The sequence below is a fragment of the Marmota flaviventris genome, chromosome 10 (assembly GCF_047511675.1).
Source record: "Marmota flaviventris isolate mMarFla1 chromosome 10, mMarFla1.hap1, whole genome shotgun sequence".
Classification (NCBI taxonomy): domain Eukaryota; kingdom Metazoa; phylum Chordata; class Mammalia; order Rodentia; family Sciuridae; genus Marmota; species Marmota flaviventris.
Window position 1 is genome coordinate 7,888,149 of NC_092507.1, and position 136,924 is coordinate 8,025,072.

At 54.9% G+C, this 136,924-nt stretch overlaps 6 protein-coding genes and 1 long non-coding RNA gene across 13 annotated transcripts; 3 read left to right on the plus strand and 4 right to left on the minus strand.

Annotated features, from left to right (window-relative positions):
• Window positions 1-13,466: 13,466 nt before the first annotated feature.
• On the plus strand, window positions 13,467-26,244 carry Agtrap (angiotensin II receptor associated protein). Of its 2 annotated transcripts, XR_011708746.1 has the most exons (6): window positions 13,467-13,567; window positions 19,235-19,269; window positions 20,730-20,835; window positions 21,908-22,100; window positions 23,301-24,481; window positions 24,530-26,244. XR_011708746.1 is itself a non-coding variant. In XM_027947507.2 (5 exons), the coding sequence occupies exons 1-5, from the start codon at window positions 13,541-13,543 to the stop codon at window positions 23,414-23,416; spliced, it is 477 nt and encodes a 158-aa protein (XP_027803308.2). In that variant the 5' UTR covers window positions 13,467-13,540; the 3' UTR covers window positions 23,417-26,244. The 2 variants fall into 2 exon arrangements, 1 of the variants encoding a protein (XP_027803308.2); XM_027947507.2 differs by having other exon boundaries at window positions 23,301-26,244.
• A 44-nt stretch (window positions 26,245-26,288) lies between these two features.
• On the minus strand, window positions 26,289-28,998 carry LOC114102208 (uncharacterized). The gene is made up of 2 exons (XR_003584467.2): window positions 28,802-28,998; window positions 26,289-26,488 (listed from the first exon to the last, which is right to left on the minus strand). It is a non-coding gene; the product is annotated as an uncharacterized lncRNA (long non-coding RNA).
• Window positions 28,999-33,095: 4,097 nt separating this feature from the next.
• On the plus strand, window positions 33,096-50,566 carry C10H1orf167 (chromosome 10 C1orf167 homolog). The gene is given in 20 exon segments (XM_034636722.2): window positions 33,096-33,309; window positions 34,029-35,188; window positions 35,289-35,332; window positions 35,617-35,824; window positions 35,935-36,050; window positions 36,800-36,915; window positions 37,326-37,500; window positions 39,114-39,289; window positions 39,735-39,906; window positions 41,604-41,789; window positions 41,878-42,024; window positions 42,677-42,885; window positions 44,389-44,506; window positions 46,298-46,577; window positions 48,497-48,602; window positions 48,907-49,060; window positions 49,140-49,197; window positions 49,200-49,371; window positions 49,654-49,764; window positions 50,277-50,566. Coding segments are annotated over 20 exon segments (3,786 nt in total). The 5' UTR covers window positions 33,096-33,239; the 3' UTR covers window positions 50,285-50,566.
• On the minus strand, window positions 46,880-65,161 carry Mthfr (methylenetetrahydrofolate reductase). Of its 4 annotated transcripts, XM_027947603.2 has the most exons (13): window positions 65,080-65,148; window positions 64,613-64,777; window positions 61,579-61,818; window positions 60,308-60,546; window positions 59,423-59,533; window positions 56,504-56,697; window positions 55,608-55,858; window positions 54,718-54,852; window positions 54,384-54,564; window positions 54,035-54,217; window positions 53,094-53,195; window positions 52,129-52,248; window positions 46,880-51,838 (listed from the first exon to the last, which is right to left on the minus strand). In XM_027947603.2, the coding sequence occupies exons 3-13, from the start codon at window positions 61,803-61,805 to the stop codon at window positions 51,620-51,622; spliced, it is 1,962 nt and encodes a 653-aa protein (XP_027803404.2). In that variant the 5' UTR covers window positions 61,806-61,818; window positions 64,613-64,777; window positions 65,080-65,148; the 3' UTR covers window positions 46,880-51,619. The 4 variants fall into 4 exon arrangements, with proteins under 4 accessions (XP_027803404.2, XP_027803406.2, XP_027803403.2 ...); XM_027947605.2 differs by lacking the exon at window positions 64,613-64,777 and having other exon boundaries at window positions 65,080-65,161; XM_027947602.2 differs by lacking the exons at window positions 64,613-64,777; window positions 65,080-65,148 and adding an exon at window positions 62,083-62,267.
• A 248-nt stretch (window positions 65,162-65,409) lies between these two features.
• Clcn6 (chloride voltage-gated channel 6) lies at window positions 65,410-96,663 on the plus strand. 3 transcript variants are annotated; one of them, XM_027947638.2, is made up of 23 exons: window positions 65,410-65,528; window positions 66,605-66,664; window positions 73,040-73,105; window positions 73,465-73,530; window positions 75,357-75,423; window positions 76,874-76,980; window positions 77,854-77,980; window positions 78,729-78,796; window positions 79,882-79,940; window positions 81,089-81,221; window positions 81,778-81,891; window positions 82,156-82,322; window positions 82,900-83,026; window positions 85,799-85,925; window positions 86,144-86,297; window positions 86,417-86,576; window positions 86,664-86,770; window positions 87,910-88,096; window positions 89,153-89,310; window positions 89,397-89,553; window positions 91,642-91,749; window positions 91,836-91,961; window positions 93,899-96,663. In XM_027947638.2, exons 1-23 carry the CDS (start codon window positions 65,442-65,444, stop codon window positions 93,977-93,979), a joined length of 2,613 nt encoding a protein of 870 aa, XP_027803439.1. In that variant the 5' UTR covers window positions 65,410-65,441; the 3' UTR covers window positions 93,980-96,663. The 3 variants fall into 3 exon arrangements, with proteins under 3 accessions (XP_027803439.1, XP_027803440.1, XP_071473450.1); XM_071617349.1 differs by lacking the exon at window positions 65,410-65,528 and adding an exon at window positions 66,474-66,525; XM_027947639.2 differs by lacking the exon at window positions 93,899-96,663 and having other exon boundaries at window positions 89,431-89,553; window positions 91,836-91,927.
• A 2,657-nt stretch (window positions 96,664-99,320) lies between these two features.
• Nppa (natriuretic peptide A) lies at window positions 99,321-99,985 on the minus strand. The gene is made up of 2 exons (XM_027947433.2): window positions 99,863-99,985; window positions 99,321-99,740 (listed from the first exon to the last, which is right to left on the minus strand). The coding sequence occupies exons 1-2, from the start codon at window positions 99,983-99,985 to the stop codon at window positions 99,321-99,323; spliced, it is 543 nt and encodes a 180-aa protein (XP_027803234.2).
• An 11,954-nt stretch (window positions 99,986-111,939) lies between these two features.
• Window positions 111,940-112,542, minus strand: Nppb (natriuretic peptide B). Its single transcript, XM_027947432.2, has 2 exons — window positions 112,417-112,542; window positions 111,940-112,266 (listed from the first exon to the last, which is right to left on the minus strand). Exons 1-2 carry the CDS (start codon window positions 112,540-112,542, stop codon window positions 111,940-111,942), a joined length of 453 nt encoding a protein of 150 aa, XP_027803233.1.
• Window positions 112,543-136,924: the final 24,382 nt, after the last annotated feature.

Below are 136,924 nucleotides of genomic sequence, written 5' to 3' on the forward strand. Positions count from 1 at the left end.
ACCAGGCATGGTGCTAAGGGCTCCGTATGCGTTATCTCTTGGAATTATCACCATGACCTTGTGAAGCCTGCAAGGTCAGCATCCTGTAGGTGAGGACACCGAGGCTCGCTTGATTTACTTGGCTTGTCCAGGGTCTCAGATCAATGATCCTCAAGCCTTAAAGTAGGTAAGAGCCGCCGGGGTCTAGTTGAAAAGCACATTCCAGTTCAGTAGATGGCGTTGGGAGGGAAGGCTCTGAACTGGGCCTGAGCTATCAAGCTCCAAGGCCCAAGTTCTTGCCCCTTCACAACCTAGAACTTAGTCCAGGTTCTCCCCGGCTTTCTGCAAGAGAGATGCGCTCCCTGGGAATTCCTTTCTCTGTGGCTGGAACAACTTGTCTGTTCTCCACCTTCCCGGGACACAGGTGGATTACCTTTAAAAGCAAGATGACATGGACAGTAAGCATCGGCCTGTGTGTGAGGATGGCTCTGGGCAAATTGGCCCCACATCTGGTGTTGATGTTCTGAGACATGAAGTGTGCATGGGGACAATCACGTTGCTCTGAAGTCCCTGTGGTCTTACTCCTCAGCATGTGGCACGCACTTCCAAGGTGTCCTGAGAGCCTCTACCCCAGCGGTTCTGAAGCAAGCATGGTGACACACGGGCACCGGTCATCTGTGTACACCCACCCTGCACACTGTTTAGTGATCCCCAGGTCACCCTGGAGACCATCCCTGGGCCCTACCCCATACTTCTGCAGCAGACCCCATTGGAAGGTGAAGGTACCTCTGAGATTGGGGTGCTCCCCAAAGGACCCCAACAGGCGAGGCCCAAGATGCCCACCAGCAGATCTGCCTCTAGGGTGGAGACATCCATTTAAATCCCCCCACCTGGCATGTCACTCCTGGCCAACTGTCTGGCCCAGGGCAAATCAGGTTGCACATGACCACACTGTTGGCCATTCAAACCCCTCCCTGGCCTGGACCATGGCCCTAGGGTGCCAAGGGCTGTTTACCACTTTGGGAAAATCAGTTGAGGTCAAGGGTTAGGCACCAAGGAAAGCAGGCAGATCTAGAAGAAATCAAATATGCCTGTTCTCCTCTCCCTCTTCAAGGTTGATAGGCATGGGAATCCTGGGGGCAGAAGGGAGGGCGGGGAGCTGACAGGGATCAAAGCTGCTGGTTGGAAAGTGAATCTGCCAACAGTTTTGTGTCCAAGACCCGACAAGCCCCACGCTGGGCGCCTCACACAGCGAGGCTGATTCTGGATTGTGCTGGCTCTGTGGGGCAGGATCCCAAGGGGCGGCTTCTGACAGCATTGCTATGGCTGGAGCCAGGGTTGGAAGGCCCAGGACATCAGCAGTGGAAAACGCAGACGGTCAGGGAAAAGCTGAAAGGCTGCAGAATCATCCCTGCCTCCTCCACAGTCCACAGCTGGAAATCCCAGGCCCTCGTCTTTGCCCTAGATACCTCCATTTTGCACTGGGCGGGGGAGAGGGTGGGAAGGTGGAATCCGTTTAACTCCCAAGTTGGGGATCCCAAAGCCCCTCAAGTGTTTCATCCACCTCTCTTCCAGGAAAGTTCTTCCTTGAGTCTACCTTTCTTTTGCTGGTACAGTCGCCAATTTCCTCTAATCCAGAACTCAGCAAACTTTTACCGTGAAAGGCCGAATAAATATTTTAGACTTTGCAGACCCTACAATCTCTGCCGAACTACAAAACGGCCATAGCTCAAAGCGGCTGTGGACAACATGCAGATGAAGCCGCTTGGCCATGTGCCAGGGGAACTATTCACAGACACAGATTTGAGAGTCATGTAATTTTCTGTGTCACAAAATATTCTTCCTCTTTTAGATTTTCTAAAACCACTTAAAATGTAAAATATATATATATATACTTCCCTTGCAGACTACCCCAAAACAGGCCTTCGGTCAGACTTGTCCATCTTCGGTCAGTCCTTGCTCCAATCTGTCACTTCTTAGCAAACATTGGAATAATCTGGGGAACTTCCAAAGACCTAGGGTCCAGGTGACAAGACTGTTTTGATATGGATTTTTGTTTGTTTTGTTTTTTGCAGTGCTAGGGATCAGACCCAGGGACACGCATATACTGGGTCACTGCTCCACCCTACTTGGTCGGAGTCGTGGTCTGGGCTTCATATTTTTCTAAAGCTCCCCCGGTGCTCTGGGGAATCTCTTCTCTGGGCTCCCATCTCTTGCAGTCCATGTGATGAATATAGCCTATTCCACCTCTCACCACCCTGCTGACCTTTGGAAAGTTACTTAAGGTTTCTGTGCCTTGGTTTTTCATCTGTAAAATGGGGCCTGGGGCTACAGGTGTGGCTCCATGGTAGAACATTTGCCTAGCATCTGTGAGGTCCTGGGTTCAATGCCCAGCACTACAAAAATAGAAATAAAATACAACAAGGATAATAACTTTCCCTTCATAGAGCCATTGTGAAGAATAAATGCATAATTCTTATGGGGGATTTGGAATCGTGCAGACACACGACAAACCCACAGGGCCACCTGGCATGTCACTTCTGGCCAACTGTCTGGCCCAGGGCAAATCAGGTTGCACATGACCACACTGTTGGCCATTCAAACCCCTCCCTGGCCTGGACCATGGCCCTAGGGTGCCAAGGGCTGTTTACCACTTTGGGAAAATCAGTTGAGGTCAAGGGTTAGGCACCAAGGAAAGCAGGCAGATCTAGAAGAAATCAAATATGCCTGTTCTCCTCTCCCTCTTCAAGGTTGATAGGCATGGGAATCCTGGGGGCAGAAGGGAGGGCGGGGGAACATAGTTCCTAATCATAGTTCTGGGAGACTCTTGTTAGTCCTTCTGGTCTCGGTGACTCATCGCATACTCAGAGGTGATTCCTGCCACCATGCAGACTTCAAAGTGCGTTCATAGAATGCTGAGCCGTGTGATGCACTGTTAGAAAAAAGGGGTGGGGTTCCAGGATCAAAGTGTGGAAGATTGTTCTAGACACAACCCTGAGCAGCAGGCGCGATTCCAGGAGCTGTGGCAGAGCTGGAGGAGCAAGTGACTTTTCCCAAGTGTAAAATTGTTCCGTGGGGAGAGCTGAGCAGGGGCCAGGAGGAAGCCGATAGCTTCTGGGACCACCACCTGAGCCCACCTGCAGATCCTCCAGCCAAAACCTCGACACCATTCCCAGAGACCAAGATCCCCTCCACGACCAGGGGCTGCCTTTCTGTGCTTGGTCTGGTGACTCCAAGGGTGGTTTCTGTGCCTGCCGGGAGTGAGCTGAGGGTCTGATGACATGAGAGACAATCCTCCTGGGAAAATGACAGCTTCATTTGCTCCTCGAAAAGTGACTGAGTCATAAGTCAAATCCCAAAGCCACAACCCCTTCTACCACTGAGATGCCAGCAGGTGGATCCTTCCAAGAAGCCAGAACCCACTGACAGGGACACAGTGGGGCCGTGGCCTCACGATGAGGTTCAACTTTGCAGCTGGTTACACTAGACATTGAGGTCACCTGCAAGGAACACGTTTAGAAACAACTGGAGCAGCCCAGAAAGTGAGCCACCGAGGACTTCCCAGGGCCGGGCTGGACACCATCCCGCCAAGATCAAGTCATGCTCACAGTCATGCAGTAGCCAGTGTGTACATGTGCCCGGGAGGCTGCGGGCAGGGGTGGGCCGTTGCAGAACCAGGGGTTTCTATTTCAGGGAGTCCGTTTTCTGGATTCTAAGGCGGAACAGGTGATCTGATGCAGGATTCCTGGGGCCACTTCCGGCTGCGAGAGGCTGTCTAGTCCTCACCCCTCACCATGTGGCCTAGGCCTGCCGTATCACCCAGGAGCCTGGTGGAAGCACAGAACCTCAGGCCCCACCCCTTCTACCTACTGAACCCGAATCTTGGTATGTGTGTCCGGGTGACCCAGCCACCTGGCTTTTAACAAGTTCTCCAGGTCATTCTTGTGCACCATGAAGTTTGAGAGTCCCAGGTCTGTGATGCAGGATGGAAAACAGAGATGTGGGATGGCTGGGGACATTGGGATGACTCAGGGCATTGGTATTCAAACGTGTTCTCAGAAAACTGAGATCCCGCTTGCTATACTGCTCAGCCTTGCAGCTCTGAGGCCCCGCCTCCGGGGCTGGCACTGGTCATGTGTTTAGAGGAAAATGGGTGGGGCACCTGGGCTTAGGACCCTCAGTCATAGGGTTTTCTGACTTAGGGAATTTCCCGGGGAGGGGTTGTGGCTCCTCCTGAAGGTGTGGGAGCAGTGGGGGGGCTGCACTCTTGCAGACCTAGGACGTCATGTTGCATGTGTGCTGCGAGCTGTAAATAAAGGGATGGTGGCTGAGTTGCCTGGCCTCCTTCTGTTCCTCCAGCAGATGGTCTGTCTGGGATGACAGAGCATCGCCAGGGCCCTTGAAGGGACCCGAAGCCCAGTGTTTCCCCTGCCATTTCCCGTCCCTCACTCCACACATTTGACCGAGCATGGGCTCAGAGCAGGCAGCAAGCAAGGTGGATCTTTCCCCTGGGCCTCGGCTTGGCCCCTTATCTGGACCTCCTGGGCAGGTCTCGTGTTTTATCTCCCTACCCATTGTACCCATCGTAGGGTTGGGGCTGCTGAGGCCCCAAACAGTTTACAAGGCTGGTCACAGCCGCAAGGCCTCCAGAGGCTCCGTTCTGGGCCAGGGTGGCCAGTGCAGGGTCAGCAGGGTGAGGAAGAAGAGCACAGCCTCAAGGCCAGGCTGGCGTGGGCTCAGGTGCCATCTGGGGGAAGTGTGTGAACTGGCCAGCGGGAGCCCTGGCTTAGTACCAGGGAGGACACTGTGCAGACCAGGCTGTCAGAGGCCTAGCTCATCAGAGGAGGCTGTGTGACGGCTCCTGGTGGCACCGTGTCCCTGCCTCCTAAAGCCCCAGACACACCTATGGCTGGTTAACCCTGGACAGGGACCCTCCAGCTAGGGACCTACAGAGATCTCCGCACCCAGCCTAGATGGGGAAAGCAGGTCTCCTCGAATCAGCGTTCCCTAAAGATGGGGCCTCAGCTAGGCAGCAGGAGAGTCCTCTGGGGAGCAGACCCAGGCTTCTGAGCCCCACCTGGACCTGATGGGCTCAGGACTCTGCCTATCGAGTAACTCCAGGCTGAGGACTGCCACCCCAGACCTTCCTGAGAACTCACTGTCCCCAGGTGGCTGCTCAGGCCCCAGGTGGCCTAACAAGCTGCTGCCAAGGATGGTTCTGAAGAATCAAGGCCAGAATTTCTCCTTCCTGTGGGTCTTCCAAATCACACCCTTCCTGCCCTGACCCCCATCTCAGGACAGAGGTAACACAGAAAAGCAGGACTGCCAACGCGGGAGCGCAGCTCAGGAAACCTTATCTACACAGAGGGGCAGCAGGCCGGACTTGGCTCTTCGGTTGTAATTTGCTGACCCCTCACCTGTACTGCTGACCTGGGTCAACAGCTGCAGAAAGGCACACTGGGCTTTGAAAGCCCCTTCTGTCCTGGGCTGTCAACTTGAACCCATTTCTGCTAATACAGGTTAGAGAGTGCTGAGATATAAAGGGTCAAGTCCTGTCAAACGCAAGGCCACAGGGATGTCAGCTCTGTGCTGGCAGCCTGCCTGCCGCCTTCGGGGGGTCAGATGGCTACATTGGGGTGGATCAGTCATGGTTCTTCAGAGGAAAAGGCCAATAGGAAATTTATATTTATGTATCTTAAATTAACTATGTATATATGCACATACATATAAATATGTTAACGTGTGATATATACACATATATGGTGGATTTATTTTAAGGAACTGGCTCCATGATTGTAGGGGCTAGCAAGTCTGTAGTCTGTAGAGCAAGCTGGCGGGCCAGAGACTCAGGCAGAGTTGATATTGCAGACTTGAGGCCGGATCTCATTTCCAAGTCCTCGGGGTTTTTTTTTTTTTTGGTACTGGGGATTGAACCCGGGGGTGTTTAGCCACTGAGCCACATCCCCAGCCCTTTGTTGTATTTTATTTAGAGACAGGGTCTGACTGAGTTGCTTGGGACCTCACAGAGTCGCTGAGGCTGGCTTTGACCTCATGATCCTCCTGCCTCAGCCTCCCGAGCTGCTGGAATTACAGGCGCCATTTTTGTTCTAAAGGCCTTCAACACAGAAAACTGGCCATCCGGAGGCTTCAGGGGCACAGTGCCCTAAACCCTGGATCACAGAACCAAGGCACACAGCAGATTGGTCTTTGTGGGCTATGAAACTCTGGACAGAATCTCCATTGGTCATCTTGAACTTTAGGTGACAACATGACCAGCACCAACTACCTGTATCTTGGGTCAAATATCCAGCAAATGTCCACCCAGTATCAATCTGGGTCAGGGTGGGATGGAAGGATGAGAGTGAGTGAGTAGGCAGATGGCTAAATAGAGGTTCCCCCTGCCCTTCTTCACAGCCCACCCCCAGGATATGCCAGGAGATGCCACACTCTGGCCTATGGTGAAAAACCAGGTGTGTGTCCAGGAGACCAGAGGTAGGGGACCCAGCTCCTTCGTCCTGGTGACTGGTCAGTGCAGCTCTGTACACTGTGGTCCTGAACCATCTCTGTGCCCTCCACCTTGACCTCGGGTCAGTGGCTGGCACGGAGCAGCACATGTTCAGAGAGGGGAAACATGGGGGCACATCCAGCTCTGGCCTCTGTGGACTGCGTGAGGCCCCCATCCTCTTATGAAATGGAAACTGTTAGGCTGACTTTTGCAGAGGAGGAAAAGGAAGGCACAGAGAAGTGAGGCCACCTGCCCAGTGGTGCTAAGCTGGTTGGCAGCAGAGCCAGAGGCCCTGCCAAAGTCTGTCTGACTCCCAAACCTGAATATATGTCCATGACCCATGGTACAAGTTTACTGAGCACCTACTAGGTCACTGATGCCCCTGCCCCACTCCCCAGCCCCCCAGAGTCAGGGGTGCTGCCAGACCTTCACCTTCACCTTTAGGCTGCCTCTCAGAGAGGAAGGGGATGGGGATTCCTCCCAGGGGCTTTCTGACTAGCAGAGCCGGTGGAGGCCCCTGCCACCCTGCCCTGTCCTCATTCTTCCCTTATCTCCTGGTGCACGGGCTCCATGGGCACCTCCTGAAAGGACAGTGAGGCCTCCCAGAGCCTGCCCTAGGGGCGGACATGAAAGACACACCACAGCAGATAAGCCACAGCAGGACAGGCACCAAGGCCACAGGGCCAGCAGCCACCACGGCAGGCAGGGCTTGTTTGTGCTTCTGAGCCTCTGCTCAGGCACAGCCACGGCCCTCAGAGGCCTCCCCTGAAACTCCAGCACCATCCAGGTGGGAAGGCAGGAGCAGCGTGCACTTGGGGAAGGTCAGCTCCAGGCCGCGCCAGGTCCCGGGGCTGCAGAGAAGCTCTGAACCAGATGCTCAGCGTCTGTGGGAGCACGTCCACACACGCGTGTGTTCACATGCATAGACATTCACACGCGCTCATACATGCACACACATAATGAAATAAAGAGGATCATTGCTCCGTGGATAAATGTTTGAAAGAAATGCCAGAGAGCAGAGAATTCCAGTGAGTAGAGCCGCGGACCTGCTTCCTCTGGGGCGATACTGTCCCGCCGTCCGTGCAGCTGGCTTCCTGAGATCCAGCAGGACGCAGGCAATTGCTTCTCCTGCCTTTTCTATGAGCACCAAGGGTTCCACGGGGCACTCTGATGGGCCCGCTGAGGCCCGACGGGAGCACACAGGTCTCTGGAGGGACAGGGCAGCATTTCTAAGTGGTGAGGCTTTGCCAGGACGAGCCTCACCCAGCGGTCATTTTACAGGACCCGGATGAGGTGGCGAAGCAAAGAGGACATTAGGAATTATTTCCGGTGCTTTACAGCTCCAGGAGGACATCCCAGAGCCTGGCCGGTCTCTAAAAGCCAGCTGTGGGCTGGGACACAGCTCGGTTGGTAGAGTGCTTGCCCAAGGCCCTGGGCTCCATCCCCAGCAGCACAAAAAAGAAAGAAAGACAAGTCAGCCGCAGAATTCTGTGCCTTTGGGACAAATATTTCAGAATCACGCCCCCTCCCCTTGCTTTTGAATAGTCACAGAGACAGGAGCCCCTCCCAGGACAGGGGGCTCTCACACCCCCGCACAGCGTCAGGTTCCCCAGACTCACCGGAAGAGGAAAGAAGAAGAGCCACCAGGCAGGAGGACATCTTCCTGGCCGTGAGCCGTAGTGTGGGCACTGCGAGTCCTCATGGCAGGATGGCGGACTCACCCGGGGCCCGGACACAGGACAGGGATGAGGCCTGGGAGCCCCGGAGAGCCCAGCCACCAGCTCAAGGCCTCCATGGTCCGTGGGCTTCTTTCACCTTCTCCTGCCCCCGTCCCACTGTCTTGCTGCTCACGGCAACTGGCCGCTACAAGGGTGAGAAGACCATGTGCACAGACACCAAGGTCGGCGCTGACCCAGCGACAGCCCGGCCCTCCCGGCCCTGCCAGACCCAGGCCAAGACACGGAGCGTGCCTGTGAGCATCACGGGGAAGGGTTCCAGACGGAACCCCAGAAAAAGCCCAGCCATAAGGGGCCAGGACTCCCTGCCAGCCCCTCCTCCCTGGGCGTCTCCTGATGGGCCCTGCTTGCTCACAGGGAGTGAGACTGTCTGACAGGGTTTGGGTTTCTCTGCTCTGTTTCTTCCGGTTTTATTTGCCCACTTTGGAAAGGAAGTGGCTGGAATCTGCATCAGAATTGGTGTCCACTACCTCGTGGATCAAAGGACAATTGGAAATCCATGCAAAGTCTTTTCTTATTCAATGCCTCATATTCTACAAGCAGAAAAAAAAAAAATCAGAGTCAGTGACTCACCCAAGGTCACAGGAGAGTGCTGGGAAGACCCTGGGAAATCAGCAGGAATGCCCACAGTGTGCAGAGGTCAGCTCCAGCAGGAAGGCCAGCAGGAAAATGTCTGCGCCTCATCTCTGTCCATCAGGCCCTATCCATTCACGGTGTGCCCGCAGGCCAGGGAAAGACAAGAGATGCTGAAGACACCGTGTTTTTAGTGTAGCAACAGGACAGCCCCTGCTTATCAGGTGCCACCCAGGAGCTGTGCCAGGCACCCTACATAAGTGACCCCACATCATCCCTGGAGGGGATCTGAGGAGGTCCCAGAGAGGACTCATCACTGGACAATAGCATCCTTGACAAATGTCATAAAAAAGGGTTTCAAGAAATGTCGGGTAGAGGCGGAGCAGAGATTTATCAGGAAATCCAGGAGCACACATTCAAGGGAGAATGCGGGCCATCTCCAGCAGGAGAGATACTTTTGGGGTCTGGGGCTCTTCTTTTAAAAGAAACCTTATGGGGGGTGAGCATGGGAAGGTGTGCGGGGATGACATCAGCCTCACGATCCCAGATGGTTTGTGGTGGTCGGTGACTCCGTATCCTCAGGTTGATGTCTTCTCCACTGTCTGATCAGTGGACAATGTGGCCAAGTCCCCTGGGGGATAGGATTTGAATTGCTCTTTGCTCAGGCTGTTCTAAAACACACGGAGTTGTAGCCGTGGACTAATTAACAGTGCGCAGGGCGGTTTCCATAGGCAGGTGAGTTTGTGAATGAAGATCTGTAGATTTTCCAGAAAGTGGAGAGGGCCAGGCCTGGGGAGGAATGACGGCTCAGGCAGTGAAGGGGCGGGCAACCTCGGCACAAGCCTTTGGGGTTAAAGTCACGGCCTCCTTTCCCTTCATCTCCTTTCTGCCTATCTTTTGCTTCTTGTCTCCTCCCTCAATGTGATCCCCACCACATCGTGAGCTTCAAAGTGGCTAAATAACTCGCCCAAGATCACTCTGACAAGAGGAGGCCAGGCAGGAGACCAAAACACACTTTATCTGAAAGATACAAGAAACCATGAGAAAGAAACGGCTGTGTTGGCCCTTATCAGCCTCCAGCTTCACCACCAGCTGATGGAGAGAGTTTCTGGGCAGAGCTTGGACTCAGAAGCAACTTGAGGACAAGCAGCAAGTTTGGTGGCAGGTGCTTGTGATAGGAGGAAGTGGCACACATGTGATTCAGTTCACTCCCTGAGCACCTACTGTGTGCCAGGCTCAGGACAAGGCACTCAGGAGGCGAGACCTTCCCAGGGCTTATAGTCTAGGTGGTGGTGGGTACAAATAAATAGGTCAGGTAATCTTTTCAGATACTGAGAAGTGCTATGGAAACAATAAAATAGGATGGTACAAGTGTCTCGAGAACTGTGTTGCAGTTTCTTAAAAAGTTAAACATATGCTGGGTACAGTGGCGCACGCCTGTGATCCCAGCAGCTCAGGAGGCTGTGGCAGGAGGATTGTGAGTTCAAAGCCAGCCTCAGCAACAGCAAGGTGCTAAGCAACGCAGTGAGACCCTGTCTCAAAATAAAATACAAAATAGGGCTGGGGATGTGGCCCCTGACTTCAATCCCCGGTACAACTCCCCCCAAAATAAGTTAAACATATACTGCCATATGATCAGCCATTTCACTTCTAGGTATTTATCCAAGAAGTTGTGCAAGGCAGGCACAGTGACACATACCTATAATCCCAGAGACCCAGAAGACTGAGTCAGGAGGATCTCAAGTTCAAGGTCAGCAGCAGCAACTTATCAAGACCCTTTCTCAAGATTTAAAAATTTAAAAAAGGGACTGAGGATGGAGCTCAGTGGTAAAGCGCCCCTGGGTTCAATCCCAGCATTCCACATGTCAATTTCTTTGTTGAAGAGACAGAAACATACAGGGATGGGCGAGGGACATTAAACATTTACACCTGAATTCCAAAAGGGTACTCACTAAAGATGTGCGTGGAAGCCTTGTGGAATGTGGAGGTCATTTGTCCTTCCAGAGCCAACAATGAGTCATGGTGAGGAGGACTCGGGCTCCTCTGAGAACACAGTTTAGGGTTCCTTTGTTCCTCTGTGCTTTGGCTGCCTCCCCCAGGCCCACCCGCCAGCTGGAGTTCTCCGTGCACTCTCCCCCGCCTCCCTCCTATGCCAGCTGGCTGGGAGGAACACAGCATCAGTGTGTGAGTGGCAGGGACACTCCACAGACCTGCCTTGTGCTTCTGCAGGCCCTCCTCGCCTGGCTCTGTCCTCTTCATCCCAGCCTGGCCGGTATTGCCTGCTCCGTAGGCTGTGGAGCTCAGTGGTTAGATGTCAGGGTCCTGGAGCCCGCACTTCTGGGCGCCCAACTCAGCTTCAGTGCCAACGAGTACATGGGTCTTTGAGCCAAGCAGTGGAACTTCTCTTAACTTGTGAACAGGAGTAGGAACTGTGCCTATCCTAGCTAGGGTTGTTTGTGTCTGCCACGAAAGAAGTACTTAATGTCCCTTCTAACTAATCCTGAACCTTCTCCTTACAAAGTGACCACGGTTTTATTGCACACGTGGGTGGGGGAAGGTGGGATTCTTTTCCTCCCCTTCCATAAAGGGCACAGCCAACACAAAAGATAGTTTAGCAAGAGAAAATCATAGCAGATTTATTTAATCAAGGTTCTATGAGACACGGGAGCCTTCAGCAATAAAGACCCAAATCCTAAGGAAAACTGGCTGCTTTTATGCTTCAGTGTGATGAAGAACAGAGAACTGTGCAGAAATGGGATCTGAGGGTGACAGACAAGTGGGACCAGCAAGGCCTGAACATTTATTTATTTTTATTTTTATTTTTTTTTAAGAGAGAGAGAGAGAGAGAATTTTTAATATTTATTTTTTAGTTTTCTGCGGACACAACATCTTTGTTTGTATGTGGTGCTGAAGATCAAACCCGGGCCGCACGCACGCCAGGCAAGCGCGCTACCGCTTGAGCCACATCCCCAGCCCAAGGCCTGTACATTTAAATTCTCTCTCTCTCTCTTTTTTTCTTTTTCTTTTTGTGGTGCTGGGGATCTAACCCAGGGCCTTGGGCATGCAAGGCAAGCACTCTACCAACTGAGCTATGTCCCCAGCCCCATTCAAATTCTTTTTAGCCTCTGTGTCATTGCTCCTCCTGGTCTGGGGCAGGACTCCTTAGGTACTCTTAGGTACTCTTCTTCCCCCTTGTACTAGGGATGAAATCCATGGCATCAGACATGGTGACCAAATGCTCTACCACTAAGCTACATCCTTAGCCCTTAAAAATAGGGTACATTTTAGGGCCCCCTCTGGAATGAATGTCCTCCAGGGAGAACGGAAAAGGGAGAACTTTCTAGGCTTTATGGCTTGCTTTGGGGGACAGGGATTCTAGTTTCCAGGATGCATCTGGGGGAAAGGAGTCTGGGTTTCAGTGAGGGTTTCTATGATGCCCTTCAGGGAGAAAGGAAAGGGAAGGAGACAGGAGGGCAGGGGAAGGTCAGAGGGGCTTTGTCTCTGAGCCGCAAAACTCTCTTCACCTAGGCAGGGAATCCTTTCTTTGTATGCGGGGAGACCTTGGGTCTGGATATTATCTGAGGACCTGTCCAGGCAATTTTGTGGGTTCCCACCTGGTTTTTACCCTCCTGGAAACAGAACAAGAACTCAGATATGCCCTGAGAGTGGCCACACCCAAGATGGCAGGGAGACGATCCCTTTCTCCTCATTTCCTCCCAGCACAATTGAGGGTTTATGTAGGGAAGAATTTCTGCTGGTTTTCCAGCTACAGCTTCCTAAAACTTTTGGTATGTTGACTTAAATGGGTTCTGACCACTTGGCTCCTGGGTACTGAGGCAACAATGGCTTATGTGGGTTGCCCATTTAATAAGTGCCAGGCACTCTCTTCTAGACTAAGCTTTAGCTGGGCTGTACCCAGCCCTGGGTTTTGTTTTGTTTTTCTTTCTTTGCTACACACCCACCTCTGTTTTTGTTTGTTTCTTTGAGACAAGGTCTCACCAAGGCTGCCTAGGCTGGTTTGAATTCCAGGATGCAGAGAATCCTCCTGTCTCAGCCTCCAAAATAGTAGGGGTCTCCATAGCTTTTGACTAGGAACCGACCTTGGCCTTCTATCTTCCTGTCCTGCCCTGTCTGCATGACCCAATTATAGCAAGAATACTGCTCTCTGTAGCAAGAAGCGCCCTGCTCTTGGTGTCTCCTCATCAATTTTTCATTCATGGTTTTTAGCAATAATCCCCACTAACCCTTGTTTGCAGTTGAGTCCCGTCTCCCTCCCTATTGCAGTTCTATTTTTGAACAGCCTCCTTACTGCTTTAACGAGTGCTCGAATAATTTTTTTTTCTTTAACTACATAAATTAACTAATTTATCCTTCCAAGGAGGTAGGTACTGTAAATAACCCATTTATGTGGGTAAGGACAGAGGAGAGAGGGTGCCCTCGGGGAGACACCCACTGGTGCCATGTCAGCAGCTTGCACCCGGCCGCAGGTGGGCCCACCAGCCCAGCTTCTAGGCTACAAACCCGGTGGGGGCTGCAGCCTAGCGGGAGGCGCGAGCTGCAGGACGCCGTCTCCTGGCAACCCGGCAGCAGTCATATGCCCCGCCCCCGCGTGCCTCACATGACCAGAAGCCGAGCCGGGATTGGCTCGGGCGCAACGGGTGGGGCGGGACCGGGCAAGTTAGTTTTTCGAGTTCGGAGCCCAGGAGCCCCAGCGGCCGTCGCGTCGGTGCCCACCGCCTGGGCCGGGATGGAGCTGCCGGTCGTGAACTTGAAGGTGGCCGCTGCGGGGCGGAGCGGGCCTCCTGTGCGGGAGGGTGCTGGCACCTGGGTTTTGAAGGAGGGTGGGAGGACCGAGTCCGGGGAAGCAGGAGTAGCAGGGACCAGGGGACCGCACAGACCCCAGTGAGGAGGAGGTGCGCGCGGGCCGCGGCAGGCAGGGGCCGGCAGGGGCCGGCAAGAGCCCGCAGGCAAGACCCGGGGGGCGCGGGGCGGCCGGCGAGGGAGGGGGCCGTCCCCTGTCCCTTGGGCTGGCAGCGACGGGTCCCCAGGACTGCGCCGGCCCTCGCGCCCAGAATGCCCCTGGAGCAGGGGGAGGGGCCGCCGAGGGACACCGCCCCTCCTGCCCGAGGGGGCCAGACGTTTCTCCCGAGCCCCGGTCCAGCCCTGGTGGCCGCCTTTGTGTGCAAAGTCAGATTAAGAAAATCCGACGTTCCCAAGCCTTGGGCTTTTCAGAGTTTACCAGTGCAGCGTCTTTATTGCATAATTAAGAAGTACAAGCTGCAGAAGTTACTTAAAAGCAGAAAACCCCAACCCGGGGCCCTGGGGCCAACGCTGCGGGGCCTCCTGGGGTGTCTTCATTTCCTGAGCCTTGCGCTGTTCCTTTTCTCGCCGCCCACCCCCAGCGTCTGGTGCCTGAACTTCGTTTGCAACAGAGGGACTGGCGACTTAGCTTTGGTCAGGAAGGTGTGGACCTTGGACTAAACCGGCCATTTTGGGTCTTGGTGCAGTTTCCTCCGAGACTCTATCCGCCCCTTACTCTTGAGTGCTTGAGTGACAAAGCATTTAGCACCGTTGGTGTCTGGGACTAAAGGAATCTGAGAGATGGCTACACAGCTGCAGTGTAATCTGTATTTGGATCATTACACGTGGTCTGAGTGGGGACTTGCCCTGGGCAGATTTCCCTTCTTAATCATGCAGTGCTGCTTGAGCCAGCTTTCCTGGATCTTCCAGCCAGCAGCCTGGGGAGAGAGGGCTGGAACAAGGGAATGGAATGTTTCCTTGGGGAGAAACTGAGAGGGAAGGGCACTCCAGTTTGTGAGACCTTTCAGCAGGGCAGGTTGTAACCTTCATCACAGTCCACTTCTGAGAAACGTTGCCATCTTTTTATTAAGGAGTGGACTTCAACTCAGATCAAGGAAGTAAAGTGTCAGGGTCCCCCAGGGACTGAGTGGCCGAGTCAAGATTTGACCCTAGTGCTGTGGCATTTCCTGGGTACCACTTCAGTCAAGGCTGACTTTGGCCTTGACTGCTTATGTCAGTTTTATGGGCCTGACAGGCCAAGAGCATCCACAGGTGTGAGCTCTGATGGCAGGGCCTTCCCTTGACTGGGCAACAAGAACCTGTCTCCCGGGGTCTCAGCTGCTACCGAGACAAGTGAGTGCGGGGGGACCCTGAGGGGCCAGGTTAGCAGGTAACAGACGGGACATCCAGTTGAATTTGGGTTTCAGAGCAACAGGTTTTTATTATGAGTACGTCTTAGGCAGTATTGGGGACAGACTAAATTATTCATGGTCTGAAATTCAGGATTAGCTAGGTGTTCTGTGGTTTTGTTTGCCACATCTGGCCAGCCTATGGAGGGCAGCTCTTAGGCACTTAAGTAGGAAATCCCTTGGTAGCTGGGGACTGTACCCTGGGCCTGAGCCCCCTCAGTCCCTCCCTCTTTCATTCCTTGGGTGTAGGCTCAGCAGTTTTGGGTGGTCAGGCGACTTTCCAAGGCCATATTGCCTCTGAAGTCACCCCACCAGGATCACAGCCACACATGGAACTCCAGGAACCCAGCAGTCAGCCACTCCATGGCCTCACCTCCCTCAGGACAGCCCTGACGTGTCCCTTAGCCTCAGGGTAGGAACACATTCAGTGTCCCCAGTGGCATGCTCATCTGAGGCCTCCCTGGGAAGTCCCACCTGCTTCCTCCCACGGGTCCGCTGGTGGTAGAGGTTTGAGTCTTGGCCCACTTGGCTCCTTGGTTTCTTCTTGGCCTTCCCTTCTCTGGGTCAGACCTCCTCCTCGACCCACCCTGCCTTGCTCTTCCTGAGATTGCAGCACATTGGCTGGGCACGGGCCTGTGGACAGACAGACAGACATTCAAGGCCAGGCCTTGCCACTTATTAGCTGTATGAGTTGAGTGGGTTTCTTGACCCGAGTATCCATTTCCTCACGTAAGAGGATAAAACAGCTCCTGCCTTCCAGGGTGAACAGGGAGGAGCCTGGGTCCAGGAGGGAGCCTTAGGTTGACGCAGGCCAGATGCGCTGATCCCGAGATGTGCGTCTGGGCTCTGAGGAGTGTGAGCTTTACCTCTGGGGCAGTTTACCTATCTCTCACACCTCAGCTCTGCCCATAGGGTTAGTTCCTGGGATGACCTGGGCCAGATGTTTGGGCAGTAGGGGCACAGAGCACCTTAGCAGGCAGGTGCAGGTCCGTAGTGGGAATCGCTCCTGTCACTGCTGCACAGGACACTGGGCTGCACAGGAACCTGTGGGTATTAAGTGGGTAGGGCTGCTTCCCTGGCAGTTGGACAGATGGGTCCTACCAGACACGGGCTGCCTCCATCTCACACCCTGACTCCTGTCCCCCCAGCAGCCTGTGACCCCCAGTGCCGTGGTCTGTTGGCCTCTGTCTGGGGACAGCCCCCTGGCTGAGCACTGCAGTGAGAGTCCAGGGCTCAGGTCCTGCCTTCCCCTGTCCTGCAGGGAAGGTCCTGCTGACCTCGGGGCCCGTCCTGGTTCCATGTAGCTCAGAACCCTCCCACGTTTCCTGCTTCTTTCTCAGAAGCCTCGGGATCACGTTGGTTACCAGAAACCTCCCTAGAGCCAGCCGGTGTCCACAGTGAGTCACAGGCCTCTCCTGCTGCAGGGTGCCAGGAAGGGCAGGCCTGGTTTGGCTGGGTTCCCAGGAGCGGTCCTGGGTGTTAGGTCTCGGGGCGGGGGGGGGGGGGGTGACCTCCCAGCACAACAATAAGAAACGGAGGCAGCAGAGGCTGTCTCCATGGGCTTGTCTTCCCCGGGGGCTTAAGAGAAGTGACAGCACTGAGTTCCTTCCATACTAAGGAAACAACAGTGATGCCGTGCAGGGGGCCGTGTGTCCTCTGAGGGTCCGCAGGCTTTGGGGTTCTGTTTTCTTCCTCCACTGCAGAGGCTTGGCTTTAGCTGGCCGCTCCTGCCCACAGCCCTTAGCTGGAGGCAGAGTCTCCCACAGGTCATTCAGTGACCTGCCTGTGGCCCCTGCAGCCCTTCAGCTGCCCCTGCCTCGGCCTCTGGTCCCGTTGCCATGCTCCATAGTAAGCCAGGGCTGGCCGGCTGCAGGCGGAACTCCGAGGCAGGGTGTGTGCTTAGCATGGGTGAGGCCATGTGCTGCGTCCCCTTCAGGACTTTTTCCAGACCTCCCGGTGTGCAGTCTGGTGTGGGAGCCAGAGACGTGGACACGGAGGTCGATTCTCAGAAGTCAGGCTGAGAAGGGCCAGGTGGTCGTCTGGGAGGAGAGTGTGGAGTGAGCTGCCACTGGGGTCCCCTCCCTTGGTGTCTTCTCACAGTTCAAGCCCAACCATAAGGCCTGCCGTGTGGCCTTGGGCAGGGTCCCTCCCTCTGGGTCAGTTTCCTATGGGACTGAAGGGACTATGGGTAGCTTTAAGATAAGGATCGGAATCCTCCCTGCCCCCAGCCTCCTGCCCTGCCCTCCTCTGGCTTCGGCAGCAGGGACTTATGTAGTTTTCAGAAAGCTCGATGCTCCCTCCGCCTCAGCCTTTGCAGGAGCTGCCCTGTCCACACATCCTTTGTCCTCTGCCCTGGTTAGCCATGCCTGTCACCCCCTTCATTTGGCTTAAAGGTCACTTCCATGGAGAAGCCGCCTGTGACTACCCACTCCCTGGCACCCCGCACTGTGGTCAAGGGAGGTTTCTTTCCTCACAGAGCAGGGGTCTCAGTGGACCCCACACACCGAGGGCCCACTATTGATTAGGGAGTGTGCTCTGCTGGATGTCGGTCCTCGGCTGACATCCACGTCCACATTCCTTCCCACCCCAGGTAGACACAGAGCAGGTACCAGGTACCAGTGACGCCAAGTAAAATGGTAAATGTTGGGGAAACGCAGCACCATGTGGTCACTCTTCTTAAGCCCCTGGGAAGAGAAACCCATGGAGCTTAGCCTCCCCTGCCTCAGTTTCCCACTCGGTGCGGGGAGAGGCCTTGTGGCCCGGTGTGATGCTGGTTCTGCACTGGCCGCTGTGTGACTCTGAGCCTCAGTTTTCTCAGCTGTGAAACAGGGATGACAGTGCCTCAAGGATGGTCGGGCTCAAGGTGCTCCCTCCAGACGTGCTTAGAAGGGAAGTGCTCAGTTATAAAGAAGGTGGAGCACGGGACGATTCCCCTGGAGCCACCCCTCTGTGGTACGCCTCTGCTCTGGATGTCATCTGCGGCCCCTGTCCTCTGCGGGTAGAGGACGTCCACATTTCTCAAAGGCCCAGACAGCCCCTCTTGGCTGAAGGCCTGGGCCTCCAGTGTGGAGGTCAGCAGCACTGGTCAGTAGGAGCCAGATTTGACTTTCATTCTGGTTTGGCCTCAGTATCTGAGGAATCTTGATCAGCTTAATTTGCCTCTGGGCCCAGTTTTCCGTCTGTGAAATGGGAATGATAACTGTAGTGTTCCGAGGCTGTCCAGCTGAGGCATGTGAGGTATGCAGTAAGAGGGACCCCGCAGCGCCTCCCCTTGCTCCCTGCCCCCAGCAGTCAGCCTCCCCTCCAGCCTGACCCTGTGCCCCCAGTGACGCTCCCAACCTGGGGCTTCTGTCCTCCTAAAGTCCTGTGCCATCCCACCCCATCTCAGCACCGCCACGCCCTCCCTGCAGCTGGGGCCTGGCCCATCCTGCTTGCTGTCCACTCGGCCCTCGGCCTGGGAGCCACCCTCTGCGGACACTGTGGCCACCGGCCCCCGCCCTCCCATCACACCCGCCCCTCCTTTCCTCACATACCATCCAGGAAAGGCCTTTTGGATGATCTGGAGTAGAGGAAAGGGTGGGATTTCTGGGTGCAGGGGTGCATGCCTGCAATCCCAGTGACTTGGGAGGCCAGGGCAGGAGGATCGCAAGTTCAAGGCCAGCCTGGACAACTTAGCAACCCCCTGTCTCAAAAAGAATAACTAGAAAGGGCCGGGCTGTAGTTCAGTGGTAGAGCACCCTGGGTTTAATCCCTGGTGCTGCGCATCAAGCCAAAAAAAAGCCAGAGGGATTTTTTTTTCTTTGTCACAAGTGATGCCACGATGTCTCCCTGCCTTGTGTCCCCAGGGCTCCCTTCACTGTCCTGGGCTTGAAATCCAGGCTCCGTCCAGAGGCCCTCAGGCCTCCTCCCCACTTGCTCTTCCTCCCGATCACAGTGGTGACCTTCCCCTCTGCCCTCCATGTCCCCAGAAATTGCCCCCGCCGTGTCCCCCCATCCCCACCATTTCCACCGAAAGCTCTTATGATTCCAAAGCCCGTTCCCTTAGAAGCAGGAGGGTGTGGGTGTCCACCATGCCCCTCCTCCACCCGGGCTGCTGCTGTTCCTTTGAGATGATGACCAGCCCTCGTAGGTACCAGGCAGGGGCTCCTGTTCTCCGGCTCCGGAAGCTTCCTTTCCCCTGTGGTGGTCACACCCCATTCACAGACCCGCTCCCTGCCCCTCTTGTGCTGCAGGTGATTCTCCTGGTCCACTGGCTGCTGACAACCTGGTGAGTGACTGTGGGAGTCTGCCTGCATGCAGGGGCTCCCCGCTGTGCTGTGTCTGCGGGTGTGTGCCCTTGCATCTCCTAGGGGCTGTGTCCGCGTGTCCCCAGGTCCGTGTCAGCCTGGGCAGGTCTGTCTGCTGTCTTTTGGTCAGGCCACTTAGGGCAAGCCGCAGTTCCCCACGGAGCCTGCTTTCCATCTGTGCAGTGGGGTAAGGACAGGGCCCCGCAGGAGTGGGAGGGAGAACACAGCTCCTCGGGCACCCCCAGGGCCTGCAGAGACACAAGGCTCCAATGGGGCCAACTTGGCACTTGCTGTCACCTCTTTTGTGTCTGTGGAGTTTCCTGGGGCGTCTCTGCCAAACCAAGACGGGAAACCTTAGAGCTCACGTGTGCATTTTGCAAACTTCCAAGTGCAGTGCACGTGCAGACGGCTGTGAGGGACATACACAGCGAGAACAGCTCAGGTGCAGGTTTCCCTGTCACTCTCCTGGAGCCTCTGAGCGGGCGAGCCTGGGCAGAAGCCGGGCACCTGCTTTCCTGACACCCTGAGACGAGATGATTTAGTCAACCGCCCAGCTGCCTGCGCCCCAGCTTCTCTGCACAGGTTTCCTGCATGTGACACTCTGTGAACATCATTTAAATTTATGAGGAGACCGCAGCTTGCTGGCCATGGAGGCCCCGGGGAGGCAGACTGAGGCTCCAGGGAGGCGAGACGAGCAGGGCCTCTGCAGGCAGGCTGCTCACATCCCAGCCCCACCTCTTAGCCGCGGAGTGACCTCGGGTGGTCAGTCTCTGAGAGCCCAGGATAATAACCATGCCTCCCCCAGGACAGAGTGGAAGGCGCAGAACCGCGCAGGGTCCCACGGAGGGCCCTGGGTTAGCAGGTTTCCATTGGATTACCAAGCAAACCAGTAAACACCCTGTCAGACAGCGGCAGTGCACTGTAGGGTAGAGCGGATGTCGCATTAGGGAACTCATACTTAACGCTGGGCAGTAAGGGACAGGGTCTTGGAGTTGACATCTGAGCTGAGACTAAATCACCAGGGCTGAGTGTCCGGGGAGCTGCACAGGGCTGGGCTAGGGAGGTGAAGGTGGCGGTACTGGCCAGATCCCCGGGGCACTCACCCAACCCCGCAGGCCCTGGTGAAGGGTCTATTTTATTTCAATGGGAGAGAAAACGGTGTTTTTAGCAGAGGAGTGACCATCGGATTCACACGCCGACTGCATTTTCGAGAGTGGTTTGCGGGGCCAGGAGTGCCTGCATGGAGACCCTGGGGGGAGGCCGTGCCCAGTCAGGAGGGGTGAGGTGACTTGCTGATGCTTGAAGTGCAGCCAGCTGGCCTTGCAGACTGGGGCCTGTTCTCTGAGGAGGCCTGGGACGCTGGAGCAAGGGGGAGGTGACTGTGGAAGGGCGGGCAGCCGCAGGGCAGTGGCCACCTGACGGACAGAGGTCTCTCCCACAGGGGCTGCATCGGGTTCTCGGGCTCCTATGCCTGGGCCAACTTCACCATCCTGGCCCTGGGCGTGTGGGCCGTGGCTCAGCGGGACTCCGTGGACGCCATAAGCATGGTGAGCAGGAGGGGCGTGGGCTGGGCTTAGGCTCTGCCGCCTCTCACCTGCCCCGGTTCTCTCTCTTCCTTGGTCCCCCATTTTCAGCCTCCAGGCTGCCTGTCCACCTGCCTGCCAGCTGGCCAGCTCCCTGCTGGGTGCCCTGGGGAGCCCATGTCTGTATTGCTTTTCCCAAGACAGACCCAGGGAGGGGCCCAGCAGTGCCCCAGATGGGCCACTCCCCCAGGTGGGCTGACCTCTGACAGCTTTTTCATCACTGTGATCGAAAGACCTACAAGAACAATCAGAGGAGAAGTATTGGGGGGCTCCCGGTTTCAGAGGCCTCAGTCCATCTGTGGGGCTGGAGGTGAGGCAGGACATGGAGAAGGGTGTGGTGGAGGGAAGCAGAGGGACTCCACTCACCAGGGACAAAATAAGTACCCCAGAGCCATGCCCCCAATGCCCACCCCCTCCTGCCTCCAGTTACCACTCTAGGGGTTAGCGCCCTGATTGGGTGAGGGCCTCCTGACCCAGTCACGGCACTTCTAAGCCTTCTTGCATTGCCTCACGCAGGAGCCTTGGGGGGACATCTCACATGTAAACCATGACACCCTCCTTGGGGGGAGAGGGAAGGTGGCTGGGAGACCTGGCCAGGAGGGAGCTCCCCTTCTGCACTGAAGTTAGAATCGACCCAGCCCCCACCAGCCCCGCCCCAGCTTTTTCCCCCCAGCTCTTCCCGCGGGGCCGCAGCCTCTCAGTGGTAGAGAAGGGTTCCTTTGTGGCGGCCATGTGTCCGGGAGCTCCAAGGGATCTTCCAACTTGGAGGTTTAGACCAAGTCTTTGACCCCGTCGCGGCCTGGGGAGGTGGAGTGGCACTGCTGGCGCCTCCCCAGTGTCCTCTCCGAAGCCCTGCAGGCTGCAGGCGGGCGGCTCTGCTCCCCTCCAGGTCCTGCCTGCTGGCCGACATCTCTACAGCAAAGCCCCAGGAGCAGAGGGCAGGAGCCAGGCTTCTGGGCTGGTGTATGCAGAGGAGGAGCCGCGTGTCCGAGGGGGCCGGGCAGTGCCCCCAAACCTGTGGCTGTGTGTCTTGCAGTTCCTGGGGGGCTTGATGGCCACCATCTTACTGGACATCATCCACATCAGTGTCTTCTACCCACTGGTCGCCACCTCGGACACAGGCCGCTTCAGCGCCGGCATGGCCATCCTCAGCCTGCTGCTCAAGCCCTTCTCCTGCTTCCTGCTCTACCACATGTACCGGGAGCGTGGGGGCGACCTCCTGTCCCACGGTGAGCCTGCCTCCAGCCGCCCCAACTCCCCCTGCCGTGGCCCTTGCCCACGGGCCTGGGGCTCCAGCGCAGGCAGGCGTGTGGTGTGGCTCCCCACCAGGCTGGGTGTGCACTTCCCTGGTCGCTGCTCCTGGGCCACGGCCATCACAGTCTGGGGTGGTCTCCTCGCTGTCGGGCTTCACAGGGTCGGGGGCAGCAGCCTCAGGCTGGCCTTCCTTGGTGCAGAGCACGGGCAAGGCAAGGTGTGAGCCACTTTCCAGAGCCCCTCCCCTATGCCCGCCAGCCCTGCTGTCCTGACATGCGGGTCTCTTTGATGGATAGTTCGAGGTGTCCGGGGAGAGCTAGGGTTGCTGGGACCTGGGGGAAGCCAGCGCCAAATGGCAGTCACTTCCTGTGGGCAGCCATCTCGCCTCCTGCCCAGCCCCACCCCCAGAAACCCTTTCCCCCCGTCTTCCATGGGGGCTGAGCCATTTTCCTGTTCCCTCTGACACCTCCTTTTGCACTCTGGGTGGAGGCGGGGCGGGGGCTTCCATCTTTGCTTTGGGAAGAGGTGCAGGTGGCCCGGGGAGCGCTGGGCAAGTGTAGGAATGGTCCTCACTGACCTCAGCACCGCCCAGCCCTGCCCCAGGAGATAGACAAGGAGACCAAGGCCCCCAGCCTTTAGGACGTGCTTGAACACCCAGGACAGACGTGCAAAGGGGGTGGGAGTGAGGCGTGCGGGGCTCTCGGAGGCTGCTGCCCTGCCTGGCGCCTCCAGCTCTGGTTTTCTGGGTGCGGCAATAGCGCCAGTTCCAGAGCCGCCGGGGTACGGGGATGTGGTGTCCCTGTGCCTGGGAGAGGAACTGGAAAGAAGTCCATGGGTCCAGGCTGGGTGTCCCTCAGATTCCTGAGCATGTGCTGCTCTGGGAAGCGTGTGCCCTGGAGACGGAGCGCTGGCCCCAGGGCCCAGCGTCGGGGATGTAGAGCTGAATGACTTCAGGCAAGTCTTTGACTGCTTCCTCGGCAAAGTGAGGCCGTGAACACACCTGCTCCGGGGCATGCTAGAGGCTCATAGGTGCTGCCACTGTCCACTCTCCCTGGCATCAGGATGCCCAGCCCTGGCCTTGGATGGGGGATGGGTCTTGGTTTGGGCTCAACAGAACGTCTCCCAATTTCTCACTCTTGTTTTTTTTCTTTCCTGCCACCACCCCCCGCCCCCAGATTTCCTTGGACATTCTCAGGAACATAGTGCCTACCAGACAATTGACTCCCCAGAGCCACCTGCGGACCCCTTTGCAGTCCCAGAGGGCAGAGGTCAAGCCACCCGAGGGTACTGAAGCAGCCCCCGTGCCAGCCCTGCTGCAGCACCTTCCTGGTGCCCGGGACATCCTGGTCCCCGACCTCCCTTCCTTGGACTCCCTTCCTTGGGCCTCACATGGAATGTGTCTCCTGGTCCCTGCTGGAATCAAGTGCCCTGAGAGGCCAGGAGCCCCTGTGGCTTCCAGCCCATGAACACACCTGTCCTAACCTCCAAGGCCTCCCCTCCCCTCAAGTCTCCCTCGTCCCTAGGCTGGAACCCTGGCTTTCTCTGCCTCCCACTGTGCCACGCAGACCCTGGGGCACGTCACTCCTGGGTGTGGCTGGGTCAGGCCTCTCAGGACCAGTGATGGCCACCTCCCCAGGCCTCCTCAAGTCTGTGTCATCCTTCTGCAGAATGCTGAGCACTTCAGGTCGCTCCCAGCTCCGGACCTCATCCAGCGTGGCACTGAGGTCCTGTGCTCAGGTCACTTGATGCGGGGCCTCGGGCCTAGAGGCAGGAGGTGTCTGCAGCGCCCAGCAGCCACCACAGCCTGCAGAGCGAGGCATGGAGATCTGAGGACGTCCGTGGCCAGGCTGCATCTTGTGCCACTCTTAATCTCCTGGCTGTGCTGGGCGGTTTCTCCTTGGACACCCGGTAGAGCCCGGCTCGGCTCGGCCTGGCCAAGGCCACAGCTGAGAAGGCGCTGGGCAGTGCACGGGACCTGGATCAGAGGACCTGGCGTTGGCTCGAACCCTCCTCTGCCACTTAGTACCTTCAGTGTCTCCCAGGAAGGGCTGATCTTGCCTGTCCAGAGCCAACTGTGATGTTCAGGTAAAGTGAGCGGCCCAGGCAGGACGCCTGCGTGACAGCACGCTGTCCACAGTGAGCTGCTCCCTGAGCCAGTGGTACTGTTGGGTCTGGAGGCAAGGGGTGGCCTTGTCCTGCAGCCCCTGTGTCCTGGCCACAGACTGACTCATGTCCAAGAGCTCCTTGGATCCCAGGGCCAGGGCTCACCTCACTTGAGGCCATTAAGAGCTTGCTCTTCTGTCCCCTGGGCCCAGGTTCCTGGGCTTCTGGAAGGGCGCAGCTCTACCCGGCAAGGGCTTGGGCCCACAGTGGGGCCCTGGTGCCTGCTTTCCAGGGAAGGCAGGCTTAGAGTCATCAGGAGGATCCAGGCTGAGGCAAGAGCCCTGAAAGGAGGAGCCCTCTGGGCAGATGGGGGAGGCTGCTTGGGGCCCGGGGACAACGGGTGGCCAGGGCTATGAAAGCCTGGAAAGAGCGCGTCAGGAGACAGCGCATCGGCCACGGTCCACTCACCGCCTGGGACACCACCTGGCAGTTACAGTGAACGAACCTGACCACGTGCCACCGCTGCTCCCAGATGTGAACAGACTGCAGAAGGCGGGTGCAACAGGAGAGCGCTGGTGTACCCCTGAAACACCACGGCACGCCCGTTCCGCTCTTGGGTGTGCACGCAGAAAGGGGTAAAAAGATGAGCTGGAAGACACATGTCAGCTTCATGACTGCAGTGGCCTGGGGGAGGGCGCTGTGGCCGAGAGGAATGGGACTCAGAGGCCAGTCCTTTCCTCTTCTCTCGTGGGTCCCTGGACCAGGAAGGCCTGCAGTGTCCACGCTCTCTGACAGGAGTGGGCCAGGCTTTCATGGGAATGAGAGGGAGGCACGGCCTGGCTGGGCAGCAGGAGCAGCCCATGCAGAGCCTGTGTGCAGCAGAGGGGACAGTACATGACAGACCACAGTTCCTTGTCCCCATCCCCCAAGTTTGACCCACTCTCTGGGGGAAGGGCCCGAGGAGGCCTGCTGTCTCAGGAGGGGTTCCCCAGAAGCCAGCCGAGGTAAGGGCCAGGAGCTGGGCTCTCTCAGTCATGCCAAGGGCAGCCCTGGGGGCGGGGGCAACTCTGGAATTTTTGTTTGTTCAGGTGCTGGGGTGGAACCCAGGTCTTTCTGCCTACGAGGCCGGGCTGTCTCATGAACCACAACCCCAGCCCGTGTCCGCCATTCTAGCAGCGTCAGCCACAGGAAGGAAACTCCTCTAGCCTCTGGTCACCTCTCGCCTCTGGCTGGTCTTCTGGCTCTAAGAGGTCTCCTGAAAGCGCTTGCACTGCAGGCACGGTCAGGGCGAGATGGTTAGGTCATGAGAGCTGTAGCTTGACCCCTGCGATGGAGGAATGGTTAGGATGCACACTGCGAGGTACCTGCAGGCCGGGTCACTGGGGCATGCCTAGGGGATATGTCTTGCCCCTGGCTCCTCCCCCTCCCTCTGCTTCCCAGCTGCGGTGAGCTGAGCAGCTTCTCTCTGCCATCCCTTCCCCCGACCCGGATGTTCTGCCTCACCTTGGGCCCAGAGCAGTGGAGTCAGCCAACCAAGGACCTAGACCCTGGGCACAAAACAGACTTCCTCCTCTGGGTTGCTCCCACCAAGCACTTTGGTCGGTCACAGCAACACAGAGGTGACATGCACTCCTGGAGAGCTGAAGTCACTTGTCCGGTTTGGACATCATCTTGTTTTCATAAAGTGGAGCCGACCACAGGATGAAGCCAGAGAAACTGCTTCAGAGCAGGTCCCTGCCTGTCCCTGTTGGACAGGCCTCACCACGGGCCTGTCTCCAGAGTCTCCAGAATGGCTCAGAAGTCCCAGCTCTCGCAGCCTGTCTCCAAACTGGCTCTAGAGCTTGTAGCCTTGATTTAAATCCCAAATGAACCCTGGGACCAGCTACATAAGAGATGACAGTCTCTGAACCTCACTGTGCCTTAGTTTCCTGATAGAAAAAAATGCGTAACTCAGGGATTAGGGAGGCTTGAAAGTGGTGTATAAATGTTTAATAAATGTCCATCTCATTGCCTGTATGACCATGCAATTATTCAGAGTGAGGAAGGGGGTGACCAGTCTGTCTGCTTATCCAAACATCTATTCATTTATTAAGAGTTTACAAACATTTATTGAGTGTTTTCTACAAGCTTTCAGAAGAGAGGGATATTTTCAGGAAGCAAAACAGAGGTTATCCTCACTGGCCAATGCAGAGCTCTGAGGTCCAGGTCTCCAGGTGCTTGGTGGTGTGGGCACAGCCGTAGTCCAGAGACTCTGCAGAATCTATGGGTTGTCATAAAACATCCAAATCAAAACTCAGAATCACAGGTTTGAGCTTGAGGAGAGCTTAGAGCTCTGAGATCAGTGACTTAAAAAATGTTTTATAGGGCTGGGGTTGTGGCTCAGTGGTGGAGCATTTGCCCAGCATGTGTGAGGCACTGGGTTTGAGTCTCAGCACCACATATAAAGTTTATCAACTAAAAAATAATTTAAATTTCTTTTAAATCTGTTTTATTTCAAACTTTCTTCAGAAGAATACCTATTATCCAGAATGTAAAAGAGCCAATATGACAGCACCCTCCTTGCTGCCAGGGAACCTGTGGCTCCCCGGCCCACAACATGGAAACTGGGGACAGGCCCAGAAAGAGGAGCCTTGCTCCCAGAGCTGGACGGTGGTGATATGGAGCTTGGGAAGCCGGTGGAATTTTAAAAGAAGGGAACAGAACTTTAAAAATGGAAAACGATCGAAATCAGAAACTCAATGGCTAGGTTCCTTCATAGAATAGACGACACCTGAGGAGAGAATCGGGGGGCCTGAAAGATGTGAGGACTCCACCCAGAGACGGAATGAATGAAAGAGAGGTCAAGAAACGGGCTGGAGGGAGAGACACAGAGACGCGGTGCTGGTTCCTAAGGAGTTGAGGGAGGGGAGCAGCGTTCAGAGAGAACGACAGAACGTTTTCAAAGGGGAGAGGGCAAAGCTCAAGATTCAGGGAGCCAAAAACCTCCAAAGAGAATGAAAAGAAAACCCCCACTTGCAGCCATCGGCATGGGACGCTGTTCATAAGGACACGGTTCCTTCCCCGCTCGAACGCCAACACAGTGATGAAGGGGCCTGAGGAAGGCTTTGGAGGAGCTGTGGGGTGCAGGGTTGGGGGAGGTGCAGTTGTTGCCAAACCAGGCTCACTTTGCCCGCCACGGAGGATGCCAATCCCTGAAGCCAGGAGTTTTGTGGAAAAGTAGAGTCAGGAGGCAGCCAAGCATGTGGAGACGGGACGGGATCTCACTCTGGCTGCCCAAGGCTGGGGCGGGGGATCTTCATGGGCTGAAGCATGGGGAAAGTGACTCGAGGTTAATCAAGAGCAGGTAAAGCAGCTAGAGGGGATCAACTGTCACCATCCTGACCCACACATCTGCAGTCAACTCAAAGCAAGTAACTTAGAGCAGGTGACATCTAGAGAGTTTATTCAGGTTTTCTCAACTCACAGTTTCCAAGCCCAGTAGTGGTAGTGGGGGGGAAACAGAAGAAAAAAGAAAACCTTGATCACTTCTTAAAAATGCCAAAAAAAAAAAAAAAAAAAAAAAAAGAAAGAAAGAAATTTGACCACTGGCAAGCACAATAAAATAAAAGAGTCGAATCTGCCCTGGGTGGTGCGTGCCTGTGATCCTAGTGACTCAGGAGGCTGAGGTAGGCGGTTGCAAGTTCAAGGTCAACCTCAGCAACTTAGGCCCTGGCTTAAAATAATAAAAAGGGCTGGAGATGTGACTCAGTGGTAAAGCATCCCTTAGGTTCAACCCCAGCACCAATTAAATTAATAAGTCCTAATCATACATTTGTATGCGAATTAAACTTTCTGCTTAAAACACAGCAATGTCAGCTCAGATTTTTAAAACAATTCCAGATATATTGTGTTTACAACTGACACATCTACAATATATGAACCCAGGATGGCCACAAGTATGAAAAGTTATACCAAGCAAATAAAGATCAAGATAGAGCTGGTGTAGCTAAAGTAACATCAGACAAACTTGACTTTAAGGCAAAAAGCACTGGTGGAAGTAAAAGAGGGACAAAAATCTAAGGAACAAAAGGTCCCACCCACCAGGTTTAGGAAGAGAGATCTGACTCAAAGCTTGTGCAATCCCCTGGTTTCAATCCCCAGTGCTGAAAAACAATGAAAAATAAGTTTAAAAGAAGAAAGCAGTAATTATCCTTCCTTCAAAACTTGCCTTAGAGTATAAAGGTTCTTTGGCACTTATTTGTTGAACACTGACTCCCAGATGATACCAAGAAGGCTGGTGAGGTAGGCATTACCACCACCCTTTCACAGAGGAGGAGCCTTCAGTTCAGAGAGGTTAAGGACTTGCCTAAAGTCGCCCAGCAGCCCAATACTCTGGAGCACAAGTCTTAAGACTCGGATCCCAGTGTTCTTTCCTCTCCCCGCGGGTGTTTTAAAGGAGAGAGCATCCAATCTGCACGGAGGGAAGAAAGGCGTGGCACAGCGCAGTGGGCAACAGCGTGGGCAAAGGCTTGGAAGGTGGAAAATGCAGGAGGAAGGTTTGGAAGCTGGAGGCAAGTGACTGCGCCACACTCACCGCAGAGGAGGTGGGACTGGGTGGATTCCAGTCCGTTTTGGAGGGAACTCACGCAGGAAGCAAGAAGGTTGTTCCGGGTCAGGTGCCTCGAAATGGTACGCACAGGGCCTGGGCCGGTACCCTGGTGCAGACACTGCGCAGAAGCCGTGCCCCAGTGAACCCGGGCCCACGCGAGCGCAGACCTGCGGCGGGGCCTGGGGCGGGTACCTTTTATAAAATGTAAAAAAAAAAGGGCTGGGGGTGTGGCTCCCGAGGTGCTGTGGGCGGGGCCTTGTGGGTAGGGCCTGGGGCGGGTACCTTTATTAAAATGTAAAAAAAGGGCTGGGGGTGTGGCTCCCGAGGTGCTGTGGGCGGGGCCTTGTGGGTGGGGCCTGGGGCGGGTATCTTTTATAAAAAAGGCCTTCGGTGAGGGTGTGGCTCGGTGGGTGTGGCTCGGTGGGCGTAAAGCTCAGTGGGGTGTGGCTCCGTGGGGTGTGGCACCGTGGGGTGTGGCTCGGTGGCGGTGGCTCGGTGGGGGTGTGGCTCGGTGGGGGAGTGGCTCGGTGGGGGTGGCTAAGTGGGGGTGTGTCTCGGTGGGGGTGGCTAAGTGGGGGTGTGTCTCAGTGGGTGTGTCTCGGTGGGGGTGGCTAAGTGGGGGTGTGTCTCAGTGGGTGTGTCTCGGTGGAGGTGGCTAAGTGGGGGTGTGTCTCGGTGGGGGTGTCTCGGTGGGGGGTGGCTAAGTGGGGGTGTGTCTCGGTGTGTCTCGGTGGGGGTGTCTCGGTGGGGGTGGCTAGGTGGGGGTGTGTCTCGGTGGAGGTGGCTCGGTGGGGTGTGGCGGGCGGGGCCCGCGGGCTTGCTCACGGAGTTCGCGCACCACCTGCCTTGGTCGTTAGCGGCCAGCTGCTGGGGTCCCCTTCAGATTCAAACCGTACTGAGCGAGGAAGGAAGATTGCTGCACGTGAGGGCAGGAAACCGCCTGCTGTCTCTTGGTGGGAAGAGGAGGCTCTGAGTGTCCTGGAGTGGAGAGGGATGGGGCAACGCGGTGAGGGGAGCAGAGATGGTAGATGGACCCAGGCCGGGCGGGTAGGAGGGGATCCTGTGGACTGAGCTGTCTCCAGTCAACTTTGGCAGGCGGCGGGGGAGGGGCAGACCTGGCTAGACGTCAGCCCTGGTTTGGCCCCTCTGCAGCGGCTGACCAGTTAGCTGTAGCCTGGCGCTGGACAGGTAGGCCTGCCAAGTATGGTCATTTCTAAAACCCAGAACCTAAGTCTTAGGGCTTCAGGGCTTGCTGAAGGCTGAGCAGTGCTTAGGTGGTTCAGTCACTGAAGGCGCGTTTATAAGCCCTACTCTGGGCGCCCTGCTCTCATTAGTCCTGCCAGTACAGCAGGGGACAAGACAGTGGTCCATTCTCATGTGGCTCCGTGCACTAAAGGAAGAAATGGTGATTCCTTCAGTACTGTGGGTGGTGGCACCTGCCATGGAGGAAGATAATGCCAGGTAAAGAGAGTAGGAGCCGATAGGGTGCTGCAGTTGGGGAGAGAGCCGTGGAGGAAAGGCTTGCTGGACTTTTGAGAAGGACTTGAAAGCATGAGGGAAAGAGAGTTCCAGAAAGAGGGAACCACCAATGCAAAGGCCCTGTGCAGGGAGCATGCGTGGCATGTTGGCGAAACAGCCAAGCCGATGAGTTTGGAGCAGAGTGAGCGAGGCGGAGAGGAGCAGGGCTGAGGTCAGGAAGGTAACAGAGTCAGCCAGCAGAGGCCAGCACACCTCCTGAATGTCAGTCAGTAAATATTTTGTTTGGGGTTTTTTGGTTCCAGGGATTGAACCCAAGGGCGCTTAACCACTGAGCCACAGCCCCTGCCCTTTTCTATATTTTATTTTGAGACAAGGTCTCCCTGAGTTGCTTAAGGCCTCACTAAGTTGCTGAGGCTGGCTTTGAACTTGGAATCCTCCTGCCTCAGCCTCCTAGCTGCTGGGATTACAGGTGTGCACTGCTGCAGCCAGCTAAGAGAGTAAATGTTTTAAGGCTTTGTTGGCCTGAAGGTGTCTGTGGTGACTGTTCAACTCCACCATTACAGCCTCAAAGCTGACCGTCCATAAGCAGATGGATATGGCTTTGTTATGTGTAATACAAGTCATGCCCTGGTCACAGTGTGCCAGCTCCTGCCACAGGGCCTGGAAGGCCTTGGCAGTGCATGGAGAGGGCTAGGCGCCACGGGATGTCTGAGTTGAGGCAGGGTAGATCTGATCTGAGTGTTCCAGCATCACTCAGGCTGCTGTGTGGGGAGTTAGATGTCAAGGGAGGACACAGAGTAGAGGCAGGAGGCCCAGTTGGGAGGTAGAAGGTGGTGGAGGCTTACCCAGGGAGGTGCAGGTGGAGGCCATGCCCAGGCTCATGTTTTGGATACTTGTGGAAGGTGGACTGAATTGGATGGCTGAGGGCGTGAGAGAGGGGGGGAAGCCAGGTGGCTCTGGGAGAGAGCTTGTTTGGAGGTATGCAGGAATTGGGATTTGAACCTCCTGATGAGGAGATGGCCATTAAACATCTGGCAGAGGTGTGGAGGAGGTGTGGGTCTCACTGGTTGGTCTGCTGGCCAGTGGACAGGTCTGGGGCTAGGCGAGGCCATGCATACCCTGAGGCTGAGTCCACAGGGTAGGGCTCAGCCCTGGCCTTGCCACCAAGGAGGCATCAGCAGAGGAGCCTGGGAAGAGCCTGCAGGGAGGGGGAAGGGGACCAGAGAGGAGGCATCCTGGGCTCAGCTCAGGGAGGCCTCCAGAAAGGACCACCTGCCCTGTGCCCCCGAGGCCTCCAAACCCCAAGTGCTGAGAGCTGAGGTCTTGGTGTTCACCTGGAGGAGCGCAGCTTGGCTGGGAGCCGGGGCAGGCCAGATGGAAGTGAGGTCAACGTGGTGGGCGGGGCGGACTGGGGTGTGGGTGTGATGGCCAGGTGAGGAGATAGATGGCCCAGGACCTGTGGGTGTGTGCGCGCGCGTGTGTGTGTGTGTGTGTGTTTTATTTATTTATTTGGACTTGTTTCTTTGGTGCTGAGGATTGAACCCAGGACCTTGCACTATTTTAGTGTTTTTTTGTTTTTGTTTTTGTTTTTTAATATAGAAGTTAACCACCTACATGTGAAATGATTCAGTAAGGCAGGGGGCAGTGCTAAAGGGCGGGAAGGGGACTTCTGAGCAGTAGGGGCTGACATTGCAGCCTTCACAGTTAGTGATCAAGCATATAATTCCCCCCCAGCCCCCCCCAGCTGCTGGGCTGAGTCTGCCAGGGGCCCATGGTTGCCCCGGGTGCTTTTCCCGACTCACAGCGAGGCCCCTGGAGGTGGTGGGAAGACACCATGAGTGCAAGGTGTGGCGGTCGGGCTGGTCGTTGCAGGAGGTGCAGGGGACAAGGAGGAGTGAGGAGCAGGTCCTGGAGGGAGAGGACTGGAGTCTGATCCTCCGGCAGGGTCTGGAGGCTGGAGGCCAGAGGACAGGACTCTGAGCAAGGCCATCAGGGCTTTGTCCACTTTCACCTGCTCAGGTGCAGCCCAGGGCACAGGTGGCCGCCTTTACCCAGCCTCTTAATTTTGCCAAAAGACTGGGACAGTAGGAGGGAGGGGCTGGGGGGATCACATGCTTGATCACTAGCTGTGAAGGAGGGAGAGACCTCAAAGGGATGAGGGAATGTCTGAGGGCCAGGGCGGTTGGGTCAGAGGGTTGGGTCTCGTGACAGGAAGGACTGTTGGGCTTGGGACGCTGGAGGGAGTGAGCTGGAAAGACAGGGAAAGGACGGGGGACCTGGGGGCAGGTGGCTGAGATCAGGTGAAGGACAGGATGTTGGGAGAGGAGAAGGTCAGGGAGTCTGGGTGGATGGTGACTCACCAAGAATTCAGACAGGCGTGTGCTGGGAAGGTGACCATGAACCGAGCAAGAGCTGAACTCTTAAGCCTCAGGGTGAGCCCTGATGTCCTTCCCTGGCCACTCAGCTCGGAGCCAGGGGGTTTCAGAGGAGGGAGGGGAGTGGTTTGGAGGAGGCACCAGGAAGCTGAGGGGGCTGTCCCTCCTCCAGGTCACACTGAGGGGCTGCCTGGAATGAGAGTCCCTAGGGGACGTGTGATCAGTGTGAGGAGCTCTGGGCCAGAGGACACCCGGCAACTATGGGGAGAGGGGGGGACTGAAGGGCAAGAGAGGAGACCCGGGGCTCAAGCAGTGAGCGGCCATGGCCAGGCAGGGGGAGCTGCTGCGGGGTGGAGGTGCGGAACAGGGCACTCACAGCCACGCTACCTTGTCCTGTCCCTGCAGAGCCCATGGGACTTGTCTGTGCTTGTTGGGGTGCTGGGGAACCCAGGGCCTTGTGCGCGCCAGGCATGTGCCCCACCACGGAGCCCCCCACGCAGCCCATCTGATTGAACAGGCCAAACCGTCCATTGTGGTGTGAACCGAGGACACAGCTGTCCCCACAGTCCATGGAGCCAAGACTTGTCACCAGCTATAAGGAGAATGTGCCCCCAGGGCCTGCAACCCCCAGGAGGCCAGGCAAGAGGCTTCAGTGGGCCTGGGCAGGGTCCCCTCTAGGGACAGACTCAGCCCCTTCCCCAGCAGGCCTGAGGGTGGGTTTCCCAGGGTTGGCTGGGCCTCTGACAAAGTCTCCCCAGCCTGGGGCCTGAGGGGCATTTCAGGCAGGACCAGGAGTGGGCCTGGCTGGTGCCCCTGGCTGAGATGCCAGGGTTGGTGGGCAGGGGCCCTCCCTGCTCTGGCTCAGGGGCTGTGAGACAGTGGGGACACTCTGCACGCTGAAGAGGGGCCTTGGGGACTGGGGAAGGGCTCCGAACCCCACTGCACATCCCCCCCAGTTGGCCTCCAGCTGCCTTCCCCCAGCCTGTGACCCCTGCCTGTGGCACCCATTGTCTCCACTTGAGCCCAACATTGAGGGGGGGACCCTCCATTATTTTCTTCCCTTTGCCCCCTCTTCTAAGCTACCCTCCCAGTGTATCTGAGTCTTCCCGGTACCCACCTCCGTCCCTGCCGCCGTTACCTCTCAACAGCCTCCTTATTGTGTGTCTGTCCTTCTCTCCCCTCCCCTGTCCATGCTCCATGCAGTCAGGTTTCATGTCAGACCACATCACTTCTTGGCTCTAAGATCCCACTGTCCACCCAGGAGACAGAGCTGGGACCCTGCCCCGTCCCAGCTGAGGCCTGGCCCACCTGACCACTGACCACCTGAGTTCTCCCATGACTGTCTCTCCTCTCTGCAGAGCAACGAAGATTTCTGAGGGGCCTGGAAATTGGCCTGAGCCATGGAAATGGCCAGTCGGTGCCCATATGCCAGGTCACAAGGGGAGGGCCGCCTACCACACCCTCTCCAGGGACGGCACTGCCCCGGGATCCCTGCCGAGTGCAGAGCAACTTGGCCAGTCCTCATCCCCGCCTGGGCCTGCCCCTGAAGGACACGACTTGCTGGCTGGACACTTCAGGCTTCCAGCAACAAAGCAACTTGTGGTCACTGGCTGGGAGGCCCCAAGGGAAGGTGCGAGAGTCCCCTGTTCAGCAGAAGAACTTGCGTGTGGGAGGCACGGGCAGCAGCTCCCTCCGGGAAAGCCACAGGCCGCGGGCTCTCCTGCCCCTCTGCATGAGGCAGGTCCCCGGAGCCACACTGGCCCCCTGCCCCAACTTCAGGCCTGCCACAGGCTTCAGTCCACTGGATGGATGCCCACGGCCAGGTCCCAGAGCCTGGCGTGACCTGGAGAGCCGGACTGGCAGGCTGGTGGGGGAGCCCCTCACCCTGGAGGACTTAGCTGTCCCTGCCCGGAGCCAGGCTCGGGCCCCACCCCCCATCGCCGCCTGCCTGCTGCTGGCCTCCGTGAAGCGCTTGGAGCAAGAGGCCGCTGGCCTCAGGTGCAGGGTGTCCCGGAAGCCCCCTGGCCATGCACCGTGGGGCCCCCGCACCCGCCGTGGCCAGACGTTCCCTGCCCGCCCCCAGCCCAGCCAGCCTGTTCACGCTTCCCGGGATGAGAAGAGACGCCCCCGCGGCCTCCTAGAGACTTGGGGGGTCCAGGCGCCCACAGACCCTGGAGCGCTCAGCGAGCCGGAGTCGTTCACCACGGCTCTGGGGACATTCACGGGGAACTTCTTTGACTCTGAGCAGGAGGTCCTTCCCGAGCAGCCCCCAGGACGAGGAGACAAGTGCCCCCCAGAGCCTCCACGTGGCTGGGAGGCCATGGGGATCCCCAGTCTCACTGGAGGGACAGGCAGCTCGGAGGCCAGGCTCACTTCTTCAGCCTCCTCCAGCGCCGCTGGGGACGCCCTCCTTGGGCAGGAAGGAGAGCAGCCCCTGCGGGAGCAGGCTGACAGGGAGGCAGAGAGGACGGCTTCCTGTCCCTCAGATGGCACCTCTTCGAGGAGGAGCGGCCAGCAGGTGGAGGCTGGAGGAGGCTGGGCCAGGGTGGGGCTCCCAGCAGGCAGGGCCTCCTGCTCCCCGGCCTGAGCCCGGTGTTGTGTCCTCTTGCTTCCCCCAGCGCGAGGCCCTTAACGGTGTGACCCTGGAGCCCCAGGCAGCCCGGTGAGGCCATGGCTGTGGTGGGTGGGAGAGGCAGGCTGGGTGATGGCAGAGGCACAGGAGAGGAAATGTCTTCCAGGAAGCCAAAGGGTGTCATTGGTCCCTGGTCCCCGGAGCTCTCCTGCTGGGACTTCTTGTCCAGCTGTCAGCGAGAGGGAGGTTGTCCTGCGTGGCCAGGGCCACCCCTTTGTGACTGCTGGAAAGGCCACACAGGAAGGGCCCAGATGCCGCTGCCCCTGGGGGTGGGAGGGCCAGGTCCTTCCCCAATCAGCCTGGTCTGTCCTCAGCTGGCAGCGGCTGTCCAGATGTTTCAGAGCCTGGAGGCGCTTGGCCTGGAGGCGGTGGGCAGTGACCGTGGCAGTGGCTCTGAGCCGCAGGCGCCTGCTGCGAAAGGGCCTTCAGGCCTTGCGATGGGCCCTGTGGCTCCGGGAGGCACAGCTGGAGGCGGCCTGGGGGCGACACACCAAGGCCCTGCTAGCCCGGAGCTTCCGAGAGGTCAGGGGTCTCCAAGTTGGGCCGGGGGAGGTGATGAGGTCCTGGTGTCTCCTGGGGAGGTTCGTTCAAGGCCATGACCGACACCCCCCGTCCCTTCTCTCTTGATCCAGTGGAGATGCCTGGCTCTGCGGCAGGAGCAAGGGCACCCCCATGTCCAGTCTGTGTCCAGACCCCCTTGTCACGGCCCTTCCTTGGGAAGAGTGGCAGTGGTGGACCCTGCCCAGAGGTGCAGGTCGGCTGGAACCCCCAGGTTGGTCCGTGTGGCCCAGGCGGCTGGCACCCCCACCCTGCCCCTGCCTTGCTGTCCCCTGTTCCTCCTCCCGACAAGAGGAGGACGGAGGAGCAGGTGTGGACAGAGACCTGGGCACAAGCTGTCTTGGAGCATCACTCTGGCCCTGCAGCCTGGGAAGCAGGACTGCGGGGTGCGAGATCGGGTGACCCCCGGGTGCTGTTCATGAGGACTTTAAAAACATTTCCCCTCTTTCTCCCTGTTTCCTCCTTTCCGTCCCTTTACTGGTGCCATTTCCCGTGGTGACAGCAAGCATGCTTGATCTAAAAAGAACCCAGGGCTGGGTCTGTAGCGCCCCGGTGGAGCGCCTGCCTGGCCCGGGGCAGGCCCTGGCTCCCAGCCCAGCACAGGGGGAAGTTCTCCATAAAGAAAGAATAAAGCAAGGGCTGGGCTGGGCTCGGCGGAAGGGGGGGGGGGCGTTTGCCTAGCATGAGCGAGGCCCTGGGTTCAATTCTCGGCACCGCATATAAATAAATAAACTAAAGGTCCATCAACAACTAAAAAATATTTAAAAAGAAGAAGAAAGCAAAAGCAGAACCCGCCGCTCCCAGACAGCTTCTGTAATCAGGAATAAATGCGTTGTCTGGGGCCGGGTGCTCGGCTCCCCCAGCTCCCAGCCCCTGCCGCCAGCTGGAGGGGACAGTGGGGACCCGTGCCCTCCCTCCACTGGGCAGTCTGTTTCTCAGTCCAGGGAGGCAGAGGCAGGAGGAGGGAGCCCGGCCTCGTCCACTGCAGCCTGGGCAGAGAGCAGATGACGGAGACGGGCGAGTCCAGGTCCTGCAGGCCTTGCAGCAGCTGGCAGGTGAGGTGGGGGCCCTGGAAAGGGGGTGTTGGGGACAGAGTGCCCCGGGCAGGCCTGCAGGCCGTAGGTCCTGGGTAAATGAGTTGACTGAGTATTTGTTTTGGCAACTTCTCTGATGGTCTCATTTGGTCCTCACTGTGAGCTCCCTTGGGGAATTCATTGAGCCCATTTTATTCTTGGAGAACTGAGGCCCAGAGAGTGAAGTAATGAGTCTGAGGGCACACAGCAGGTGAGGCACAAACTGTCTTTTTGTGTTTCTGATGCTGATGGAGGCCAAGGCTGGAGGCCTGAACGAAGGGCTGTTCCTCACTTACTCATGGCCCCAGAGCTGGGAAGGCCCGGACAGCGGCAGTCTGGATGTCAGCGGCCCCTCCTGGCCAGATCCTCCCTCGCTCACTTCCTCTTCCCAGTCTCCCTCCTGCAGTACCACCTGAAGGACAGGACCAGGCAGGAGCGGGCGGTCCTGGAGGAGGCACCTGGGGCCCCACAGAGGACTCGGAGGATGGCCAGCCCCCCACGGGCCTGGCACCCAAGTGCTGCAGGTGCCTCAGTGACCTCTCAGCCGCAGAGAGCTTGGCTGCCCAGGTAGGGGACGTGGAGGAGGGTGGGAGTGGGGACACTTGCCTCTAAGTCAACTCCTGACACTGAGAGACAGGAAGCGCTTCCAAAATGAAAACAGCCGCCACTGACCAGCAGGCCTGAGATGGGCCAGCCCAGCCAGGGCGCTCCTGGCCCCACTGCACCCACACCCCAGCAGGACCCCGGCTGCTGGGGGCAGATGGGGACTGAGCTGTCGCAGGTGTATGTGAACACCACCAGGTTGAGGAGGAGGATCACAGAGCTGTACGTTTCTTTTTGGTGGGGAGCATCTGCTCTGCTGCCCAGGCTGGTCTTGAACTCCTGGGCTCAAGCAATCCTCCTGCCTCAGCCTCCTGAATAGCTGGGACTGTAGGTGCCACCACCGCCCCCAGCCTGCGGGGCATCTCGCAATACCATCCCCCACGTAAAAACAGGAGCAATGACCCGATCACTAACAAACCCTGGTGGGTGCCGGGCTCCCTATGCTCAGTTTGAAGTCGACACACGTTGTGTGCCTCTGATCTGGGGAACGGCTGTGCTGTGGCAGTCGTTTGAATCTGTGATTCCCCCGTGGGGACTTCCCTGAGAACTTTTAACACAGGAAGTGACCTAAACCGGGGTCCAGCAGGGCTGTGAAGGTGGAAAGGAGAGAGCGGGGCCTTGGCCAGGCAAAGGGAAGCGAGTGCGCAGAGCCTCCCAGGCGCGGAGGCTCGGAGGGCTCAGGAGGCTCAGGAGCTCAAGAACAGCGTCTCGCAGGGCCTTGGTGGGTGGGACCCGGGAGTGTGGAGAAGAGGTTGGAAAGGCCTGTGGGGCAGGTCACGGGGCCTTCCAGGCCAAGGGAAGAAATTGACATTTTACCCTAAGGGCAAGGTAGTGGCCACTGGAGGGAGAGACTGGTGCGGGCGGAAGCAGCCACTTGGGCTCCCAGAGGTGACAGTGCTGTGGCTGAGCAGGGCAGGCTCCGGTCCTCACAGCAGTTGTCAGGGACAATGGGCAGGTGGCCAGAGAGCCAAAGAAAGGGCTGGAGATAGCGGGAGCCACGAGTTCCTGGGAGAGCTCACAGCAGGTGTGTGGCTGCCCCGTCCGTCTGTGGTGACAGGCCGAGGGACAGCACCTCCAGCCCCACCTTGCTTGCCTGAGCAGCGCCTCCTCTCCCTGGGCCACCTCCTGTCCAGCGGTGGCTGAGTGAATGACACCTTTCAGTTCCACGTCTGTCCCAGGAGGTGTTTGTACCTCAGGCCACAGAGGCAGTGACGTGGCCACCCTGAGCGTGCTGTTGGCTGGCCTGACCAGCACCCAGGGAGCTGTCCCTGTGCACGAGCAAGGAAGCAGCTTCCGCAGATGACCCAACTCGCCTGGCTCCCAGGTGCCTCAGAGGAGCCAGCGTCCTTCAAGATGGCCTGGTCCCTGGGTCTGGACTTCTAAGCCCAGGCCTGCCCTGGCAGTTCCCTCAGTGTAGCTGGGTGTTTGGGGAACAGGAAGGGGCATTCAGGGACACGGTGTTCTACTGCCCCCCTTTTTTGGGATAACTCAAGTCCTGTTTCATAGATGAGAAAGCGGAAGCTCGGAAGGGCGTGTCTCCGTGGGGCAGGGGCTGACCACTGTCCTGGCTCGTGTAGGTGCTCGGGGGCCTGGCAACAGCTGGCACCAAGAGGAGCCCAGGTCCAGAACCACCCTGCTGACCCCAGGCTGGAGACCCTGAGAGTGTGCCTGGGACGGTGGGTGCAGATGAAGCAACTCCGAGCCTCAGAGGGCACCAAGGTGACCCGGCTGTCCCTCTGCCTGAAGAAGGCAGGTGAGCGAGTAACGGACAAGAGCAAGGGTCCCCTGACCACTCTGTCACTCCATCTCCCTCTCTGTGGGCCCCAGTGGGATGTGTGAACTCTTACGACGGGAGGTGATAGAAGTGGGGGCTTCTGGGGGCGCAACCTGCTGGCCTGGGGGTGCTCTGGGTGGGGGTGTCCCCAGCGTGGGCCACATTCCTGGTCCCCTACATGAGCTGACCTGGTGTGAGAGGGACTTTCTCCCACTTCCTCCCACAACTCACTTAGTGCCAGGCTGTCCCACGTCCTGCCTGAAGGGACTGGTGCCTGGTGTCAGGAAGCTCCTGGCCTTGGAGGTGCCCTGGAAGGGAGGACAGGGAGGCAGTGGGAGGGCCATGCCCCTAGGGAGAGGCCCTGGGCCCTGAGGCAGAGGGGGAGGCCCACGGGGAGGGGCTCACCCAGCTCCCTGCCTCTCAGGTAGCTCAAGCCCTGGAGCCACCACAGCCCGAGGCCTTCAGATAGTGGCCCAGGCCCAGGGGCCACCCCAGGGGCCAGGCCAGGGCTCCCTCCAGGAGGCCTGCCGGAGACTGACCCTGACCCAGGCACTGCGGCTGTGGAGGACACGGCTCTGTCAGCACCAGCAGGCTACGTAGGTGCCCAGGAGGGTGGCCTAAGGTTGGCCTGGGCACAGGGTGGGCATAGGAGCACAGGGTGGGCACAGGAGCGCAGTGTCCCACAGGCCACATGGCTCTTCCCTGTGGCCCCATCAAGGGGTGGGCACAGGGGGTCCTAGGCCCTGGGAGGTGGCCAGGTGACCCTGAGCAGGGAGCTGCCAGGGTGGTGGAGATGCCTTCCCAGGACAGCAGGTGCCAGGGTTCAGGTCCCAGACTGACATTTGAGAGTGAGGGGAAGGTGATCAGGAGGGACCGTGCTGCCCGCAGGGATGTCAGAGAAGATAAACCCGGAACTGCAGGATCAAGAATTCCCTCCCGGGCCTGGGGGTGCAGCTCAGCTGGAGAGCTCTCTCCTAGCCTGTGCAAGGCCCTGGGCTATATGCCCAGTTTAACTGGGCACAGTGGCACCTGCCCATGATCCCAACTATTCAGGAAGTTGAGGCAAGAGAATCATGAACTGGGCAACTTTAGAGACCCCATCTCAAAAAAAAAAAATCTGTTCTTGAAAGCCACACCTGGTATCAATCATCCCCCCATACACTTGGCCCATTTGGACCCTCAGTCTTTTTTTTAATTAATTAATTATTATTATTATTATTATTTTTTTGGTGCTAGGGATGAAATGGAAATGGGGAAAATCATGCTAGTGAAACAAGTCAGACTCAAAATCAAGGTGGAATGTTTTCTCTCCTGCAAAAACTAGAGCAAAACAAAGGGAAGAGGTGGGGGAGGGATCAGGTTTCATAAAGCTCCAGAAAAGATCAGAGGAGAGGAACTGGAGTGGGGGAGGGAAGGAGGGAGGAGATAAATGGAATGAATTTGACAAAATCATGTTATATTCATATAAAAAGGTACCACAGGGAATTCCATCTTTATGTGTATACCGAAGACAGAAAGGGAGTCTAGCCGAGTGGAGAAGGGGGCAGGGGGAGGAGGGGGGGAAAGGGGAGATGGAGATTGAAATCAAATGATTTTGTCAAAATAAGCCCAAATGTATAATTATAGTGCCCCAATTCAAAAATCCACTTTTGGTGTGTGTGGTGCTGGGGACGGAGCCGGGCAGGGCATGCTCTCCTCCTGGGCTGCACCTGCCTCCCTGAGTCTGTCTCAGTGCCTCCCTGGGACTCAGTCCTCATGACTCTCAGAATGTCACCTCCCTCCCCACAGCCATCCATCGGGCCACTGTCTGGCCTTCTCCGGTGCTGCCCTGCAGCCTGCAGTGCGTCCCAGGCCTGCTGTTCTTGCAGCTGGGAAATGACCCCCGGCCTTGGTTTTCCTCTCTCTGTGGCCAGGCGCGGGCAGGCATCCTGTGTCCGTGTGCGGGCTCTGGAGCGGGTCACTGGGCCTGGGGCCTAGCTCACCCCTGACCAGTGCCACGATCCCCACCCTCCCCTGGGAGTCGGTGATGCAAGCAGAGTGCCAGGGGAGATGTGGAAAGGTCTGGAAACCCTGGCCATTAGGTGGATGTCGGGGGGGCACCCCACTGGGCACTGCTGTTTCTTGAAGCCCCTAATGACCCTAGCGTGCGGCCAGGTTAGAGGCTGGGGCAGGGCTCTAGCCCCGTGTCTGCCCATGGTGAGTCCCCTTCCTGCCGGCCTCTCTGCAGCCAGGATGTCACCCTGCTCTGGCCAGAGAGGAGGCCGGGCCCACTGACTTGCCACCTCTTCTGCAGCTCCTTCTCTCAGGGCCTGCGGGCGAGGACCCTGCGGCACATCCTGAGCTGGTGGCGCTTGAGGGCATGGGCTCAAGGCACCCTGTCAGGAGGCAGCGAGACCTCTTTGGCCCTGGGGCCATGGGGCAGTGGCCCGAGAGCAGAGGCCTGGCTGGGCTGCAGTGACCCCCAGGTTCCCTGGAGCAGGTGAGGGCAGGGTGGGGGATGGGCAAGGGGAGGAGTGGGGGGAGGGGCACCCAGGACTCAGCGCCTGGGTCCCTCCCCAGGCTCCCAGGACCCCCGTCCTCCTGGAGCCTCTCCGGGTGAGCTTCCTGTGGGCAGCTGGGCGGCGACGGCAGAGGCAAAGCCTTCTGCTCTGGTGGGCACGGGCCCAGCAGTCCCGGGGCGCAGCGAGGTGGTGCCAGCGCAGCCTGCAGAGGCGGTAGGGCCCCTCCCTCCCCCGTCAGGGCTGTGCTGCCCACCACGCGGGAGACTGGCTGTTCCCTGGCCCTTCTCCCCGCAGTCCTGGGCCTCATGGCAGCCTTCCCTCGGGCCCTCTCTCATGTCCCGTCAGCTTGGCCCCTGATTCAGGTCCTCCCACGCCCGTCCTCCTGCCCTGCCTCCCGAGGGGGGGGCACTCTGCAGGGTCCTCGTGTCTCTCAGGAGTCACAGCTGAGGCGCATTCATGCATCCATTCATAGCCCAGTGCCCAGGAGTGGTCTGCCCGGGGCATAGCCCAGACTTGCACCTCACGGGCTGCATGACCTGGGCGAGTGGCTGAAACGCTCCATAAGATGGGGCGGTGGCAGTGCCCACTCCAGTGCGCGTGTCCATCCCCGGCACAGGAGGGCGCTCGGGCCACAGCTGTGTTTGATTCTGCCTGAGCTTGGGACTTGGTACTGAGGGTGGGGCCCTTCCTATCGCTATCACCTGCCACATGACCCCCTCCAGTCCCCAGCAGCCCACCCACCCCTTGATGGAAGCAGGGAGGGTCACTCAAGCCCTCCCTGCTGCTGAAGGGAGGAGAGAGGGGACTCCTGGCCCAGGGTGGCAGTAACAGTGACTGTCCCTGGGGTGGACATGCCCCTTCCCAGTGTCCTCCTCAGCTGGAGCCACTGGACCACAGCCCAAGGTGCCCGGAGGGAGTTGGCTGCCCACTGGGCCTGGGAGCGGAGCTGCAGGACTGCGCTGGGGCTGTGGCGGCAGCGGCTGGCGCAGTGGCAGGAGGCCGAGCAGCGGGCCCAGGAGCGGGGCCGGGGACTGGCGCGGGAGGCGCTGCGCTGCTGGCACTCCTGCTGGCAGAGTGAGTCGGGCGTGGGCTTGGGTCATCAGTGAGGCCCAGGGTTCCACACCGGCGGCAGGGCACACCCAGGACAGACCGGGTGGCGGAGCAGGATGGGGGTTGGAACTCTAGTCATGGCTGGGGCCCTGCCTTCCCTCCCCTGGCTGGAGGGACCTTGACGGAGCCACTTGGCCTCTGAGCCTCAGCTTACTCATCTGTAAAAGGGGTATGATGCAGCACCCAGCTCACGGGGTGATCGTGGGGACCTAGGGACCCCCCCCCCACAGCTCGGCCCACAGCCCAGTTCCTACCCAGTTACACTGTGATCACCTTCATCTTCCTCCTGTCACCCCAGCCTGGCCTCCCAGAGTCACTGGTGGGAGCTCCCAGGTGGCGGGTCCCCAACGGGGTGGGTGGGTGGCTCAGCAGTGGAGGCAGGGGGTTTGTCTGCACATGCCAGGGCAGCGGGTGGGACGGGATGTGGCCAGGGAAGGAAGGGCGTGGTCCCAAGACAGACTGGCTCCTTGGAGGGAGGGGCTGTTTCCTGTGCCCTGTCTGAGCCCAGCCATCATCGGGCTGCTAGAGCCTCTGTGATCCCCGCTGTGTAACAAATGACTCCAGAACTAGTTTTTAGTAAGTGTTTAGTGGCAGGGATGGAGCACAGGGCCTCAGGCGTGCCAGGCAAGTGCTGTACCCTGGCTGCGCCCCGCCCTGTTGACCAGTCATGAGCCACAGACACTTAGTATCTCAGTGTCCATGTGCTGGGTCCAGGGTGGCTTGGCCAGGCACCGAGGCTGCAGTGCCATCTGAAGGTGGGCCTCTCAGCAGGGTCCCTGCATGAGTGGCAGCTGCCCCCACCCTGCAGGTGAGTGATCCAAGAGGCAGTGAGGGTGCCCGCCAGAAGCTGGTCATTTACGACCTGGTCAGCACCCCTGCACCTCTACTGAATGCTATTGGTTGGAAGCAGGTCAGTTAGTCCAGGCTGCACTTCAGGTGTGGGAGGGGGCATTGCACAGGACATGGACAGCAGGAGGGATCTTGGGGCTGACTTATGTGAATAGGCTGATGGGCAGAGAAGCGCCTGATCTGTCTCTGGAGACAGCTGCTTCTCCAGCCCGATTCCTGCCCATCCGGAATGCTGACCAATGTTTGATGCAGGACCTCCTTGGTTTTAAAGAAAAACTAGAAATCTGGATTTAAAATCTGAATTCTAACAATGCCTGAACATTGTCAAAAACTTTTTTGGAAAGGCAGGGGCTGGGGGCGCAGCTCAGTGGCCGAGTGTGTGCTCAGTGAGGTGCCGCCCCGGGTTCCATTCCCAGTACTGGAATTAAGACCAGAACCACCCAACGGCTCCCTGAGTCGGGTTGGCCTAGTGACCAGAGGATGGTCAGCTGCTGCAGAAGCGCTCTAACCCAGTCAGTCTGGGCAGCCGCCTCGGCTCCCATGTGGGTGGAGGGCAGAGGGCTGGGCCGGGGAGGGGCCGGATGAGCTCAATGGCACTGCAGCCTCTCTCTGTCCCAGGGCAGCAGGTCCTGCATGAGAAGTACCAGAGGTGGGTGCAGGGCCACCTCCGGGGCCTGCGGAGGACCATGTTCCAGGGCTGGTGGCAGGCAGCGGCTCGAAGGAGGCACAAGCAGAGGTGGGTGGGCCTGGGGCGGGGATGCTGCTCATCCTACCCCAGGGGAAGCAGGGAGCGAGCCGGGGGCTGGGAAGCTCAGGTGGCCCAGGCTGGAGAATGAAGAGGGCACCCCGGACATGAGGCTGCGACCACCAACCTCTTGTTTTGTGTTTGGGGGGTGTGGCAAGCCCCTGCGCTCCCCACAGCCCGACACACCCAGCAGTTCACTGGGCCAGGTCGGTGCTGAGGTTTCAGAGGTGCCATTGGATGGAAGATGAATGCCTCGGACGTCTACCATAAGGGGGGCTGGGTGGGCAGCCGCAGCCCTGATCAAACCCACGATTGCCAGAGAGGGAGACCATGATTTTTTTCTTTTCGGTGCTGGGCATGGAACAAAAGACCTCACAAAAATAGTAAAAAGAAACGTTTTGGGGGACTCGATACCCTGAAATTAAGCCGCGAGGACAATGTCTCCTCCCCTGTTCGGCCCTGATTTGCAGTCGTCTCCAGGGTCCCAGTGGGCTGGCCACTCAGCGACTGCTGTCTCTGCTCTCACCTCTGAGCAACCTGGGCTGGCTCTTGGATCCTTGGAGTGGGGGATCATCTTTCCCCTTCCTGCCAGCTGCCGGGGCAGGTGAGGGAAAGCTGGCAGTGGCCACGAACCCACACTGCTGGGTCAGCCCCCTCCCAGGGTGGCATCTGCCCCCCAGGGCCAAGATTCAAAGATGGGGTCCATGTGCGTCGAGGTCCCTGAAGGATAGCAGTGCTTTCTCTGCTGTTTGTTAGCCAAGACGTTTTTAAGGCACAGGGCTATGTACGCCAAGTCATGTGAACCTATGTGACATTTTGGGTGACGAGCAGGTGTCATTTTAAGTAAATGTGACTTTTGACTCTGAGCCAGCTGGGCCCCTCTCCACTCCTGTTCTGCAGTTACCTCTAGGCCTGGCACTGGGGTGAGCCTGTGAGAGGCAGGGGTGGCCTGGGCTCAGAGTCCAGCCAGAGAAGAAGGGCAGTGGGGCCTCATTTGCCACCTGGCAGGAGGCCCGGAGTGGCCGCCTGGGCACAGGAGCAGCAAGTTGCCTAGGCCTGCACCGTTGCTGGAGAAGCCATGTGGAGCAAGGCTGGGCACAGGTAGCAGAGGGCCCAGGCCCAGCAGGCCTTGGTGGCATGGCAAGTGATCTTGGATGGTGCTGTGAGGCCCAGCAGCAGATAGAAGTGAGAGCACAGGCCCAGGCCCCAGGCCAGGCGGCTCTGGGCAGGACCCCGTGGGTACACAGGTCCACACGGCCTGGAAGCTGAGTGCCCGCCGAGTGCCTGGGAGTGGTGCAGCCCGAGGGCAGCCCCCAGCAAGCTCCGGCTCAGGCCGGGGGCTTGTTTTTCCCAGCAGCGAGGCATATTGGGCAGGAGTGGGGTGCAGGAGAACGATGGGGAGAGGCCATCTTGGCCACCACAGGGCCAAGCCCAGGGGCAAAAGCACAGGTCTGCCACTCTAGCAGGGGGACCTTCCTTGGGGAAGTGCCTGACAGTTCCTGCAGCCTGGCCAGAGTGCAGGCGCTCAGTATGGGTCAGATGCAGCAGAGGAGAGCTGACAGGACCGTCCTCTTTGCCACATAAACAGGAAGCTAGTCCCTGTCCAGGGCCCTCTCCACACTCATTTTAACCCAATTCGTCACAAAAGGCGTGGGGGAGGACACGGGCCGGGGGCCTTCCCTGGAGGCCCTTCCCAGAGGGCACTGGGGAGGGCTCCTGCCCCACCTGCCTTAGAATGCTGGCCCCGTGGCCTCTGGTATAGCCCCCCTCTTTCTCCTCTAGGGTCCTAAAGGCCTGGGCTCAGTTAGCGGCCCAGGGCCACGTCCAGCGAGCTGCCATCAGCCAGCTTCAGCAGGCTGGGCTTAGGCGCCTCCTTTGGACCCACTGGGCCCAGTGGCAGATGGCGCTGCTCAGAGTGCGGCTGAAACCATGGACCCAGGCCCAGAGGATGGACCTTGAGCACTGGCCCAGGCTGGCCAGCAGAGGGTGCCTCGTGCTGATGGACACTCCAGCCCCTTGGAAGCAGGTCGGGTGGGGTGCAGGCAGGGTGGGAGGTATAGAAGTGACCCTCTGATCACTGATTTTAGAATCACCAGTCCATGGTGACAGCTGGCTAGATGCTCCTCTAAAGGCCCAACACCCTCATGGACAGCTCTCCTACCTGGTTCCCAGGTGCCCTCCAGGCTCAGGATGGCAGGCAACTCTGGGTCCCTCTGCAGACATTCACTGAGCACCTCTGGATCTGCTCAGTGCAGACCTGGTTATAGAGTCAAACCTGCTGGGGTCTCCGTCTGTCAGGGAGGCGGACACTTAAATTACGTATCATGTGCAGCTTAGGATCAAGAAGGTACATGGGGACAGTAGTAATTTTTGTGAAGTTTTTTTATTGGAAAAAATAAATATGCCCATTACAGAAAAACTGGAAAACACAGTAAAAAAAGTTCTGTCCTAATTTTTACCACCCGAAGGGAACTGTCAGTTTTCTCCAGACCAGAAACCGTTAGTTCTGACACAGCAAATGGTGATAAGAGGCTGATGGCCTAGCAGGAGGGCAGGGGCCACTACAAAACACAAGATGTGACACTGCATAGCAGTCTGGGGACATGTCCTTGAGGGACACAGCCCAGATATACTGGTAGGTCAACTGGTCTTTCTGAAGATCTCTGGCCATCACCAGGAGTCAAAATTCCAGGAAGAACATGACCAATTTTAGAGATTCTAAGAAAAACATTAAAGTGTTTTTTGCTTTTTAAAAATATTTTTTAGTTGTAGTTGGACACAGTAACTTATTTTTATGTGGTGCTGAGGATCAAACCCAGGGCCTCGCATGTGCTAGGCGAATGCTCTACCGCTGAGCCACAACCCCAACCCGTGTTTTTTGCTTTTTAAAATGTAATTGAGGGGACTGGGGTTGTGGCTCAACTAGAGCGCTTGCCTAGCATGTGTGAGGCACTGGGTTCGATTCTCAGCACCGCCTAAAAATAAATAAAGGCATTCTGTTCATCTATAACTACAAAAAATATATATTTTTAAATGTATTGCGAGTGGCTTTGGTAGTTTGCACACATGAGACTACAGCAATAGCAGATCTGGCGTCTCAGGGTATTTCTGGATGTGTTACAGGACAAATTTTTATTCAGAGTATTTATACCTTCACTGCTTTCCTGTCAGCAAGGTAAGACCTCCCATCACTGACGGAGAAACTTGGGCTTAGAGAACAAAGTAGAAGCTAGGTGCAGTGGCGCACGCCTGTGATCCCATTATTTCAGGAGGCTGAGGCAGGAGGAACACAAGCAGGCCAGCGTCAGCAACTAAGAGAGGCCCTAAATAACTTAGTGAGAACCTGTCTCAGATAAAGAATATAAAGGGCTGGAATGTGGCTCAGTGATTATCAGTGATTAAGCACCCCTGGGTTCAATCCCTGATAGCAAAAAAAGAAGAACAAAGTCAATGCTGGCAGACTCAGCACCAGGCGCTCCATCCCAGTCCCTCCCCTCCCCCTCCCCCATGGGAGCACACACCGGCGCAGCCCTCGCCCCATGACACACGCAGCCGTGAGCCACCTCATGTGGTGCAGTCCTGTGGAGCCCCCGTCTGTCTGCTGTACCACCTGGGGCTCCAGGCTGGACCTCTGCAGACAAGTGGCTCCCCTTGGCACCCCCGGGGCTGGGCCTGGCATGGGGACTCACCAAGAGGTAGCTGTTACTGGCCCATCCTCTGCTAGGATGTCTGTGGCCAAGTGGGAGGCTGGGCAGAGGGAGAGGCAGCGGCCTGTCCTGACAGCCACTCTGCTCTTGGGAAACTTGTCTCCTCCAGGGGCCTCGGGGCTTATGAGAGAACGTGAGGTGAGTGATCCATTTGTAAACATGCAAGCGAGAGGCCCTGGCCCTAATGCTGAGGGCAGGGACTCCCACCTGGTCAGCTGCCCCAAGAGCTCAAAGCCCCCTGGATTCAGGTTTTCCTCTCTGGCTGCTCCTGTAGACCCGCAGCTGCTGGACATGGGCCACAGGGCCTGTGCTGCCCCGGCCAACATGGGAGCACAGCCACGGTGCAGAGAGGACACAGAAAGAAACCACCTGGGCTCAGAGTAAGGAGACCCTGCCCCTGGGTGGTCACCAGTCCTCAGGGACCTGGAAATGACCTCCTTGGCCAATCCCTGTTGTGTTTTCCCACTCACTTCCTCTTCCCAAATGTCTCAGCCAGTTTGAGAAAACAATCCCCTTGTCCATGGCTCACCCCTGTTCTTTCCCTGAGCCTGGAGACATGGGGTAGGAGGGCCGTGCTCACTCAGCACCCCCTGGTCCTCTGCAGTACTCTCCACTTGCAGGTGGCACAGAGGGAGCACCTACCAGTCTGAGCCAGTGTCTTCTCTGCCCAACTTCCTTTTCCAGGTGACAGAGAGCATCCCCTCTGCCCCACCTCCCGGTTCTGGTTGCAGTGGCCTGGACAAGGCAGCTGGGCTTCTAGCTGGCTGCCTTCGGGAATGAGAGGTGGGGGGCTCAGAGCCCTCCAAAGCCAAGGGAAGGCCCCTCCCAGCAGGCCGGGGTATGAACAGCTGTGCACGTGGGGGAGGGTGGGAGAAGGGGCCAGCCTGCACCCCGGCTCGGCTGGGCACTCTGGCCAGTGCTCATTCCTGTAGGATCCCGGAAGAGCAGCCCCAGTCCCATGGCTCTGCGCTCCTCCATGGTCATGGAGAGGTGCTGATGCTCCTGGTCATAAGGAGGAAGTACCTGCGGTGCTGGCGCCTCAAGGCTCGGCTTCGAAGGTTCCAAGCTTCCCAGAATGCCAGGCGCCTGGCGGTGATTTGGAGGAGCTGGGCAGATGCTCGAAGGGGGCAGCAGCCGTCTCAGGCCCTGGTGAGTGGTTGGCCCCCCCTCCCCGGCCCCCCCTCACACTGTAGGCTCCTCCTGGGCCCTGGGGCACACCTCTCTGCCCACCCCGCCCTCAGCTAAGCCTAGAAGCAATGCCCCCCAGGGCTGGGCTCTGGACCCTCAGAGTTTGAAAGCATGGGACTTGGGACCAGGAAGCTGCAGTTACTAACAGGCCTAAGATGACAGCCCTTGGCACATGCCTTTCACTGGGGTATGGGAGTTGGCGGGAGGCAGAAGGGCGGGGCTTCCCGTTACCTCTCCCCACAGCTCAGGCAGTGGCACCTGGGACAGGCCTGGAGGATATGGCGGCGTCGGGTCCTGCAGCTGCAGGTAGCTGTGAGGCTACAGCAGCAAGAAGGTGGCTGGGTCCTCTCCCAGGTACCAGCCAGGGCCACCTCACTTCACCCAACCAGCCCTCCCCAAACCAGTACCAGCTCTGGTCATGGCTGGGCTGAGGGTCTTCCCTGCTTGCCACGCCCGGGGGCCCCTTCATTTGCAGGGGAGAGGGGTGGGGTTGAGTGTAGAACATACAGCCCAGAGGCTAGAGCCTGAGATTTGACTAGTGGCCACAAGCTCAGCTGTGTTGAGGTCATTCACTTGGGAACAGTGAGGCTTGGCCTGTGGCACTCTGGCTGCTCCTATCAGCCTGTCGGGTCTGGGTCTGGGGCACCCGCCTCCTCACTTGCTGCTGTCTGAGGGCTTCCAGGTCATTGTCCAGCCTATTCTGAGCCTGTGCATTTGGCCTGGGGCAGGATGGGCTGGCTGCCTGAGGCAGATGCAGGGGACATTGATGGGGACAGAAAGAGCCAGTACAGGTGTCACTCTGGCAGGCACAGCACAGGCCCCAGGGGAGTCTGAGACAAATAGTCCTTCCTCTACTCTGATTCCAGGCCTTTGAGAAGTGGCATCAGTGCTTGGTGGCCAGACGCCAAAGGAGGGGCACCACCAGCAGCCTGAGTCCCCTGACAGGCCAGGCACCAGGGCCTCGAGAGCGTGCTGGAAGCTGCCCACTCCCTGGTGTGGCGGGCTTGGACCAGAACAGGGGTCAACCTGCTGCGAGGCATTCCCACAGAATAAAAAGCAGAGGAGAGCCCGGCCTTCCCAGGGAGGGGCAGTGCCCCCCCACCCGGAATGTCGACAGCTCAGGGAGCGCTGAAGTACAATAAAGGCCTCCACGGTCTCCGATGCTTCTCTTGCTCAGTCTTTCTAAAAGGCTGTCCCCCCTCATTCCCGTCAGCTGGGCTGAGCAGGAAGGGGAAGCCCCTCCTCTGCCCTCAGCTGCTCTGCAGACACCACCACCTGGGTGCAGGGATCCCCCTGCTGAGCCTGGAAGCCCAGGATGGAGGGGGCAGCCCATCTGCGCCTGCCAGTCACTGCCCCAGGGAATGTGGCCCCAGGGCTGGCTGCTGGGCAGGAGTGCCAGTGTGGCTTCTGGGCCAGGGTGAGCAGAGGGCGGGCAGCTGGCAGGAGAAGCACTTGCCTAAAAATAAGCCAGGGAGACCGTGGCCTGCTCAGGCGTCTCATCTTTGCCTCTGACAGTTAGTGGGACAGGAGAAAAGGCAACGGGCCCAGAAAGCACAAGGGTTAGGACAGACTTGAACCCTTCAAGGGCACTGTTTCTCAAGCCCTTAGAACACAGACAAGGGTTTCAAACAGTAGGAGGTCAAGAGCAGCAGTGCCTGGTCGTCAGGGATTGGCCAAGGCTGTCCAGGGCCTGGCGTGGCCTGCCATGTGCGAGGTCTTCCCCTATAATCACAGGTGGGGCTGCTGCCAGCATCTAGAGGTGCAAGGGTGCAGCCCCTTCACTTAGCCAAGTGTCCTCAATGCCACAGTACCTGTCACCCGTGGTCTCTCTGCCCATCTTACACAGGCCCAAGTACAAGTTCACTGGAGTCCCAGCTGGATCCACAGGCTCCCCTGGTGTGAGGGCTCAGATGCAACCACCAGTCTCCCGCTTCCTCAGGGAGGTGGTGTGCACCACCGTGCTCCCCTGCAGGATGGCAGTGCTCTCACCAGAGACTGACCCTGACCCTGACCCTGGCTAGACCAGGGAGCACCAGGCTCCCCTGTGCCACTGCCTCAGATCCATCCAGAGCCTGGAAGCCTCACATCAGCCTAGTCGCCATCATCAGGGGGGTGAAGAGGCCCAGGCTTTGGATAAAGGAGAACCAGGATGCGGGGGGATGGCTGGATACCAGTGGCCAAGCCAAGCCATGGCTGTCAGGACGCAAGGTCATAGAGCTTCTGACTCCCTCTCACTCTGCGCAGGCCTGTTGAGCAGCTCGAATGTGTCTTCTACCACCTGCCACAGGCAGTTGTCCAGCGGGAACTCATTGTCCACCAGGTTGACCAGGAAGTAGTTGTCGTGGATGTACTGGATGATCATGCGGGACGGGGACTCCTCGTCATATAGCTTGCCCCACCTCTCGATCCACAGGGCGAAGGCCTCATCCTACACATGCATATGTGGGTGCGTGCGCGCGCACACACACACACACATACACGCACACACAGGCAAGGTCAACAGGGCTGCCCTTGGGTCAGGGACCCCTGCGCAGCACTCCAAGGGCATCCTTCCCGCCTGGCTCAGAAGTAAACATGTGTGAGCATGAGGCCTTGAAGGCCAAGTTGGCTGGCCCTGGGGGTGTGGCCTTCAGCCCCACACTTGGGATAGGGAATACCACCTGCCCAGGGTCCTCAAGGAGGGCAAGGCAGGCCCGCCCCCGTCCCCCACTCCTTTACCTTCCAGAACATGAAGCTGACAGGATCCACCACCGTAGGCTGGATGATCTCCCGCCCAGGGAAGATGCCCCATGTGACGGCGTTGGGCCGAAGTTCAGGGGCGTTGGTGACATTCTCACCCTGAAGGGGCACTGAGTCAGGGAGGCAGGTCTGGGCATCTGCAGCCCTTTACTGCCCGAGGCTTTCGAGCTCCTGGGACTGCTCTGGGCTTAGCACCCCACCGCGCCTCCACCTGCCCCTCCTGCCCACAGCTGAGTGGCACTGCTGTCCCTGCCAACCCGAAACCCAGAGTTGTCCTGGGCAGTTTCCTCTCCTCACTGCTCCAGGCAGCCTCTGTGCCCAGCTGCCTGACCGCTCGCGCTGTGTGCCACTTCTGAATGCCACACGGTCTGTTTCCCACCTGGGACCACCACAGAGGCCTTGGTGAGCACCCCTGGCTCTGGCCTCCTGCCCGTTAGCCACACAGCTGTCCACCGTGACCTGCCTGAAGTGGTACGGGGGGCTCAGCCAAGCCACTCCACCACTGGAGGAAGACCCCCACCTGCCTTTAGGGAACCCCAGATTCCAGGCAGGACCATCAGTACCCCTGGGATTACTTGACTCTGCTGCACCTCCCTTGCCCTGTGCCCAGCATCTCCCAAGATGGTGCAGCTTGACCTCTGACATCCTCTGCGCTTTCCCTGGACACTTACTCCCTGTTGGCCAAGTCCTCTGTCTTGAAGGACCTGGGCCACAGACCTCTCCCGGACTCCTTCCCTGGCCTCCTAGCTCTGATGTCCTCCTCTGTCCTCAGCCTCCTACAGAGCTTCACTCTCTCCCTTGCACTGAGTTGTCATCACCATGTGTCTGTCTCCCTCCCAGGATGGGCGCCCTGCACCAAGGTCTGCCTGTGTCTTGCCCTGCGCAGGGTGCCTGGCCACGCTAGTGATGTGCACTGCTCCAGGCGGGCAGGTGGGCAGGCCTACCTTCACGTCCACGATATGGTAGTGGACCCGGAGCTCGTACTTCTTCAGCACCTGCAGAAGGGCCTCCACGGTCTCGCGGGAAGTGAAGAACTCCAGGTAGGCCTGTGGGAGGTGGGCGCCCATCATGCAAACCCCCTCTCGCCAGGCACCCTTGGCCGGTGCTGCTAGGCATGCTCCGTGTCTGCAGCCTGCCCTGCCCATCTGGAGAGGGGCCCCACAACATGTGCACAAGACACTGAGGGCATCAGGGCTGGAGGTGGCCCCGTAACTGAGTGTGAAATGCGGAGCTGGTGAAGCTGGAGGTGGAGGGGACTAGCACACGAGGCTTCAGTTGGGGAAGATCCAGGGTCATCTGCCACCTGTCCAGCCACTGGGGAGAAGCATATCTGGAGATGAACAGAGGTTTACCCACTACCAAGCTAAGGGGTGGCAGAGGCCTGATCCAGCTCGCCCTTCCCAGTCACTGAGCTAAAAAGTCTGTAACACTGTCAGGTGGGCACTTCACCCCAAGGAGCTAGTTAGTGTTGGGGAAGTTGGCTGGGCTGCCTACACTGACAGCGAACAGCAGAGCTGGTGCCCAGGGCCAGGGCCAGGGCCCACGGGCTGCAGCTCAGAATGCAGTTTAACTCTAGCAGCTGCCCACCCGGCCTCGGGGCAGCAGCTCCCTGTGAGTGGCCATTCCCATGTTCCTTCCTTTCCATGCTTATCGAGTTCTGACCCAAAACATGAAATACATCCCATTACAGAAGACAGAAGTGAAGGCTGAGAGGCCAGGGGTCCGGCTGCCCAGGGCTGGCTGATTGGAAGTGTCAGCACCTGGTCACTCTGTCCACTGTCTTTCAAAACGAAAGGCCCAGGAGAGAAAGACCAGAGCTGTGCCCAACCTCCAGGGAACCTGGGGGTGCTGGCAGAGTGGGGCAGCCTGGGCATCTCCACCGTACCTTTTGGAAGACATAGCCCCCGCTGGGGCCCCAGCCCACGACGGGGTCAGAGGACGGCCTCCCGTTGATGTTGGGCTGGGAGTTGATGGTGAGGACGCCCCGCTGGTTCACGCGCAGCAGCTCCTCCCTCATCAGGCTGGTCTCAGCGGCCAGGGGCTCGTCGTTCCAGGGCAGGCAGGTCACCTGGCAGGGAGGGTGAGCTGGGCTGGCAGCCCCTCCCCAACTCGCCCTCTTCCCCCTGCTGAGGCTCCGTGCCCACCATGTGGACAGGGGCTGGCGTAGGTCGGAGCAGTCCAAGTCCATGATCTGGCCTACGGCTGGGGACAGGGCCCCCCCCACCTCTGCTCACCTTGTGGCCATGCCGGTTTGGCTCCCCGGAGAGGTAATGTGCGAAGACCTCGAAGACGCTCTCCTCGCTGCACAGCTCCTCCCCCCACATCCTCAGCAGCTCCTCCCGGGGGGACTTGCTTTTCAGGTAGAAGAGGTAGTAGTCCCTCAGCTCCCCGAAGGCTGGCGAGGAGGAGTTGCCCCTGGCAGGGAGGTGCCCCAAGGTCAGGGCACCCCCCTGCCCCGGGCTCCTGGCAGGGAAGGTGCCACCACGTGCCCAGGAGGACACTCCTGTGAGTCCTGCCCGGCTCCTCCCGGGCACAGGATCTCCCGCAGGAGCGTCTGCAGGGGCTCACCAGCGGCCATTGGGAAACTCATCCCAGTCCTGGGTGCGGTAGATGTAGCTCTTTGGTCTGGAAGCCCAAAAGATGGGACGCACATCTTCTTCCCGGCGCTTGGGGTGGGCGCTGATAGCCCAGGGCAGGGGACGCCTGGTGAGGATAGAGACAGACAGGACAAGGAACAGGCGTAAGGAGCAGGAGGAGGTTGCGCAGCACTGAACCTGGCTTCTCAGACCTGGCTCTAGACCTCTAGCCAGGGCAGCTGCAGGCGTCCCAGCACTCAGAGGCTGAGGCAGAGGCTCATCTGAGCCCAGGAGTTCTGAGGCCAGTGTGGGCAACAGCAATAGTGAGACCTGGTCTCAAATCAAAAAAACCATTTGTACCAGGCATGGAGTGTCAAATAACCCCTTTGAGGAGTGTAGTTGAATTTATGCAACCAATGTGTCAGAGTTACCAAACTGGTGTGGTGTTATCACCCTGTACTCAAAAATTCTTGAAGACTTGAAGAGCCTATGGTTATGTGGCTCTTTTCTATCTATCCATATTTACTGTATTAGAAACTAAAAGTGAGTCCAGGCATGGTGGTACACACCTGTAATCCCAGCTACTCGGGAGGCTGACTCAGGAGGATCACAAGTTCCAGGCCAGCCTGGGCAACTTAGTGAGACCCTGTCTCAAAACAAAAATAAAAAGGGCTGGGGGTCTAACTCAGCAGTAGAGCACCCCTGGTTCAGTCCCCAGTACCACAAAAATATAAGAAAATGAACCTTGAGCTACACAGGGTGCTCTCTGAGGAGTGTGAGCCAGGGCAGCCGTGGTGCAGGAAGGCTTCTGCGCCACCACGGGCCGCTCTGCCCTGATACCGCTCTGACTCTCCCTGGGTCTCCCCAAGCCTCCACCCTCACCTGGGGTCCTCAGTCCACAGGCCCAGGCGCTTCAGCACCTCTGTGGTGGCCACCTCGCGGTTGAGAGTGTAGAAGTGGAGGCCAGGCACCAGGCCACTGGCCAGAAGCTCCCGGCACAGGCTCACGGCCAGCTCGATACCGTAGTTGCGGATGGCAGCATCGTTGTCTTTGATGGGCTCGATCACATCCTTGATCTCCTGCGGCACCTCCAGCTTGGACAGCTTCATGAGCTGGCGGAGGGAGGAGTAGCCCTGTCCAAGACACACGGGGCTGTGGGGTCAGTTCCCAGCCCACCCCTCCGATACCCCTCTCCCCTTTCCCAGCCCCCACCAGGCCTCCTACAACTGCAGCGTCATGCTGAGGGACGGCAGGGTGTGCCTGCCCCGCTTCCTCCACTCTCTGCAGAGTTCAGCAGCTGCCCACAGCATTCCTGCCACCAGCCTGGCCAGCCCTTGAGCTCAAGACGTGATAACACAGTGGCCATCGAACCCAGCCACTCCCAAGAAATAAAGGGCAGATTCCCAGGCCCACACCAGGTTTGTGACATCAGAACTCCTGAGCGGGCCTAGGACCTGGCTGTGGGAAAAGCTTATCCGACGGATCCGAAGACAGCCGACTCTGGGGAACATGGACTTTAGCAAAATTTATGACTTATAATCCCTTTTGTCAGTAGGTCACAACACAGCAGGACCCTTGACAGGCACTGTTGCAGGGGGCGTGGGGTCAGAGGCAACCAAAACCAGGCAGCCAGACACCCCTGGGCAAGGCAGGCAGGCTGTCTGATGGGAAGCCCAGGAGCAGCACGGAGAAACTAGAGCATGAAGCCAGCGCCCTCCCCAGAGCCCTGGCCTGTGCTGGGACGGTGGGTGCCGGGGGACAGCTCCCTGGACCCTCACCTGAATGGGGAAGATCCCGGGGAGGATGGGGCAGGTGATGCCCGTTGCAGCGCAGGCCTTGACAAAGTGGAAGAAGGTGTCGGCCTCGAAGAAGAGCTGGGTGATGATGAAGTCGGCGCCTGCCGAGAATTTCTCTTTCAGGTGCTTCAGGTCGTCCTCAAAGCTCTCTGCGTCTGGGTGGCCTTTGGGGTAACCTGCCAAAAGGGACAAGTGTAGGAAGGGACTGGCCTGTACCTGCTCAAGGTGCATGGTGGAGACACCACAGCCCCTGGGAGCAGAGTCCCTGGCCTCGTTCTGCACTGGCACCTTCCAACAGCACAGTGTGGACAGGTGATGTGGGCAGCTGGGTCACGAATGATGTGCCCCCAACCCTGGAGATGACTCTCATGGGAGGCAGCCTGCAGTCGCTGTGTCCAAGGCGTGGGGTGGATTGCTCCGGATGCCTCAACCAGCCAAGCAAATCAGCCTGCACTGTGGCCATGGAGCACAGGTGTCACATTCAGCACTGGCTGAGCAGCTTCTGGGGTTCTGGGCTTGACTTTTGTAAAAAATATTGTTTTTGCCAGGCAGGGTGGCAAACGCCTAAAATCCCAGCAGCTTGGGAGGCTGAGGCAGGAGGATCGAAAGTTCAATGCCAGCCTCAGCAAAAAGAGAGGCGCTAAGCAACTCAGTGAGACCCTGTCTCTAAATAATGTTCTGCCATGACCTTGAGCCAGAGCAACCTCTAAAACCATGAGCCCAAGTGAACTGTTCCTTCTCCAAACTGTTATTGTCAGGTATTTTGGTCACAGCAACGAAAACCTAATGAAAAATTTTAAAAAAGTAGACCAGTTTCACTTTAGGAAGTGAACAGAGAACACAGTAGTGACTTTCACATGTCTAAAGTCCATTGTGGGGAAAAGGATTCACCTGAGTGGAGCTCTGTATCATCCTGATTGCTTCTGATGGCAGAACCAGTACCCATGTCAGCCCTGCAACTAGCTCCTAGCTATTGGGACAGCAGGAAGGCCACATGCTGAGTGTGCAAAAGGTGGGGTTCTGAATTGCCTGTGAGGTGGGACCAGATGCCCTCTGGGATCCCTACTAGTTCTGTGAACTGACCCCTTCCCCACATGACTGCACTGGCTAGCAGCCTACAACCAGAAGGCAGGACTCTGAGCCAAGCCGGGAGCAGATCAGGGACCTGGGCTGTTGGGAAGCCACACTGCTCTGCTGTGATAAGCAGTCCTGTTTCTGAAGCAACCCAGAGTCATCAAAAATGGACATAAAACCTGGGCACGGTGGCGCACATCTGTAATCCCAGCTACTTGGAAGGCTGAGGCAGGAGGATCACAAGTTTCAAGCCAGCCCCTACAACTTAGTAAGGCCCTGCCTCAAAATAAAAAATAGGAAGCGTGGGGAAGTGGCTCAGGGGCAGAGCATGCCTGTTCAACCCTCAGAACTGAAAAAACACAAAACCAAAGGAAAAAGCCAAAGAAAAGTTGTTGTCTTAAGGAGTAAAGGGGCAAGAGGATACTTTCAATAGCAAAGCTACTTTTCCAGTAGGAAATTTAAAAACCACATGGCTATAAAGCAGTGTATCACCAACCAAACCCAGCACTTGGGGACACTGGGATTTTGCTCACTTTACCACATTCTCTCTCTACTGTGAGCAGCTTGGGGCTGTTTGACCCAGTGATCTTCCTGTCACCCGCTTGATGATCAGCAAAGCACAAAGCCACTCGGCGGCTGTACACTTGCGGCTTTGTAGTTCCACCATGATCAGCCAGCACCCACGACAGAGCGACAGTGCGCAAGCGCGGGCCCAGTCACTGTCAGCATTAGAGCTGGGGAGCGGTGACCAGGAACAGCTGGAGATGCCTCTTCTCTTCTTATCAGGGCTTCCCAGTCATGCCTGCCTAGGGACCCCCTAGGGACTCATGTGGGCGACCAGAGAAAAGCCCAAGTCACCTGCAACAAATAATTTTCTTAAAGCCACATAGCCTATTTTTTAAAAATTCAGATTATTTGAGATGTTACTCCATAGCACAGCCATGCTTAGGTTAATAATATAAGTATGGTTTGATTTAGCCAGGTGTGGTGGCTCACGCCTGTAAACCTAGCAATTTGGAAGGTTGAGACAGGAGGATTAAAAGTCCGAGGCCACCCTCAGAAACTTTGGAAGATCCTGTCTCCAAAAATAAAAAGGGCTGGGGATAGAGCTCAGTGGTAGAGCACCCCGTGTTCAATCCTCAATATACCCCTCCCCCCCAAAAAAAAGCATTATTTTCCGAAAAAAATTTGAGACATCCCAAATCAATCCAGGGACCTCTTGTGTCCCTGGCCAAAATGGCCTCACCATACCTGATCCCTGTTTGAGAAGCTGAAGGCCCAATTCCAGCAAGTAGGGGTGGAGGGGAGGCCATGGTATTTGTCCTCCGTTGAACCAATCCCACTCCCTCTCCTGGGATTTTGGAATCGACCCTGAGACCTGCGAATCAGTCTGGGACACTGGTTGGAAATGACACCTCATACATTCAGAATCAGGTCACATGCATAACCCCCAGATCTACGGGAGGAAGCAGAGATGGGAGCCCTGCAGCTTCCCCCGAAGAGCTGGTTCCCGACCAGGTTCCAGTGCCTTGTGAATTCTGGCGCCACTTCCTCAACTTGGGTTCTAGGAATCCTTGTCCCCCTGGAGTCTTCATAATAAATCTCTTTCACTGTAGAGTAGAGGGCTGGGGAGCAGGCTGGGAGCATGCAAAGTAGAGGGACAAAAGCTCAGGGGTAGTGGCAGGCCTGGGAGGGCAGCAGGTAACAGGATAAGCTAAATACGCCATGGAATTCACCTCTGCACGTCCTTCAACCAGTGCCGTCCTGAACCCGGGCTCTCTAGCCTCCCTCTCTTTCCCCACCCACCTGGATGCTCCAGCCACTCACCTGCCACACAGATGTCAAAGTAGTCCCCAAACTCACTTCGGATGTGCTTCACGAGGTCTGCAGCATAGCTGAAGCCCCCCTCCTCAGTTTCCCACTGGTCACCTATGGGGTCTGCAGGGTTGGTAGAGGTCATGGTCAGCAGCTCTTGCCTGACTTCCAAAGAGCCTTTTGCTCCCTCTAACTACCCTGACACCCAGGGCTGTGAGCTCCCAAAGGCAGAGGCTGCGCAGTGCCTAGCTCTGGGTCTTCTCTTCCTAGCCTAGCTCCTGGCGCGTGGTGGAGGAGGAAAGCAGCCAGCTGTCAATGTCTGCCAAGTGCCGACTTCCTGTGAGTTTTGCATGCCGCTCTCCACTGAGCACAGAGGACAGTGGTCCCTTGCCTGGCCCCGCTGCCCAGTGTGCATGAGCATCCTCTCCTGTGCCTCCTGCTCTCTTGAAGCTCTGTTTCCTGTCTATCTCAAGTGAGAAGTGGTCCTGTGATGGGGAGCATGAGGCCACAAGATTCCTCCCAACCATCAGGGTCCCTCCTCCTGTTCTTGGGTGACCTGATGACAGTAGGTGCTCCTGGCCAAATGCCAGGACTGTGTTCTGTGACTGGACCAGGTGCAGCCAGCGATTGACAGAATTGTGCAGCAGGACAGAGGGTTATCAGGCACCAGCGGCTCTCCCGCCTGGATTCCTATAACCAGCTGGGAGATGCAAGAGGCAGCCATGTTTGTGCAGTGCCCATGTGAACTCACTGCCCACAATGCCCAGAGGCTGTGGGCAAGGAGGAGCCCTGAGATGCTCAGGATGGGCCCCAGGGAAAATAAAGGATTGCTCCAGGGACAGGTGAGGCCTTTGGGAAAGCAAGAACCCATAGAGGAGGGGAATGCTGGCTCCACACCTCCCCTTAGCGCCAAGATGTTCTTCAGGCCCAGCTGCTTGGCTTTGTGCAGATGGCCCGTGATCTCCTCCCGGCGCTGCCGGCAGCAGGTCATGTGCAGAATGGTTTCCAGGCCACAGTAGTTCACAGCGGTACTGGCAATCATCATGGAGGAGGTCTCCTTGTCTGATCCAGGGTCCCCTGCTGGGTGCCAGGTCACATCAATGAAGAGGGGACCACCTGCTGCCATCTGGTCAAACCTGTAGGGGATTTCTTTCTAAAAAGGTGTTCCTGGGGGAGCACACCCTTTACCACCTCCCCATGGGGCCTGGGAGCTGAGGAGGCACAGCATGCAAGTTGGGAGTCAGAGCAGCCTGCATTCACCTCCCCCATAATCACTTAAAGCCATATGATCCTGGGCAAATGACATGATCTCTTTGAGCCTCAGTTTCCTCACTTATTAGATGTTGCAGGTGACATTACCTACTCATAACAGCCCCCTGAGAAACATGGCAAACAGCTCCATAGCTCTCAGTGGGAGCCTGGAGTGCACAGCAAGCCCTCAGCAAGCGTCAGCGCTGTGTGCCACGCAGCCACCCTAGCCATCTTGGGGACTCTAGGCGTTTGGATGGTCAGGAGTAAGGAGGCTCTCAGTGGCAGGCAAAGCCTCATTCTAGGAACAGGAAAAAGAGGGTCAGCAGGCACAAAATGCTTTTGTGCTGCCTCTCTGGCCACAGGACAGCAGCCAGCAGTCCTGGAGAGCAAGGCCGAGTGCCCAAAGCAGACTAGAAGCCTGCACGGGCACCCGTGTCACAACCTATGACAGTGTAATTAAACATCTTTCTATCTCTAAACCTCATAACCTTGGAGCGACACATGTGAAGTGCAAACAGTAAAAGCCACACATTTACAAAAGGAACTGAATTCATAAAGTGCTAGCATAATTAAGTTGGCATTGCTAGCTTGAGAAACATAATCCCAATTTCCAATTTGCTGAAAACATTCTCTAAATTGCTGCTTTGTGACTTCCTAAAGCACTCATGATCCAGCCCCAAAATCTGCCAAAACATGTAGTCTGAGAGAATCAACTTTTTTAACCCATTGGGGAGTGTGTCTAAAATTATCTGAGGCTGGGGAGGGACATTCAGACAGCTGAGAAGTCACAGATCAAACAGCCTCTCTGGCCGCTGCTCTCTTCTGCCCCCTCTGGCTGCCTTTTCCTGCCGGGTTAAAGTGCAGCCCAGACAGCCGGGCTGACAGCTCCCGCTCAGCCCAGCCTCCCAGCAGCTCACCTGGCGATGAGGTTAGCAGCTCCCTCGGCTGTTCGAGGAGGGAAGAATTCCAGGGAGAACCACTTGTCACCAGATTCCATCCTCCGCCTCATCTTCTCCCGGAGTCTCTCATGCCGCTCGGGATCCAGGCCGGGGGTGGAGCACCTCGAACCATCTCTGGAGCTCTCGCTGCCACTGCTGCTGCCCTCTGAGGGGGGGGTGGGGCCACCAAGTCCTCGGGTCTCCATGGCCCGTCTCCTGCTGCACAGGGTGGGGCAGGGGGTCTCAGAAGGCGGGCAGCCAAGCGCCAGGCACATCCAGGCACCTGAGTGCAGGTTCAAGCGAGGGAGGAGGGAAGGCGGGTAAGGCTGCCCCTGCCACTGCTCCTGCCCCTGCCCCTGCCCTGTGGCTCCAGGCTCCACAGTCACTGTCTGCGCTGCCCCACTCAGAGCTCTGCTCTCTGCTCCTGCCTGGCTCCCGGCATGACAACCCCCACCCCACACTGAAACCCTTGGTGACAGCTACCTGATGGAGGGTGGCACAGACCACCTCATGCTGCCAGCCTCTGATGCCCACATTTCTAGCGAGCGGCAGCGGAGCCGAGCTGGGAGGACTCTGGCTTTTCAATGTTTCATTTCTGTCAGCTTAGACCCAGAGTGAGGAGGGACAGGAACAGAGGAACCTTCCCTTAGCGGGTATGCCCAACTGGGCGGAGCTGTGACAAAGGAAGAGCCCTGCGCTAAGCTGGGCCTTCAAGGGGCGGGGGCAAGGTTTCCAGGCTCCAGGGAGAGCTGAGGCGCCAGTGAGAAGGCGGATGGAGGAGGGGGACCTCGGAAGGAGAGTGCACAGGCTGGAGAAGGCTGGGGGTGGCGGCGTTGAGGCCCCAGACCTTCAGGGTCACGGGATCCCCCTCCAAAGAAGGAACAGCTTGGCTGGCTGGGCTGGCCCTGCCTGGAACATCTCCTGTTACAGTTTCAGTTTGTGGGCAGGATGGAAGGAGCCGGGGCTGAGGCAGCTGGATTTCCCGAGTTCATGCTACTTCAAAACTGTGTTGTGGGTTAGAACCTGACATTGGCTTTATTCTAAAAGGAGCCTGACCCAGGTTCAATAAGGACACGAATTTATTTCCAACTCAGAACAAAGGCTGTATGCCTGCCTGCACACTACTGAAGTCCAAGCAATCGGTGACTGCAGAGCCACCACATTCAAAGCCACGGCCAGGGCAACCACAGGCAGGCCAACAGGGCACCGTGCCATATGGCAGGTGAATGGGGGAAATGAGACAAATATTTTAAAATGAAACAAAACATTACTCTTGCATAGCAATGGATAAACACCCAATGGTGACACTGGTATGTTGTGACATGGAGCGACACGAATGACCAGGTTTCAGGAATGCCCACCCCTAAGCCGGTGTACTCAACCATTTTGGATCCTGGACTGGAGAATCTGGTGAAATCACTGCTCTGCTCCTGAGACACATGAGCATGGGACACACACACACACAGGTCACTCTAGGGAATGTTGTCCCGTCCCCCCACCGACATGCTCATTCTGATTCCAACCTGAATCTCCAGATTCTCAGTGGGGAGTGAGGAAAGGGGGATGGCAGAGCAGCCGGGGCTGGCAGTCACGGGAGGGCCTTATCTACTGCTGCTGGAACCCAACCTGGAGAGGAGGGAGGAAGCTGGAGTATTTGCAAATGATCTGCTCTTTTTTTTTTTTTTTAATTTTTATTAAATTTATTCTTTAGTTTTCGGCAGACACAACATCTTTGTTTGTATGTGGTGCTGAGGATCGATCCCGAGCCGCACGCATGCCAGGCGAGCGCGCCACCGCTTGAGCCACATCCCCAGCCCTGATCTGCTCTTTACACTAACTGCATTCCTAGTATATGCCAGGCACATGCCATGGGATGCTCTCCTTCAGCCAACTCCCACTGTAGCACCTAGGTAACAGGTTTGTCTCCGTCCTTCATCCTTGTTATGCTTGAGTACTAGGTGTCCCCCAAGAGCTCATGTGTGAGACAAGCAAGTAGGCTTAGAGGCGAAATGATTGGGTCATGAGAACCTTGACCCAATCAGTGCATTAAGCCCCTGATAGGGATAACTGGAGGGTAAGGAAGGCAGGTAGGGGTGTGATGGGAAGAGGTGGGCCACTGGGGGCCTGCATTTGTGGTATGTATTTTATATACAGTGAGTGGAGTCTCTGCTTCCTGATCACGTCCTGGGTGGCTTTTCGTCACCATACCTTTCTGTTCTGTTCTGTTCTGTTCCACTACATTGTTCTGCCTCACCTGGAGCCCGGAGGAATGAAGCCAGCTGACTTTGGACTGAGACCTCTGAAACTGTGAGGCCAAAATTCCTCTAATTGTTCTTGTCAGGTCTTTCGGTCACAACAGTGAAAAAGCTGACTGAAGAAGCCAGAATTAGACAGGCAGTCAGTGTAGATAGGTAAATCGAGTCAGGTCAGATCTAGGAGGCCAATTTTGAGTGAGTCTGGGAAGTTGGAGACTGTCCCCTGAGGGATCTTATCAAGAACCTGCCCCTGCTCCAACCAGTTGCCAAGTAACCTGTCCCAGGAGTTTCCCCTCCCTACAGGGAGCTACAAGGCTGTTGTCTACTCCATCCTGCCCTTCCCCCTTCATCCCTCCTATTTCCCACCTTTTGGCCATTCCACCGAACAGTTCCTGGGCCTAGTCACGTAGTCAGGAAGAAGAAAGATAAGGGGGGGGGGGGAAGGCAGGAGAACAAAGGAATCCTAGGACATATAAAAAGGGCAGAACACTTCACTTCTTGGGATACCAGCTTTGGCCCCCTTCTCCCTCCCGGGAGAAGCCTATATTACCCACTTTTTAATAAACCCTGCTTCTGTGCTTGCCTCGGCCTGCTTCGTCACCGATAACTGGCGGTATCACTGACACACCCCTAGCTCCCTGAGATCAGGACCAGGTATCTTGCCTATGGCATCCCCAGGGACTGGCGCACAGTAGTCACAAGCCACACCAACGGACCAGGTCCTCCCTCCATTCTCAAAACACCCCTCTGCCACTTACTGAGCATTCAGACCGTGCCCAGCAGCAGGATACGAAACCCACTACTCCAGAGGGTGGCGGTGGACGTCCCTGCGCAGCAGGACGCAGTGGGCCCCAGACTGCGGCGCTAGTCCCTCGCTTCTGCAGGTGTCCGCAGGACTGGAAGCCGCCTAGGTGCCGAGTGGCCTGAGTGACGGGAATAGAGTCACCGGGTCACTGGCGGGGGTGCGGGGCCAGGCCGGTCCCAGGAACCTGGATCTCTCCTGGCTCCGGGTCCCTCCATCCCAGGGTCCCCCCTGAAAGCAAGTCTTCGCCTCAGAGCTAGGGTCGCTGCGCTGGGAGCCACCGGGGATCCCACGAGTCCCGCGGAGGGGGCGCGCGGAAGGGACGGGCGGCCTCCAGCGCTCCTTGCCTCCACGCAGGTCCCGGGGGTGTCTCGGGCTCCGGGGCCTCCCCTCCCGGGCGACCCCGGCCGCGCCGTCACTCACCCGCGGGTCTCTGGTGTCTTGGAACGTCGACCCGCAGTAGCTTGGCAGCCGCGGCGTTGCTCGTGGAGGAGGCGGGGCGCGGGCGTCGGTTGCCAAGGAGGAGGGACGCGAGGGCGGAACCGCTGGCGCCGGCGACCGGAAGCTCCGCCTCCAAGATGGCCGCGCCTAGAGGTCTCGCTGGAAGCCGTCCCTTTACCGTCATGTGACGTGGGCTCTCGCCCCACCCGTCTGCAGCCACTCCCAGTCTCCGTCCCCAAGCTCGAGAAGGCCACGTGACCCTCCCGGGGCCAGTCACGTGAGGCGTGGATCCTGGGTGGGAGGGGGGTTGGCAGAGTGGTCCGGAGTGGCAGCGAAGGAGGAAGATGGCGGGGTGCAGGGGGTCCCTGTGCTGCTGCTGCAGGTGGTGCTGCTGCTGCGGAGAGCGTGAGACCCGCACTCCCGAGGAGCTGGTAAGAAGCGGGAGGGGCCGGGCTGGGGAGGGGGCGGTTGCTAAGGGATGCCGAGAGGCGTTGCCGGGGGTGGGGCCGAGCCGAAATGGGCCCGCAGGTGGCAGCGGGTGGGGCCTAGGGACCGCAGCCTGGGCTCGGGAAGCATCTGCCCTGCTTAATGTGCAGAGCTTTTCTCATAACCCCTCTTTGGAATCTGAAGGAGAATCCAGGCCAACTCCAATTATCTCATGTGTATTTTCTTTTATTGTCATCTGAAAGTATTTTTTAATGAAACAGGCCTGTTCAGAATGAGCCCCTTCCACAGGACTTTGTGCACATCATACAGCCGGTTTAGTTTCTCCAGCCCTTTTTTATTCTCTCTCACCCTTTCTGGGTCACTGTACATCCAGACTCCCCCTGCAAAGCAACCAGGTGAAACTTGAGTTGTTGTGTCCCCAGAGTTGACAGGTTACTTCTTTAGTCTAACATTTTCCCAATTGTAGTATCCTGGCTACTTGGAGAGGTCCTTCTGATTTCAGGTTCAGTGCATTGTCAGAGAGCCTGAATCCTCCGCCCCCACCTCTAAGCTGGCAGTGGACATCTTTGAGGTGTCCTAAAAATGCCAGTGGTTATTTGGAGAATGTATCAATAGAAATGAAGAACTCAGCTGGATGACTAGCTCTCTACCCACATGACTCCTCATCCTAAAAGGTTTTTTTGAGGTCTTGTTCCACTTTAATGGTGGCTCCAGCTGATTTAGAACTAGCAACTGATCAGATTTCAGTAAATATTTCTGCCTCCTTCTTCTCTCTCTCTCTCTCTCCCGCTCTCTCTCTTTTTTTTTGTACCAGAGATTGAACTCAGGGGCACTCCCCCACTGAGCCACATCCCCAGCCCTTTTTTTGTATTTTATTTAGAGACAGGGTCTCGCTGAGTTGCTTAGCTCCTCGCTGTTACTGAGGCTGGTGTTGAACTCCCGATCCTCCTGTTTCAGCCTCCCAAACCTCTGGGATTACAGGTGCGCCATGGTGCCCAGCTTGCTTCCTTCCACTCTTAACCACTAAAAAGGTCTCCCTAATGTGGATCTGTTTTTCTAGACCATCCTTGGAGAGACACAGGAAGAGGAGGATGAGATCCTTCCAAGGAAAGACTATGAGGTGAGATTCTTAGATTCTGTGTTGGGTAACTAAAGTAGTGAGTGGGCTGCTTACTTCAGACCAAAGTGATGATTCGAACCTGAGATACTTTTTGACCTTCTGTCCTAGGGAGTGAGTGGGTAAGAAATGATGTCCTTCTGGGAAAGAGGCTATTTAACAATCCCTTTTTTCACCTTAACCCCCAATATCTTGTGTCTGTGCTTTTATGGACCTATAGTACCTTTACCCAGAGTATGCATTTGCCTTTAAACTGCCTTTACAACCTACAAAGACCCATAGCCAAAGCTACTTGCAATGTACACTCATAACAGGCTTGTGTTCATACCCTGTTAAGGAATCCTTGCTTCTCTTCTGAGAGAACTTAGTTTTCAAATGATAGTTTCTTGCCCAAGCAGCTTCTCTCTGAAATGTTCTTGATTATAGTTTCCAGTTTCATGTATGGGATTCTTATGAGTATGTGTTTTTTGTAAGATCATGCTGCTAGAGTGAAATTGACTTTTTATCATTTAATCAGTTCATGATGAGTTTTCGTATGAATTTTGAAATGAAAAAAGCAAACTATGATTGTGTAGAAAATCCTTAAACAATTTACAAAAAGAAGATAAAATCCTAATTCTAATAATATGCTATCTTAGCCTGTTCTCCCCAGCCCAACTTGATAACAGTTTTTGTACTGGTGCTTTTCTATAATATCTTTTTAAATAGGGAAACAATTTTTTATTGCCGTGATTTATTTAATCCATCTTTGGTTTTCCCACCTTCTCTATAATGAACTGCATGGTGGGGAACGTCTGTCTTTTCTTGCCCATCCTTAGCTGCTCCCTAGGGATCACTTCTGAGAAATGGAATTAATCATGTGTGTGTTCAGCACTTTTTTAAATGTCATGTAGACTAAAGATCCCATATGTGAGGACAATAACATACTTGACTACTTTAAATACTGCACATTTGCTATAGAGTGTAAACATTAGGATTTGTAGTATGGCACAGAATTTTGTAAACATTTATTATAGAGAATTTTAAACATGCACAAAAATGGCCAGGACTGTGTATCGAAGACCCTGTCCTCGCACACAGCTTCAACAGCCGTCAGCTCAAGCTTAACCTTGTTTGATCTCTGTTTTCTCCACTTCTCCCTTCCCATATTATTTTGAAGGAAATTCTATACATCATATCACATCACCTGAAAATAATTTGTGCATCTCCAGAGGATAAGGACTTTTTTAAAAAAGCATAATGCAATTATTCCATCTAAAAGATGGTATCAACTATCCAGTATATGAATTTCCCAGTTTTCATATGATAGTTATATGTATTTTTCTGTTTGAAACAGGTTCCAAATAAGGTCCTCACGTTACATTTGTTTGAAATCTTTTAAATCCCTTTCTTTCTTCTTCTTTTTTTTTTTTTTTTTTTTTTGTGTGTGTGTGAGATGCTCTTTGACCTTCTGTCCTAGGGAGTGAGTGGGTAAGAAATGATGTCCTTCTGGGAAAGGGGCACACGTGCAGGAGATCAAGGCCAGGGCCTTGTGCATCCTAGGCAAGCCCTCTACCTCTGAGCTATATCCCCAGCCCTCTTAAGTCTCTTTTCATTTATGCTTTCTTCCTTTACATTTTTCCCCCTTGTCATTTGTTTTACAATATCATTAGGACTCTGGAATTTTCTGCCCTCTAGATTTTGCCTGTTGTGCCACCATGGTACAGTTTAATACTCAACTCTGATGGGACAATTTTTAATGAATCCAAAAGCACTGTATCCACTGGTGTATTTCCTCATACTTCTTAAGTATTTAGTTCCTTGTATGTAGTTGAGATTTTTGAGAAATCACCAGAAGACGCTCCATGTTGTGCTGTCACCTTGCCCTCTTGCTGAGCCCCTCAAGCATCGAAGACGTCTTACTGCCTTCTCCCACATCTGGGAGCTGGGCCAGCCTCCTCCACCCACCCTGCCTTTTCTGAGGCTCTCTCTTTCCACTAGACTGCACTTGTGTTTGTGATGCGCTCACCCTGAGTGGAGGTGCCAGCATGCGAATGTCATGGGTAGATGTTCTTTCGTGTGGATTATTAGTGTTTCCCAGTTAGCTGTCTCTGCATATGAGCTTCCTGAGAGCATTTGCTTTGTGTAAGAGCAAATTCACTTAGGCACTTAATCAGGAAAGTGCTCAGATTTTACTTCAGGGTCAACTAGAAACCTTGTGTTCAAGGTCTTTCTAGAGTGTACTCTTTTCCCTTCTGCTTTGGGGGAGCTTGTAATGTGTACTTGACTCTTTTGTTTGTAAATTGGGTGTCTTACAAGATGTTAAGAATCCCATTTTGACATCCATTCTCATGGGTGGTTTGATAATAATTTCCTGTCATGAATGGTGCTATTTTCTGTTTTCATGCAGGTCATTGAGTCTGTCTTGCTCTTCTGAGTTAGAAAAAGGCTCTTTTCAGAGCAGGTTTGGATGTCAATGCCTTCTCCTCTCAGACATGGCCACGGCCCTAGCTCAGGCCTGCTGAAGGTGCTTTTGTGTAAGACGAAAGTAGCCCTTCCTGATTGGATTTGGGCTGCATCTCAGCCCCACTTGTTCCTGTCGTTGGGTATTGTTTTGCTCATAGCCATAAGCAGTAGCCCTACAGGACACCTACAAAAATTTTATTAATAAAAGTTGTTAGTTTCTCAAACCAATGAACAACACATATAGCAGAAATAAAAGGATGTTAATTGTAGCAAAGGAGAAGGAAGATCTGGTTTTACTAGATCATATATTCCACTGATACATACTTTCAGTGTCACACGCAACTAATTTATTTTTAAAAGAGAAAAGATACTGGTGTTCTGGGCTGCAGTTGCTTCTAAATGCTCTTTTCGGCAGCACCATTGGGCTATAATGCACTATGTACAATACATCCATTTAAAATTCAGTTGGTTTTTCTCAGTATTTTCGGAGTTGGGCAGCTATCCCCACAGTCTATTTTAGAGTGTTTTCATCACTCCAGAAAGAAACCCTGTATCCATATATTGGTTGGGGCCCATTCTCCTTGCTTCCAACTCTCCAATCACTAATCCACTTTCTGTCGTAAAAGATTGGCCTGTTCTGGACAAAGAAAACCCTTGTAAATGCTCATGGAGTTTTAGTGTAGGAGCGGAAGATCCTGCTCTTTTCCTGCTGGAGGTTTGATATCCTGAGTCTGAGAAATATACTGGTGGTAGACAATGAGTGGGAGACCAGGTGTATAGATTTATTAAGTGTCCGGGCATCGCAGGAGAGTGAGTGTCAGTTACCCTGTGAGTCCGGGAGAGGAGAGGGGGTGTAGATGTTTCAGAGAAAAAGTCAGTGGTTTTTAGGGGAGGTGTATGAGCCCAAAGATGAAGCAGTAGCCTGGGACAGAGTTTGTCTGGGCTCTGTGCGGTGTCCACTCTGGTCTTCTTCCTGTTGTGTGAGTGAGACTTCAGCAGACTCCCCCACTGGTGAGATATCCAGAAGGAATTGACAGCGTTTGACTGTCACCCAGAGAATCTAGCCTTTAGGTAACTAAGGGAGAGTTCAGAGGAGGTGCTTTTCAGCACTGCTGCTCATTCCACTCCACAAGTGCTCTCCCGTCGGTCAAAGTCCAAAGTGGCCCCAACACATTGTTAGATAAATCTATTAAGCAAATAATTAATTGACCAATAAATTCTAAATTTGGGTATAAAGATGAGATATAAAACAAATAGTGCTCTTCCTTTTACTCAGACCCAACTCAACACATACATTTGTTTGTTTGTTTATTGTGCTGGGGATTGAAGCCAGCTGTTGAGGCATGCTAGGCAAGTGTTCCATCACTGGGCATCACCCCAGCGCTTTTCATTTTATTTGAGACAGGGCCTTGCTAAGTTGCCCAGGCTAGCCTTGAATTTGTGATCCTCGTGTCTCAGACTCCTGCCTGGCTGGGATGTAAGTACTAGACTTCAGCACACATTTCTGACACCATATGCGTGTGGGTTGTTTCCCCATACACCAAGTGAGTAAAAATTGTCCAGCAGACACCTGCTCCAGGGTGTCCTCTAATTCTGTTCTGGCACTGTCTCCCTGGATAGAGACGGCACCAGACACAGGCTGGAGGCGCCCAAAGACTGTACCTGCTCCAGATGCTGGTGTTAAGTAGAAAGTCTTGCCACTCCTTCCTTGAGTTTGATTAATTTGCCAGAACTGCTCACAAAAGTCAGGGAAACACTGTTTATTTACTGCTCACCAGCTTATTAATAAAGAATATAACAAAGGGTCCAGATGAACAGCAGATGGAGAAGATGTGCAGCGTAAGGCTGGGGGGAAGGGCGGTGGGACTCCCGTGCTCTGGGTGAGCCGCAGCAGTCAGGAAGCTCCCCGGGCCCAGTGGAGGCTGCATCACGCAGGCGGACTGACCACATCAGTGGCTGCTGGTGACCAGCATAACCTCCAGTCCCTCAGCTTCCTGGAGACTGGTGGGGGGAGTCGCAGTTCCAACCTTCTAATCATAGCTCACCCTTTCCAGTGCTCAGCCTCGTCCTAAAGCCACCTAGGGCCGCAGCCACCCTTTCATCAGCATGCAAAAGACACTTTGCACTCGGAGATGCCAGGGGTTTTAGGTCCTGGATGCGAGTAACAGGACAAAGACCACATATATTTACTTGACAGTGTCATGGAAGGATGTTCCCATTATAAGTTTTCTGTTTGTTCCTAAAATGCGATGTCACATGGTTGATTTGTAGAAAGAAGAAGAAAAAGTTGTGTTTTTTTTAATATAAAAGCACACCATATGAGATGTGAGAATTTCAAATGATACCGAAATGTGAATATTTAAAATGTCATCTTACAGATGTTTTCCATTATTTATGCTGACATATAAATCCTAATTTTGTCTATCAAAATGGGATTATATTATACATTTTCTTCTACCTCTTGCTTTATTTTTATTTTTTATTGCTACTTGCTTTATTTGCTTAATAAGTTTTGGATATTTCCCATATCTGTCTTATGGAGTTACTATAAGTATTTAATTGCTATATAGTTTTCTACATTTAGATGTATGATAATTAATTAACCAATCACCTGTTGCTACTCCAGAGCTCTTATAAAAAAGGAATTTGGACTTACTCCAGATAGTCATATACATGGAATAAATCATCACACATCATACCTGCGTTTGGCTGACTCAAGAGTATTGCCTGGGGGCTGTGGCTGGGGCTCAGCAGTAGTGCTCTTGCCTAGAACGTGTGAGGCACTGATTCTCAGCATCACATATAAATAAATAAAATAAAAGTCTATCAGCAAGTAAAAAAATAAAAATAAAGAATTAAGGGCTGGGGTTGTGGCTCAGTGGCAGAGCGCTTGCCTTGCACATGTGAGGCACTGGGTTTGATCATCAGCACCACATAAAAAAGAATAACAAAGGTACTGCATCCGTCTAAAAAAAAAAAAAAAAGAATTAAAAAAAAAAAAAGGGTATTTGCCTGGTACTGTGGCCACTAGGCCAATGTCCAGCTTGTTCATTTGCTGATGTGGCTGCAGGAACAGGTGATGGGCAGGAGAGAGCACATGGCAGACTGTTTTTCTTTGTTGACAAACTGCTGCCACTTTTATAAGACATAAAAACAAAATAATTTCTTCTGAATTGTTTCTTGGAATGTCTGAGGCTCACCTGCAAATCGTGTCTGTAGAGCGTGGCTTCAGGAACACTGCCTTGGATGTAGAAGCTGTAGCTGGCCTGAATCTGTGCCTCTTCTGAACATAAACTGGAATTTCCTTCTAAAAATAGTCTCCCTGTCAATTTGTCTTGTGACCAACCTCATTTTCATAGAAACTACTTGTAAAATATGATTAAAATGGATTTATTTTTTGGAGTAACTTGATTCTGGTTAATTGAAGCTTTTGTTCACATCACATGGAGACAATGGGGCTGATGAGTGCTGAGGTCCTTATTTCATAGAAACTGAAAGGTTAGAAGTACGTGACTCCAGGGCTGGGATTGTGGCTCAGTGGCAGAGTGCTTGCCTCACATGTGTGAGGCACTGGGTTCGATCCTCAGCACCACATAAAAATAAGTAAGTAAAATAAAGGTACTGTGTCCACCAAAACTAAAAAAAAAAAAAAAAAACGTTAAAAAAAAAAAAGAAGAAGAACGTGCCTCCAGATTCCTCCAGAGCATGAAGCGTTAACCTGGAGCAGCGCTGCCCAATCCTCCTGCGCCTGCAGGGCTCCTGAAAGCACAGTTTGAGCACAAGTCTGGGGTCTGAGGTCCTGCGTTGCCACAGGACAGCCCTCGTGCCCACCCCTGGGTCACATAGTGGGAACCTGAAGTTTTATCCCTCTTTAGGTCTTGGTAATTCTTCCTTCTTGGGTGTGACTTTCTTGTTCGCATGTCCTTCTTCCAGAGTTTGGACTATGACCGTTGCATCAATGACCCTTACCTGGAGGTTTTGGAGACGATGGATAATAAGGTGAGTCCCATGGTTCTTGGTCTCTTGGGACCAAGTGGGTCTTTGGACAATTTGCCTTTTCTTCCAAATGCTCCAGGAAACGTCTTTACCCCTCCTAGTCTTTTGACTTTTTCATGAGATATTGGCATTTGATTCTCTAACCTTCCTGGTGCCAGCTAGCACACTCACAGCCAGGGTACCTGGCCCAGCCCCTAGGGGTCGTCATTCTTGCATCGTGAAGCAGCTGAGACGCCAAGCCTCCCCTCACATGCTCGCTGTACCCCTGGAGTTGAGTCTGGAACTGGTTGGTCAAGGTGTGTTCCTTTCCCGCCGGCAGTGTGATCCTGTAACAGGGAATCATTCTTTTTCCACGTAAACAGAAAGGCCGAAGGTACGAAGCGGTGAAGTGGATGATGGTGTTCGCCATTGGAGTCTGCACTGGGCTGGTAAGCAGCAGGCCGGGGGCAGATGATGGGCAGAGGGGTTGGCGGGTCACAGGAAAGGCCTGGCCTGGCTACTGACTTCTTTCATTTGTTACTGTAGCGGTTGTCATGATAACCAAGCCTGCTTTTTTTTTTTTTTTTTAATAATAATGTTGCCCAGGTTTTCCTGCTTCGCTTGCTATTGCATTGTGAAATGAAAGTGAAATTGACACAACTCAGGGCTCTTTAAGCACTCAAAGGTTTGGCCAAAACATCCCTTTTATGATACGATTACAGGGCCTAGCCCCTAGTCTACTTGATAAGCTGGACGGCATACCTGTGGTGGGTAGTAGGTGACCTAGCAGGTGGAGCCAGCACGCTGTGGGTGCTGAGGTCATGCTGCCCTGCGCTTCTCCCTGCACATTGATGATCTGGTCTGGAGGGTAGAGCTGGCAGTTGTGGGTGGAGGTACGCCTCAGTGAACTTGGTTCCTGGGCTCCGCATGTTCACAGGCAGACCATACAAGGACAGTGGGAAAGCCTTGCCAAAGACTGCAGACCAGCCAAAGGTCTGGGACCGGAACTGCTGACTTAACGTTGGCAAATCTGGAAAAGAGAAGTCGGAAATGTCAGCAGCCAGCCAAAAAGACACACGTCAGATCTTGGTTTTTCGTGAGTGCAGTGTGAGCAGGGGTGTGCCTGGGCCTGAGCAGCAGCCTGTTTATCTCCTTTCTCTAGAATTGGCCACAAGTCTCGTGCCTAACTCTCCATGATAGACCTGTGAAGCGTAAACCTGTATTGAATAGAATACAGCTCCAAGGACTACCACAGTTTCTATTTTCATGACACTCATCAGATTTTTACTGTAGTAAATTCGCAGGGAACATCTAGGTAAGACTAATGGTATTCAGAACCCTCTTTGCTAACATTCTGCTGGACACCATCATGGGGGAAACGCGGGTTGATTGGTCTTATTGAGGTCCAAGTATCTGTTTTGCTGTATGCATTTCTGGGTCTAGATCTCCCAGTAATAAGCGCAGTCATTAGCCATAGAGTTTCTCTTCTTTCTGCTCCTTTAATACAAACTCCTTTGAACTTTCAGTTGTCACTACTGGCAGCTTCTCCTCACACTCTTAGATGCTGGGAAGGCAGACCTTATAGAGTAGCACCCAGCAGCTGTGGCTCTGGCTCTGCTCCTTTGATCTGTCACTGCTTCCTACTCCAGTATTCAGAAGCTTTCAGGCATTGACTTTAGGGAAGGCCAGAGTTGGAGGCGCGGAGCCTTTGATCCTGCCTCCACACCATCAGGCTTTCTGAGTCTCCTTTAAGCAATGCGAGTGGAATAGTGGAGCCGAGGTGGTTCCCTCTACTCAGGTAACCAGGGCTGTAGGATAGTTCTCAGTCAAAAGAATGGCCAACGAAAGAGAAACTTCATATGCCCACGAAAATGTTTTCTTTTAAAGTAGCATCCTCAGCCGCCTGCCCACCCAGCCAAGCAGCCCCAGACATTTTGGCCATTCCTCTTTTGAAACTGCCTTTGGAAAGAGCTGAGGGGTCCCCGTGCAGCTCAGTGTTACTACTCATTAACCTTGGGGTGTCTTCCTGGCTCTCCCATCTTTTTCTGTGTCCTTTCTCCACTTTGTTTTGCTCTGCTTCTCTCCACTTAGCTGCACCCCTTCTCTATTCTCTGCTGGGGCAGTGGGGCCAGGCTGGGGCAGAGCTGTCCTCAGAGCCAGAGTGACTGACCAAGCTCAGTTGTACCTTGCTGGTGCTGACTTGATCAGCCACATCCATGCAGCGAGGGAAGGCGCTACCCCAGGAAGAGTCTGACCGGGTCTCTGCTCTCTGCAGGTGGGTCTCCTTGTGGACTTTTTTGTCCGACTCTTCACCCAGCTCAAGTTTGGAGTGGTTCAGACGTGTATCCTTTACGTGGTTCCTGATTCTTCCAGACTTCAGTGGTCCCCGAGCTGCCTCCTTACCTAGAAATGGGCCAAACAGTAAACACAACATTTGAAGGGCCCTTACCAGCCATTCGGCTCTAAGGTTTTAAGTGTCATCAAGGGACACAAAGGGGAAAAAGACTTCAGTAGATATACTACATGTTTGTGGTTAGTTAAACACCAGTGTCACAAATATGGCTGTTCTCCCCAGTCTGTAAATTCAGTGTTTCCATCAAAATTCCAGTGGTAGAGTGCTTGCCTAGCATGTGTGAGGCACTGGGTTTGATCCTCAGCACCACATAAAAAAATCAGTGAATAAATATTGTGTTCACCAACAACTAAAAAGATACTTTTAAAAATTCCAATAGAATCTATCATGGAACTCAAAAACTCTCTTTCTAAAGTTGTATAGAAGAGTAAAGGGCCAAAAGTAATTGAGATGGTTTTGAACAACAGACTGGTGGGTTTGCCCTACTAGATGTCAAGACTTAGAAAATTTAAGATGTAGTAATTGAAACAGTGTCATATTGACGCAGTAATACCCAGTTAGACCAATGGGGAAAATAATAGAGGAGCGGGAACTGGCCCATTCATTGAGAAATCTGATGAATGACGGTTAATTTAGCAATCAGTGAGAGAGTGAGGGATTATTTAATAAAAGATGCTGGGACTTTAGCTGTCCCTATGGAAAAGTATAAATTAGATTCCTCCTCATACCGTAAATAAAATTCAATTCCATATGGATTGAAGATGTAAATAAGCAAAACAAAACTGTGTAAGAGACAAGATGATGTCAAGAGGGAATAATTTCTTAAAACTCTAGAAGGCACAGGCTGTTAGGGTCAAGTTTACTGATCTTTTCCTATCAGAGTAAAATTCCTGGGCGGGGGCTGTGGCTCAGCGGTAGAGCACTCACCTAGCACGTGTGAGGCCCTGGGTTTGATAAAAAGACAGACATAAAACCCAAAAACAGCAATGAAACCCTATAAATACAGTAAGAAAATCCAAGCCTGGAAGACATTTTCTAGGCATTGAAGGGGCAGATAGTCTCTAGACTAGACAGACCGCCAGCCGCTTAGGAAAAACCCCAAGGTGCAGTAGAAACTGGGCGGAGAATGAGGAGCGACAGTTCTCAGAGGAGGAAACCTGGATGTCTGGTGAGCCCAAGGAATAGACAGGAAGGTGCCCAGTCTCCTGCCTCAGAAGTTCCTCTCCTAGACCAGCACCTGGACATGTCCAGGGTGGTCTGCTGCTGTGCGACAATAGGAAGGGGGTCACCAGGTGTGAGCATGGAAGACAGCACTGTGTTCACAGGATGTCACCTCATGCAGAAGTTAACACAATGACCCAGGCGGTGTTCCCAAATGTCACCCCTGGAGGACAGGAAGGTGTGTGCCAGAACGCGTGCTCCTTGACCGGCCCCTGCAGCGGTGGAGGAGTACAGCCAGAAGGGCTACCTCGCCCTGTCCCTCCTGGAGCTCCTGGGCTTTAACCTGACCTTCGTCTTCTTGGCGAGCCTCCTTGTCCTCATCGAGGTGAGCTGCTTTGGGAATGGCCCCTTTGTCCTCGAGGTTTTCAGTTCTGAGCCTATTTGCTTCATCTCCGTTCTCAGCACATCGGGACATCACACAGCATAGCTGATAGGTCCCTGCACAAGGGTCCTCTTGATCACTTATGCAGGAAGTTAGGGCTTAAGTCTCTGGTGAGAAAAGAGGAAAAATCTAGATAAGATGACAGTTCCAACCTTGGTGGCACATTGGCATCAATGGGAGAGCTTTTTAAAGATGCATAGATCAGAACCTCTGGAAGTCGGCTCCGCTTTGGTTGTTGAAAGACTCCCAGGTGCTGCAGACTCATGGGACTTAAGGGAACTTGTCAGAAACTCAGATGCTCAGTTGGGTGCCTGTGATCCCAGTGACTGGGGAGGCTTAGGCAGGAGGATCTCAAGTTCAAAGCCAGCCTCGGCAACTTAGCAAGGCTCTGAGCAACATAGCAAGACCCCGTCTCAAAATAAAAAATAAAAAGGGCTGGGGGTGTGGCTTAGTGGTTAAGAATCCCTGGGTTTAATCCCCGGTAACAAAAAAAAAAAAAGCAAATGCTCCTGTTCTCCTTAAGACCTACGGAGTTGGGAATCTAGGCGAGGTGAGCACCGATGGTTAAGAAGCCTGTTGCTACTGGTTAGCTGAAGAAGCAGTGGATTTTAAATTTATGGGTGTGTGGGCTGGGGATGTGGCTCAAGCAGTAGCGCACTCGCCTGGCATGCGTGCGGCCTGGGTTCGATCCTCAGCACCACATACAAAGAAAGATGTTGTGCCCGCCGAAAACTAAAAAAAAAAAATATTAAAAAAAATCTCTCTCTCTCTTTAAAAAAAAAAAAAATTATGGGTGTGCCTCTTGTCCCCCACCAGCCAGTGGCAGCGGGTTCTGGGATACCTGAGATCAAATGCTACTTGAATGGCGTGAAGGTGCCAGGAATCGTCCGGCTCCGAACCCTGCTCTGTAAAGTCTTTGGAGTGCTGTTCAGTGTGGCTGGAGGTGAGGAGGGCATTTCTGCTTTCCTCTTCAAGTGTAATTGGCAAAGATGACTAGACTCGTAAATTCATTTGGTTTGGACTGAAGGCCCTGCTCCTAATCAAGATGTCTGCACTTTCTGTGTATGGTTAAGTGTGGATACTGTTTGGTCTGTGACCTTTCAGCCTTATCTGACAGACGCACCATTCTGTTTTGAACTAGAATGACCATCTAGTTGTATGGGGAGTTGTTTTTATAAAAATCAGTAAGCTTTTTGTGTAAATGTACAGATAGGTTTTGTGAGCTGTGAGGCAAAATTGAGGATATAGTGTAAGTACTTGTGTAACTGATGAGAATGTCTCCATTTAAGAATATAAAGGGGCTGGGGCTCAGTGATAGAGCGCTCGCCCGGCACGCTGGGTTCGATCCTCAGCACCATAAAAAAATAAAAGTTATTGTGTCCACCCACAACTACAACAAATATTTTTAAAAAAAGAATATAAAAACCATTCTCAGCTTTCAAATTGTGCAGGGAGGCAGAGAGCAGGTCTGGGCCCACAGGCCACGGTTTGCTGAACCCATATTTAGAATGTAAAGAGCAAGACTTTGGGCCCGGGGAGTGGCTCTGGTGGTGCTGGCCTAGTATGTGCAAGGCCCTGGGTATGATCCCCGTGGGAATGCTCTTTTCCACTTTCTAGTCAGAGAGAGAAAGGGTTATGTAGCAGAGGTCTCCTTTGTGCTGACTAATGATCTTCTTTGTCACTGTTCCCAGGGCTCTTTGTGGGGAAGGAAGGCCCTATGATCCACAGCGGGGCCGTGGTGGGAGCTGGCCTCCCTCAGGTAAGGGTCGGTGGGCTTCCTGGATAGGCTCAGTGCTGTGCCTCTGGTTGGCTTTGGAAAAAGCCATTAGAATCACCCTAATGTGACCTGGAACCTGGTACCATTTGGGGTTAAGAAAACGAGGTGGCCCATCTCCCAGCAGAGCATGTAACTTAGACCTCAGAATTTTGACGATGTCCTGCCGCCTCCTAGGAGAGAGCCGGGACCTGGAGGGAAACTAGGAGAGGCAACTGCAAGTCACCTGGCCCCTCCAGGCCAGTGCCAAGCGCCTCCTCGAGGGCAGCCCCGGCAGCTTGCCTCTGTGTCCCCGCAAGAGGGGCTGGGCGTGTCGGCCGTGGTGGCCTCGGGCCCAGCTCTGAGGAGTCCACTAGTGCAGCACAGGGGTGGCTGCCAGCGACGTGTGGCATGTGCTAGACCCCTGTGCACCAGCCCCCCTGTGCCTCCAGCCACTGCGTGTTTCCTTGTTACTCCTGCCCTCAGAGGAAACCCGGGCTTAGGCCGAGGGGCCAGCTCAGGACTCAGACTTGCCATTCTCAAGGGCCGCTCCACATTCCTGGGCTGCAGCTGAGAAGTCTCGATTCCTGGGGGCTGCACCTCCGGGACCTCGCCCTCCCTGCTCTGAGAGCTCAGGGCGCTGTGGGTGACTCTTTGAGGCAAAAGAAGGAAGATTCTCCCTCAGGCTCATCTTTTCATCTCTCTCGCTCCTGCCTCAAGAGCCAGGTCCCCAGAAATGAGCTGAGGAGGAGGCCAGGGGGCGCGGGCGCTGGTGTGAGGATTGTGGAGCGACTAGGGATGGGCCCTTGGCCTTCCCTTGCTGGCGTCCTGCGCAGGCTCGGGGCACTTTCGGTTCCTCCCAGTCTTTTTGCTCAGTTTCTGACTTTCTGACTCTGCACAGGGGGCTTTCTGAAGGGCCTAGAAACTTTGAGGCAGGAAAACTAAGCTGCTCCCAAGTGAGGTAACTTCCTTCTTTGGACACTTCCTTCTTGCAACACACCTGCCCAGGTGTGCTCAGGCCAAGGGCCTCCTGGATCCCTGCAGCGTCGGTGCCCGTGGGTCTCTCTCTGACTCACCTTCTCTTGTTTTAGTTTCAGAGCATCTCCTTACGGAAGATCCAGTTTAACTTCCCCTATTTCCGAAGCGACAGGTATGGAGATGGCAGGAATTCATTTGTTTTGTTTTGTTGTTCGCCAACCTGGGGTTGAGCCAGGGCACTGTGCATGCTAGGTGAGCTCCAGCCCCAGCCCCAGGAGTCCTGTTTATGAAAAAACAAAATTGTTGGGGTCAGGGGCTAGAACTTGGGCTTGGCACATGGAGGCCTACGTGGGAGTTCATGTTAATGACCTGCCCGTCAGACCCAACGCCTGCTGTAGCCTGGCTCGGTTACTTGTGCCAGGCAGGCTGCACGTGAAACCCAACTGTCAGAATAGACCAGGGGGCTTTGCATTTTTTTCTGAAAATAAGAAACAAAAGGACTGAATTAGCATCGTGGGTTTGGTCTGCCATCCCACCCGGCCTAGAGGCATCTCAGCCAATGAAGATGGTTCATGATTGAAAACCCAACCAAGGAAGGGCACAGGCGGGCATGTATTCAAGATGTCACGTATTCCCAGTGACTTACTGACCAGGCATGATGGCACATGCCTGTAGTCCCAGCTTGTCAGGGGGCTGAGGCAGGAGGATTGCTTGAGCCCAGGATTTCAAGGCCCGCATAGACAACACAGGAAAGAAGAGGTGAAGTTAAGCTTCTGCCGCCTTCCTGAGTTATAAGCTGTCCTTCTGGGGAGACTGTCCTGCTGTGGATCGTGCCACCCACCTGCACACCTCGGAGGGCCTTGGAATCAGAAGCCCCCGCTCCGCACACGGACCACCTTCTCCTCGTGGTACATCCAGTCGTCGTCCACCTGCTCCCCCACACGTGGCCCATGAGGCTGGGCTGTTCTGTGGTGCTGTGGTCTTCTGGAATGAAGCTCTGGGGGGAAGGTGGCTCAGCGCTGGCAGCCTTTGCTCCCTAAACTGGGCTGCGACTCGAGTTTGTGGAACACACAGATGTCGGCAGCTCCTGTTCCCAGGTGGAGGGGCGCTGCCCTGAGGGAAGTCCGACGCAGGGAGTGCTTGTCTCACAGGTGAACTGCAGCCAGAGACCTGCCCTTCCCGTAGTCCTGGCTGGTGGTGGCCAAGGAAGGTGGACATGAGGGAAACGAGAGGAAGCGTTCACAGATGGGCAGGAAGAGTGCTTTGGGCCTGTGGGCTCTTTCTTGAATAAAACATCTCTCTCTCCTCTCCTCTCCTCAGAGACAAGCGAGACTTTGTGTCAGCAGGGGCGGCTGCTGGGGTCGCTGCAGCTTTCGGGGCCCCGATTGGGGGCACCTTGTTCAGCCTGGAGGAGGGCTCGTCCTTCTGGAACCAGGGGCTCACATGGAAAGTGGTGAGGAGGCTGTCCCTAAAATCCCCACCCAGGCCCAAGCACGCCCCATCACGCTGGGCCTCAGTACCGTGCTTTGGATGGGCTGAGCGTCCTCTGTTGCAGCAGTCATGACCTCCAAACTGGGCTCTTGCACCTCCCTTGTCAGTATTTCCCACCCCCGAACAGCCCACGTCAGATGCTGCTAACCCTCCTCACGAGCCCTCTGACCCTGCAGGGGAAATGGCGGTTACATGAAGCGGGAGGTCTCGGGCGTCACTTGAGCCCATCTCCTACTGCAGGTGGAGTGTTCGTCCCCCGCGTCTACCTTCCCTATTGGCCCAGGACCTGCTCCCAGGAGGCTCTAAACACATGGTCTCCCACAATAGGCTGGCCGAGTGACAAGGTCTTAGAACCCGATTTTGATTGTTCCACCTTGAGGTGGACAGTGGTTTGCAGCTCCCTGGGTGCAGCCCAGGTTTTGAGGTCCCTGTTAGCGCCCTGGGTTTCAGGAGGAACCATCGGGGAGAAAGCAAGACCTGGCGCCATTGAGTTCCTGGTTTTTGTCCCTGTTCCCTAGCTCTTCTGTTCCATGTCTGCCACCTTCACCCTGAACTTCTTTCGTTCTGGGATTCAGTTTGGAAGTTGGGGTTCCTTCCAGCTCCCTGGATTGCTGAACTTTGGCGAGTTTAAGGTAGGTCTTGTCCTTGCTCCCAGGGTTTCTTACTGGACCCATGAAACATGCTCTTAAGTAAAGGACCAGAGAGAAGTACGGCTTTAGTGGGGCCACCTCGCCCCTGAGCCTCTGGGCACACTTGTGCCCGCCGCGCACAGGCTTCCAGCTGGCTCTGCTCTGTTAGGAGGCCGGCGGCCGGCTCTGCTCTGTCTTCTCCTCCTCTCCCCTCCTGTTCTCATGGCTGCTCTGGTTTCTCTCTCCCTCCCTCTCCCCTTCTCTCAGTGCTCTGACTCTGATAAAAAATGTCATCTCTGGACAGCTATGGACCTGGGTTTCTTCGTCGTGATGGGGGTCATCGGGGGCCTCCTGGGGGCCACGTTCAACTGCCTGAACAAGAGGCTTGCCAAGTACCGCATGCGAAACGTGCACCCGAAACCCAAGCTGGTCAGGTATCTGCAGTTGCCTCCCCGTCACGGCTCCCTGAGCTCTTGTGGGCCGGGCACTATCCTAGGGGAACGTCACATGCCCACACCCTGCTCCCGCACCAGCTTTGGTTCTTCATCTAAGACCGAGAATGTGAACAAGGTCGTGAACCTGCCCTCTCCTCAGGCCAAACGGCTGTGTCTGGGCTTAGTTATTTCCAGGGTGCTCACTGACTCCACCCTCTCTTGACCCATCACTAGCACACAGGACACAAATCAACAGGGTCAGTGTGGCCCTGCTGAGGGGCTGGTTGTCACGAGATGCTCTTGCCCCAGGACTTAGCATGGAAAACTGTTTAGTTCTTCAAAGAGAGGGGATGGTGGACAGCCCACTGTCTCGAACACCCACTTTTTATGTACAATTTGCTCGCGTGTCTGGAATAAACTTGGCATGCGCGTGTGTGTGCACTCGCACGCATGTGTGGATGGACCAGGGGCTGCTGTGCATTTCCTCTGGGGACAGCGGGGAGGGTGGGTGGGCGTAGGGTGGCCTCTGCAGGCCAGGCTGTTTACTGTATTGTGACAGCAGTGCTCTGCCTCCTAGGGTCTTGGAGAGCCTCTTGGTGTCCCTGGTAACCACCGTGGTGGTGTTTGTGGCCTCGATGGTGTTAGGAGAATGCCGACAGATGTCTTCTTCGAGTCAAGTGGGTAACGGCTCATTCCAGCTCCAGGTAACCAGTGCTCCCGCTGCCTTTGTCCTGTGTACACAAAGGAGAACCGAGAAACATGCCTGTTTAGAGCTCATGGTGTGGAGGCTGGCCGCTCGACACCTGTGGCAGGTCTCTGGGAGACATGGGAATGTCGTCTTACCTGAGAGAGGTTGTGCACCAGACGCCTCTGTCCTCACCTGCGCCAGTGACCCTGGGGGCCACAGAGGGAGCTGCTCTCTAGGACACAAGGGCAGGAGGCTGGCTGTGCAGCCTCCAGAGCCCCCCCCCACACTGCTCCTCTCCTTGCCTGCAGGGACCCCGTCCAGGGCCTCCTCCCCACTGCCTCACCCTCATGGTTGTGAGTCCTTCTGGCATAGGGACAGAGGGGTGTCTGTCAGAGTGAACCCTGATCCTAACTCTCTTTTTGAGGGGGTGGTATTAGGGATTGAACTCAGGGGCACTCAATCACTGAGCTCCATCCCCAGCCCTATTTTGTGTTTTACGTAGAGACAGGGTCTCACTGAGTTGCTTAGCACTTCACTTTTGCAGAGGCTGGCTTTGAACTTGCAATCCTCCTGCCTCAGCCTCTGGAGCCTCTCAAGCCTCTGGAGGCTTGTGCGATCCCAGCTCTTCTAGCTCCTCGGGTCCTGCAGGGTTGGGTTCACTCACTGGCATGTCCCTTCCTGCGTTTCTCTTTTCCCTCCTTGAGGGATGGTGTTTTCCAGAACCCTTCCCTGAGGAGTTGGGCCGGGACTTTACTCTTCCCCTGCTTTTGGTCCACTCTAGTGGGTCTGGGAGCAGCCACGTGTCTGGCCTCTGTGCTGGACCCTGGTGAGCCTGCTCTTCACTCCACCTTCTCGCTGCTCCCGAGCAGCCACTCAGATCTCTCAGAGCCCCTCAGGTCCCTGGTTTCAGATGGGGGTACCTGGGAGTTTCCCCTGGAACAGTCATGAAGGCCAACAACCAAGGCCCCTGGGCCACAACTGACCCTTGGAACTGCTTGTCTGTGCAGCCCCAGGTTAAGGGTAAGAAAAGAAGAAGGTGCTACAGAGACTGCATGTGACCTGCAGAGTGTAAAACGCTGGACCTTATGGAGAGAGACACTGGCTGGCTCCTGTCACTAGTTAACCCCAGGGCTGCCTCATTTCCCGACAGTGGTTTCCAAAATGTGGTTCTGTAACATTGATATATGATTCAAAAATAAGAGAGCATAGTAATCAAATGGGCTAACCAGAGTTAAATAAGTTTCTTTAAGCCATTATGTCCCATCATCCTATATATAGGGCACCTATAAAAACTTAAATCGAGCAATTGTATAGGTGTCCTATTAAAATCTACAGGTTTTCATAGGTCATATGTGTAAGATGATGGGACATCATAGGACATACAGGACTTCTTAGGGCCTGTGGCATTCTAACAAGTGTTGTAGAAGCTCAGCACTGTAACTGTGTGCCAGATGTTCCACACCATTTTCCAAGCCTGATCACATCCTCACCACTACCATGCTGATAATATCCTCCCCATTTCACGGACTGGAAAACTGAGGCCATATGAGGTTTTGACTTTGGCTAGTAACACGTAACATGAGAGTAGTTAATATTCCCTTGCTATGGATGAGGAAGGTGAAGTTTCACAAAATGAAATACCTTCCTAAGGTCACTGGAGTGGCAGAGTTACTCAGAGCCGTCTGGTTTGGAGTCTACCTTGCTTAGCAGACACGCTGGTTTCTAAGAAGTGCTGTGGTGCTTCTCAGTGCAGTTGATCACAGAACTTTCTCCGGAAAGCCTTCAGGACCCATGTTCCTCCAGACACAACTTGGGAAGCCCTGCATGTGTCACTTGTAAGCTGTTGGCTTGTCCACTGTGTACTGTGCTCTGCTGCCATGGTGGGCTCTGCAGGCATTTCTCCTATGCCAGGCTCTGCCAGTAGTAGGCGCTGTGCTCTTCCTCCTGCAGCCTGCCTCCAGCTGTGCTTGCACCTGGTGGGATGGTACAGACTGTCCCTAGCATTGTGTTAACTTCTGCACAAGGGCCTCTGGGTAGCCTCATTGATAGAACTGAATCCAGGAGAACCCGTATTCTTATCAATCCTTGTGACAGGGCCCTGTCAGGTGGACAGCGATGGGGTGAGGCACATCCCCTGAAGTCATCAGTTAAAAAACCAGAAACATTGTTCTACAGATGCGCCCCGCCCCCCCCAGTAAATCAGGTGGTGCCAGAATTTCATCTTCCCACACAGAATGAAGGTGAGCACAAGAGGCTTGAATGCGGAGAAACAACCCTTTTCCCATTGGGTTCTGTTCTCCAGGTGGGGTCGGGGGAGAGGCAGCCAGGAGCACGGTTTCTGCTGTCCGCCCTGGTGTCAAGCTGGGTTTCTTTTGCAGAAAATCCATCACAAAGGCTTTTTTCATTCAGAACCAAAGTTGGGACTTTCGGTCGGGTGACTCCCCTGACCCGTGAGCTCCCAGCCACTTGCTTCTCACCAGCCTCATCTTCCCACAGTCCTTGAGGCTCTCAGCCTGGCTTCTAGCACTGTCACTTACAAAATCAGCTCCAGGGAGGAAGCAGGGCTGAGCCCACGGTGAGCCATGGTTGCTGGTTTGGAGTATGGTTGGATGAAGGCCCTCATCCTGACCCTTGCAGAACCCAGAGGATTCAACATGGCAGTCAGTGGCTTTTGGATGTCTGTCAGGTTTTGTTGCTATTTCACCTGCAGGCAAAACTGTTCCCAGACTGACCTATTAGGGGTGCCCTGTGGTGCCCTAGTGGTGACTCTTGGGTTCCTTCTTTGTAGGTCACATCAGAAGATGTGAATTCAAGTATCAAGACATTTTTTTGTCCCAATGATACCTACAATGACATGGCTACCCTCTTCTTCAATCCCCAAGAGTCTGCCATCCTCCAGCTCTTCCACCAGGATGGTGAGTGTCCGCTGCCCCTTCCCTGCGATGCAGCCTTGCCCTTCATTCAGAGCAAGGACAGGGCTTTTCCTTTGTAAAAAATGGCAACCAGGTAAGAGTTCTGCCTCCAGCGCTGGCAGGTGCATGGGGTGGGGGCTGAGGGGTTGGCAGGAGCCGGGGCTGTCGCTGGGCCTCAGCAGGCGCCTGGCTGCAGGACTCAGATGGTTCCTGCATCACAGGGACTTTCAGCCCCATCACCCTGGGCTTGTTCTTCGTCCTCTACTTCCTGCTTGCGTGTTGGACTTACGGCATTTCTGTGCCAAGTGGCCTGTTTGTGCCTTCCCTGCTGTGTGGAGCTGCTTTTGGACGTTTAGTCGCCAATGTCTTGAAAAGGTACCGTGTGAGTGTGCGCGTGCACGGAGGTCCTCGTGCAGGGTGTGGAGGCTGGCCCCGCACCGCCCTCCCACACTGGCGGCACTCTAAGCCATGTTCTCGGTTTCCTTCTTCACCAGCTACATCGGATTGGGCCACATATATTCAGGGACCTTTGCCCTGATTGGTGCCTCGGCTTTCTTGGGTGGGGTCGTCCGGATGACCATCAGTCTCACAGTCATCCTGATAGAGTCCACCAACGAGATCACTTACGGACTTCCCATTATGATCACTCTGATGGTGAGCACGTCCCTTCCAGGCCCTTTTCAGGTCAGGGCCAAGTTCACCCTGAAGGGCCCATTTTCAGGTCTCTACTTTGTGTTTCAGGTGGCCAAATGGACAGGAGACTTTTTCAATAAGGGCATTTATGACATCCACGTGGGCCTGCGAGGTGTGCCACTTCTGGAGTGGGAGACAGAGATGGAGATGGACAAGTAAGGCCGTGGTTCCTCTCCCAGCCTCGCGGCAGAACTTCCACCTCCCGGGCCTAGGGAAGGCTGGTCTGCGGGTGGGAAATAGTAACAGGTTTCTTGGGTTGGAAGAATGAGCACATTTGTTCTCCCAGCATGTTTGGGAATGTTGAACAGCTTGGGGCGGCAGAGCCCAGGGGACAGGGCAGGGGCCAGGAACAGTGGAGTCGTGGAGGCAGGGCCGTTCCTGCTCGTTTGACTCCTGCAGCACCTGGTTACATTTGAAGTGGGGTCTCTGGAGGGAGTGTGCAGTGTGGTTAAGGTAGAGCTCGCTCCAGCAGGGCTCCGCGTGCACCCAGCAGAATGTATGGTCAGCAGACATTGTCTTGGGCGTAGTCAGCCCAAAGCCCACCTGATGATCCACAAATACTTTGGGCCTCCTGTCTGAATAACAGGCAAGGACCTGATGGGCTAATGCAGGGGTCTGCAGGCCATTTCTGTAACAGGCCATGTAGTAGATACTTTCAGCTTTATGCATCTCTGTCACAACCTCCAGCTCTTCTGTTACAGCAGGAAACAGCTGCAGATACCATGTAAATGAGTGAGCAAGATTGGATTTGAGCTGTGGGCTGATCTGACCTTTAGACCATCCCTGATCTAAAGGCTATCAAGGGTAGCTCCTCCCTCACCCCATCCCAGAGGATTGAATCTAGGGAGACCAGGGGTGTTCTACCACTGAGCCTCCCGAGTAGCTGGGATCACAGGCATGAATCATTGTGCCTGGCCCAAAGGTGGCTTTTCAAGTTCCAGTACTAGCAGTTAGCAACTCACTGGCAACATGTGGAATATGCCGTGGAGTGCCGGACAGGGATGGCCAGTCCCTGGGTGAGCTAGCAGGTTTGTGTTAAGGGGACATTAGTGTTGAAGCAAGGGTTGAACAAAGGCTCACCCGTATGACAAAGCCAGAGTTCATTCCAGGCATGGGGACACGTGGGGAACAGCGTGTGTAACGGGCAGAATGGTTTGGGTTCAAGGAGCTGTTGGGGATGGCTCAGGAGAGGGGCTCCGAGTGACGCAGGCAGCCATGGAGAACAGTGCAGCCGTCACTGCGTGCTCCAGGGGCCCATGGGCTCTCATCAGGCTGGACTGCTCCTCCCCCCCAGGTTGCGAGCCAGTGACATCATGGAGCCCAACCTGACCTACGTCTACCCGCACACCCGCATCCAGTCTCTGGTTAGCATCCTGCGTACCACAGTCCACCACGCCTTCCCTGTGGTCACAGAGAACAGGGGCAACGAGAAGGAGTTCATGAAGGGCAACCAGCTCATCAGCAACAACATCAAGTTCAAGGTAAGGGAAAGGGCCAAGAGGAGAAGGGTCCTTGGTGTCCACACTGTGGTGCTGCCACCTCCTAGCTGGGATGGACTTGAGGGACAACCTGACGGTCTTCACTCTGTGGCAGAGAGGAGGCTGGGCCGCACAGGTGCACCCACCAGACCACAGGTGTGTATCCATTCTTCCTTCTTTTTTTTTGGTGCTGGGGATTAAGCTCAGGGGCACTTTATCACGGAGCCACATCCCCAGCCCTTTTTTATTTTTTACATTGAGACAGGGTCTCACTGAGTTACTTAGGGTCTTGCTAGGTTGCTGAGACTGGCCTTGAACTTGTGGTCCACGTGCCTCAGCCTCTTGAATCACTGAGATTACAGGCTTGTGCCACCATGCCCAGCCAGAAGGGACTCTGACCTACCTAAAGCAGAGAAGGGAATCTCATGGAAGCATCAGGACTAACAGGAGGGCTGAACAGCCGTGTGCTCTGGGGACAGAAGCACAGAGCCTCACGATGCCCCAGGAGGAATGGGTGCTGCTGCTCTCCCTGTGGGTTCTTCCTGACCCAGACTCCAAGAAGAGGGCAAGTCCCACTGCCTCACTTGGTCTGTGTGCCCCTCCTTGGCTTTGGTGGTTTCAGGAGGGTAGCACAGATATTAACAGTCCCACCAAGACAGGACGTGGGAGGGGGTTGGTCCCCTCTGGAAAACTGAGGTGTTCTTCCTGACTCAAAGGGTAGGGATGTCGGGGCAGCAGAAATCACGGGTCAGGGACTGGGGTGTGGCTCAGTGGTAGAGCACTCGCCAGCACGCCTAGCCCAGTGCCCAGGTGCGGTGCCCAGCACCACAAAGGAAAACCAAAAGCCTCCTGGACAGCTGCGGGGTCCACAGCCCAGTCCTGGGACTCTGGCCCGAGAATCAAGCCCACAAGTCAGCGAGTCCCCTGTGGTCCATCGGGGCCCCTGCGGTCCCGCGTCAGGATGTGTCTTGACCCTCATTGTTCCCGGGTGCTTGGCCTCTGAGTGCAGGGGTGGCCTCCCTGTGTGAGCCTGTCATTGTCCCTGCTCTCCATCCACAGAAATCCAGCATCCTCACCCGGGCCGGTGAGCAGCGCAAGCGCAGCCAGTCCATGAAGTCCTACCCGTCCAGTGAGCTGCGCAACATGTGTGACGAGCACGTGGCCTCCGAGGAGCCCAGCGAGAAGGAGGACCTCCTGCAGCAGATGCTGGAGCGGAGGTGAGGCCCGCCGTGCCCGCCGCGGTGCTCGGGAGGAGCGGCCTTGCTGAGGGTGTGCTAGGCAGCGTCTGGTTTTTGTGTAACAGATACACCCCCTACCCCAACCTATACCCTGACCAGTCCCCGAGCGAAGACTGGACCATGGAGGAGCGCTTCCGCCCACTCACCTTCCACGGCCTCATCCTGCGCTCCCAGCTCGTCACCTTGCTCGTCCGAGGAGTGTGTTACTCTGAGAGTCAGTCGGTAGGTGTCGGCTTAGCCCGGGATTTGGAGGCAGGCGGGGAGGAGCACGGGCCTGAGCTGGGGAGAGCAAGGCTGAGTCCCGCCTTCACACCCCTGAGCAGCTGAGCCCAGGCCCCCGCACCTGCCTCCTGGGTCAGGACACCCGCCCTCCGCTGCCCTCCGCCCTCCGCTGCCCTCCGCCCTCCGCTGCCCTCCGCCCTCCGCTGCCCTCCGCCCTCCGCTGCCCTCCGCCCTCCGCTGCCCTCCGCCCTCCGCTGCCCTCCGCCCTCCGCTGCCCTCCGCCCTCCGCTGCCCTCCGCTGCCCTCCGCTGCCCTCCGCTGCCCTCCGCTGCCCTCCGCTGCCCTCCGCCGCCCTCCGCTGCCCTCCGGCCAAATGCTCATCCAGCGCCTTCCTCTCAGCGCGGAGGCTGCTAATGCTGAACCCAGGGTGCTCTACCACTGGGCCACATCCCCAGCCCTTTTTATTTTTTATTTTGAGATGGGGTTTCCTTTAGTTTCTGAGGGCCTCACGAAGTTGCTAAGGCTGGCCTCGAAATTGTGATCCTCCTGCCTCAGGCTCCTGAGTTGCTGGGATTGCAGGTGTGCGCCACACGCCCAGCCAGGAGGGAACTCTCTTACGCGTATCATCAGAAGAAACACCATTCTCACTGCTCGTCTGCTGTTTTCTTTTCATTTTTGGGGAGGAGCTGTATTGTTTGATGTGGCCCCTGTGCCACCTGAGGCCACCCCATCGCACACTTTCTTTGTGGAAAAGACCGAGAAAGTCGCCGAGAGACCTGGTTTCCAGGGTGACTCTCCTGGGTGGGCTTTGGCCACGAGGGGCCAGACTGTGGCTCTCTTTCCTGTGGGGCAGAGCAGCAAGGGCCCTGGTGGAGTCGAGGACCAGCCTGGCAAGGAAGATGGCAGGGGCGGCACACACTGCGTCCCGCGGGGCCTGGTCTGGCCCAGCTAGAGAAAGTGCAGGATCAGAGGTGCCCAGAGGGGATCAGTGGTGCCCAGAGGGCAGCCGACCGCTCTGTGGGGACAGCTGTGCAAGATGCAGTTGCTCAGAGAGGGTTCAGGGGAGCAGGATCACAGCTGTTGAGAGCAGTGACCAAGGCTTGTGGCCCCTGTGCAGTGACTGAGAATTAAGGGAAGGCCCGGAGGGAACAGATGGCCTGTGTCACTATCTTGTGGCTGTTGTGTCAAACTGCCATAAACCCAGTTCCTGAAAACAGCAGGTTTATTCTTTCAGAGGACGAGGCCAGAAGTACAAAATCCAGGTCTAGTCAGCCCGTGCTGTCTCTGAAGGCCAGGAGAGGACCTGTCCTTGCCCTTCCCAGCTCCTGATGGCTGCCAGCCATCCTTGGTGTGGCTTGGCTGTGGACATACTGCTCTGGTCCTACCTCTATAGTCACATGGCATCCTTTGTCTGTCCTCTCCCCAGTTTGTGAGGACAACTTTTGGATTTAGGGCTCACCCTAATCCAAAATGACAGAATGACGTCTTTTTTTTTTTTGTACCAGTGATTGAACCAGGGGTGCTTAACCACTGAGCCATGTCCCCAGGTCTTTTTATTGTTTATTTTGAGACAGGGTCTCGCTAAATTGCGGAGGCTGGATTTGAACTTAGAATCTCCTGCCTTAGCCTTCTGAGTCGCTGGGATTGCAGGTGTGCACTACCATGCCTGGCCAAAATGACCTCACCTTAACTTGATTACATCTGCAGAGACCCTGTTTCCAGTAAGGTTACTTCATAGACCTAGGGCTTAGAACTTGGCCACATCTTTTGAGGGGCCATAGTTTAATCCACAACTGCTACTTATTAGCACCTTTTTCAATTAAACTTCAAAATAACCCATTTGTATCTTGTAGCTAAAGAAAAGGATATCCAGAGAGGTTAGGGGCCTTGCCCAGGGTGACTCAGTCAGGGCCAGCGAGAACTGACTCTGGGTCAGACTGTGTCCCTCCAGAGTGCCCGCTGCTGCCTGGGCTCTGCACCCCTCCCCTGGGCAGGGGACCTGGCTGTCGATGTGGATGTGAAGGGGGAGAGGCTGTAATGTGACCTGCCAACCCTGGTGCAAGGATACTGTCCTGGTTGGAATTGCAGAGTGCCAGCCAGCCGCGCCTCTCCTACGCCGAGATGGCCGAGGACTACCCGCGGTACCCTGACATCCATGACCTGGACCTGACACTGCTGAACCCCCGGATGATCGTGGTGAGGGGACTATCCCTCTGGGCCTGCCCTGTGTAGGGTGACTCTTTGTCCAGGCTGTGGGTGAACTTTTGCGTTCTCTTCTGCAGGATGTCACTCCATACATGAACCCTTCGCCCTTCACCGTGTCCCCCAACACCCACGTCTCCCAAGTCTTCAACCTGTTCAGGACAATGGGGCTGCGCCACTTACCAGTGGTGAATGCCGTGGGAGAGGTGAGTCCTGGTGAGGGGACCCGGGGGCCCTGCCTCTGTGGCCCTGCAGGCTGGTGGCTGATCACAGGGAGGTTTCTCAAACCTCAGCAGCTCTCCCGGGGACCCCAAAGAACCCAAAAGGAAAGCCATAGGTTTTTGTTCAATCCATTGGAAGATAAACGTTCCCCTGTGTGTGGTACTTTTTTTTTGTTTGTTTTAACTGAGGATTGAACCTAGAGCCTCACATGTGCTAGGCAAATGCTCTACTTACTGTTCAGCCACATTTCCAGCCCTCTTTATTTTATTTTTGAGACATGGGCTCCCTAGGTTGTCCAGGCTGGCCTTGAACTTGCCACAGCCTCCTGCCTCAGCCTCCAGTGGAGGGAAAGGCTGGCAGAGGGGAGGACTGGCGGAAGGCTGTGGCCTGGGAACCCTTTCCCCTCCCTCTAGTGCAGATGAGCCTCGGCCCCGCATGGCCACCAGGTGGCGCCAACATGCTGTAGCCTGTCTGCTGGCCAGACCCTTGGGAGGGGGTGCTTCTTCATTCCAGTTTCTCTTCAATCCTGACCCCATTTGTGCTCCTCAAGTCCCCACCCGGGATGGCACTGTGTAGCATTAAATGAGAGACTTTCAAGCAGAATACTTGGAGAGTTTTAAAGCTACCACACCTAGTAATTATTGCTACAAGTTTATTATTATTGTTACACAATTATTGTTATTTCCTTTTAGAAGAATAAGAAAAACAGGTGATCAAACAAAACCAAGCCCTCATCCCTGCTGCAGCATCACCATGGCAACATCCCGCCCTTCAGTCTTTTTGCAAGACCAGAGATTGACCATATGTTAAGTTTTGGTGAAAGAGAATTGCTGTTCATTCTGTACAGTAGCCTGATTTTTTCACCTAGTATCCACCTGTGTATGGTGTTACTTTGTTTGGCAGAACTGAGGATCAAACCCAGGGCCCCACACATGCTAGGCAAGCACTCTATCACTGGGCCACATCCCCAGCCTTCTTTATTTTGCTTGAGACAGGGTCTCACTAAATTGTCCAGGCTGGCCTTGAACTTGTGATTCTCCCACTTCAGCCTCCTGGGTCACTGCGAGTACAGCTTCCATGGTGTCTTGATGGCACTGTAGCATGGCTGTCCCATTCCACGTCCTCTCTGCTGGATATTCAGTTAAGGCACCCTACAGCAGACCTCCCTTTTGGAGGCTTTCAGTACATGTGGCCAGCTGCCCTCTGGAGAATGATGCTAGAGGAAGCATCCTCTGAGCAGTCCGGAGGCACATTCTTATGTGAGTTTATTTACAGAGGATGAACTGTGTTTCTTGAAAGGTAACTGCTAACTCCATTAACCAGTTCAAACACAGTTTGCAGTGTGACTTTGGGGCACCCACCATCAGTGACATCGGGAACCACTCTAAGGAATTGTGAACAAATGGCTCTTGTCGGTGGCTCTGCAAGGTGGTGGTTACAGGTGGATGTAGCAGGGGCCTTGGGCTCAGGAGCCTCTGGCTCTTGCACACACCAGTGAAGCAGGCAGGCAGGCATGGCGGGAAGGGACAGTGCTACAGCACAGGCCCTGTTTAGGACATGCCAGGGCTGGGGCTGTCACTCGATTGTAAACATGGCAGAGGCCCTGGGTTTAAACCCCAACCCCAAAAGAAACAAATACAGGAAATGAAGACAGGCCGATTCAGGTGTCGGCTGCCCAACTGAGACCCTTTTTAAAAAGAGCTACTCTTGCCCCCTGAGCCTGTGAGCCCTAGTTACCTGCTGTAGTTCTCTTACGTAGGAAGCCTGTGAAATGGCTGTTCCGTTCCTCTCATGCCTGGCCCTGCACTGATCAGGCCCCGATTCTGTCTCCTTCCACATCTGGTGACAGACACACTGGGCCAGCTGTCCTTGCCCTGGGTTTTCTTCTGCAGGTGACCTGGGTCTTTTCCCTTTGTCCTAGATCGTTGGCATCATCACGCGGCACAACCTGACGTCCGAGTTCCTGCAGGCCCGCCTGCGGCAGCACTACCAGACCCTCTGACAGCCTGCCTTGCTGCCACCGCCAGCCCCCCGCTCACACTCTGGCTGCTGCAGCCGGCTGGGGCTGTTCTAGGGCACGGGGTTCCCGGCCACCCACCTGCTCAGAACCGGGTCTCGTGGAACGCTTTGCTGGTCAGAGGTCCTGGGGATGACATTGAACCATCAGAGTGTGGACTTTCCCGACTTCCTCAGCAAGTACCTTCCTTTTTCCTGCTCCCTGTGTTCCTGCCCATGTTGGCACAGGCCTGCCTCGGCCCCAAGAGATCCAGGACTGCAGGGGGAAGTCAGGTTGGATCCCCAGGGGACGCGTGGAGCAGTTTCTTGCCCCACATTGCTTTCCTGGACAGCCCAGCTGCTGCCTTAGTCCTCTGGGAAGAGCGTGGGTCGAGGCGCACCCGGGGGATGCCATTTGCAAAATCAGGTTCATTACTAAGTTTAGGAATCGGGCACCCGGAAGATTCCCCGTGTTCAGGGGCCACTTTGTTGGGACTCTTCACTCGATCCTCCTCCCTTGGGACTGTTCACTTGATGTCTTCTGGTTCATCTAAGGGAACCTGTGTGCTCCTCGGGAATGCGCAGGTGCTCTGCTCTCTCCTTAGAACCTGCCCTCTGGGAACACTGCAGCTGGAGATGAAGAGTCCAGTCACAGGGTCAGATTGACCCCACCCTGTCTCTCCATTTGCAGATTGCTCCAGGTCTTCCAGGCCACATTTGTCCCCTAACAGTCTCCTATCCTTTCATCTCCACCATTTATTAGATTTTCTAAGTTTTTTTCTCCATCTCCCTGATGAGAGGGCCCCATCTCAGTCTTGACTCACCCTCAAAGTTAATCAAAACCAGAGCCCCCCAGACTAACCCTCTTCCTGGAGCCCCGGGGAGTAGGTTATTCCTGGAGCTGGCAAGAAGTCCACCTGAGTGGGCAGTCCCTCAGAGGCTCCTGTAGGGGGAAGCAGGGGCTGCTTGCAGGAGGAGGTGTCTCCCCTTCACGGTCATCTCACTCTCCTGCTGCCAACCTCGCCATCCTCCTGAGGGGCTCAGGGACAGGGGCTCAGCAGGGTCTGCTGTGCTGCAGGGGTGGGGCGGGGGAGGTGCTTCCCACCTGCAGGTGCCTGAAGGCTTTAGTGGTGACCAGAGGAAGCACCCTGCCTGCTCTTCCAGGACCCAGAGTGAAGATCTGGGTGGGACGTTGGCACCCATCTTTCTCCAACTTCTACATGTCTTTTGGCATCTTGGTCCCATCAGGTGTCCCTCTAGCAGCTGTTGTTTGGGACTCGAGATGGCGTTCATTTGCATTTAGTGTTTTTTAAACCATGAAATTGCCCCATGGCTTCGGTGCCCTGGGCCTGGCTTCTTGCAGCCTGGGCATGGTGTCACTCCCGGCTTGGCCGGCCTCATGCCCCGTCCATTCTAGAGAATCATTCTATGTGTGCAGCTGGGCTTCAGGGCCTTTTCCAACTGACCAAGGCCTGTGGCCCTCCAGTCGCCCATTTGTTTATCCTTTTGACCAAAATGATGTTGACTTCTCTGTTTGCAGCATCTCTGGACGCAGGCTTGTGCATTGGGGTGACGCTCCCAGTGACTAGTTCAGGAGCTCAGAGCGCTTTTCAGGGGGTGCGTTCATCCGGTTGCAGCTTTGTACTGTGCTGCTCAGAGCTTGACCCTGTTTTTTCCTTTTACTGAGAACTGGTTTTATTAAGCCAGTTGCCCAAGGCAGGAGAACCAAGTCACCGCCTGTCAGAGGACCCTCACCCCCTTGCCCTGCCCAGTGTGGGGACCCTAGGCCTCAAGGGCTGAGCCGCCAGCCATCTGCCTCACTGAGGCTGTCTGGATGCCACTGTTGGACTTCATCCCTTGAGCACATCGAGTTGTTCTGTTGATAAGTTTAACCCAGAAATAGATAGTAGAGTGCAGACGCCTCCCTCGCCCTGAGCCAGTCACTGGCCACCGAGGAGGCCCCCAGCCCAGGCCCCCTAAAGGTGTGTGGATTCCTGGACTCCTCCTGTCTGCACCTGCCCCTCTCAGAAAAGCCCAAAGATGACAACTTCTCCACTTGTGACCAGAAATCGTAAGCCTTGCTCCTTGGATTTCTGTGCAGTAGAAACCAGCGCCCACAGAGTCTCACTTGTTAACAGCCCTGCAGCCGCCTCGCCCAGAGCTGGCACCTGGATAAGGCATCTGCAGGGGGGAATCAGGTCACCAGAGGGGCTCTTCTTTGCTCCACCTCTGGCCTGGTGTTTGGGGCTCCCTAGCTGAGGCAGTGGGGTGACAGGTCTCCAGTCCTGGCGGAATTTTGCCCTTTGGGGGATCTCTGCTCACGCACGACCTTGTTTGCCCTGATGGGAATGGAATCTTGCTTGCCCAGACAACCACGTGACAGTTCTGATGCAGGATTGTGTGCTGACTGGGCCCCTGGTAACAAGGAGGCTTCAGGAAAGGCCACTTGGCCCTCCGTATTGACATGCAGTGCCGCCCTCAGCCCTGCTGACCGTGGGCGTCCCTCCTCCGCAGCCGCCTCCTTTCTGTTTGCACTGTTTGTTTACAAGGTAACGTGAGCTAATTCCACTGTGTATATAAATCGTACTTTTTTTAATTTGTAAAATTCTATTTTTATTTGAATTTTTGGAACTTGGAAGTTCTCATGGTAACTGTAACATGTCAGAGTAAAACGTCTGCCTGTCTCCGGTAGCCTGACTCCCGCTCTCTTTCTTTCGAGGGTGCTGGCTTTTAGCTTGTTCCCTCTCTTTCTGAAAGGCCAGTGTTCGGGTGCTGGGAGGTGTCTCGGCCTCAGCTCCTGTGGCTGCCCGGCCGCCTCTTCACCCCCACGGTGGGCTCAGCTGGATCAGGCCACCCACTGCCTCTGTAAGCACCTAGGTCCTGCATACGTCACCAGGTCACCTCTGGTCCTTCTCTCACAGGAACACCAGTCCACCCCAGGTGCTCATCTTTTCCTGCCAGTGTTGTGTTTAGGGACTTGCCACAGAAGGACTCCTCAGAACTCTGCCCAGAAGAACCAAGCCAGCTCAGCATCTGTGGATGTCACCACCCCGGGTGGCATCTGGCACTGCCATCTGTCACTACTCTTGGTTCAATTGCTTTTTGTTTTGCAAGAACTGTCTCCACGTCCTGCCCCAAGCCGCCCTGCCACCAGTGACAGCCCAGTCTGGCGCCTGCACCCACCCCTCACCCCTGCCTTCTCCAAGTTCAGGGACTTTCTGCTTGTGTGTTTGCCATTTTGGGTCAGTTCCAGTCAGCCAGCGCTCCCTCGCCAGGCGACACCTCTGGAGGGTGCCCGACTGCCTCCCTTTCCCTCCTAGCAACCCGACTCCTGGTGCCCGGCCTCAGAGCCAGGCGTGGAGCGATACTGTGCCGCTCTATGCTTGTCCTCCTGAGTCACTCTGTGCTGCTTGGTTCTCTGCCCTCCTGTAGTTGAAGGCCAAATAAGGAGCATCTGGGACATGATTCGAGCTCTTCCCTCACCCCCGCCTCTTACCACCGTTCACTCTGGGCCTCCCCTTCCCTCTGGCAGGGGCACATTTACTTGGTTTCCTCTTCCCAGTTTGTACCAGACCAAGACAACGTGGCCAGCAGTCACGAGCGTCCAAGATGCGAGGACTGCAGAGTGTTCCCCCTCCTGGCACTCACAGTCACACGCCAAACCCCGGCATAATAGTCACAAAAGGTTTTCTGTAAAAAGACTTGGGGCTACTGGGCACATGGTGTCAGGGAAGAAGTGGCATCTCAACAAGCCTCGGGGTGAGGAGCACGTCTTTGGGGGGCCCAGGTAACAGGCCTTGGCTGGAGGGAGCAGCAGAAATAAGGCCCCAAGGGGCAGGTGTGTGGGTAAGGGGCTCGCTGGAGTACCAGAACCTGCAGAGAAGGGCTGGTGGCTGGGGCGACAGGTAGGGGGCCGGTGGAATACCGCGCCCTGGTTAAGGTGGAGTTTCCTGCTTAGGATAAGACCCTTTCCAGATGTAGACACAACAACACTGCCTCCTCCCCAGCAGCTTGCATGTGGTGCCATCCACAAGTCCAGGCCCCTTGGGCCTGAAGAGAAAAGACTATGCTCTGGTAGGTAGTTCACAAAAGGCACGGGAACTCACTGCCCCTGGTGGCCCTGGTGGCCCCTCGCGGCCCCTCGGCACAGCAAACCTTTCTTCACTTTGCTCAGCCGTTGAACCCAGTGCACAGCCAGCTCTGAACCAAGCTAGAAGTGTGATTGGCTTGGCTACCGCAGTGAACTCTCTTAAATGAATCAGATAAAACGTAGCTAATAGCCTCATTTTCTAAATGTGCCCTAAACAAAACAAATACTGTAACCCATAAGCAGTAGGGATGCAAGTGTTGTCTGTTGAGTGCAGCTGCGGTAGCTGTGACCAGGAGATGAAATGGAGAGGTATGTGAGTTTTATTTTCAATCAACAATGCCCTGAATGTGAGCAAGTCTGGAGAAGAGTAAAGGAAGTGCCCTTTCAGTCTCAGGGCCTTTCTGGGTTCTGGGGCTGAGGCTGTTGAGGAGGCGGAGCAGGTTGGAGGCTGCAATTTGAGGTCCCCACCTCCCACCAAAAATAAAGGGGGGCGGTGAAAGAGGAAGAAAGAAACAGCATTCTCATCTCAGACAACGGCCTACTGGGCTCCATTGTTCTCCCTTGGAAACTGGGGGAAAAAAAAAAAAAAACTACACCCGGGGCTCGGCTTCTGTCCGTGGTGCTGAAGTTTATTGGTTTTGCAAGGCTTTCAGTAGTAGGTGGGGTTGACAGTGACGCATGGGGTGGGAGCGGCAGAGGAGCCACAGCTAAGCCACTTGATCTACATTTAGCATCAGATGTGAGAAATGTTGACAGGAAGTTGAAGCTCCAACAGTGTGCTCATCCCAACTCAGTGGCAATGCGATGAGACCAAACTTGGTGAGACCCCGGGTCGAGGGTCTCCTGCAGTCTGCCCGGCCAGGCTGTTATCTTCCGTACTACAAAGAGAAAGACATTCGGCTTGGCGATCTGGCTCTACTGGAGGGTCAGCATCATAGGACAGTGTCAAACCTTTTACTTGACCTTCGGGCAGCTACTCCCCCGCCCCCGTGCCCCCTCCAGCTTAGTGATCTCTGAGTTCCATTGAGCTCAGAGGAGCAATCCTTGTCAATGTCACCTAGCTCCTACAGGATCTTGCAGTTCTGGGAAGAACACGAATTGCTAATTAGCAGAGCAAAGAGGACTTGACCCTGTATTTTAATTGTTCAATGCTGTGGTAGTAACTTTTTTTTTTAAGCATTTTTTCCAGCAGGCTACAGCTGAGTGTGATGACATTGTTCTGAGACTTGTGGGGCACCCCCCAAGTCGGGGTAGAAACTCAGAAGGAGTTATCTTCTACACTGGTCCCCTTCCTGTAGGAGTCCCCTGCTGGTACTGCTATGGCAATGCGACCCCATCTTCTTCCCATCCTGTTCCCAACTCCAGATCCTCTTACCCGGAAGCTGTTACAGCCCAGGCCACTGTGGGCTCCAATCCTGTCCATCCTTCCCCCGAAACAGCTGGATCTCGGCAGGCTCCGAGGGGCCGTCGGCTTGTTTCTCAAGAGGGCAGAGCGATCAGCAGAGTCCCAGGGGTCCCGCCCGGGGCCAGCCCCATCTGCCTGGTCTGGGCTGACCTCCCCGGTCCAGGAAGTCTCGTCAGGGACAGCTGGCCCTGCTTCGTCATTCTGCTCGCCTAGGACTCGTGAGGGAACCTCATTTTCTAAAGGCATCTTCTCCTCCAAACGGTCTAGCAAATTCTTCACAAAAGGAAAATACAGGGGGAAGGGAGGGGTCTCGTTGACTTGGAGAGAATCGAAAAGAACCAGCCCAGCACTGGAAAGCCCCCTGGTGCCAGGCTGTACCTCCTTCCTGGCCCTACCTTGAAATCCGCCAGGTCTGCGCTGGACACGGCGCTGTACACGGGCTTGGCTCCCGCTTGGCCTGGAAGCTGGAACATCAGGAAGAGGAGGAGGCTCACGGCGACGGCGGAGAAGGAGCCCATGCTGGCGGCGGTCGAGGGGCGGTGGGGTGTTTGCTGCCTCTTCTCCCTCCTCTCTGGCTCCCCTTCCTTGGCCTGCATCCGTCACTGTCTCCGCTGCCCAGCGCCTCCCGTTTTTATAGCCCCTGCCGTCTGAGCATGCAGCAGGGCCAGAACCTCCCCATTCTGTCACTTGCAGCGATAAAGCGGCAGAGTGAGGAGCCCGCCGAAGATGCCCTTTTAAAGTTATCAGCCAGCAGCGCTGTCACAGCCCCTGCGCCTCGAGCCGCTCCCGCAGCCCCCCAGATCCTCCGCTGCACGAGCCACATTCTTGCTGATTTGCCTCAAGAGGCCCCCACTTCAAAGGTGTGAGAAGAGCAAAAAAGAGTCCTTGGTTATCTCCCCGCCGCGCCCCGGGATTCTTTCTCCTCAGCAACGGGGACCCACGCGGGAAGCAGAGGGTGGCCGCTGGCCGGGGCCCAACTGCCCCTGTCTGCTGGTGGCTCAGTGTCAGGGGCTCCAAATAAGGGTGGGAGAGGAGGGCATGGCAGGCGGCCAGGGGCTGGGGCCCAGGAAGTGCAGGCGGGCGCTCGGCTGCCTTCACACCTGATTCATCGGCTGGGGGCGGACCTCTGGCTGCAGACCGGTGCCCTCACCCCTGGGCGTCCTTCTCAGCGGTCAGGTGAAAGGGAGTCATTTTTTAGAGTATTGAGTCAGCTGGGAACAAATGCGATGAAGGTTCCAAGAATTCCGCTGGCAGAGGAGTGGGGGGACGCACTCGTCCTCTCCAGAGCTGCTCCTCCTTCACGTCCCCCCGGCCCCCCCCCCAGGTGTGCAGGGGACAGGCCTGGAGGAGGCGTCTCTTCATCTCCCCACCTTGCTGCTTGTAGACTGCTGGGAGCTTGCGGCGGCCCGTCCTCTCCAGTGCCGGCGTCCTGCCCTAGAGGGTCCAGGGAGTCCTGAAGGATGAGTGGCGTCGGCGAAAAGATGGGACAGGATCCTTCCATTGGAGCAATCTCCAGAGAGAGGCTCTAATGCAGCTTTCTCTGGATCATCTTTTATTGCAGTTTTTCTCATCATTAGAAATTCAGAATACATCATTGATTATACACTTTAAAACTTTGCCAAGACATGACATTTCCTTAACCATGATTGGGGGTACAAAAAAATGTAACATTAATTTACATTTTTCCAGGATATGACCTTTAGTTATTTAATTATTAAAAGTACAGAATCGGGGGCTGGGGATGTGGCTCAGTGGTAGAGCACTTGCCTAGCACGTGTGAGACCCTGGGTTCGATCCTCACCACCACATAAAAATAAATAAAGTATTGTGTCCAACTACAACTAAAAAATAAAATATTTTAAAAAAATAAAAATAAAAAATAGAAGTACAGAATCATTAATAAAATACGTCACTAATTTACATTTTTCAGATTTTCCCAAGATTTACTATTTTCCCCAAGATATGCTATTTTCTTATTAACTAATGCCAAACTACCAGACTCTAAGTCTCCTAACCAATCATTAACCTTTAAGTTTAAAGTACACTTGTACTTTATTTCTAATCTAAAATTCCCATCTAAAAAAGTCCCCTTAAATCTTATACTTAAAACATCCTAAAGTTTATAAATCATTCTTAAAACATATCAGAAACCCATACAACTAAAAACTTAAGAATTTCTAAACTTAAGAATCTAAATAAAATAATATTTCTAACATTATTCTAAAACTGTGTCTTATAAAGCTATTTTAATTAATTCCTAAATTTATTCTCATAAAACTGGTTGAGCTGATTTCTCAAAGAGTTTCTTTGATTCTCAGTCAATCAAAGAATTGCTCTTTGAGACAGGCCTTTGATGCAGGCAGAGTCTTCCAGAAAGGCACTAGTTCTCATATCTTTATAATCTTTCTCAATAGAAAGTAAGTTCTAAACATCAATCCACTTTCCACCAATATTAATTATGCTCATCATATATCCCTATGTAAAGTAAAAAAGGGTTTATAAAAAGAGAAGAATATATCTTTATATGTTTTAACTTTCCTAAGTGTATAATATAACTTTCCTTAATCAAAAACGAGACTACATGGGGTGAACTTTGTAAAATAAGCATAATGATTAGGTTTTCTAAGAGGCCGGAAATACGGGCTTGGGTTCTAGTTGATATAATCAATGTGGTGCCTAAAATTCTCATTACCTTTCAGAGGATGATTGTTGTCCATTATCAGATTTGTCCTCAATGTGCTGAGGTAGAAGAACAGCCTTCTACTTTGTCCTTGATGTGCTGAGGGGTAGTAGAACAGCGTTCAAGGCATGAACTACCTGTTATGTTCTAGCCATTTGAAATTTAATTTGCTTGGCATTTAACGTGCTCATGCCTCCTGTCAGGAACATAAGCATGAAAATGAAAAGTCCCAGTTACATAAAAAAGGGTCTCATGGTTTCGGTTTCCCACCAACCAGCGTGGCTTTGCCAGCATTCATCCTCACTGTGACCCTGTCAAGACAGTGGGAGAGCGGCTTGGCCAGCACTTTTTCTCACTGTGACCCTGCAAGACAGTGAGTGGGGGATCGCCTTCACCACTCCAGGAGAGCAGCCAGGGCGAGTTGGCAAGTGGCCTACGCTGTTCCCCTTCAAGCAGTTCCTCTCGGAGGCCAGGCAAGTGACTACGCCACAGAGGCCTCAATTCCTTGAATCCCACAGGAGAAAGGACTGGCAGTGAGGCTCCAGAGAGGGGCCTCCAGTTGCTGAACACCACACTGGACCCGCTCAACAGGGCGTGCATGGCAGAGGGAGGTGAATTTGAAGGGTTGAGAGACCTGTATCTTGGCCTCCAACAAACCAGTCCCCTACATCTTTGGGGCCTTTTTTTTTTTTTTTTTTCATCTGTGAAGTAGAAAAAAATGTAAAAGCCACCCCCACCCACCTCTCAGAGCAGTGTTGGAGCTCAGAAAAGCTGCTCTGGAACAGTGGGGTGATCGTGATGGTCACCCTTATTGGTCACTCAGGATGTGCTAGGCCCTGTGTTGACAGCCATATGTGACCATCTCATTTCAACCCCTAGGAGGTGGGTGCTAGGGTCCCATTTTCAGAGGGACAAATCCCAGGGTGGAAGCCCAGGAGTGACACTGCTCACATTCTCAAGCCATTTCGCGCACACTGCTGCCTCTCTGCCCTAGGGGTGAACTCCCCAACGAGACACCTCTCGGGTGCCATGAGCAGCTCCCACCTTTCCCTGCCCTGCGGCTGTAGCTGTGCACTTGGTGGCTCTCCCCTCTCTGACCATCACAGGGAAAGGGCCACTTCTGATCTCCATGACCTGTGTCTGCTCCCACTGTGATTTAGACCGCTGGGAGGCTCAGGATATCCTGGCCAGGTCCATCCCAGCTGTGCTGACCCCTTGGTTGTCCAGATGGAGAAGCTGTTAGATAGCCACAAGACAGCAAATCAGGGCAGCAAATGGCCAAAGGTCACAAGAGGAGCCCGAGGTGATTGTATTCTAAGATGGAAGGAAATGGGGACCCTCTTCAGCCATCTTGAGGGTTTGAGCATCTTGAAATCTGAAATTGGTGCAACTCTAAGTAGAAGATCTGAGCCAAAAATCCATCCTGATGGGTCTCTGGAATGTACTCACTGCTTAATTACTCGGCTGCAGGGTTATTAATAGCAAAAGGGATTCAGCATACAGCCACACTGGGGACCGGCTCCTTGCTGCGCGTACCACACGGCGCATTTCCTGGAGATGCTCTTTGAGACAGGCCTTTGATGCAGGCAGAGTCTTCCAGAAAGGCATTATGGCAGTAGCTTGACCTCAGAGGGACAAGGCTGCCCCTTTCCTGAGCCAGGTCTGAGGTTCACAGGTGGCCCCAGGAGAGCAGAAGTCCCCCTCCAAGCTTCTGGAAAGAGAATTTCAGAATTTGCCCATCTCCTTTTATCAAAATCCACTTTCTTCTTCCAGAGTGAAACTGGAGTGGGACGTGAGTGCCATTTGTCGAGTTTCTTTTATGATCTTATTTTACTAGGGAGGGGAAGGCTTTGTGTAGAACCAGAGTCACCTCCTACATCAACAGAGCCAGGTCGGACCCAGACAGCCTTCAACAGCATCCCCCCAAATCCTAATAAAGCCCTGATTTGAATCGAAATGGCTTAATGTTAAGTTCCTAATGTTAAGTCATATCCCTGCTCAACTTCGGGGAGCCTTGTGCAGACACAATGCTTAGTGGACTATGGAGAAGCCACCTGTAGGAGTGAGAAGAAGAAGAGCCACAGGCAACAGGAAGCCGGGCCCACTGCCACCCCACCGCCCCTCCAGCTGGACAATCAGCCGGGCCTTCCTTTTCCTCTGGAAAGAGCTCATCTTGGTCATAGGGTGGAAGGAATGTGGCCAATAGGTGCAGAATCCATAATTTGGGTCTCTCTAGTTTCTGGTCTGGAGTTTGGTTTCACGACTCTCCCTGGGGGTGCTGTGGGCTGCTGCAGGGATCCTTGAAGTCCCAGCAACGCCACACACGTACAGACCTGGTAGAAGAACCCATCACATTGGTAGCATGATTCTATCAGACCCCAGTGGTCTAAGGCAGAAACCTCACTTGGGAGAAGCCAGTTGGAATCTACAGGATCTAGGAATGGCTGTTTCTGACTTTGAAATCAACATACTGTTTCTTTGGTACAATATGGAGGACCCCAGGGGCTGAAAGATAGGGACCTGATTCCCTGGAAAACAAAGCCCAAGGCAAAATTTCACTTGCTAAGGCTTTGTGGGGGTGCCAACCCCACGGAAATGAGAGTGAGGGGGAAAGGGAAGTGAGGGAATGTGTTAGTTAACCATTGTTGCAGTAACAAGCAGCCCCCAACCCTGGCAGCCTTCAGCAACACACCTACTAGCTGACCATTGATCGCTATGGATCAGGGTGAGAACCAGCTGGGCTGGTGTCTCCAGCTCAGGGCTCTCATGGGCCGCAGTGAAGATGTTGCTGGGTCTGTGGTCATGGCAAGGCCTGCCTGGGGAGGATCTGCTGTCAGAGAAGCAATGGGCTTCCGTCAGGTGGGAGAGGAGGGAGGAGAGAAGGGGAGCTCTGGAAGCCTCACCACGGAGGTGAGTTGCTAGGCTCTGCTCATAGGCCAAGGGGGAGGGTTACACAAGGGCCGGAGAACCAGCGGCGGGGGGGGTCCTTGGGGACCATCTGAGGCTGCCCACACAGGTAGGGAAGGAAGAGAGGAAATGAAAGGTGACATGTGACCCAGCCGGCCACAGTGGGTGGTCACACTGGACCCATGCAGAGTTCACAGAGAACTGCTCTCAGAGTCGTCCCTGAGAAGAGCACAGTGGGGCTTACGTGACAGAAATGCGTTGCTCCCAGTCCTGGAGAGCGAGTGCCACCAGGGCCCTGCCCCTTTGGAATCTGTAAGGGAGTCCTCTCCTCCTCTTCTCAGTTCTGGTGGCCGTCCCTGGCAGTCCTAGGCTCGTGGCTGTGACACTCTCGTCTCTGGCCCTGACAGTGCGAGGCTTCCTTGCCTCCAGGTGTCTCTGCTCCTCTGATGAGGACACCAGCTGGGCTGTCTCAGGAGTCCCCCGGCACCAGCCTGTCTACTCATTAACTCATTACACCTCTAATGACCCTATTTTCAAATAAGGCCACATTCTGAGGTTCCAGGGGCTAGGAATTCTATAGTTGGGGGGCACAAGTCACCCCCTAGCGCACACTTTATCTGCAGCGTCTTTCCCAGCTCTGTCTCTCACCCCAGGCCGTCGACTCCCCTGCACTTCTGGGCTCTGCTTGGTTCCTCCCTGGGTCTCCTCTGAGCCTCTCATGACAGATGGACAATCTTCCCTTGCCGGCTGGTGCTGCCTGTGTGGACATTTTGGTGGGGGGTAGGGGGGTGCAGGTGGCAACCGTGAGCACCGCGTCGGCCCTGGCTATGGCCGCATTTGCTGGGCAGCAAGAGGTGCGGGCAGGCCCTGCAGGTGTGAGGCAGCTTCAGGACACTGTCCCAGCACCCAGAGGGGACATACCAATTATTTAGATGATATTTTCTTTTTTTTTTAATTGGTTGTTCAAAACATTACAAAGCTCTTGACATATCATATTTCATACATTAGATTCAAGTGGGTTATGAACTCCCATTTTTACCCCAAATACAGATTGCAGAATCACATCGGTTACACATCCACATTTTTACATAATGCCCTATTAGTAACTGTTGTATTCTGCTACCTTTCCTATCCTCTACTATCCCCCCTCCCCTCCCCTCCCATCTTCTCTCTCTACCCCATCTACTGTAATTCATTTCTCTCCTTGTTTATTTTCCCATTCCCCTCACAACCTCTTATATGTAATTTTGTAGAACAATGAGGGTCTTCTTCCATTTCCGTGCAATATCTAGATGATATTTTCTAAATGGCTAAATCAATAAGTTTGCCTTTGGTGCCCAGCTGCTCTGGAGACTGAGACAAGAGGACCTACAAGTTCAAAGCCAGCCTCAGCAATAAGTTTGCCTTCAGTGCCTCCTCTCTACCCAGGGCCCCCAAATACACCTGAGTGCCCACCATTGTACCTTGTCCTCCCAGGGGACGCCATGGAGAGAGGGAGTCACCCTCTGACTGAAACACAAAGGTTCTGCTCTCTCCACTGATGCAGAGAAAGATGAATGGAAGCTGGGGCAGCCGTCAACGTGGGCCTAAGCCAGGACGAAGTGCAAGGTCATGAGCAGATGTTAGGAGGGAGGAACCGGGACGTGGTGCCTGCCCGGGGTCCAGCCAGGGAAGAGAGTCCAGGAAGATCCCAAGGGCTGGCATCATGTCATCCGGGAGGGCCCTGAAGAAGGGGGCGTCTTAGCTTAGGTCTCCTGAACTTGAGACAAGGATTCAAACACAAATGGCTTATTTTGGAGGCAATCCCTGGAAATACCAACAGGAGAGCAGAGAAGTGGCACAGGAAAGTGGAACTTCGATGACCACGTGAGCTGCCCCTCCCTGCGGACAGCACTGAGCCTGGGGAATGCCAGAGTCACCTGTGAGCTACGGGAGCTGGGCCTTCAAACGCCAAGTCTAGCCGAGGTTGGTGGAGGTCGGTCCAGCTCAGGTCCGCTCCCCAGCACTTCCTGTCTGCTCCAGCGAAGCCGGGTGTGCCCTGTGCCAGAGACGGCCCTCAGGCAGAAGAGAGCAGGACTGCTGTTGGAAGCCGGGCCGGTGGCACAGAAGTGACCAGGTCAGGCCATGGGCTGGGCCATGTCAGGGGCAGGAGAGCAGGAGCCAGTGTCCAGGGCAGACAGAGACAGAGTGTGTTTTTAGGTCACCCAGCTGTGTGGGGTGACTCCTGACCCCGTGGGGGAAACGGGTCACTTAGCGGAATAGGAATGATCCTTCCAGATGGGTGACAAGTCCCAGAGAGGACAGAAGACAGTCACAGCAGGAGCCAGACAATGGCCAAGTTCATGATCTGGGTTAGACCTGGGGCTGCATTTTTCGCCTTTCCACGAGTCATTCTCAGAAGGGTTAAAGCCACCGCAAGGAGCAGGGGGAAGAGCATCACAGGTGCTGGCCGCCGTGGTTCACACCTGTAATCCCAGCTGCTCTGGAGACTGAGGCAGGAGGACCGCAAGTTCAAAGCCAGCCTCAGCAATTGGCGAGACCCTAAGCAATTTAGTGAGACCCTGTCTCGAAATAAAATATAAGAAAAGAGTTGGGCCTCTCCTCAGCATATGCTAAAAGGACTTAAAAGCAGCATACTATAGTGACCAGCCACATCAATGTTCATAGCAGCTCAACTCACAATAGCCAAGCCGTGGAACCAACCTAGGTGCCCTTCAATAGATGAATGGAGAAAGACAGTGTGGTATAAGAATGGTGTGTTTCTACATTGTGTACAACCAGAAAATTGAAATGTTGAGCTCCATTTGTGTGCAATGAATTGAAATGCATTCTTCTGTCATGTACAACAAAGTAGATCTAATTAAAATAATAAATTTTAAAAAGAATGTGTTATATACACACAAAAGAATATTACTCAGCTATAAAGAAGAATGGGATTATGGCATTTGCTGGTAAATGGATGGAACTGAAGACTATCATGCTAAGTGAAATAAACCAATCCCCCAAAACCAAAAACTGAATATCCTCTCTGATAAGCAGATGCTAACTCACAATAAGGGGGGAATAGAAGTTTGCTGAATTAGACAAAGGGGGATGAAGGGAAGGGAGGGAGGGTGGGAATAGGAAAGACAGTAGAATGCGCTGGACATAACTTTCCTATGTTCATATATGAATACACACCAGAGAAACTCCACATCATGTACAACCACAAGAATGGGCAGTTATGCTCCATGTATGCATGACATGTCAAAATACTCTCTATTGTCATGCATATCTAAACAGAAATAAATGAAATATCTTTTAAAAGGGGGCTGGGGACATGGCCCAATGGTTAAGTGCCCCTGGGTTCAATCCCTGGCACCAAAAAAAAAAAAGAAAGAAAGAAAGAAGTAATTGTCCCACCGCTGTCCTGACTTCCGTAACCTCGTCACTCAAGGCCTGGCAAAGCTGGTCACCCTCCTCTGAAAACTTTCCTGGAACTGTGGACTGAATCTCCCTGGGCCTGTTTTCACCAACACTTCTTTCTAGAAAGAATACAGTGATTTGTGTCTGAAAGATCATTTGGGGCTGGGGTTGTGGCTCAGCAGAAGAACACTCGCCTAGCATGGATGAGGCCCTGGGTTCGATCCTCAGCACCACATAAAACAAATAAATAAAATAAAGGTATTGTGTCCCACTACAATTAAAAAAAAAAAAAAAGAAAGATCATTTGGTAGATTGAAGACCGGCTAGCCAGGGAAGTTAGAGCCATGGTACTACAAGGGAATACATCAGGGAGGGCGGAGTTTATTTTATTTTATTTTAGGTACTGGAGATTGAACCCAGGTGTGCTTTACTCCAATCCTTTAAAAAAATTTTTTTTTGTATACCATTCCACTAAGTTGTTCAGGGCCTCACTAAGTTGCTGAGGCTGGCCTTTTACTTGTGATCCTCCTGCCTCAGCCTCCAGAGTCGCTGGGATTACAGGCGTGCACTATGGAGGGCTGGTTTTAAAGGGCATCCAGGGACAGTGCATGCACAGTGGTGCTGTCCGCCACACCATCTGCAGGGGAACTGGGTGAGACAGACGTCCCTCTTCTGGGTACACCAGGCTGCCCACTACCTAGTCCCCAGCAGTCACACTTGACTCCTGCACAAGTAGCCTGGGGTCCTCTTTCCTGGACCTTTACTTGGGGAAAAGACCCAGTAACAGGATCTAGTACGTGTGCGGGTTCCACCAACCGAGCCCTCCTTATGGATGAGCTGGTCTCCCCTTGAAGATTTTGAAGCTCCGGCTGTTTGGGGAGTGAGTGTTCTGGGGGGGGGGGTGTGTCTTTATCACTGAGCAGAGGGACAGGCTGCCAGCAGGCCCTGTCCCCAAGTGCTGAAGTAGCAATGCCAGTAGGAGGAAACTCCCTCCCACCAGCAAGCCCAGTCCACTGGCTCGGGAAAGGCTGGGCAGGACAGTGGTTAGGAGCCAGGTTGAGTCCTGGCAGAGCCACTTACTAACTGCAGAGTCCTAAGCAGGGTACACCACTTCTCTGTGGCCTGGTTGCCCGTCTGTAGAACAAGGGGTGGTAGGAGTTCTTCGAGGAGTTGTAAGGACAATCACAGCTGATAGGACTCTGCCTGCTCCACTGATAAAACCTTCATACATGTTCTAACCACTCATTGCCCTCCTGGGTCAGAAGTATAAACAAAGACGACTCAACAGTCTCTTGGAAAATAAGCTGCTCCTAAAACTTCATTTAAAAAAAAAAATCTTAATAAATCCAGGTGTGGTGACGCACACCTGCAATCCCAGTGACTCTGGAGGCTGAAGCAGGAGGATCGCAAGCTTGAGGCCAGCCTCAGCAACTTAGTAAGGCCCTAAGCAACTTAGCAAGATCCTGTGTCAAAAAAAAAAAAAAAAGTAGAAAGGGCTGGGGATGTGGCTGAGTGGCAAAGCACCCCGGGGTTCAATCCCCAGTTCAAAACATAAAAATTTAATTGACCTCATCAGACACCCATAAGCTCTGGTGCACTCTGGGTTAAAATGAGAAATAACATGAAGAGCCAGCCTCCTGGTTCCCTCTCACTCAAAGAAACCCGGATGAGCACGTCGGAAGGACCTGTGGGAGCGCAGGCAGGGCCCAGAGTGAGGGAGTTGGAGCGCACAGACCTGGCCGCCGGCTGGTTCCCACCAGCACCGCAGCACCAGCCCTAGGTGGCTGCAGGCTCTCAGGTAGGGTGCTTTGTTTTTTTTCTGAGTCTCAGTTTTCTCACCCAGCAAATGGGCCTCATCCCACAGCTGAGCTCAGACCATAAATGACGCTGTGGAGGACAGGGTTTGGCTGCGTGGCCTGGGATCCCGGCAATGTAGGGTGTGGGAGGGAACCCTGTGAAAGACACACAACGGGATTCTGCAGGCTGTCTCCTTGTCTCTCTCTGGGGTCAGAGGAAGTGAGATAGCAGCCCCAGGGGAAGGGCACCCAAAGAGCTCGGCTTCTGGTCAGAACCTTGTTGACTTGTGATTTGGGGTTTTGTTTATTTGTTTGTACTGGGGATTGAACCCAAGGGTGCTTTACCACGGAGCCACATCCCCAGCCCCTTTTTATGTTTTCTTTTGAGACAGTGTGGCTCGGTTGCCAAGGCTGGCCTCAAACTTGAGATCCCCCCTTCTCAGCCTCCTGAGTCTCCAGGATGACAGGTGGGCTCTGTGGTGCCCAACTGGTTAGGGTTTTTGAAGGCTCCTTTCCTGGGTGACATCAGGAAGCTGAGGTCTGGGGCCGGATGGAGCCTCACCCCACTGGGTGCAAGTGAGCAGCCTTCACTCCCCCCGACACACACTCTGCCTCCAGTCCCTGACACTTTGGTTAGAGCTTCTGGAAGGAGCCATCATCAGGGAGACAGCTTTACTGGTTGGTGGAATTCCAGGCACAGAAGACCAGGGAGACAAAGGCGGTGACTCACGCCCCACGGTCACCCCGCTCCCAGGAAGGGAGTATCCACTCTGAAAAGCAGCTTCTGCAAAGTGTCTTGCATGTATGACGTGTGCACAGACATTTCAGAGCATTAACAACCCTGGAGGGAAAGCAAGCCCCACCACCCACTGGACCAGCCCTCAGGCTGCGCCTCCAACCCACCATTAGGACCCCTCTGGGACCTGCAGAAAACACAGGGTGTTGTGATTTTTTTTTCCCCAAACAAGGGATTGTTGTGAATACATGAAGACAAATCCATTTCAAAAGAGGTACAATGTTGACTTTATTTCACTGAGGAAATTTGTGCTCAGAGGTAAGAAACATCTTATAGAAAACAGCTAAATAAATAAATAAATAAGTAAAATAAATAGCAGTCACTTCAAAGGGAGCCGTGGGGCTGGGGAAAGAGGCCCCTGTGGGATCGGAAGCTGATGTCCGCAGCAGGACTTCCTCCTAATGCCGCCTCAGCACTGTGGGGAGAAGACAGGGTGACCATGACCTTGAGGGGAAATGGAGGCAGGAGCTGAGCTTCCCCCGCTGTGCGCCACCCCCACCCTCCAGTCCCTCCACTGATCTTGATGTTTGAGGCTTTGGAACAACCTTCCTCTCTGGGTCTCAGTTTCCTCCTCTGGAAAGTGGGGTGACCCTGGCGATCCTGTCCTCTGCCTTCAAGGCTCCATGCAATTCCAGAGAAGCCAGGGGGCTCCTGGCTTAGGACCCTGTCTGCTCCCAGGAGGGGCTGCCGGGCAGTGAACAAACTCCACCCTCTGGAGATTCCGCTCCAGTTTGATCAGAGGCAGGGAGTGGCCAGGAGGAGGGTGGGGATTCATTGAGCACCTAATGAATGATGTCCCCATTTCACATTTCCAGAAAGGCACCCCTTGGCCCTGGAGACTGTCAGAGGAGATGTCCGGGTGTCCTAGACAACAAACCCACGGTGCCGCTAACGGTGGCCTGCACAGGGATGTGGGTGAGAGTGCAGCTGGCCAGCGGGGTGGCGAGGTGGGGGCTCACCATTGCAGCCCAGGCGGCTGTAGGAGCCGATCCGGTCCAACTTCCGTCCGAAGCAACCCGAGTCTCGCATTATCTTGGCGGTGCGAAGTCCCCGCAGAGCCTGGAGGACTTTGTCTCTGGGCCCAGGGACACCCTTGGGGGCAGCCTTCGCAGCCTCCGAGGCTTCTGTGGGGCCTTGGTCCTGCTGGAGCGGCTCCAGGGCCGTCTGCTGTGCTGGTGGCTCTGACCCCTCGTCCTGCAGGAGATCCAGCAGCTCCTGTAGGGGGGGGGAGCCTGAGCTCAGGATCATGCACCTCACCTGTCACTCATTCCCCAATGAAGGGCAGACCCTTGGGCTGACAGGTGGGAGCCCAGTAAGTGCTGCTGCCAGCCCTTCCGACAGCCCAGCCTCCAGCCTCAGCCTCACCTGTATCCCGGCGAGCTCCGCAGCCTGGCCAGGGCTGCCCAGCGGGTGGGGGCGACCTCCTGGCAGCAACAGGCTCAGGAAAAGCACAAGCAGACTTCCCCGGGACAGCACCATCTGGGGGTCCATGTCGCTTGGGTGGTGGGCTGGGGCTGCTGCTGCTTCCGTCCAAGTTCACAGCCACCTCCTCCAGGCCCACGGAGGCTCTCCTGGCTCCTCCGGCAACCGTGGCCTTTTATCCTGGCGTTGGGTGTCCGGCCAGCCCTTCCCCCCTGTGTGGGGGTTATCTCTGATTTATCAGCCACATTCCGGCCCTCTGAGCTCAGGACCTGGGAATGCTCTGCGCCTGTGAGGAATACTCACTGGGGGTGGAGGTGGGGAAGCAGGCCTTGTATAGAAATGGGCCGGGCCAGGGCGGGAGCGTGCGGGGGACAGCTTCTTCCTTCGCAAAAATCTGGGGCCTTGAACATGGCTCTTTCCCCTTCCCTCCCCACCCAGCCACTGTTGGAAGCGACAGGGAGAACCCCAGCCTTCCAAGGCCCGCGCGAGCGTGGGGCGCACGGTGACTCAGAGAAGAGCCCCAGCCGACGCCCACCGCCGCCAGCAGCGTCTTCCTCCCGCAGTTCCCGCGCCTGCAGCCGTAACCCAGCACCCGCCCGGGCTCCTCACACCCGGCCGTCGCCGGGGCCGCTGTCCGTGGTGCTGACCACCCCAAGGGAACTCTGTGCAGACTCTCAAGATTCGCTCTCCAGCCAGATTTCCAGACCAGACAGACCTGTGCGGGGCAGGGTGCAGGACAGCTCTGACCCCTCTTCCGACTCACACCCCAACCCCGGGGAGCCTTTCAGCACTGGGATGCGAATTCTCCAATGTCAACTGATTAAAAGCCTGAGTATGACAAGGAACTTCTGGAATGCCGACCCTTCTTCCACCCCTTAAAGGGTAGAGCTGATTCGGTTGGAATTTTGAGAGCACAGCCCAGAGATGAAGTCATGCAGGAATGCCTTCTATGACATCTCCTCCAGGTGCAAACGTCACCTCTGCCCCACCAAGACAAGCGTGATGGGAAAAGGCTGAGTGGAAAGATGGCTATCTATGTGGTGGTACATCCGAGGTGTGTCCCTTCCAGAGAATCTGTGTTAATAGGCAGTGGGGGGGGGGGGTGTCTAGAATAAGAGACAGGATATGGCAGAGATGCGGGAAGGGACAGCAAGAAGCTGGGAACTGCTAGGCGTGGTGGTGCATGCCTGTAATCCCAGCAATGAAGGAGGCTGAGACAGGAGGATCACAAGTTCAAGACCAGCCTCTGCAACTTAACAAGACCCTCAGCAGCTTAGTGAGACCGAGTCTGAAAATAAAAAAAGGGGACTAGGGATATAACTCAGTGGTAAAGTCTTCTGGGTTAAATCTCCAGTACCCAAAACAATAACAACAAAACAACCCTGGGACCACTTAGCAAATTCTAGCATAATCACTTCTTTCTGAGTGTGGTGGTGCATGCCTGTAATTCCAACGACTTAGGAGGCTGAGACAGGAGGATTGCAAATTCAAGGCCAGCCTCAGCAAGACCCTGTCTCAAAGTAAAAAACAAAAAGGGCTGGGGATGTGGTTCAGTGGTAAAGTGCCCTTGGGTCCAATCCCTGGTACCAAAACAAAAACAAAAACAAATCAAAACAGCATCTTTTCAGGTACTGAGTGAGAAAGTGTTCTTATTAGTCCTGATTTTTCAGATGAGAAAACTGAGCTCAGCTGAATTAAACTACTTTCCAAAAGTCACACAATCTGCACACAAGGCAGTCTGATTCCAGACCTGAAACTCTTACTTGCCGCTGGGATGCTTGCAAGATGTTTTTGCTCAAAGAAAATTTAGATAAATCTATTGTCATCTATGAAGACTTGGGGATCTGTGCTGTGGGGAGCAAAAATCAGAAATAACCCAGGAGAGTTGGTCCTTGCGTGGAAGGGGACTGTGAGCTTGCCAAGGAGACAGAGAAGTGGAGTACCAAACAAAAGTCCAGAGCATCTCTGCCCACAGAGGAGGGGACAGGGATGACAGGACTGAGTGCATCCTCCAAGCTTCTCTCCAGGAAGAACAACGGGACACCAACCGGCTGGCACACTGGATCACGAACACACATTGGGCGCCTACTGTACACCATGTACTCTCCACATCTCTTCAACATGGCTGTTAGGAGTCACCCCAGCTCCAAAGACTAACTTCCCCATCCCCCCAGAGAAGAGCCATCCAATGATAAGCCCTGCTGGCTCACATGATCCTTACCCACCAATCAGACTAGCCCTGCTGACTCACATGATCCTTACCCACCAATCAGACTAGCCCTGCTGACTCACATGACCCTTACCCACCAATCAGAAAGCACCCTGTGCCAACTGTCAGACCGTTAAACCATTAAACTGTCATAACTGTCAAACCACCCCCAGCTCTATAAATAAGCAGAGCTGTTCCTCAATAAACAGGCATTTTCTCCACAAGGAGCCTTGTTCGTTCTTTCAATGGCTAATCCTGCGGTCTCTGTCGCAGCCTTCTGCACAGGGACTTTGTTAGATGGTGCCGGTGGTAGGTGGAATGATATCCCCTCAGAATGTCCTTATCCCGGAACCTGAGAAAATGCTATTTTACATGGTGAAAAGGCCTTCACAGGTGTGGCTAGGTTAAGGACCTGGAGGTGAATTCTCACGGATTATCCAGGAGGACTCAAGACGGCCACAAGGGCGCTCAGAAGACAGAGGCAGGAGGAGGAGGGTCAGAGAGAGAGAATGCACGGAGAGGCGAGGAGGTGGAGGAGGCGCCGCAGCCAAGGGGCAGAGTTGAGCCCTACTGTTTGCCCACCTTGATTTGGCCCAGTGAAGCAGATTTCAGACTCCGATCTCCAAAAAGAAAACAAAGTCACCTAAGCCAGCACACCTGTGGCATCTGTTTCAGCAGCCATGAGAGTAACGCAGGACATGTGACCCTGAGCATGGCGCTGGCCCCCAGGGAAGCCCAGGAAAATCTGCAGTGGCAAAATTGGTTCTCACCAGGGCCAAACCCTACGTGCAAGGTGCTGGCCACAGAGACAGAAAGAAGACCCTTAATGCACCCAACAAACCTTCATAGCGAACCTGGGGCACAGGAGTCCAGAGCCTGACTCTGGAGCCGATTTCCTAGGTTCCTCCCGCCTCATCGTCCTCTTGCTCTCTGTGTGGTCTTGGTCAGGTTGCTGTCCCTCTGTCCTCTCACACCTGCTCACAGTGCTGTGGAGACAATGAGGCTTTGTTCCTGCAGGCACCTAGGACCAGACAGTCCCCGCCTCAGAGGAGCTCCTGGTGCAGGGGAAAGGCAGGCGTGGGGTGAGGTGAGGCACAGGGGTGAGGTGAGGGACAGCGGGTGGCGCAGTCCTGGGTGCTCTGTAAGCACCGCAGGGCGGAGGTGGAGGAGGGAGCTTCCTGGAAAGGCTGGACGGAGGCTTTGAGGGACCAGGAGTGGCCGTGAGAGCGAGGTGGGAGAGCTCTGGGCCCAGCAGTCAGCGAAAGCGAAAGCCAAGGGCTGGTTCATGGGTCCCTGCCTCCAAGGCTTTGGACAGGAGGAGGAGGGTGCAGGGAAGGAGAGGCCCGATGGCCGGGGAGCGTGGTCCCCTCTGCAAGGATTTTCTGTAGCTTCCCAATCTCCAGCCCAGTCATGAGTAGCCATAGCCGGTGGCATGAGAGCCCCGGGCACCTGGGGACGGGCAAAGGAAAACGAGAGGACCCCTGAGCAGGCAGGGCAGAGGCGGGCACGTTTCTGGCCACTGAACATGGCTCTGTGCAAGGTGCGGCTCTGCCTGGGCCTCTGTCTCCCCTGGTAAAAGGAAGGCGTTAGGCTGGGACTTCCCTCAGGCACAAAACCCGAACTGGGTACGTCAGTGTCCCTAGTTCATGGTCACATCTGCTTGCCAGCTCCCACCCCACAGAGGTACGTCCATCTTCCAGGACCCTCAGGCCTTCCCCAAGGCCAGAAACCACCTGCAGAGGGGCTTCCAGATCCTTCAGAGGTGTGGCAGAATGCAGAGGGGTATGTGTGTCTTTGTGTGTGTGTGTGTGTGTGTGTGTGAGAGAGAGAGAGAGAGAGAGTGTTGGGGGTGGTTTGGAAACCAGCTGGTGTAGAGTCCTTCCCTGCCCTTGAAGGATTCTCTAGACTGTGGCTGTAAGGGAAGAGCCAGCGTGGCCACATGGGAAAGCAGCTATTAACTGCCACCACCCCTCCCCCTGCCGTGTCCAGCCTCACCAGCAGAGTCAGGGCACCTGAGGGTCCTAGTGTAGTGGAGGGAATGCTCCTTTCTCTTTCTCTACCCATATTGTCCCTGTAGCTAACATTCTGGTGACATTCTGGAGGCCCTGGATCCAGCAGTGCCTGAACTCAATCCACCTTGGACTTTTCAGTATGTGAGCCAACAAATCTGCCTTTCCCTGTTTGCCTAAACCAGCTCAGATTCGATTTTTGTCACTTCCATCTCCAAATTCTTTTTTTTAAAATAATTATCTTTTTAGTTTTCGGTGGACACATCTTTATTTTGTTTGTATGTGGTGCTGAGGATCGAACCCAGTGCCTTGCGCATGCCAGGTGAGCACGCTACCGCTTGAGCCACATCCCCAGCCCCCATCTCCAAATTCTTAACTGACATAGTCACCAAAAGAAACTGCCTGCCTTCGTTCTTAGAGAGCCTTCTTGAGAGCAAGACACCGCACCCTTGGTAAAGCTCGAGGTCTCAGAGCTTTGCAGACAAATGTTCTGATCATTGTCTGATGAATTCTCTCCTCTCGCCATGTGAGTCAATCCCCTGGGGTCAGACAAAAGGTGGAAAAGCGAGGCAGGACCTGCACTTTCAGAGGAAATCGGAAGCCTGTTTAGTTTCCCAGGCTTTATTTTTGTTGGGTTTTGTTTTGTCTCGGTTTTCCCCCTAATCTAAATAGTGGGCATGAATCAGCAGATGGGAGGAATCGGGGCAGAGTGACACACACACCTGGGCTCTGTCCTGGCATGGTGGGACAGCTGCAGGAACTAGAGAGCCTGCCTTCAAGTGGCAGGGCAAAGGACAGCACCCGAGGCCCCACCCACCAGGAGAAAGGGGTCCTTCCACCTTCGGAGGCAGATTCCTCCCAAGACCCTCATTGTCCAGGAACCTCGTCCCCTTCCTGCAGGAGGAGAGGGCAAGACATATCTCAGCTCCCAGTCACCAGTCTGTGACATTTCTTCCCTGACCCTGCTTGTCTGGGAGAGAGGTGGGGTCTGCACCAGTGCCCCAGGTGGGATGAGACCCCAGCACATCAAACTTCACCTCCACGGGCCTCGAGTCCAGCACTGGCTTGACTGACATGTCCAGTGTGGCTAGCTTGGGCTCCGGGTGAAAGAGCCAGGTAGGGGAGCCCTGAAGGGTGCTCCCTGCCCAGGCCAGTGTCAGCTGGAGGAGCTGACCCCGTGACTCCCCAGGTCCTTAGCTCACAGGGCCTGTTTTCAGGCTGCGGCTGCCCAGTTGAAGGCCTCTCCCACCTAGGTCGGAGAGAGCATTACCCAGCCCCACCGGGGTCGGGCCACAGGCTCTGCCCAGGGCACCGGCAGTTCCCAGGGGGGAGAGCTGGAGCTTACTTATATTAAAATTAGTCTTGCCTGTCTGAAACCCATACTTACCTGGACGTCCTATCTTGTGAGCTAGATCGAGCAGGAGGTGACAGTGGGCACTGCCTGTGCTCAATGCCCCTCGTGCATCCTTTCCCCATGGACATTGGAGGCAGGACCAGCCTGGGGAGCCATTTTCCAGCTTTCGTTGGTGCCTCCCCCATTACCTGCCACCTGCCTTGGTCGCACCAGGCCAGGCCCCTGCCTGCCATTGTGGGTGCTGACCCTGCGTGTCTGAAGACCTCAGCAGGGTCACGCAGGTGGAGTGTCGCCCAGCATGGGAGGCTGGTTAAGGAACAGCCGCATCTGTAGCCAGGCCAGCCGCACCCCCCTCAGCAGCCTGAGCTCCCCGCATCCGTTTCCCACCCCTCCCCAGTCCCCCCACCCACATCAGGACGAAGAGCACAGGCTCCTGGCCCACCTTCAGGCCCCAGCCCTGCCTCGGTTACGAGCCTCTGCTCTGTGGAAGTTGCCCCCCGCAGGGCCTCAATCTGCCACCCAGCCCAAGCTGGGACCAAGGGGTGAGGTTTCCAGCTCCAAGCCTCCCTCATGGCTACCAGCTACCAGCTGCGCCACCTCGGACGAGTCATGCAACCTCTCTGTGCCACTGTTCCCCATATCAAAAATGGGAACAATGGGATCTTTTGGAGACAAAGAAACTAACCCACACAGCAGCTGGGACAGTGCCTGGCAGGTACGAAATGCTCAGAAATCCTGGCTGTTCTTCCTGACGTCCCTCTTGCTTATCTCTTTGGGCCAAGTTTCTGGCAGTGAATTCTTGGACGAGTGACTTGGAACTCCATCCTGTTCTTGGGGCATGAGGCCTGTGCGGTCTCTGGAGCTCTTTCCCGCTGGACTCCCCTCTCCACTCAGACAGGAAAGAGCAGCGTGCTGTGGCTGGCCTGGTCCTCGGTGGCTTCCCGAGGTGTGACCACCAAGCGCCTTCATCTCCTCTGTGCCTGTGGCCACCCCTTCTGCTCTGGCCTCAGGTCAGGGTGGTGCCCATGTCCTGCAGGTGCTCAGCTCCTGGAAGGTGTTGTACTGTCCCATGAAGTCACCTTCTTGCTGAGGACCCAGTTCCACTCCTTCCAGGAGGAGGAAGGAGGTGGTGAGCTCTGTATGAAGATTGGGATGGAGTCTAAGCTCACCCCTCCTGAGCGTCCACCTGGCCACTCGTACCATTCAAATGTACCTGCAGTTTTTGCGTATATCATGGATGGGATCCTTCTGAGAATGCTAGAATAGGGTATGATTATAACCCAGAATCAATATAGGCATAAATTGTACTTGCTCTTCATGACGGTAATTTTAGGCACACTTTTCTATGCTTAGACTGCACACCAATGATTTTGAATAGCTTATGTATGAGTTCTGTGATGTCTTTATTCTTTGGCGTCTTTTATTTTTTTTTTTTTTTTTGGTGTTAGGGATCCCTTCATGCCTTAATGCCAGTAATTTATAAGGAATGTGAGCAGTTAAAATGTGCATAAGTGATTTCAATATACTTTAGTTTTACTTTTCTGTTTGACTCAAAGAAGTACCAATAGGTCTCGAATCTTCCTGTGGATTTTAAAAGCCTGAAATCTGAAATAAAACTCAGAAACTGGAAGAGATGTAAAGAGAATATTGGATAGTTTGATTAGAGTGTAATAATTAGAGTAGATAATTAGATTTTCTGGTTTTCAAAAATTTGAGTTGCAATAAAAGGAAATTTTGATGTGCTGTTTTAATTTTCAGTTGCAAATAAATGTGTATATAGAGGGGGAAAAAAAAGGGCTGGGGATGTGGCTCTGAGGTTAAATGCCCCTGAGTTCAATCCCCAGTACCAAAAAAAAAAAAAAAAGAAAAGGCGCCTGTACACAGTATTTACTCTGCTCAAGCCTGTTCTTCCACACCCTTCACACTGGAAGAACAATTAATTGACATAAATTTCTTGACTCATGCTTTATTTCTTGAATCTTTTGGAAATACTGCTCCACTGTGGTCTTGCTTTGTATGCTGCTCTTGAGATGTCTGATTCGAGACTCATTTCATTGATCTTTTTTTTTTAAACTTTTTTTTTAATGAATTTTAATATTTATTTATTTTTTGGTTTTCGGCGGACACAATCTTTTTTATTTTTTTTTAAAGAGAGGGAGAGAGAATTTTAATATTTATTTTTTAGTTTTCGGCAGACACAACATCTTTGTTTGTATGTGGTGCTGAGGATCAAACCCGGGCCGCACGCACACCAGGCGAGTGCTCTACCGCTTGAGCCACATCCCCAGCCCCTCATTGATCTTATAAATAATTTGATTTAGTATTTATCCTGGATACCATGATAATTTTTACTGACACATAATAATTGCGTTTACTCACAAGGTACAGTATACAATTCAATACACATATACATTAGGTAATAAACAAATTGGGTAATAAATTAGGATAGTTTTTTCCCAATAATTTTATCAGCATGTCTTGGAGTTGATAATTCATGGTCAACCTCACCGTTTTCTGAGAATACATTTTATTTTGGAAAGGTTTTCTTGGATATTTTACAATATCAATCATGTTACATTGTTTTATTCTTTTTGCATGTCAAAGTCTTCAATACTAAATATTCACACTAGTGACATAAGAAAGCATAGTATATATATCTCCACTGTCATGCAATGGTATCCAGTGCGACAGTTCTAGCTTTGAGTTGGGCCATCTACAGCTTCAGTAACTGAGACTGACATGTCCAGGGACCAGGCCTTGTTCACTTTCCTAAGGAGTCTCTCCCAGAACTAAGTGAAAATCAAAACGATAGAAAAAGTTCCATGATAACATCTCAAGTAGCATTTTCATACATTAGCTTATTTATGCTTATTGATCATTGGGAAAGAAGAGAATTTTTATTCTCATTTAAAGAAGCATAAGTTATAATTACTTTTTTTTTTTTCGTCCTGGGGATTGAACCCAGGGTTGCTAAACCACTGGGCCACATTCCCAGAACTTTCTTTTTTTATTTTTTTTTGCTAAGTTTCTGAGGCTGGATTCGAACTTGTGATCCTTTTGCCTCAGCCTCCTGAGTCACTGGGATTGCAGATGTGCATGACCACACCCGGCATAAATTGTGTTTAAATCAAGATCTATCCTTGCTTTACAGAGGATGATATTTTTTAAACTTAACCAAGCATAATAAACATACCCCTCACCCCCCAAATTCCATCTTATAGAATTGTACATCCAGAAAATAATTAGATATGTTTATAAAGATTTATATGTGCTTGTCACAGCATAGTTTTCCATAGTTTTTTTTTTTTTTTTGAGATGGACACAGTGTCTTTATTTATTCTATTTATTTTTATGTGGTGCTGAGGGTCGAAGCCCCGGTCCCCACAGCGTTGTTCTGAAGGTTGAATCCCCTCACACCTGCCTCCTCCTTCTTTCACGTGCTTTTAGAACACAGCTCTCCTCTGTTCGGCTCAGCCTCCGCCCCTTTCTTTCCTCCATCTCAGCAGCTCTCCCTGCGCCTCTTCCTATCCTGTGCATTTTTTCCTTTAGGATTTGAGTTTCGGATTCTAGGACTTTTGAAAAAATGTCACGCAATTGAAACAGACTTGATTTCACCTGTTCTGGAGCATTCTGTGGGTCTGACTCTTGGTCCCAAACAGCCCTTCCTGTTGCGACAGTACCTTGTTTACTTGGATAAGGTTGCAGGGGGTGTGGGGAGGTCCATCTGGTTTCTCTTTAAACTTTCCTGCAGAAACTGGGTCCGTGTAACTTGGGATTAATTTTCGAGGACCGCCCAGCCCAGCGCCGTGGACTGGTGTCCCACCAACAGATTTACCTCTCCGGGTCCTGCAGGCTGGAGGTCGGAGCTGAGGGGCCAACAGAGCGGGTTTCACCCCGAAGCCTCTCTCCATGGCCTCTTCTCCCCGTGTCCCCAGAGGTGGTCCCTCTGTTCCTGTCTGGGCCCCAGTCTCCTGAGAAGGACATCAGTCCTATTGGGTCAGTGACCTCATCTTAACTTACTGTCCTCTTGAAAGACCCTGTCTCGGGCTGGGGATGTGGCTCAAGCAGTAGCACGCTCGACTTGGCATGCGTGCGGCCCAGGTTCGATTCTCAGCACCACATACGAACGGAGATGTTGTGTCCGCCGAAAACTAAAAAAATAAATATTAAAAAAAAAGAAAGACCCTGTCTCCAGATGCCATCCCCATCTGAGGTCCTGGGATGAGGACTTCAGCGTGTGAATTTCAGGGAGACACAATTTCAACCCCTAAAGTCCCCTCACCTCCTCCCCTTCTGGCCACCTCTCCCAGGGCCACCAACAGGCACTCTATTATTTTGGTGATCTGCTATAAAACAAACCACCTGAAACCTAGTGACTTCAAGTGACGACCATTTCATTATATTTCATTATATCTCATAAGCTTAGAGATCATTGGCCTCAGCTGCCTGGCCCCCTGGGTCCCCCTTAGGGGTGTCATCAGCTGGTGGCTGACGGGAGTCACTTGGAGACGTCCTCATTCACTGCCTAATATCTGGGCTGGGTCAGCCGAACAGGCCTGGCCTGGTTGATGAAGGGCCTAGGTGTCCACGCAGCCTCTGCGGGCGGCCAGCATGAGCTGTCAGTGGTGGTGGATCGTCCCCTAGTGAGGGTCCGAAAGGGAAGCTGCCAGTCCTCCTAGGGGAGTCTCCTCATCATCGTCCACTGGTTAAAGCAGCCCCTGCCCCGCCCCAGCAAGTCCACGGACAGAGGGGATCCCACAGTTGTCGGGGGGTTCCCCAGATTCCCTCCCAGGCACAGTGCCTAATGAGACAGTCCCCGTGACCCACTCGCTTCAAGCCCCTTCCCGAGGCTCCACTGACCCTCCACATCCCACGCCTGAGTGCCACGTCGGCCACTCAGATGGGCTTTCTCCTCCGAGGGTGGCTCCCTCTCCTCCCTTCTCCTCTCTCTCCTCACTGAGCTTTTCTGTTTTTAATTCCTTTTCAGCGCCGGGGATCGAGCCCCCAGCCTCGCACGCGCCAGGCTAGTGCACTGCCCCGCCACCTCCTCAGCCTTTCCACTGAGCTTCCGAGCCTGGGATGGAGCTCTGGGGTGCTCACCCCCTGAGCCACATCTTCAGCTCTGTTTTGTATTTTGTTTAGACACAGGGTCTCGCCAAGGCTGGATTTGAACTCATGATCCTCCTGCCTCAGCCTCCTGAGCCCCTGGGACTGTGGGCGTGCACCACTGCGCCCAGCTTGGACTGGAAATCTTGAACCTCCCCCCTTCCCCACCCCTCAGCACCCATGAGGCTGGCTTGTATGGCTTCTGAGGACCCACTGATGTGCCCTCTGGCTCCATGTTAGATTCACTGATGGCAGAGGCTGCAAATTTTCAGAGGGAGGAAGAGAAGTAAGGGAGGGGATTGTTCTGCCAGCCCTGCCTTCCCCCGACTGGCCTCTACTCTTCCCCAGCCCTGCCTGTCTCCGACTCAGGGGTGATAGGGCTGCCGCTGCCCTCCCTGGGTACAGGGTCTGCTGGGTTCTCCCCATGCCCACCCTCATGCTTGCCTGCCCTGCCTTCCGCTGCTGGGACAGACTGCCACAGGCTGACCTAGTGACGGACCGCCACAGGCTAACCTAGTGACTGACCGCCACAGGCTGACCTAGTGACTGACCGCCACAGGCTGACTTTGTGACTGACCGCCATAGGCTGACTTTGTGACTGACCGCCACAGGCTAACTTAGTGACCGACCGCCACGGGCTGACTTTGTAACCAATACAGGTTTCTTGAGCTCACGTTCTGGAGGCTGGGGAGCGTCAGAGTATGACACCAACATGTGACAAAAGTCTTGCTGTTTCACGACAGGGCAGACAGCAAGACGAGCAAGCAAGCTGGAGAGAGCCTGCTGGATCCTGCAGCCACTCCGTGATGACACACTCGTCCACTCATGGGTGGACGGTCACTCCACTCCTGAGGGCTCTGCCTCCGCCTCCGGAGCAGGTACGAGCACAGGCACCTCCTGAGGCCATCTCCAGCTGCCATGATGAATTGGGGAGCAGAGGGACGCCATAGACACTCACGCCACACCTTGTCCACAGCCCCACTTGTTAGATTTCCTTGAATGACCACAGGGAAGGCTGTCTGCTTTCCGGGAGGACCTCTCCGACCCGCTCCGTCACCTCAGCACCTGCCTTGAACTTGGGTGCTCGTTGTCCTTGTCATTGCCCCTGCTCCGGTTCTCGGGCAGTTCTGGTGTGTCCAGGGTGGGATGGCTGACTTGGGCCCTCCAGACTCAAAAATGGGACAGGACAGAGCCAGGATGTCACATGGTCTACTGGGGACTTATTTTAAGGCCGCCCTTTGGCCTGTCACACATTCTTAGCCACTATCTCCCACAAGGGTCCCAGGACATGCTGGAGAGGGCCAGGGGTGACTCACACGTGCCTCTCTCCCTCCCTGTCCCTCCTGGCCTGGCGGCTGCTGGGCTGACCCTCTGGGGCACACCTCGTCCTGCTGGTGGCATAACCTTCCTTGTGTGGACCCACCACGCTTTATCTCCACTCACCCCTGAAGAGCCTTTGGGTGGTTCCCATCTTTAGGCTAAAATGAATCAAGTGGCAGGGAACATTCACGCCCACGTCTGCATGTGACACAGGTTCTCCTCTTTCTCTAGGGGTGGAATTGGTGGGTCATTGGAAACCGTGTTTCATCACTCGAGGAACCCACAGATGTTCAAGTGCAACTTTAACGTACTTCCTGCTACGAAAGAGCCGCCACTTTCATTCTTCTAAGTGGCTGCTTAACAGTCCACTGAGTTTAATATTCTTAGTATAATCAGCTATTTTAAAATTGGGGCTTAAATAGTGTCTAGATTTTTTACTTAATTAAGTGCTTCTATAAGTACCTTTAAATGTCTCCAGGTGAGGTGGTGGCCGCCTCAGCCCTGGCTCCCTGGACTCGGCTCCAGGTCATCCTGAGCTTGGTGTGGAGGTGGGGCTCTCCTGGGTGCTGCCGGAGGGCTCAGCTCCTCACCTAAACTGTGACGACTAAAACTGCCTCCAGACACTGCTAAATGTCCCCTGGGGGACAAAACTGTACCTCACTGAAAAGGACCTTGTTAAATAGTTTACCCAGGACAAAGGCCCAGGAATGAGGCTTACTCACTGCAAAGCCTTAAGGTGCTCATGGGTCTCAGAGCTGAGGACTGGGGTCCGTGGGGTCTTTGTCACCAGGGTCAGAGGAGTACAATCAGGGATCCTTTGGACCCATGGGGGCCGCCGCAGCCACTGTCCCCAGGAGAGCCCACGGGCACCTTCAGCCGGGCACTGTTCCTTTAGACTCTGATGTAGGCGCCGTGGCCCTTCCTTCGTGGGGTGACCGTGAAGAGGCATGTGGGTGTGTCCTGCAGTCACTTTGAGAATGGAGAGAGGGAGGGAGCCAGCGGGCCTGGAGGTCACACCCACAGATGGCCTGAGGTGGAGGGCGCACGTGGGGACAGAGCATGAATGGCAGTCTGGAACGTAAGGAGGGTTATTAATAGAGCTGTTGGAGGGAGGACACGCTGTGCCAGGAACAGGGCCAGAGCCAGAAGGAGCCCTGTGACCACCCCATGCTGGGGGTCGGGGAGGGGCCCCAGCGCCTCTGGCTGGCCTTCCGCCCAGGACTTTCTCCCCAGGGAAGGTGGCCCGCACCACAGGCTCCGAGGCTGCCTGTGTCTTCCTACCCATGGCTTGTGACCTGAAGTCACCTCCTGCCCCCACTTAAAGGATCACACAGAACAATGCAAGGGACTGGGAGAATAGGCAGGGCATGTCGAGAAAACCGGACAGGGACATTGCACTAATTCAATAGCGCCCCTCAAATTCATGTGCACCCAGAAACTTAAGATGTGGCTTTGTTGGGAAACAGGATCTTTGCAGATGTCATTTGTTAAAATGAGATCCTATTGTTGGTGCACACCTGTAATCCCAGCAATTTAGCAAAATCTTATCTCAACATAAAAAATAAAAAGGTCTACGGGGCTGGGGATGTGGCTCAAGCGGTAGCGTGCTCGCCTGGCATGCGTGCGGCCCAGGTTCGATCCTCAGCACCACATACAAACAAAGATGTTGTGTCCACCGAAAAACTAAAAAATAAATATTGAAACTCTCTTTAAAAAAAATAAAATAAAAATAAAAAAATAAAAAGGTCTAGGGAGGAGCTGGAGTTGTGGTTCAGTGGTAGAGCACTTGCCTAGCACGTGCGAGGCCCTGGGTTCGATCTTCAGCACCACATAAAAATAAATAAATAAAAAAGGTATTGTGTCCAACTACAACTAAAAAATAAATATTTTTTTATAAAAGACTGGGGATGTGGCTCAGTGGCTAAGCACCCCAGGTTCAATCCTCAGTACGTTAAAAAAAAAAGAAGAGAGCCGCAGAACATCCCTGGGTGGGACCACTTATGAGAATAAAGCTGACCCACAGCTTGGTTGTCCCCCGTTGGTGATTCTGAAGTCCCTTGTGGTAGGATTTTTTGGTTTTTTTGCTTGATATGAAGTGGCTTTGGACAGAATTCCAGGCTTTTGAAGGATAATTTAAAATACTGTCATTCACCAGCAGTGACAGATGACAGCTGCTCTTGGGACCCCATTAGTCTCTTTGGCTCTTCTGACCCTGGGGTAAGGCTCACGCTCACTGTCCCCACCCAGCCACATGGTCCCCTGCCGACTTCACCAGTCCCGAGGGCCAGCTCCCAGGGCCCTGCAGCTCTGTCAGTTTCTGCCTGGGCGAGTTTTCAGTTTTATGTCCCCTGGGGTGACCCCTGTCACCCAGCACCTCAGCTATTCTTGGTCTCAAAAGCAAACAAACAACCATGAAGGAGACTTTAAGATTCATTCAGAAAAGGAACCCGAGGTCCAGGAACCCTCCTCCCTTCCTGTGTCACACGGACACCCAGAGCCCCCCCCCCCAGGCCCGGGAAACACTCCAAGGTGACTGCAGGGAGCACACGGGGTTGGCCGTCCTGCTTCCTTTGACCTCGGGAGCAGAGCCTGGGCCCATCAGTGCCCTGACAGAGGCTCTTATTTAATCACACTGGGTGCCCCCCAACACACACCAGGAGGTGGTGGTGGCCAGTCAGGCCAATGCCAGTCTCTGCTCTCACCCACCACTCTGTCCCCAAGGGGTTCCCGAATGTATCAGGAAGGTGGCCTTCTGCTGGTGACTGCTGCCAGACAGGGCTCTTCGGTGATCTCTCCTGTCCCTGGCCTGCCGTGGACATAAGTGCAGCCACCCACACCCCTGCCCAGGCTTTGGCGGGGGAAAGGCCTAGGGGCCAGCGCAGATATACCACAGGCTCCGTCCAGCCTGGACAGTCCTTGTCCGCATCTCAGTGCCCGGGGCTGACTCTGTCCAGATGCAGAGAACAAAGGCAGGGAAGGGCTCAGGGAATGTTCCAGGTGTGGGAATCCCAGCGTCCCCTCCATCCCCTCCGGCCATCGGCGTTCAGCCGGGACTTCTAGTCCTCTTTCACCAACGCAGGGTGTTGTGCAACTGCTGCCGGCCAGGCTCAGGCGGGAACAGGAAAGGCCACCTCGCGTTGGAATGGGCCAGAAGCTCTTTCCACAGAGGTGACATTTTAATTGAGTCCCAAGGAAGGAGAAGGAGCCAGAGCAAAGGGCAGGCTGAGGAGCCTTGGAAGGCCAGGGCGCCGAGATGGGGTGCAGAGTGGGCGGATTAAAGGCCCCAGAAGATGCCTCACCTGAATCCCTGCAGCCTGGGAATGTCACTGTACCTGAGGAACAAAAGGTCTTTGCCAGATAAGGTGGCAGAATTAAGATGCTTCACTAAGATCCTTCATGAAGGATTCAAGATGGGGAGATTGTCCTGGATCATCCAGGGGAACTCCTCATGCAAAAGCGTCCCCACGAGAGGAGGCAGAGGAGCTAGCCCTACACAGGGCAGCCAAAGGGCAGTGGGAAGCAACTGAAGCAGGAATGGACGTGACGCAGCCACCAGCCAAGGCCACCTGCAGCCCCAGACACTGGAAGAGACAGAAAGGACACTCCCCTGGAGCCCCAGGAGGGAGCAAGGCCCTTCCTGTCTGATTGAGCCCAGTGGTGCTGACCCACACTTCTGGTCTGGAACTGTAAGATAATTTTGTATTGTTTTTAAGCCACAAAATGCTTGAAAATGTGTTAGCCACAAGGGGCAAGAGGATGGTTACCCAGACAGGTCAGGTGGTGGGAAAAATCCTCACCCCTTTTAAAGTGATTCGAGGCTGGGGATGTGGCTCAGTGGTAGAGCGCTGGTCGTCACGTGCCAGACTGCGTCCAATCTCTAGTGCTGCAGAGACAGAAGGAAAGAAAGAAAGGCGGAGGGTGGGGGGCAGATAGAGGAAGGAAGAAATAAATTTGACTGTTATAAGCAGGACGTGGTGGCTCATGACTGTAGCTGCTGTAGCTTGGGAGGCTGAGACAGGAGGTTGCAAGTTCAAGGCCAGCCTCAGCAAATTGAGTGAAGTCCTAAGCAACTCAGCAAGACCCTGTCTCAAAAAGTAAAAAGGGCTGGGGAGGTGGCTTAGTGATGGTGTCCCTGGGTGGAGAGAAAGCAAGCCCTCCACTCCTCTCTTTCTCTCTCGTCCCCACATGGTGACTTCCTTTAAACCCCTCCTGCCTCGCCTTGTGCCTGGGCTCGGGAGGCCATGGGAAGCTGCTTCTGCCACCCAGCTCCTGGCTGTCAGCACCCACAGTGGCAGCAGGATTGCTGCAAGCTCTGTCACTCTAGCAGCTGATAAACCCCACAAGCTGCGGATCTGGAGCCTGGGCCTCCAGCCCTGATAAGTTGGGGCTGTCAGCGCCGGGTCTGCAGCTGCCGCAAGCCAGGAGTCCAGGGCCTCCGCCCCACACGCTCGGAGCTTCCTGCTGCCTGTTTACAGCCAAGCTCAGGCCACCTTGAGGTGACCCTAGGGAGCCAGGCTTGCAGCAGCAGGAGAGGGACGGAGGGTTGGCCGCACGTGGGGCAAGTCCACGGGGCAAGTCCACCGTGGTGATGTTCTCCTGCCTCAAATGCCGTCCGGGGCCCTCATTTCCAGACGATTTCTTCTGTTCTCCAAGGGATCAGTGTGTGGGCGGCCAGAGAGAAGCCAGCAGGGAGTAGACAGAATTCAACCATGATTGTCGGGAAGGCTCAGCATCCTGGGGACCCTTCCCAAGGCACCCTGCAACCCCAGAGAGTGGTTTTGTCCCTCCAGACACATTTGGTGATGTCCAATGTGTTATCTCCTGTTGCCACCAGGGAGGGGGGCTACCTACATCCCATGGGCAGATGCCCAGGGGCAGCTCAACACCCCATCACGCTCAGGAGCACCCAACCCAGCCCAGGCATCGTTAGTGCCGGAGTTGAGAAGCCCCGAGCCGAACACGGGAGCAAGTCTGGAAGGGGGCCTCCAAGTGCCTCGCCCAGAGGGGCTAAGGCCAGTCCAAGCCCTGCTGGAGCCCAGACAAGGACCAGGGTCGCCTGTCAAAGGCCTCCCAGAAGACCAGGCGAGCCCGCATGTCCCCAGTGCTGGCACTTCCCCGCTCTTCAGGTGTCCATGCAGGTACTCCATGCCTTAGGCCAAGTTCATTCTAGGAACAACAGGGGAGTTACAGCCGTTGTTTCCAGGGTGCCAACAATGAGCTGGGTGCTACAGTTCCTGCAGGTGATGCTCCTCCCGGCGGTGCTCCCACACAGCAGCTCTGGGTGAGGAGGAGGAACGATTACTAACCCCATTTTACAGGTGAGTAAAGTGAGGCTCAGAGCATTTGCCCAACTTACCTGAAGTCATCTTTATGGTTTAAATTATGTCCCTTAGAAAAGCTATGTTGAACCCCAAAGCCCCAGTACCACAGAAGGTGACCTTATTTGAAGAAAGGGTCTTTTCGGAAGTAATCAAGGTAAAATGAGCCCGCTGGGCATGGGCACACGCCTATCATTACAACTACTCTGGAGGCTGAGGCAGGAGGATGGCAAGTTTGAGGCCAGCCTGGGCAACTTAGCAAGAATGTTTCTCAAAATAAAAAGGGCTGGGGATGTACCTCAGTGGTAGAGAGCTTGCCTAGCAGTTGCAGGACCTGGGTTCAATTCCCGGCACTGCAAAAAAGTAAAAGTACATAAATGAACTCATTAGATTGTGCCCTAATCCAATATAGCTGGCATATCATTATAAGAGAGGACATAGAGGACATACCACACAGGGGACCCTCATGTGGGGGCGAAGGCTGAGATCAGAGACCCAGGAGTCCAGGAACACAAAGTCCAGCAGCTGAGGGGGAGGGGACGGGTCCCAGGCCTTGGTCTCTGACTTCAGCCACTAGAACTGGGAGACAAGGAATTCCTGGTGTTTAAATCACCTAATCTGTGGGACTTTGTCATGACAGCTCCAGGCAACGGTAGGGTTGCACGGCCACCAGGGGGGCTCCGCAGAACCTGGAGTTCAGGCTCCCACCGACTTCCTCCCCTCTTCCTGCAGCAGAAGCCCCGGCTTTGGCTCCCTGCCAAGGTTGCCACTCACAGGTGGGGACCTTCCTTCAGCACCTCAGACTGCTACTGGATGACACAGGTAATCTGTGGGCGCCAGCGCCCTGAGCTCGTGTGGCTGGGAGTTTCCTGTTCTGATGGAGAACGCCTTGGGGCCCCGTGGCCAGGGGAGCTGGTAGGTGAGTTCCCAGGAATGGAATCCGGCTCTGGGGGTCTGAATGATACGCCAAAATCAACTCCTGCCTGCACCACCGCCGGCTGGTCTCTGGGGCTTCAGCCTCAGGGTTCCTGGGGGTGACAGGTATCCCGGGGGAGGGGGTTGTTTGTTTTTAAAAAGGTCTTGCTATGTTGCCTGGGATGACCTTGAATTCATGGCCCTCCTAATTCATGAGGTTTTTCTTGATGGCTGAATGGGTGACACCTGCCCTGTGCTCAGCTTGTCACACTGTACCCCCCAGTTGCAATCTGTCACCATGATTGTTACAATTATTCTGCCTTTGTCTTATGGTCCCTGGAAGACCAAGGAGGTGACTATTGATGATCCGCCTTGACCACTGAATTTGGTCTCTGGGTGTTGCCTGCCCAGCTTCTCAGGCCCAGAGTTTGGAGACAAGATCTGGGTGCCCCAACCCCCGCCACCCTTGAATACTGTTTTTCTTTAGACCTGGAGGAGTCACATGGAAGTCACTTGGCCACCACAGCTGGTGTGAAGTGCTGTCGGCTGCTCCCACATTGCCCAGATTCTACAGCCCCCTCCCCACGCGGGACTCAGGGCAGCTGCAGGTATGCAGTGTGGCCAGAGAGCGTCCCCGGCCCCGGGCTCGGTGACCCACACCTGGCTCACAGCAGCCTGGAGCGTGTGGAGTTCAGAGGACCCTCCTGCCCCGTCCACAGGATGGGTGACAAGATCCGTGAGCTCCTCGGCCATCCCTGGTAGAAGAGCTAGAAAAGCCGGGAGAGAAGCGGAGGTCGGCCCAAGACAGGTGACCATGGAGGTGCAGAGGCCTCCTGCTTTTGAGACTGACCCGTCCTGCCCTGCCCCACTCCCTGGGTGAGAGGGGCCCAGCCAACACCCACGACACCCACCATGCACTCTGCAAATACCTCAAATGCCCCTCCCTGTCCTCAGAAATGTGTGAGTCAAGAAAAAGAGAAAGACCAACTGTAGTTGTTGTCATTTTGCTATTTCATTAATTACAAGGGCCAGATCTCACCGGGACCCACCCAAACTCAGGAGTCAGTGGTAGAAAAATAATGGAAAGCCCCCAAGCATGGCATGGCAACCTGGAAGTTCAGACTAGGGGCCTGGGGCCTCAGGGAGAACGAGGGGCCAGGCTGGGGGGAGATGTGCCTGTCGTCTTCCTCGGTGCCCCCCCACTTCTGCCCCGATGCTCTGGGGGCTTCCCAGCCTTGACTCCACGCCCACCTGCTTGTCCACTTCTGCCTGAGTCTCATGGAACCAGGCTGCCAGGGACAGGAAGCCAGCGAGCCACCCGTCACCCGTGTGGTGAGCATGCAGACTGTCCCCAGGCCCTGGTTCAGCTGAGCCCCCACCGTATCATCTGGCTGCCTCCGTGGTGGATGTGAGGTACGTCTCCTTTGCCCGGGGGGCGCATCTCCAATGGGGCCCAGCCACTTCCCCGCACTCTGGGCCCCTCTGTCCAAGTGTGACAGAGGCACTGCCCTCTTGGGCTCTGTCTCAATTTGTGTTTTCCAGCAGCTACTGAGCCCCGAGTCCTGGAGTCACAGTGGGGAGCCCCCAGTGCTCTGCGTGGAGCTGATGTATCACCAAAGGAGAGAAGGGTCCTGCAGAAACGGAAAGAGAATAAGCCTCTCCGGAGGGCCTGGGAAGGCCTTTCTGAAGAGGTGGCATCTAAGAGGAAGGAGAGGGAGGGCTGTGGACAGGCCCTGTGAAAGGCACTCGGTGTGTTGGTGGACAGGAGCGATGACCGTGGGCCTGGGCCTGGGGTGAGGGGTGAGCAGGGCCGAGCTCTGTGGGGCCCCGTTGACTGTGGGAGTCAGGTCTCACCAGGGGCCGTGGGCAGCCACTAAACTGAACAGAAATAGGCCAACAGGTCCCACTTGCTACCCTTCCTGCCTTGGAAAAAACCTTAGGATAAAAGGAAAGGACAAGGACAGGCCTTGGATGGCAGGCCAGGCCCTGGAGAGCCGGAGAGGAGTCGTCTCTGTGCAGCAAGGCTGCGGGCCCTCGGTGTCCCATCCAGAGGCTGGCTTCATGGGACTTCTCCTGCTGCCCCCGCGGCCATGTCCCTGAGGGTGGAGTGCTGGGAGCCTAGAGACCAAGGGGGGGAAGAAGTCTTGAGCTTCCTGACCCGAGGCCAGCTGGGCTGGGACTCCCAGGCCCTCAGGGCTCCTGGGCTGAGCACCAGGCTGCCAGACGGCTACCTGGGCATCCCCCCTCCACCCGCACCCCCAGAGTAGAGCAGAAAGCAAAAAGGATGGTCAAAAAAGGAAAGCCACAGTCAGCACCGGGAACGGGCGGCTCTGCCCCTCGCCTTGGCGCTGGCCTGGCGCAGCCGGGAAGCGGCTGAAGCAGCTCCAGGGCGTGCGGGCGGGGCTGGCCAGGGGAGAGGTGCCCGGGACCACCAGCCATTGGGCGGTGCCATTGGCCTTGCAGGCTGACCTCATTGCCCAGGCCCGCGGGAGTGCTTCCTGGGGTCACATTCCGTGCTGAAGAGCCCCTCTCCAAGACCTTGGTTGGCGCCAATGTCTTTTTAGGAACCGAGGCTCTAATTTTAGTGTTCCGGCCTTCGACACCTCTCGAAATAGCTCCCTGTTTTCCCCTATGTTCCTGCCCCCTCCTTGGAGAAGGTGAACCCCCTGCGTCCCCGTGATCCAAGTTGGTCCGCTCAAGCCCAAGGCCTTGTATGGGTCTCCGTGGGGGAGCCGTGTCCCTGGTGTGTTTGTGACGCTGGACCCAGAGGACCCACCTCTGGCCAGCACAGCTCACAGCCCCCACGTTGGCAGCGACACTGGGCAGGGCACGGTCAGTGCTCACCCCTCTTCCTCGTCCATCTGCCTTCCTCAGGGACATCATGGATTCATATGACCCAATCCAGGTTCCACCCCCTGAGAACCAAGGTGCCAACTCACCCAGCCCCACCTGTGGGACCCAGGGTGAGTGGGTAGCTCGGCCCAGGGGAGCCTCCGTTGCCTTCTCGGGTTCTGCACCCTCTTGTCCCAACAATGACAATTGCTAAGTGTTTCCTGGGGACTTGCTGTGGGTGACAGGTGCTTCTCGTGGATGGTTTCATTTGACTCCCTCAACTACCTTGTCGAGGTGGGTACTATAATTGTCCCCAAGTGCCAAAAGGTGGAACAGGAATTTAAACTCAGGAAATGCGGCTCCCAGCCCTTGCCTCGTGGTGCGCGTGGTTCTCCTACCTGAATGCTCTTTGATCCCTGTGATGGCCTCTCCCCTTTGCCTTTGTCTCGGCCCTCCACTCAGTTCTTCTACCAAGCAGACCAGAGGTTCTGTCTAGGTTGCCTGAGGTCACACAGCAAACTAGTGATGGATGAAAACACTGCTCCAAAGGTCCAAGCCCCAGGTGGGATTCCAGGAAGGAACTGGAGCCTGGCTCAGAGGTGACGGCTCTGCAAGAAGGTCATGGTGCAGGCCACACCTGGGCAAAGAAGGTGCTTTCAGGAAACAGCCAGGGAGGGGCATCACGTCCTGGGAAGGCTCAGCCAGCTGCCCTGTCCCCAACAGCCCTGTCTGTCCCATGTGCTCTGTCCATGCACAGGGCCAGAGAGAGCCTGGGAAGGCAGGGGCTGCCCAGCCTGAAAATGACCAGAGGGAGTGACCGCCACCCAGTGCCTCCCATTTAAATAATGCAAAGGCTGCAGACTCAGACGGGGGCCAGGTGAGTGGTGCAATGGGTGAAACCAGCCACGTGACACACAGCACCTGACCCTCAGCCTGGCTGGGGACATGACAGGACATGGAGGGTGCTCTGGAGACTGAAGCAGCTTGAAGAGCCTGAGGGTTACCTTGTGGGAATATTTCTGTACAGTCAGACAAGGAAGTAAATTCTTTAAAATCCTATGGAAGAATCTGATATTTTTTAATACTTATTTTTTACATATAGATGGACACAATGTCTTTATTTTGCTTTACATGGTGCTGAGGATTGAACCCAATGCCTCATGCATGCCAGGCAAGCGCTCTACCTCCTAGCCACAACCCCAGCCCCAGAATCTGATATTTTTAATGCCAGTAAAAAATTTTTTAATTAAAAAGATTTTACTGCTGAGTTTTTCAAACAAAACATGTCTGCAGACTGCATCGAGCTGGGGAGAGGCACGGAGAGGCAGCAGTGGCTGACGTGCTGTTTCCCTTGTTTACAAGGCACACTGTGTGGTCCCACTGTCACCCCAGCCCTGGAGGCAGCCTGGGCAAGTCAGCTGTACCCATCTGATGGACAAGGAAACCTAAGGCCCAGACCAGGGAAGCGCTTTGCTGGTGTCCAGCAGCAACTGGGGTCTCTGGTCCCACGCTGCTGTGTCAAGACGACTGGGGACGAGGGAGGGGGTGGGACAGTCAGGGCTGGGAGCCACGGATCCCAGAAGGGTTGGCCCACCCCCGTCACCTGGACTCCAGCTCCCTGCTCTAGACCCTGAGGAAAGCTGAGGCAGAGAAGAGGTTGCGGAGGTGCTGATGGGGCATGTGACACAGAGATTTGTGCAGATCCAAAGACGGCTCTGTCCCTCCACAGGGCACTCTCGGAATGCAGCAAAGAAGGGTCAGCCAGGCGTTGGTGACGGACAGATTCCAGTGTCAACCCTGGGAGTCTCCATCTGAGACCTGCCCCACCCCACGAGGCCACCCTGCCCACCCACACGCCCCTGCATCTCCCCTGCCCTAACTCATAATCTCCAAAGTGCCCTCATACCACTGTGGCTTGCCCACCTCTGGGGACCCTGAGAACTGAGACCCCCATCGGGGAAGGGAACCTAGGGCCTCCTACTGGGGTCCTTCCATCAGGCAGCAACAAACCGGTTTGCTGTCAACCTGTAGACCACCTGGTCCTCTAAAGGAGGCCCAGAGAAGCTAGATGGGACCAAAGACAGCCCCCCCCACTGGCTCTGCCCACCTGTCCCAAGGCCTTGCTGCGCACGAGGCCTGCGCTCTGCCCCGAGCTGTGCCTCCAGCCCAGACTCGGTGTCTTCTTTCCCAGGCCACAGACACACTTTGGAAGCATCTGGACTCCTGGCTCTGCTCCTGCCCACTCGTCTGACTTGGTCACTCACTGTACCTTGGACTTGGGTCCACCTGTCGGGAGCCTGTGATATTCTGCTGCCCATTTCAGAACCAGGTGCCCCAGGCACAGCTTTGCCAGGGGAGCCCCACCTGGCCTTTCCCAGGGAACCCAAGACTGGGTTTTGCTATTCTTTAAAAAGGTCACCAAGGGGCTGGGGATATAGCTCAGTGGGTAGAGGGCTTGCCTCACAGGCACAAGGCCCTGGGTTCAAGCCCCAGCACCACAAAAAGAAAGTCACTGACCTCACATTAACGTTACGGTGCTTATCTCGTCCAGCTTTTTCTAAAAGAAGTGATTGTTCTTGAAGTAACGTGGAGTTTCCCCTCATCCCCACTGTGAGTCACTAGAACCGGCAGTGGTGTCCCTAAAGGAGCTGTTAGTGCGGCTGTCAGGGCAGGATCTCTTGGGAGCGCTCCTCTGCCTTGCCTACTAACCTGGGGCTGGGTGGGGAAGGACTCAGGTGGCCTCAGGCTAGGCGGCTGACCTATCTTTTCCAGTTCTGGTCAGCAGCAAGGAGGTAGTGGGCGGGTCACCCCGTGAGGAGAGGGCCTTGAGCGCCACCTGCTGGAGATCTGTGATAGCCTCCTACAGACCAAGGGCAGGGAGGGGAGCCGGGGCCTCTCAGGTTAGCGCTTACCCTTGACCCTGTGAACCCGTGCGAACGTTCTTCTCTCTGGAACCTCAGAGAGCGTCAGCTGGAAGGCTCAAAGCAGGAGCCTGACCGTGTAGGGGTGGTGGGTGGGTGGCCAGGTGGCTGCATGCAAGGAGGCCTGGATGGAGGCTCCACTGAGGGCCAGGCCAGGAGGAAGGCTGGCTGACCGCCATAAGCTGGACACGAGTCCAGGAAAGACCAGAGGGGCCAGCTGAGGCCGTGTCATCCCTATTTTTCTGGTGAGCCCCCAATTTTCCTAACAACGCTATTTGTGAGCCAGGGCCACTGTGACTTCCAGTCTCCCCCATCTTTGCTCTCCCAGGGCTGGCTGGCTCCCCACCGCAGCTCCCATTAATGTGGGGACTGGGATGACACGGACTCAGGAACCTGGGAGAAGCGGGCAGCTCAGCCCTGGGGAGGAAAAGGGGGAACCAGGGCAGTCCCCATCGCTAACACCTATC

Bases quoted from the DNA above. Each gene is read 5' to 3' on its own strand.
- Agtrap (XM_027947507.2), top strand. From the start codon at position 13,541: ATGGAGCTGCCGGTCGTGAACTTGAAG. The intron at 19,270-20,729 runs GTGAGTGACTGT...TCTCTCCCACAG, and splicing joins CACTGGCTGCTGACAACCTG to GGGCTGCATCGGGTTCTCGG. The intron at 20,836-21,907 runs GTGAGCAGGAGG...TGTGTCTTGCAG, and splicing joins CCGTGGACGCCATAAGCATG to TTCCTGGGGGGCTTGATGGC.
- Mthfr (XM_027947601.2), bottom strand. From the start codon at position 61,874: ATGTGCCTGGCGCTTGGCTGCCCGCCTTCTGAGACCCCCTGCCCCACC. The intron at 54,565-54,717 runs GTGAGCCCCTGC...CCTCCCTGCCAG, and splicing joins GAGTTTCCCAATGGCCGCTG to GGGCAACTCCTCCTCGCCAG. The intron at 54,218-54,383 runs GTGAGCAGAGGT...CCTCCCTGCCAG, and splicing joins CAAACCGGCATGGCCACAAG to GTGACCTGCCTGCCCTGGAA.
- Clcn6 (XM_027947638.2), top strand. From the start codon at position 65,442: ATGGCGGGGTGCAGGGGGTCCCTGTGCTGCTGCTGCAGGTGGTGCTGC. The intron at 73,106-73,464 runs GTGAGTCCCATG...CCACGTAAACAG, and splicing joins TGGAGACGATGGATAATAAG to AAAGGCCGAAGGTACGAAGC. The intron at 89,311-89,396 runs GTGAGGCCCGCC...TTTGTGTAACAG, and splicing joins CAGCAGATGCTGGAGCGGAG to ATACACCCCCTACCCCAACC.
- Nppa (XM_027947433.2), bottom strand. From the start codon at position 99,985: ATGGGCTCCTTCTCCGCCGTCGCCGTGAGCCTCCTCCTCTTCCTGATG. The intron at 99,741-99,862 runs GTAGGGCCAGGA...CCTTTTGTGAAG, and splicing joins CAGACCTGGCGGATTTCAAG to AATTTGCTAGACCGTTTGGA.
- Nppb (XM_027947432.2), bottom strand. From the start codon at position 112,542: ATGGACCCCCAGATGGTGCTGTCCCGGGGAAGTCTGCTTGTGCTTTTC. The intron at 112,267-112,416 runs GTGAGGCTGAGG...CCCCCCCTACAG, and splicing joins CGGAGCTCGCCGGGATACAG to GAGCTGCTGGATCTCCTGCA.